The following is a 144,179-nucleotide window of genomic DNA, read 5'->3' as shown; positions in this document are numbered from 1 at the left end:
CCCATCTCAGTGGGGCCTGTGCCCCTAGTGACTGCTCGCGGCAGACTATGGCGGGCTCATGCAGGAAGTGGGTGCGTGTGCTGATAGCACTGGGGGCAGAGCCAAGATAACAATGTGGGAAGTGTTGCCGTGTGTAGGGCCAAGGGTGTGCGCTGGTAGTGCTGTGCACAAGCAGTGTGTGTGTGTAAAGGTAGGGTGTGCACGATGGTGCCGTGCATATGGGCAGTATGTGCGTGTGTGTGGAGATGCAGGTGGTATTGTGGGTCGGGAGAGGGTGTTTGGAGATAATGAAGTGTGTACAGGCAGGGTGTAAATGGTGGTGATGCTGTACCAAGTGCTGGTGGTCCTGTGTGTGCAGGTACAGAGTGTGTGAAGGTGGGGCACTGTAGAGGAGCAGCATATATGGGAGTGGAGAGGTTTGCAGGGGCAGGGTGTGGGGCAGTGTGCAGGGGTGGGAGGTGTGGAAGTGGGGTGATGGGCAGGGTGTGCGGAAGGGGGTGATAGGCAGTGGCAGGGTATGCTCGTGGCACTGTGTGTCAGTACAGGTGTGAGTTGTGGTGCAGTGTGTGTGTGTATAAGCGCTGCTAATGCTGTATAGAGGGCGTGCTGGTGGCAGGGGCACTGCGCACGGGGGCGGGGGTGTGATGCTGTGCAGAGAGGAAGAGTGTTTGGAGGTGGTGCTGTGGGCAGGGTATCTGTGGTAGTGCTGTGTGTACATGATCAAAGAGGGTAAGTGGTGCTGTGCACAGGGGATGGCTGTGTGCGGTGCTGTGTGCAGGGATAGGAAGGGTGGGTGGCCCTATTTGCAGGGACGTGGTGTATGTGGTGGCACTGTGTGCAGGGGCGGGGCCAGGGAGTGCGGGTGGTGCTCTGCACAGGGGCATGTGTGGGTGGGCACCACCAGTAGAAACACAGGCTGCCAACTGGGGGTGGCTGTGGGCGCTCTGCTAATCAGATGGGCGGTACCTGAATCTCTCCTAGGCGATGCCTAAGTGCTCAGCTGCCAGGGAAGGCTGAGGTACTGGGAGGAATTTGCAGGTTTGAGTCCCAGGGTCTGGCCTGTGGCTGCACTGAGTGGCTCTGGGCAGCATCTCAACCCTTGGGGATCCCCAGCAGCCAGGTTGGAGTCTGGGCTGCTCTGAGCATTGTGCCCAGAGGCAGAGGCCAGCACACAGCTGGGTGGTATGTGGGTGCCTGGCAGTCTCCAAGCGGTCATGGGGCTCGGGCTGCGCCACATCCACTGCCTGGCCCTGGCCCTGGCCCGGCCCAGCCCCACGCCCCGCTGGGACCTACCACACAGCCCCATGACTCAAGCAGCCTTACCAGTGGGGTCCTGGAGGAGGCAGCACCAGGGAGCATGGACTTGGGCATCAGGAATTCCTTGGGTGCCCCGAATGGCAACCTGCACCTCCTCAGTCCTCCACTTGCCTCGTCCTTGTTACGTCACTGCCTCCCCCAGTCTTAGCAATGGAAGCAACAACATTGATACTTTATAGTATTTCAGGAATGCGTCTCTTATAATGTTTGCTTTTCAGACAACTTCTGTAGCCAAAGGTAGGAGCAAAGGCTAATAATGGTGAGATTCATGCACTGTAGTAATTTTTTTTTAAGTGTCAAGGGGAGTGTTGGGATTGGGTTCAGTTCCTTCCATGGGCGATAGTATGAGTTGTCAATTTCTGGCTGGCTGCTATTTGGAGAACACAGCGGTTTTCAAAGTGAATGGGAGAGGTTAGATAGCTTTCTAGCCCTTTGGAAGAGTTCTAGCAACCTATGCCAGAGAGACGTTCCTGCTAATGGTCACACCCCGGGGCATACTGCTGAATGGAGGGGTTTGGTTTGCTACGAAGGTGGACCACGCACATTTGCACTGCCATTGAACCTCAAGAACCAGCTGGAATCTCTGCTACACTGAGATTTCTGAACTTTGCTTACAGGCCATAGATTATAGTCTAAAATAGCAGATAGAGTTTACAAAGAGGAGGTGAAGCAAACCGCTAAAAATATCCACCTGCTGCAAACCTAGCTACCAGCACTGCCAGAAAATCCAGCCCCTGTGTCCAGAGAAGAACAGTGAGAGAAACAGGGAAAGAAAAAAGCACATCACGATTTAGTCCCTGAACCTTCCGATCAGCATGGCAAAGCACTTGTTTCTCCACTGCACTCCTTTCACTCTCTGCAGCATGGCTCAGAATGGCAATAGGGTAGACACCGCTGACTGGGTCTGTTAAAAATAGTTTGTAATCTTTCCCTTCCTGTACCTAATGGACCCTGCACCTAACCTCACCCCAGTTCCATGCAGCTCCTATTAGTAGGGAGATGGTAAAATCAAGGTGAAGATGGAGGGTTAATCTGTGAAAATTCACTGAAACCTTCTGTAATTTTAAAAGGAGTGGAGAACAGCTGTAACAGCTGAAGAACTATAGAAGTTTTCTACAGTTGCCTATATCACCACCCAGGCCTTTTCCAAATCACCCCGGTCCAGGCAGCCCCCAGACCATCACTGACAGTGTGCTCGCAAAACAGTGCATGGACCCAGAGCCACAACAATTCTTGGTTTATGATCTCTTTTATAGCCTCTATCAAACATACAGTAGCAGTATTTCTTGAGGATTCAATAAAATCATTGTTTTACAGCCTGGTCGTCTTCAGGGACCATTTCAGGGGAGGGCAGAGGGTGGCGGGGAAGAGGAGGGCCGGGCTTAAAATCAGGTTCTGTTGTAACTCACCAGCCTCAGGTGCAGCTGGTTCCTTCTGTGGCGCTGCTAGTTCCTCCCTGTCCTTCTTGGAGTCATTATGGTGGAAGGGGGTTGCTCATCCAGCATCTCCGAGAGAAGTGAAAAATGGCACGCTGCTCTTCCTGCAGCGTGTCCCTTATTTCATGCTGCCTCTTGCTGTCAGGGGCATCCTGTCTGCCAGTGAGGTTGACTGGGCTGAGAAGAGGTTCATGAGTGAATTCAGGCTCTACACTGGGAGCTCTGGACAACATGTGTTCCAGTTTGTCATAAAATGGACATGTACAAAGATCACTCCTCAAGGGCCTTTTGGAGTCTTTTGCCCTCCACTACAGAAGCTTTGGGTATTTCATCTGCTTCCAGATCTGGGCCAGAGTCTGGTGAACACTAGTCTCCTTCAGCCCCCAGGAAATTTCCCAGCATAGGTGAAGGTGAACGTTCCTGCAGCTGCAGGAGAACTCAAGGAGGACAGTGTACTCCCACCACACACTGATCAGAACCTGAATGTGATCAGCAGGGAAGGTGATGGTTCTCAGAACAGGAGCCATGTTCACCTGTACTGACTAAGAGCTGTTCTCCAGTGCGCAGATCATCTTGCTACTAATAACAATAACAAAGGGGCAGGGACCTTTGCAGATTGGGTAAAGATCAGGCAGGAAAAGCGTCTCTGCACTGTGGGACTGAGGCTAATGGACTACTGAAATTTAGGATCTGGTGCACACAACTTTCCTACATCCATATTGCAGAGTAGCATGGGAAAGAAGTTGTGTCACAGTCCAAGGAATGTAGCTACCCATACCGCTCAGGCGTGCTTGCTTGTTACTTTTATTAATTATTATTATTTCTTTTGTCCTTCTACTTGCCTTTAGACCTGGCTTCAGTGGTTTAGCTGTAGACACAGGGGATATGGCAGAACATGCCTGGGGGCACATGTTCTGTCATTGGTGTAGGAGTACCTTATTAGAAGTGGATCCCAGGATCTTACTAAGTTCTATATATTGCAGCTGTTTTAATTGATGGAATATCCGGAAATCATAGATGAAAAATTGTTTTAAGAATTTTCATTACAGGGTATAAAAGTATTCTAATGAGAAGGGAGATTAGTTGTAAGGATATGTTAATTCTTGTTTTATCAGTCCTAATAGCTTTATTAGCAGTGCAATGTTGGCAGTCACCTATATTTACTCAATTTAATCATAATGCACTATCATTATCGACTTTCTTCATGGTTTGAATTAGTCTTGTGAGCTGCACTTTCAGGCAGTCCCGATCATTGTTTGCTCTGACTTTTTCCATCATGTGCCAATAAATTTCATTTTGTGCACTGAAGCATGTGCAGCTGGGCACTGCCAGTAGAAACACATGCTGCTGGCTGTGGGTGCTCTGCTAGTTAGCTGTGTGCATTTAAATCTCTCCTGGCTGGCCACCCACGTACCCAGTTTACAGGGAACACTGGTCCTGATGATATCGCCTACTTATATGATTGTCAGAAGCTCCACAGAAGTAGTCACTGGATCTCATTTGCAAAATTATGGAACAACTGTCAGATTCCTGACTAGCAGTTAGGTACGTACGCTACTTGTTAATAGTGCAGAGGAATTTCCCCACCTGTAATGGAGAAAAACTTGTGACTGGCTTCTCCCCTTACATTAGTTTTACTCCAGTGTAAGTCATTGACTTTAGTTGATTTATTCCTGATTTACATCATAGTAAACAAAAAGAGGCTAAGACTTCTGGTGTTGACAGGATACAATGGGAGGGAAGGGGGACAGGAATCATGTGATCCCAGCTCAACGTTGCACACATTGTGCAGGTTGAATGAGGATGAAGACACTTTTTTCTTTTTTAATGTTGCTGGAAATAAGCCAAGTGTATTCTTAATTCACCTTTGCCTTCTGCAGGATGATGACTGTGAGATTATGTTACCACTAACACAGTCCATCTGAGGCATCACCCACAACAGCAGCCAACAATCCCCAACTTCAGATACCATGAGGGGAGCTAAAATGTCATTTAAGATAGTTATGTACTGAATGAATCTCTTATCCTGGCTGCATGGAGTCTTTAGCAGTTAGGACCTTACCCTTTATTGTTACCAGACTGCTTATTTGTATTACACTAGTGGCTGGAGAACCCAGTCAGAATCAAATCAAGGCTCCCACATTGGCCTACTCACTATAGCAAAGGTGTATTAAGATTTGGTCCTTGCCCTGAAAAATTCACATTCCTATAGCTCTCACCACAAATAGTCCCACTGACTTCCATAAAACAACACATGAAAACTGTCCAACTGGACCCTTAAACACTAAAGCTAGGTCTACACTACTGCAGTCTTTTGAAAGACCACGTGCACACACAAAAAAGTGGATCGAAAATTTAATCTGATTGTTATATAGACAACATGCACACAGACCCCGCTTTTTCAAAAGAACAGGCCAGGAATTGAAAAAATCCAGCACCAAGATGGCTCTTTAAAAAAAAAAGGGCTGCTGGGGCACCTACACACATTGTTTTGCAGAATGAATCTTTCAAAAAAAGGCACTCTTCCTCATCTGGGGGAGGAAGAAGACTGCCAGAAAAAGTGCTGCGTTCTTTTGATTTCAGATTGAATGAGTGCATTTTGTGTGCAGACACTTCACAGGTTCTTTCAGAAAAGGCCCATTTTTTTAAAAGAACTTGCTAATATAGACATCGCCCTAGCTCCAGGCCCATATATAGTATATCCTAATACTTTACTAATATACTTTACTAATATAATATATAAGAAAGAAAGAAAGAAAGAAATAAATACGGGGTAGAATTTGGTAATGGCAGAGTACAACACTTAATTTCTTTTAATTTTTAGGATGATATTTCAAATCCAATACAAATTTAAACTCAATAGTGCCTGCAAAGTATCACCACCTGAAGCTTGGTGAGCTGTGCAGAATGGTTTGGTTTAGTAGGACCTGTGGCAGTTGAATCCCTTGCTTGCCACCCCAATCAATGGGGCTGCCCACAGGTGATGTGGTGTTTTTGACTTTTATCATTTTTCTGTGTGAGTTCATTTGAGAATGTAGTGATTTCCTGGTTTCACCCATGTAATTGTTGGGGAATCTGATATCCTGGATGAAGTACTCCATACGTTGTGACACACCAATCCGTGGAAAGATATGGCTTGTCATAGCAGTGCAGAAACCTGCACTGTACCTTCAATAGATAAGCCTATGTGTTTAAAGTTATAACTTTGCTAGCAACTGAAAATAATGTACTGAACAGAGACACTGGATTTATAATTAAGACAAGAAACTGTAACCCATAAAACCCTCTTTTCAGCCATGATCCACCCTCCCAATGACAGGAAGGGTATTGTATGGCCCACTTGAATTTGAATGGTCCCCTGAAATGTATGTTAACTACTTATACAAAACCATCAGTTTCATCAGTTACAGAGCTGTGACATTTCTGAGTACCTTTCTCAAACCCTAAGAAGAGCTCTGTGTTTCTGGAAAACTTCTCTGTCTCACCTGCAGAAGCTGGTCCAATAAAATATATTACACCTGATCCACTTAGTTTCTTTGTTCCCCACGAAGTTACGTAGGGCTTGTCTTCAGATAGAGTGCAATTGAGCCATTAGAGCAATTTAGTGAAGACACTATTTTGTTGACCAGAGAGTTTTTCTTATCAGCATCCACCTTAGAAGCAATAGCTGTGTTGGTGGGAGAAGCCCTGTCTACACTGGGGGCTAGGCTGGTATAACTCTCTTTCAGAAGTCAGTATTTTTTACATCTCTGAGCGCTGTTGTTACACAGTTATAAATCTGTAGTGTAGCCTTGGCCTCTTAGACTGTAGTCAAATTACCTCTTAAAAAAACAAGCAGTCTCGTAGCACCTTAAAGACTAACAAATTTATTTATTAGATAATGAGCTTTTGTGTATAAGACCTACTGAAGAAGAATCACCATTCATATGTAACAGTCCGGACCCTACCTGGTAATCTGACCCAGCTTATTGTAAAGGAACATGTCTCTCAGACAAATGTGAACTGGAACTAAATGAAAGGAATAGATACCCCACCCTGAGATGCTGTCATTCCCCACAAAATTGGAGAACTGCAAAAACTAGGAAAGTTTAAGTGTAATTTAAGCAATGTTTTTGGTGTGACACAGCATGTTTGTTTCTTGAAAGCAGGGAAAGATCCCACCAATTCTTTAGCTCTGTTGCTCTTACACTGAAGCATTCCTAGGTGATAGAGGAAAGAATAGCCAGCCCAGGGAGAAGGAGAGGAGAGAGAAGAGTGAAGTAGCTTTTCAATCAGCGTGGCTAGGGGCAGGCAAGTGGTGGGGAGGGGCAACCTCAGAGAAACAGCAGAATGAAAGATGCATAAATAAACAAGAGCTGCGTCTACACGTGCACGCTACTTCGAAGTAGCGGCAGTAACTTCGAAATAGCGCCCGTCACGTCTACACGTGTTGGGCGCTATTTCGAAGTTGAAATCGACGTTAGGCGGCGAGACGTCGAAGTCGCTAACCCCATGAGGGGATGGGAATAGCGCCCTACTTCGACGTTCAACATCGAAGTAGGGACGTGTAGACGATCTGCGTCCCGCAACATCGAAATAGCGGGGTCCTCCATGGCGGCCATCAGCTGGGGGGTTGAGAGATACTCTCTCTCCAGCCCTTGCGGGGCTCTGTGGTCACCGTGGGCAGCAGCCCTTAGCCCAGGGCTTCTGGCTGCTGCTGCTGCAGCTGGGGGTCCGTGCTGCATATACAGGGTCTGCAACTAGTTGTTGGCTCTGTGTATCTTGCACTGTTTAATGAAAGTGTGTCTGGGAGGGGCCCTTTAAGGGAGCGACTTGCTGTTGAGTCCGCCCTGTGACCCTGTCTGCAGATGTGCCTGGCTCCCTTATTTCGATGTGTGCTACTTTGGCATGTAGACGTTCCCTCGCTGTGCCTATTTCGATGTTGGGCTGAGCAACGTCGAAGTTGAACATCGACGTTGCCAGCCCTGGAGGACGTGTAGATGTTATTCATCGAAATAGCCTATTTCGATGTCGCAACATCAAAATAAGCTATTTCGAAGTTGGGTGCACGTGTAGACGTAGCCAAGGTGTCCTACATTCCTCACACTGCTGGGCAGAGGGGAGGGAGGAGCCAATGTTCTGCAGAGGCGGGGTTCTTGTGGTGGGAGGCGGGGTGTGGAAGACGCTGCTGCCCTGGTCTCCCCCACAAATGACACCCCTGACTGAAAGCATACTTTTAGTTGTTATTCTACAGTGTTGCAACTCATATGATCAGTGATAAACATAGCATAATAATCATAAAGACAAAGTTAGTAGGTACATTAACAGTGGTCTCTTCATAGAGGTACATCAAGCACCACACAATTCCTAGTTGGCCCCAGAACTGCAAGGTCAGGTACAGAACAGTTCACCAAAACACACTACTGTGGCTCATTGTTTCAAGTTCTGCCTCAGCCATATAGCTCCATGCTGAGCTCTTGTATCTGACTTCAAATTCAGCAGTGTCCCTCCAGCTCATTGGCAACTTTTGCCTCATAGACATTATCCCAGACCCTCAGGAAGCTGTAACTTTTGGGATATTTTTCTCACAGAGATCCATCTTGTAAGTAAACCACACATGCTCCCTCCGGTCCACAAAAAGCACATTGAACATTATTCTGCAGGGTTGAGCTGATACTTGATTCTTTCCTGGGGCTGTCAAAGTGGCCGTTGTATGGCTTTGAAAGCCAGGGAAGCAAGGAATAGGCTGAGTCCCCAGGGATCTATATTGGCATTTTAACATCATCAGTGGAAACCTGCCAGCTGGGAAAGAAAGTTCCAACTTTCGGTGGAACTTGAAATCCCTGTGTTCCTAAAGATACAAGTGTCATGCACCTTTTTGGACCAGCCTACAATGAAGGTGAAGAATCCCTGGAGATCTGCCAATGCTAGCACAGCCACAGAAAATTAGCCCTTTCTCTTGATATTCTCCAGGGCAAGGTGGTCTGATGAGAAAATAGGGATCTGAGTTCCATCCGTTGTTCCATCATGAGTTGGGAACCCTTTAGTTGTAAACCCTTTCACAGTGTCCTGCACATTCTCAAGTGCCAGTCTTACTTGCAGGACATGATTAATGTCTCTACACAGGTCAGTGACAATGACCCCCCCAGGACAATGGATTTTTTTTCCAGCTCTAAAATGATTTCCCACTGACAAATAGCAGTCCAGCGTCACAAGTCATTGTACAAATGGCACTTGATTCTCCATTATTAGAGCAAATGACATTTTGATGTCCCTGCACTGGAGGGCTAGGACAAGCTCAGTACACAGATCCGGAATATGGTATTGCATATACAAATGTTCTGCAGCCACTGCTCATGTTTCAGCCCCAGTATGATGCCATCTCACCAGTCAGTGTTCATTGCCCAGGCCCAGAAGCAGCATTTGCAGCTGCTCATGAATGCCAACAAAAGCTTTGGATTGATTTTCCCTATGTCCCTCAGCAGTTTTTCCTCCAAGAAATTGTCTGGTTCTCTGCTGACTCATTTCTTCTTGAAGCTCTGAGAATACCACAGGATAATGCATCCAGCATTTACAACACTCATGACAATAGCTCAGACCTGTGCAGGTCAGAGATGGTGGAGAATGAGGGCTGCATACATTCCTGGGACTTTTAAAAAAAGGCATGATAATTATGGGCTAAAACTGAAATTATGGGATGGGAAAAGTTGCATGCTGGGAAGTCGAGCCCTTGATCTCAGTCACATCTGTGCAGCTTGTTTCTGCCCAAATACGCATTGCCAAAATGTCCTAAAAGACTGGGTTGCTGGACTGTGTTGTGTTGTACACTGCAATACCTACCGATGGTGCGCTGTGCTGGGCATTAACACAGCACGGACTCAAGGAGCCCAGTGTACTGGCACACAAGTCATATACGAACTGTGGCAGCTGTATGCTAACATAATTTGTGTCGGCCAAAGTGCGTAGCATAGACATGGCCTAAGGTCTCTGAATATAATCAATCTGAAACAGATTTGCTCTCTGTGATACTCCAAATCACCATCCTTCCACTGCTCACCAAAGAAGGAGAATAAGGAGATCATCCTCCTATTTGTCCATCACATCACATACCATCTTCATACCTGCAAACTGATTAGCTGTCCTTCAGTGAATCCCCCCACTCCCATCTCCAGACAACACAGCAAAAATAAGAGACATCATTAATGCCACTCTACCAAGTTGCTGAAGCAGTGCATGCTGGGAAGACACAAATAACTACAAATGTCACAAACAATTTACATTGAGCAAGCTATCTGGTAATGCAGCCTTTTTATTTCAAGTGTGCATGAGTGGCCTGAATGGGCCCTGCCATGTTGGCTGAACATTTCTATAGAGGAGTGGGGAGAGACCAGAATGTAGCAAAGACACAGAAAGCATAACAGAGGTCTAACCTCTCTTTCCTCTGCATTTAATTAGTCATGTTCTTGGTTTGCTGCGGTACTTATGCTCCATCTTTCTGTCAGTCTTTCTTCATGCATTTTTACGTTATTTTCTTTAGGGGCTGAGGGTAGCAAAAATCATGGGTTGACTTAATACCAACAATGTGATTTTGCTTGTTATTTGTGTTTCTTGACACCTTCTGACACTCATGTTTTGAACATTTTAATAGAGGGAAAATCTATCCCTTTTAAAACCTTGAAATTTCAGGACTGAAGCACTTCTTCTTACAAAGAACATGGAATAGAGCCAAACGGCTTGAATATACTTTAGCTGAAATTAACTGCAAAAGCTTCTGTATTTTACTAGACAATTTTGCTCTAAATGGATGCCTCTAAGGCAATTTGTTTCCCAGTTCAATTGAGTGTAGGATTAGAAAGATAAGTGGTACATCTCCACTCACTTTGCTGAAACAAAGCAAATTTTAATCTTCCAGAAGCAATGAATTATTAATATCTTTACTTCTAATTTTACATTTATATGAAGATTTTGATTTAACAATGTAATAAATACAGCTTGTGAGTAAATCAGGAACTCTCTCTTCTTTTGGACTTTTTCTAACACCAAGAAGTTTTGGGATTTTTTACAATTAGATTCTGTAACAGGGCATCACTACTCTCCTATCTCTTTTCTAATCACAAACCACGGGAAGACCTCCTTCTGGTCAAACTCCTTGTGCAATTTATTCAGAGTCCTTTCCCACCACCAATACACCCTCTATTTTTGTCCCTCCATGTGTGGAATAAATTTTATTATGTGCACTGTCATGTGCAGGTGTGCGCCACCAGTAGAAACACATGCTGTCATCTGTGGGCTCTGTGGGCACTCTGCTAATCAGCTCGGGGGCATTTTAATCTCTTCTGGACAGCCAGCCAAGTGCTCAGCTGACAGGGAACTCTTCCCACCTTAACAAACTTGTGCAGATCTATTCTTCTAAATTCATACAATCCTCAGCTCACTGAGCCAAGAGAGGCAATGGCAATGGCCGGACCAAGGCCCTGGTAAACCTGTCACACACTTTCTTTTCCCCAGCACTTCATTCTCGTGCCTTTTCTACCCTGTGGGCAAAACGTTAATTAGCCTTTGGGGCTCCCTTCATGCTACCCCAGTTGACCAAGTAGGCATAGCTCCTTTTAACTAAGACTTTTCTTGAGCAAGTACTTGTAGTTGCAGCGACTTGGGTATTGTATCAGTTGCTGTTTCCCAGAACTTCCTCACAGACTCCCTCATGAGAAGAAAAAAAAAAATCTGTTCAATGACACATATCGGTGGTACAGCTGAGAATGAATTTCTGTCTCTGAATGTACCATACGTCACATGTAACACCATTGAAACTAATTGGACTATTTGAAGAGTAAAGTAGAACTCAATGGGTCAAACTGTGAGTTCCTTCTTTCCTGCTTTGCATTATGAAAAGGAAATGGAGGCAAAAGTGGCTTTAATTCCTTTAAGCTACCTTTGTGCCTCTTTAATTCTGGTCACCTTTGTATCTCTTGGGTACCTCTACTCTGCAATTTGTCAAGAGACAAAGTGAGTGAGGTAATAGCAATGATTACACTCTTCAATGAACTCACACAGGAAAATAGTCTCAGAGGGGTAGCTGTATTATCTATAACTTCACAAATAACAAGCAGTCCTGTAGCACCTAAGAGACTAACACATTTATTAGGTCATGAACTTTTGTGAGTAAAACACACTTCTTCTGACAATTGGAGTAGAAAAAAAAATAGAAAGCAAGGTTCTTACACATGATCCATTGTCTACAGCCAAGCCCTAAGATACAACCATATCTGCTGCAGTTCCACAGACAGACACAAAAACATACAAGATCTTTATCAAGCATTCTTAAAACTTAATTGTCCACCTGGGGAAGTAAAGAAACTGATTGACAAAGTCAGATGAGTACCCAGAAGTCACCAAATTCATGATATGCCCAACAAAGAAAATAACGATACCATTATCCTGTATAGTCCCCAGTTCAGAGAATCATTGACAACCTACAACCTATACTGGAATCACTGTCTCCTGCAAGCCATGGGTGACGGGCCTGTCTTCTCCTACATAGAGCTGCCCAACCTCAAGAAACTACTCAGTAGCAGCCACACACTATACCACAGAAATCCTCACACAGGAACCTATTCCTGCAATAAATCCTATTGCCAACTCTGCCCACATATCTATACAAAGGACACCATCACAGGAACTAACCACATCAGCTACACCTCCAGAGGCTCATATACCTGCACTTCCATTAATGTGATATATGCCATCATGTGCTAGCAATGCCTGACTGCCAAGTACATTGGACAAACTGGACAGTCTCTGTGCCAAAAGATGAATAGACACAAATCCAACATCAGGAATGGAAACAAACATAAACCTGTAGGGGAATGCTTTATCCTCCCTGAACAGTCAGTCAGACTTAAAAACAGCTGTTCTTCTCCAAAAGAGTTTAACCACAAGATTACAGAGGAAGAAATCTGAACTGAAATTCACTTGCTAATTTGACCCATTTTAACCTCTGCCTTAACAGAGATCTCAAGTATCTTTTGCATTACAAGAGCAATTTCCACACCTTTGAGGTCTGCAGGAATGGGAAACATCCTACTTAATTTGCTTCATCAGTTGGTACTGCTAGTGACAGCTAACCCTTTTCCCCCTCCTTCCTTGCCTCCTTCCTCCCTCCCTGCTATATAAACCCTAGATTCTATTTTTTCCTACTCCAATCATCTGAAGAAGTGGGCCTTATTAGTTTCTCATGTGCCATAGGACTGCTTGTTATTCACACAGGAAAGTGATGAAAGACAAAAACTTCACATCACCTACGGGTGAACACCTGTCACAAAGTGATCAGTCTATATCATTCTAACCTCTGAGTCCTCATCATCAAAGAAAAAACCTGTACAACGCCTTCAAAATATGCGCCTAAGAGATTAAGTTCATAACATTAAAAATTTTGGACTCAACAGGGACACTAGATTTACAGCTTATTAGAATGATCTGTCACCAACTAGCCCCCTTGTCTTTTTGTCCTATGACTGCAGAGGTGTTAAGGTGTCACTCTGCCTTGAACGGTCCCTTACAGTAACGTGCTAATGACATATGCTTGTCTGTTCCACCTTGTGGCTTGCTGTGATGCTGGGCAGAAGAGCTCCGTAGCTTGCCACTCTTACACCATAAAAGTTGGTGCAGCCAGAGGCATATGCAGGAACTTAAATTTGATTCATTTTGAGATTGCTGTCCCTCCTGTGCTGGAGAAGTGCCATCTCCCCTCTCCTTTGCCCAATTTTAGGCAGGAGCTCTATTTTCCCTGCCTCTGTGGCTCTGGAGCCAGAGAAGTTCTGTGCTCGCAGCAGTTACTGGGGGAAGGAACTGGTACCCTTGCACATGCCCCCGGGCTCCAATAAAAGATATTACCTCACTCAGCTTGTCTTTCTTATATTCTGGGACCAATGGCTACAATCACACTGAATACACTGCTATTAGACACCTGTGGCTGGTTGTGCCAGTTGAGCTGCCTACAGCTCATAGACAGTGTTCTCTGTAAGCCTGACACTTGGACAGCCATGCAGGAGAGATTCAGGTGCCGCATAGCTGATTAGAACAACACCCACAGCTGGCAGTAGGTGTTTCTCCTCGTGATGCACAGCCACATATGCTTTGGTGTATGTAACAAAATTTATTCTGCACCTGGATGGAAAAAATTAGAAGGAACATTGCTTACATGGCTTGGGCTACGGGACTTTTTAATTCCAATTTAGACACTTGAGTTCAGGCTGGAGCTCGGGGTTTTGAGGCCAGGGTCTGGAATGGATCAGCTGTAGGAATCCAACTGCAGTGTTGACATACCATTAGAGTTCACTGAGGGCTGCTCTCAATTGTGCCATCTTACAGATACCCCTCTATCGCAGTGGTTCTCAACATTTCCAGACTACTATACCCCTTTAAGAAGTCTGACTTGTCTTGTGTCCCCTCAAGTGTTACCTCACTTAAAAAAATACAAAAGGGTCACAGCTTGCTGTTACTTACAATTTGCTCACTTTCTGATTTTTATCATAGAACTATAAAATAAAGCAATTGGAATGTAAATATTGTACTTACATTTCAGTGTATATAGAACAGTATCAAACAAGCCACTGTCTGTATAAAATTTTAGTTTGCACTGACTTTCGTGAGTGCTTTTTCTGTACCCTGTTGTAAAACTAGGCAAATATCTAAATGAGTTCCTGTACCCCCAGGAAGACCCCTGTGTAGCCCCACATGTTCTCATAACCATGACTGAGACTCACTGCTCTATAGGGCTACGTCTACACATGCACGCTACTTCGAAGTAGCTTATTTCGATGTTGCGACATCGAAATAGGCTATTTCGATGAATAACGTCTACACGTCCTCCAGGGCCGGCAACGTCGATGTTCAACTTCGACGTTGCGCAGCCCGACATCGAAATAGGCGCAGCGAGGGAACGTCTACACGCCAAAGTAGCACACATCGAAATAAGGGAGCCAGGCACAGCTGCAGACAGGGTCACGGGGCGGACTCAACAGCAAGTCGCTCCCTTAAAGGGCCCCTCCCAGACACACTTTCATTAAACAGTGCAAGATACACAGAGCCAACAACTAGTTGCAGACCCTGTATATGCAGCACGGACCCCCAGCTGCAGCAGCAGCAGCCAGAAGCCCTGGGCTAAGGGCTGCTGCCCACGGTGACCACAGAGCCCCGCAAGGGCTGGAGAGAGAGTATCACTCAACCCCCCAGCTGATGGCCGCCATGGAGGACCCCGCTATTTCGATGTTGCGGGACGCGGATCGTCTACACGTCCCTACTTCGATGTTGAACGTCGAAGTAGGGCGCTATTCCCATCCCCTCATGGGGTTAGCGACTTCGACGTCTCGCCGCCCAACGTCGATTTCAACTTCGAAATAGCGCCCAACACGTGTAGACGTGACGGGCGCTATTTCGAAGTTACTGCCGCTACTTCGAAGTAGCGTGCACGTGTAGACGCAGCTTAGCTGTGATAGTCAATAGGCACACTGTGGGTCAAATCCAGACTGCCAGATGCTTTTGAACAAAGTGTAATTTATTTTTGTATTATTTTCTCTAGAGTCTGCACCTGATTATACCTTGACCAAGAAAGTTGGACTTTGACAAAAATAATTGATTACCCCTGCTCTATAGAATATTATGCAAACTTAAAACAGCCAGAGTTCAGTGCTCTCTGACCATGCTACCCCTCACCTTTGCCTCCTTCAACCCATCCCTGACATGCTCCCCTATGTTGGGGACTGAGAGGGAGAAAGCATAAAACCATTACGCCAACCTATGCCAGCACCTACAATGAGAGTGTTCCATGAGGGCTATTTAAACATCCTTTACAGTCCCTTTATAACTCTCTGGTGGCATCCAGGGGTCATTTGGTAATAGCCAATGTGACCAAAAGTGGTAGAAATGGGTCCTATGTTCCTGAGAGGTTACTTAGTGGCTACTCTTTCTTTTGGGAGATTCATATCCCTTGACTGCAACAGAGCTGGACTGTTTGGCCTTTTGTCACTTAAAATTCTCTAAATAGAAAAGTGTTTTTTGTTTTTCGTTTTTTTTTTTAAACCCTTTTCTGCCTCATGTTAAAATAGTTAGTTCCAATCCATGTGCAAGCAACTTTAAAGTTTCAGCTGCTTTAAGCATCATAATCAGCACTTAATAATTAAAAGAAAAATCTTTAAATCATGAGTTATTTCTGTTGATCGCCCATGTGTATTTTGCAGCAGTGATCTGCCACGTGTCCTTGAGTCTATGTGAGAGAAAGAGACACTAGGAAAGAAGCTGTGAACAGGTTTGTAGCTCCTTGCATACCAAACTGCCCATCTTTCAGTGGCCCACCTTTCCCTGTGAAGGGGACAAATTCAATCCTGATAAAGGCAGGGACAGCTCCCACTGAAGTCAATGAAGTAACTGAAGTCACGCCAGTGCATCTTGTGCCTCTGTCCTCCAAGGCAACGCTTTGCACAGGACATACAGCACATTCATTTTCTGAAATGATGCAATCTAGTGACGTACAACAGCTGGCCAGGGTGAGCTGTTTCTGGAATACAGACCAGTGATGACTCATCTTTCTCTTAGCCCATCTCCCCTGCTCTTCTCTTTATGAGAAGTCATTTCTGTCATTTTGACTGTTGCCCATTTTCAGCTCTGCTAAACTGATACAACAAAGGAAAGACATATTTCATACACAGGATACAACAAAAGTTTAGGCAGTCAGTGGCAGGGGCTTGCACAACTCTTATCTTCACTAAGCACTACAGATGCCAAAATTAATTTTAATGCATCTGTTCCCAGAACTTGATGTGTTTATTGAACTCTGAATTAATCATGAGGAAAGTTTGCAAGTAATTCACCGATAAAGTACGACTTTAATGTTCCTGGGATTCTTTCATATATGGTAGGGCATGTAGAGCCTTGGCTAGCCATCTTTTCACGATTTCAGCTCTAAGAAAAAATGTGCTTTCATTCTTTCACAAATGGAGTGTGTATGAAGGTGAACTTGTTCATTCTGCAAGCACTGGTCACAAAAACAATTGGACACAATTCTCTGCCGCTGAATTAGTGGACTTGTACTGCAGTCAATGGGTCAGTCCCCATTTGCACCTCAAGAGAATTTGGATCATTAAAAAAATCATCCCGCAAAGCTCTTTTATAGGTTCTAATTCAGCAATGTCCTTAAGTCTCCAGGACTTCACTGGGCATTAAACAAGTACTTCAGTGCTGTGCTGATGCTGGGCAATAATGGTTTATTGACTACCACAGAGGGGGGAAAAAAATGGACTAGAGAAAGTAATTTTTGTTAAGTGATTCTACTCATGATTAATGTTTGAAATATGGGGCAAACATGGCAAATGAATCAAAGTAATATCATGTGCACTCATTTAAATACCAGGCTCTTGCTACTGCTCCCAGAGAAATCTGTGATGCTTTGCCATTGACTTCAACGAAAGCAAGATCAGCTCCCTGTACATTAATTTTGGACTGTTTCACAAAAGTATTTTTTATTTCTTCCTAAATGTGTGACAAAGATTTACTATAACAGTGCTGTTGATAATGACACAACTTGTTTAGCGTAAAACACAGGGTTTATTTTTCCTTTAAATTGTTCGGAAAATAATATTTAATTAAATGTTCATTATACAAAGTAATGCACAGCAAAAGTGCTTACAAAAACAATCACTTATATGACACATTCCCCCAAGGCCTCCCCCACCACCAGAAAAGAAAAGAAAAGCTACATGGTACTATCCATAATTGAAAAGTTTAAATTTGTGTTACACTGAAATACTTATTTTCTACTGGTGAAGTACCCATTACAAAAATCTAATGCTAAACAGAGATGTTTGTGCAACTCTTAATTTGGTAATCTAGAATGAAGCTATCGTCTTCTCTGGTTTTGTCTGGAAAAGGTGCTGTCAATTTTGCTAGCCCTTGGAGTTAGCTACCTTAAAAATTGTGTTTCTCAGAAAATGGAGGTGTTTGGTATCGATGGAAAGTGGTCACTGTTTGGTGCCAGTTATTTGGTGGCCTACATGAAACAATTTATTCCTAGTAGATGAAAAAGCCACCATGTTTGGATCTGGAACTGAACTTTTCCCAAGGTTTGAAAGAATTTGGATTTAGGATTATCTAAAATAGCTGAATGCACATAATAAAAAACATTATAAAATTGGTTCTAAATGACATTTTTTCTGTCACTGTTAGCAGAGATAGCAGGGTGTGTCTGTCTGCATTGCACAGAAGATTTCTTTGCTGTCAGACTGGCAGCTTTTGCCAGTGATGCCAAGGTATGAATGAAGCTGGAATCTAAAACTACATCATGCTCTTGAGACAGATTTCAGGCACATTGGCAGAAAAATATGGGAGGGGGGGTGTCTTTCACTTCCACAAATGGTGCTGGACTCATTCTGTAAACAAAAAGAGAACTTCAGTCCCAAGTGCTACCAATCCAGCACTTTTCAAGAGCACTGACTTTAAACTGAAAAACAACAACACCTTCCAAAACAACCCTCACCCTGAAAAGTTTCATGTTAACATGTGTCATGATCCATGAATTTCCCCCTTTTTTTTTTTTAGAAATAATCCTTTCAGAAATTATCAAACTCTGCAACAAACCTCAAAGCACAAACACCAACATGAAATCACATCATCTTGGGTAATCCCTGGATCCAGCAAAGCATTTAGGCATCTGATGAACTTGCAGCCATGTGAGCTGAGCAGGGCCACTTAAGATAATGAAAGATAAGCAGGTGTTCCATGTGCTTGGCTAGATCTAAACTGGGGCCTTGGTCATTTTGACATTATTCCTAGACCATCTAGTCTGCAAAAGGTTAGATTATATTGCCACTGATTTTATTCACATATTCCCTTGTGGCGATACCTAGTCAAGGGAAAGGCTTCGGGAGTAAACCCCGAGGAAAAATCCGGAGATGGAGCCCCTAAGGCAGTTTGAGGTTGTGCTCAATCTCACTCTGGCAGCTCCTGCGACAACACTGGTGCCAAGCTGTACTGGCTTTCGCCTTTCCCTTGGATTACATCAGTGGCGTGGAGAGGGGGAACCTGCTGCTGGGCATCAGCTGGTTCTTCAAATTTACTTGCCCAGGCCTGCGCCCTGGAGAGGACACTCCGGCATCGCTTTCTGAGCAGGTGACACAACACGGGAAGCAGCAGTTACCACTATTAAGCCACTGCACTCGATTGGCGTAGAGTGAGGCGCCAGGGGTTGCTTCCGATGGTGGGAGAGGTCTTCGGATCTCATGGGGCAGCTACCTCCTGCCTCAAGCTGGGCAGCCCCCAGCCAAGTAGGTGCTGCCTCGCCACAGTCCACTTGCTCCACTGGGTGTGTGGGGCTTAGGGAATCACCGACAGGTGGATCGTTAACCTTACACCAGGCAAAACAAACAAGCAACAAAATAATCCAGCCTTCAGGCTGGGCACATGGAATGTTAGGACCATGATTCCGGGCCTTACAGAAGACCTACAGAGCATTAGTAACCCCCGGAAGACAGCAATCATTAACAACGAGCTGGGAAGACTGTGGATGGACATTGTGGCCCTCCAGGAAACAAGGCTATCATCCTCTGGATGTCTCAGGGAGAAAGACTTTTCCTTTTTCTGGCATGGGAAGTCTCCAGAAGAGACCAGGGAACACGGTGTTGGCTTCGCAATCAGAAACAGCCTAGCTGGCTCAGTCATACCACCAAATGTGGGAACTGAGAGAATGCTGAAAATCCAGCTTCCAACACCAGTGGACATGGTCAACATCTTCAGCATCTATGTGCCTACTTTAACTTCTGCCCAGGAAGTTAAGGACAAGTTCTATGATGAACTTAGCATTGCCATCAGTGAGATACCTTCCCATGAGCCGCTATTCATCCTTGACGACTTCAACGCCTGAGTTGGCAGCGACCACCACAGCTGGCCATCCTGTCTGGGACAGTTTGGAACAGGGAAGATGAATGAAAACAGACAGCGCCTCCTTGAACTCTGCTCCCAACATGACAGCTGCATAACCAATACCTTCTTCAACGTCAAACCCCAGCACAAAGTTTTGTGGCGACACCCAAGATTGAAACATTGGCACCAGCTTGACCTCGTCCTCACCAAACGCAGCCATTTAGGTAATGTCAGGGTGACATGTAGCTACCACAGCGCAGACTGTGACACTGACCACTTGCTCGTGTGTAGTAAAGTGCACATCCAGCTGCGAAGATTCTTTCGCTCCAAAAAGGAAGGGAGGCCGCGCATGGACACTGGCAAGACTCGTGACCCTTCAAAAGTATGCGAATTTGTGCAAGCACTTGAAGAGGCCTTGCCCCGCCCGGATGCCACTGATATCAGCAAGAGATGGGAACAACTACGGAATGCTATCTATAATACTGCAATATCTACCTTTGGGAAGAAGACAGTCAAGTCTGCTGATTGGTTTGAAGCCCACACTGAAGTGCTGATGCCCCTGATTGAGAAGAAGAGACATGCACTGGCTGCATACAGGTCTTCTCCCAGTGAGGTGAACCTGCAGGCGCTCCGGTCTGCTCGGAGTCAAGTGCAGCAGGTTGCTCGGCGGTGTGCCAACGATTACTGGCTCCAACTCTGCTCCAAGATTCAGCAGGCCGCGGACACTGGTAACATGCGAGGAATGTACGATGGAATCAAGCAGGCCATTGGTCCATCACAAAGAAAGACTGCCCCACTTAAGTCGGCCACAGGCGAGGTCTTGAAGGACAGAACCAAGCAGATGGAATGCTGGGTGGAATACTACTCAGAGTTGTACGCCAGAGAGACCATAGTTACAGAGAGAGCCCTGAATGCCATCGAGCCTCTGCCCACCATGACTGAACTTGATGCTGAGCCCACCTTGGAGGAACTCAGCAACGCGCTAAAAGCACTCTCTTCTGGAAAAGCCCCAGGGAAAGACGGTATTCCCTCAGAAATCCTCAAATGCGCCAATGGTACCCTCATTTCAGAGCTGCATGGAATACTTTGCCAGTGCTGGAGAGAAGGCAGCGTACCACAAGATATGAGGGATGCTAACATCATTACTGTCTACAAGAACAAGGGTGACAAAAGCGATTGTAACAACTATCGCGGCACCTCCCTTCTCAGTACCGTGGGGAAGCTATTTGCATGTGTTGTTCCGAAGAGGCTCAGTGTTCTTGCGGAGAGAGTCTACCCTGAGTCTCAGTGTGGGTTCAGAGCCGAACAGTCCACCATAGACACTGTTAGGCAACTACAAGAAAAGTGCAGGGAGCAGAACAAACCTCTGTATATTGCCTTCATCAACCTGACCAAGGCATTTGACCTCGTCAGCAGAAAAGGTCTGTTCGCGATTCTGGCTAAGATCGGCTGTCCCCCAGCTCTGCTCAGCATTATTAGGGCCTTCCTTGAAGGCATGAAGGGCACCGTTGTATACAACGGATCCACATCCGAACCCTTTGAGATTCTCAGCAGAGTGAAGCAGGGGGGTGTGCTGGCTCCAATATTGTTTGGCATCTTCTTTGCAGTTTTGCTCAAATATGCCTTCGGAACCGCTACAGAGGGCATCTCTCTCCGCATGAGAATGGACGGCAACCTCTTCAAACTGTTGAGGCTTAGAGCAAAGACCAGGGTGCTTACGAAGCATCTAAGAGAGTTCCTTTTTGGTGACGATGCAGCTATTGCTCCTCACACTCAGCAGGAACTGCAGTCACTCATAACTCGCTTTGTGGATGCATGTATGGAATTTGGCCTCACAATCAGCTTTAAGAAGACCCAGGTGATGAGCCATCTATCAACGTGCTAGACTACGAACTGGAAGTCGTCCATGATTTCGTGTACCTAGGCTCGATGATCTCGGACAACTTGTCACTTCATAGCGAGATCAACAAGCGCACTGGAAAAGCCGCCACAACGTTCTCCAGGCTGACGAAGAGAGTATGGGCTAACAATAAGCTCACTGTACACACCAAGGTGCAGGTCTACACAGCCTGTGTGTTGAGCGCACTGCTGTACTCCAGTGAAACATGGACTTTGTGCTCAAAACAAGAGCAGCGACTCAACACATTCCACATGCGCTGCCTTAGACGCATACTTGGTATTTCATGGCGGTACAAGGTCCCCAATAGCGCAGTGCTTGAGAGGGCAAGCACCACCTCCATGTTCACCCCTCTCAAACAGAGGCGTATGCCCTGGCTGGGCCATGTCTGACACATGACGGATGGCCGAATTCCAAAGGACCTCCTCTTCGGCAAACTGGCATCTGGAAAGAGGCCGAAAGGGCGACCTAAATTGCGCTACAAGGACACGTGCAAGCATGACCTCAGCGCGCTCTCTATCAGTGTGAACACCTGGCATTCACTTGCCTCAGACAGGCATGCCTGAAAACAGGGAGTGAAGGAAGCTCTTGTTATGTATGAAACTACCTTGGTGAAGGAAGCGGAAGACAGGAGAGCCCTCAGGAAGATCCGTGCCCGTGATACCAGAGCGACATCTGCCTACTGCTGCTCACAGTGCGGAAAGGACTGCCACTCCTGGATTGGATTGCACAGCCCAGGAGATGCTGCTCGAATCAGTCCAACTGGGGCGCAAACCCATGATCCCTCAGGATCGAAGGATGCCTGCTACTATATGACAGATACCATTAAATGGAAGATAAGTCAGCTCTCTTACACATCCCAAAAATGGTTACAGTGGAGCTGGCACAGAGTCCAAAAACTGTGGCATGGGTATCCAGAATACCTGAACATGACTATCCAGACTTGGATTAAGTAATATCACCCCACGTAATATTATCTCACCAGCATTCAGCAGCTACCACAGAAGCTCTCAGGAATATGGATGGGCATGGAACAGTAATTTTTCCAACAATATGGATGCACAAAAAGTGACACCTGTTGACAAAACTTTTGCCCGCCACAAGAACTGATTTTAAAATAATGCTTTTTAATGAATGCAAAGCTTAATACTTGGCAATAGGAAACAGAACCAAATTCAGTAAGGTGCAAGTGAGCACATCTCCATGGACTTCAATTCAGTGTTCCATTCAACAGGTATTGGTGAGACTTGAACCAACTGCAGATAGTTCAGGCTCTGTGGAAACTCACTGATTTTTAAAGGATTGCGCCTACTTAGAGCAGAACTTAATTAACCCTTTAAAATGTGAATAAACTTGAAAGGTGGCTATAATTAGCATTGTGGAGACACATACTTATTCCCTTTCGGTTCAAAAGTCAAAAGAAGAATTTTTAAAAATTATCAGTTTTGCTAACTATTCCAATTCATATTCATTTACTCACTTAGTCAAATTTTGCTGTTAAATGAATTCTATGCACTCTGTAGAAAAAAAATTGCATTTCATAATGTCTCTCCTCTTTCTGACCTTGATAGCAGGGATTAAAAAAAAAAAAAAAGAGTATAATATTAATAGCAAAAATTAAGCTGTGTTGTTCTTATAATGTCTCACTTCCCCAACAGTAATAAAGAACATAGGCCATGTTCTTTCTCTTGTGCAGGGCTGCTCTTTGAGGAAAAGTCATGGTGAAAGGAACAAAACGTATGGCATTGTTTTGAACCTCAGACAACCTTCATTTCCTTGTATAAGTCCCATAGTAATCCCTTGTGCTGAACTAACACTACAGAGACATTGGTAACATTGTCACCATACCAGAATCAACTTTTGGAAACCTAATGGAAATTTCTACCGGATATGTTTTCCTATATTTTTGTTTTGTTACCCTGTGCTAACCTGTTATGCTCTTTAAAAGTTCACTGCTTTGGCCACTGTGCTATTGTTCCAGAACTCTTGCTTTCTGTTAGCCAGCCAGGCCAGAGCCTGGGAACAGTCAGGGTTCTCCTTGAAAAATGGTGCAACTGTTTTTCATCTCATATACCTTAGAGCACCCTCCACTCCTCCCACAAAAAGGTGAAAAGTCAAAACACGAAGACCGTGACTGCTGTCCCCACCCTGATAAACGTGCAGTCCTAACATCATGCACTGTGTAGAAGAATTCGTTTTGCTCTTTCATAGGTCCAATGTCTTGGCCTTGCTAAGGGGGTACAGAGTCAATTTAGGGTCCTTTTTTAGCCAAAATCCTTTTGATTTGAATATGAGATTTGTCTCAGCAAGTACAGAATGAGTACTGTAGGTTCATGCCCCTTGTCCACACAGTTAGCAAGTGTGACTCAAAGACCAGATACTCAAATAATGCAAATTGGGATAGTTCCATTGACTTCCATGTTTCTAGACCAATTCATACCTGCTGAAGATCAGGCCCACTGGGTAAAATTCACCCTCAACAAGGCATATGGACTGCCATCTGCCCTGAGGTCAATTTCACTCATAATGAGCATTGTGGTAAACAAGACTCAGGGGCAAATTTTGCTTGCCTGGGTCATGTGAGCCACCTTGCAGAAGTCAATTGAACTAATTGCACAAGCAAGGCATGCAGGATCTGGCTAATGTCATTGTAACACAGATCCTTTTCTAACCCAACTCACACTTTAAGGTAATCAGATTTGAATCAAGGTATCCATCTCGCTGCTAAATTCACAGCTGATTGTTGACAATAGCTGGTAGGTGTGCAATAAACATCTGTGTTACCAAATTACTTTATTTTGTAACAGCCGTGACTAATCAAGCATTAAAATAAAAAGGGTCTGTTTGTTATAGATGCTATACTGCCTGTACCTGTTGAAAGTGAACGTCTCTCTGCAACTGGCACGTTAAGCCTTTTGCAGCATTTTGTGACCTGGCGAAACAAATGGTCCTGTGTCTCAGAAAGTAGGTAAATGGTGAACTATACTGCAGCTGTGCTATCTCTTCCAGTTATTCAGCAATCAGGATGTGAGTCAGAAGGAGAAACTTGTAACAGAAGAAATTTACCAGTCCTACTTCTTCATTTTCACACCTTTTCAAACAACAGGCCTGAAGTTGGCATTTCTGACAAGTTTTGTTCCACACCCCTTGCAGTCTCCTTGTTTTGTAGCAACCTCTTATTCAATGCTAGTATTTCCCAAATAAATCCAATGTGTTTTATATCATCTAAAAACCTGTGTTTCATAACAACACCTAATCTCAGTCTCACAGTGTTTTTATTTCTATGCAAATATGATTTAACAGCAAGTGTAATTAGAACAACTGATCCAGGGACTGATTCTGATTTCAGTCACATCAGAGTTGAGTCCACAGTAAGATCACCCTCTGGCTCCTCAGGATTTATTTTTCCTTCTACTGCACATAAAATAATTATATAATACATGATAGGCATAGAAAAAAATAAGATTAAGTTGGTGGCATTATGATACATAAATAAATGCTGTCCAATGTAGTTTTTAAAAAATATATAAGTCTTTAACTCAGGCAGCAATGGCAGCTTAGTTTGTTAAAAACACAATAAAACCTGCCAATCTGATTCTACTTTCCTTTTTTTTTTTTTTTTTTTGGTACTGCCTGCAGCTTGGATAGTGATAACAGTTGCTTTGGTTTCTATGTTGTGTAGTTATCAAACTTAGCTCTCTGAAATGACATCCTCAGAGCCACTGACAGCAATTCCGGGCTCTGGGTTAGAACAGATAATGGGCCCCCCACGAATTGTCCCCCTGACATTTGTGTGATGCTGCTCCTGTGCTGCTGGAAGGTCCCCTTTGTTCATCCCTCATTTAAACAGGTACTTTACTTACCAGTACTCGCTAAGAAGAGGGACACACACACCACCCTTTGTTCACTAAACAAGTGAACTTCCCCCGCTTATATGAGCCAGCTGTGGGGTCCCTGGCTGGGAGTCAGGGAGACCTGCTGCCTCATGGCTGGCTGTGCTCCAGCTACAGGTTCCTTGGCTGGTGCAGCAGGGAGACCCGCAACCCCGCAGCTGGCTGTGCTCCAGCCGCAGAGTCACTGGCTGCGGTGTGGGGAGACCCACAGCCCTGTGACTGTAGACTTCTCCCTCCCTTCCCTCAGACATACAGCTGTCTGACAGCCCTGCAGCTGAGGGGAGAGAGGGAGAAGGCTCTTAGCCTCCTTCCTTCCCCTGCACTGGCAGAAACATGAAACTGACCAACCATGAGCTGATCAGTTTCCCAGACCCACAAGCCATGGGGAGACTGGAACCAGCTTGCTGCTGGTTCCCAGCTCCTGCCACTCTGGGAGCCAGGAAAATGACCAGCCCTGGTGGCTCCTGGCTCCCCTCCCCTTGGAGGAAAATTGGAGTTATGCTGGGGTTGCAGGAACAACCCCTGGTAACTCAAGAGTTTACTGTATTAGTGTAAATTTGCACTGAGTACAGGCTTTTTGATTTCCTATGGGACATTTCTTTGGTGCTTCACAAACATTAATGAATTTGTCTTCCAAAAAACTTTCTGTGAGACTTAACATCTCAGTTTTACAGTTGAGCACTAAAAATACAAAATTAAGGCCAAAATGATCAGTGTATCCACCAATTTTAGGTGGCCAAATTGAGACACCTAAAGCCTGATCTTTCCACCATACTTAGCATTTTACAGTATTTTATATATTCAAAGATTAGCACCAATCACCTTCAGTGGTCATTACAATCACTCAGTACCCCTGCAAAGCTTATCTAGAGTTATCTCACATTTAGGCGAAGAAAATGTTGAACACACAATTAGTGACTAGCTCTTAAAAGTTTGGTTTAAATTACTGGTCTGGCATTACATGGGACCTCTGTGGCAGAGACTAGGACATAATTAAATTCTCCACAGTGATGTTGCCTAAATCATGAGACCTTCCTTTCTCTTCACGCAAGCCCATCTCAATCACTGCACATGGTAGCGTTCAGGACAATTTAAGGATTGTCAGAGCTGGCTATTTATGTGCCAATCTTCCCAGAGCACAGGAGACTGGCAAAGTTGAGGAAGTAGTAGAGGATAGTAAAGTTGAGGAAAGTAAAACTCTTGGCAGTGTTGTCAACCCCACTTATTAGGGCATCTGCGTTCCAGCTGACTGTGCCATGTTAACAGGTACCTCAGTTTTCCCCTGGTGAAAGAACACCATTCATGCGGCAGGGCAGTGAGCTTCAGTCCCATATATTAGGGCATCTGCCCTCCGGCTCACTGTGCCATGTTAACGGGCACCTCAGTTTTCCCCGGTGAAAGAACACCTTGAGAGAATGAAGCCCATGAAAAAACTGTACAGGAGCCAAAAGGATCAGTGAGGCTGCTCAGGCTAATCTATGAGAATTTCAGGAAACATGTAAATTTACTTCCTTTCAGTGGAGCACATCAGGGAGCTCTTTTCTCAATAAAACTGCAGCAAACAGGCCACTGCTAAGACTGTGTGGCTCCCATGAGCCACACGCTTTGGGAAGGGAGAGTGCTGTAGTGGTGAGCCTAGGCAGGGAGCCAGCCCAGAATGATGATGCATCTGGGGCTGGCCCCAAAAAGTTCAGCTTGCAGGGGCCAGGTGAGGCACCTGTTAACATGCTGCAGTCACCAGGATATAGGCGTGACCCCGCTGGGGGAGCCTTACCCCCAGCACATGTTGTCTTACACAGGCTAGTCAGCCCCTGAAAATCTTTGCCATGGAGAGAGCCTTCACCACACACAGACAAGGACATGCTGCTGTCTGGAAAGCATGGGCTGCACTGCACTGCACTGCACTGCCAGCATGTGGTGCAGTGGGGCGGGGGCTAGCACATGGTGTGGTTGGATGGGGGCTAGTCCGCTGACTGCATGGCACCCGTGGGGGCAGGGGGCTGCTCCATGCAAATTGGAGCTGCTAACAAGAAGTTCCTTGAACTCTCCGACAAGCACAACCCCCCCAGACTAGCAGTCAGGTGGTGTGGTGGGGCAGGGGTTGGGTCACCAGCCACACGGTGCCTCGGCGAGGTGGGGGCTGGACACCTGCTGGGGAGGGAGGCTGCCTCATGGAAACGTGAAGCACAGAAAAAAGCATCTCTGCCTCTGCTGCTATATCCTGTGCAGGGAAGCCTTTAACCCAGGTGTGTCCAACCCGCGGCCCTGGACAGCTAGTAATGCGGCCCCACAAGATCCTAAACTTTTAACATTATTATGTGATTTATATACACTAACTATATTATATATTTTATATGCGGCCCAAGACAATTCCTCTTCACTCAATGCGGCCCAGGCAAGCCAGAAGGTTGGACACCCATGCTTTAACCCATGCAGGACATGCTGTCCCATGGCGTCATGTGCCTCTACCTGGTCCTCACACGCTAGCCACCACATGGTGTGGTGGGGCTGGGGCTAGCCTACCAGCCTAAATGAGACCCTGGCTCTCCTGATGGCTCCATGCTGGGGCTCTCTAAAGTGGCTAGATGCAATCACCACACTGCTCATATAGACATGAATTCAAAATACTGGGCTTCCTGTTTCTAATTCTTGTACACCTGGGCTGCGTCTATGCTGCCCCTCCCTTTCGGAAGGGGCATGTAAATGCACGTGGATCAAAAATGCTAATGAGGCACTGGTATGAATATTCAGATCCTCATTTGCATAATGACAGCCACTTGCCCTATCGAAAGTGCTGCTTTTGAAATGCAAAATGGCCGTGTAGACGGAGTTCCTCTGAAAAGAAGCCCAAAAGGGAGGGGCACTGTTGACACAGAGCCAGAGAGCAGTGGGGGTGGAGAGAAGACCTAAAAGGACACCTCGAAGGGCATTGTGGGATAGTTTAAAGGCTGATAAAAATCGATCTTAACACTGCAGTCTCCACTTGTATAGTTTGACTTTGCAAATTTGACCTCTTAAGTTACTGCTGGGGAAACCAGCATTACAAAAGTTGACCTTAAAGTACCTAAAAATCGACCTGTTGATTGCTGGGGTGTAGATGGAGAGTTTATATAATCAGACTTAGATCCTTAAATTTGATTTAATTCCTCCTATAGACCAGGCCTTGGTCCTGCTGCCTCCCCTTCCATGAGGTCCTCTCTCCAACTGCTTCCTATCGAGCTACTGTCCCCCCATCTTCCCTGCTGCTCCCTGTCCTCTGCCAACCCATGTCCCTCACCTCTCTGCCTTCTAAGGCTGCTCCCTCCTTCACTGCTTGGCTCTCTTGAGCACTTTTTTCAGCCACTTCGCATTTTAGGCCAGTCATTCAGCTGTCCTTTGATGAATACACACACTCTTCTACACTGGAAGGCCTTCTTCTTTAATTGGCTGCCACAGCACATTTTAATCCCATCAGCAACTGCATGAGCTATTTATAATCAGCTCTCTGATTACATTCCTAAGTTCTATGTCCATGTTGAAAGACTCTATAAAAGTAGCAGAGGTACTGTGTTATTCCCCTGTACAGCCCCTCTCTCTCTCTCTCTCTCTCTCTCAAAGAGAGGTGTTCTAGCCATACATAAAAGTGGCTACTACTTACAACTTTGTTGCTAACAATCTTGTAAACGTTAATAATGATCCAGTACATTCATACAGCGCCTCTCCTAAGCGTATGTAAATTAATGGGAGAGATGGATGCGCCATACAATTTAAAAGTCAGCTACTTATGTAGGAGCCTACATATGGATACGGTGCCTAGCTGCATGCATACAGATTTAAACATTTTGGCCTTAGTGTCTTATATCTATTTCCATCTCTAAAATGGCGATAATGGCAGCTGCACACCTCAAAGGAGGGCTGAAGAGCCAAGTTCATTCCTATTTGGTTCCTGCGCACAATAGGGTTCGGCACACTGGAAATAACTACTACAAGAAGATCAGCACCCCTCCACAGTACACAGGAGTGTTCTGGAAGGAATGCATGCATACCTATTGGGACAGGCATGCATCTTGTCCCCAAATGGGCATGGCCTGCACAAGCAGATCCATCCACCTGCCTGAAAAACTGAAATACAAGCAGCATTAGGGCCAGCCGGCAGCAGTGAGGAAGCACAACTACTCCTGAGAGGAGTCTTTGCAGCAGCATATTGTGCCGCTTCAGTGAGGGCCAGCCCATTGTACACTAGCAGGGTGTCACAGCTGCTTCTCTTCTCTTAGAGGTTCATCTCTAGAGCAGGGACATGAGATTCCCCTTAATCCAAACCCTCCATTATCCGAACACCCTGCACCCACAGCTCCAGAAGAAGGCAATTCCTCCTGTAGCTGCTGGATGGCGCTGCAGCCACACACTTTTGCAGGCTCTGCATTTGCTGAATTTTTGATTGCCTGATCCAGCTCCAGGTCCCAATCACATGAGATAACTTGGTCTCTGCTGTATGTCGCTTTAATTGTTTAATTCACAACCTACACAGGGTGTTCACAGTGGTGAATCCTCAGCAGTGCACAAAGATCCAGACTGTAAATGTGTGTAGGCATAGCTGCACTCAGTCAGCTCCTCAGTCCCAGCACTTCAAAGGTACCAAGATGCCCACCTTTGCAAATGGGACTTCAATATTGAAGTCACTGAGGTCATGCAATGCCAAGCAGCAACCACCTAAATACCTAAGTGGTTTTGAACTAAAAATATCCGATTTCTTTTGAACCTGAATAATTTGGCAAAACCAACATGAAGCCATGAAAACATTTTGGCTTTGCCTTTTCAGAACCGAAAAGTTTAATTCAGCCCTAGCCATTATATTTATGTGTAGCAGGATACCCAGCCACTGTACCCATATATATAGTATCCCATTTTACAGGTTAGATCAGTAATGGGCAACCTGTAGCCTGTGGGCCACCTGCGGCCCTTCGGGGTTCAACCTGCAACCTGCACACCCCCTCTCTGCACCCTTCTCCCCATGCCTCTCTCATCGGGGCACTGGAACCCCACACTTACTTACTCCTCCCCCAACCTCGCCACGCTTTCAAACTGCTATGAATCAGCTGGTTCGTGTTCCATCCCCGCTTGGCCCCCTCCCTGCCAGAGTTTGAACAGCCACACATCTGCTGATTTGCATCTTTCAGGCTCTGGGAGGCAGGGAGGAGGAGGATGAATCAGCTGATTCATGACACTCCAGAAGTGCTGGAAGAAGAGAAGGAGTAGGTATGAGGCGCCACTGCATGAGACGCCTGGGGGAAGAGAATGGTTGGGGGCTACAGGTGGAACCCCAATGGGCCACATGCAGCCTGAAGGCCACAAGTTGCCCACCACTGTATTTCAATGTCATGGCCCACTGAGGCAAATGTGGCCACTCATTGCAGTCCACTCACTAGTCCTGATTGCCTATCACTGGGTTAGATTGCGGATTACAGACAGTAATATAAAATAAATGAACTAATTAAAGGAGGAGCAGTTCCTGGTTTTCGTGTTATACCTAGACGCTCTCCTCTAATTTAGTTCAGCAACCACTTGGAGAAGAAATTGTATTGGGAGTGGTAATCCATGAGGCGGTGGCACAATCTCAGCAGTGCCACCACAGTGCAGATGAGAACCAGAGAAGACAGGAGTGGCAAAAAATGCCCCATGCCCCACCCCCAACAGCTACTGACATCTGCCCCTTCTGCGATAAGACCTACGTCTCCAAAATCAGGCTGATCAGCCATCAACGGATCACAAAATAGGAGAGTGAGATGAAGACGACCTACTCGTTATCAAGCGATCACCAAGAGGAGAATTGTTTTTTGCAGTAGGAGTTTTCTAAATTTGTCTTCTTCTCATCCCTATGTCTGCCATTTTAAATCAAAAATATACATCAGAGGTTACCTCGTTATGATTTATATCAACCAGTTAGAACCAGGATTCCACTGCACCGGGGACTGCACAGGACTAATATGAAAGGCAGTTGCCTCAAAGAATTTACAGTTTTGTAGGAACAACAGGCGAGTGTTTGAAACTAATGGAGCGTCAAGGACAGGGTGGTCTAGGGCTGCACAGTGAAGAGGATTCCTGAAGGGTCATCTTTTTACAAAAATAAGACAAAATGGGAGTAAATAACAGGCCAAGGATGCAGCTTTTATTTACTGTCCCTTTAAGTCTTGGAGGGAAGGGGATGGAGAAAGCTACTTCCAGCTGAACTCAATAAAGCAGAACCTGTGCTCTTACTTTCGTATGCAGACTTGAAATATTGACAGGGAGAAAGAGGAAACCATGACTTTTACATTGCAAATATCTCCTTGGAGAGAAATTCCAAGGTAGAGTTCAAAAAGTAGCATTAATTATACCTTCTTAAGGAAGATTATAAGGTGCTGAATGTTGATAGTTTCCATCATTCTTATGACGGCTGCTATGGTTAAATAAGTAGCGCTGATATTTTTAATTAGCATCAAGTGCTTGTACTGTGATTTTCATCCATATATCTCATACAACGTACTATAAGTTAATAGATCATATTTCATGCCACAATACTGGAAAATGTGTCATCTTTCCTTTTTTTATGGTACTAGGACACTACTGAATGGCCTCCATTGCATGTTCTAGGTTTCTTTGTTGTGACCAGTCTGAGTCTGATCAACACCACTCCTTTGAAGGTTGAGGTGCAGAAATCGGAACTTGATTCTGAATTCTGCAGCCAGTTCCTTCTCTTTGGAGTGGTCTGAGCCACATCCCCAGTTCTCCAGGTCCTTAAAATATAGGGAGTTTCAAACTCCCTAACCCAAATGCTGAGATAGGGCCTCATTCTGAATTATGGTAGATAAGGTTTGACTGTGAAGCTTAGTCTGCCTCCCAGGGGACTCTCCACCACAAAAACCACCATTCTGCTGTGGTCTCAGCAGAGAAACAAAGGTTGACTGGACATAAAGCTGCAATGTCTAGAAGGGATTGTGGCTAGGCTTAAAACACCAGTTACAGCTCTATACACTAATACAAACGTTAATGTCCAGGACAACCCTAGCTTGTCGCTTTATCTCCAGTTACCTCTGTAGAGCTGACAGGCATAAAGATCAACATTTTCAACATGTGAGGCAAAATTATTCTCTGGCCCATACTGAATGTTTTCAATCATATAATTTGCATTTTTCGGCTTGCAGAATCAGTCACCGTACTGTGCTCCTCTCTAAAATAGCACTCTCACACACACTGCAGAGAACTTTTAGCTGTACATATGTACAACTGCTAGATAAGATATTATTTATTATAACAGTTGCATCTAGAGGCTCTAACCAAGAGCAGGACACTATTGTGCCAGGCACTGTCCAAACACAAAGTGAGAGACAGATGCTGCCCTGGAGCTCTTACAGTGTAAATAGGGAAAGCAGACAAAGAAAGTCTTATCTTTGTTTTAAAATGGGGAACTGAGGCACAGAAAGAGCAAATGACTGGCTTGGGTCATAAAGGAAGTTTGGCTGAGCTAGGAACTAAATCCAGATCCACAATACACAGTAGGGCTGTGATTGCCAGAAGGGCTGGCACAAGCAAATTTGAGCCCCTCTCTTGTTGAATATTGTCTGTTAGGATCTCCTAGTGCAGTGGTTCCCAAATATTTCAGCATCGTGCCCCCCTTTTGATTTTTGAGAAACCCTCACGCCCCCCCACACCTCTTCTTCACCATCATCCAACCCCCCTTTTAACAAAAAATTCAATTAGTAATTTAAAACAAAACCTTGATATAAAAATGTTATTTAAAACTAAAAATAAGCACAAATAGTTTTTCTCAGTCCAAAAATATAATAAAAAACATTTAACATCAGAAACAGCAGAAACAAATTAATTTAATATGAAAGATGATGCTCAATGTTTTTGTAAGTTGGGAAATCCTAGGAGACTGACTATGGACCCTCCAGATTAACCTTTGGGGTGCTTGGAGCAGCCTAAGCTGGCCAGCTGCCTGGGCCCCATGCCAGCTGCCTGCCCACCCCCACAAGCCCCTGCACTGCCTGAGCCCCCATGCTGCCAGGGCCAGCCGCCCAAGCCGCCTACCCAAACCCTGGCACTTCAGGAGCCAGCTGCCCAAGCCATGGCAATGCCGGGACCAGCTGCCCAATCTGCCCATCCAAGTCGCAGGCCAGCTACTGCAGCCACCCGCCTGAGCCCCTCCCCACCCTCCAAGCCAGGCACCACCAGCCCCACATCTAAACCTGTCCTCCTCCCCCCCCACAACCACTCACCTTTGCAGGAATCAACGAGCTCCACGTGGACCTTCGCTGGCTGCCTGCTTTTTACAGTGGCTGTGCCGAGTCATTCACATGAAATGGCAGGGGCTGGGAGCTGGCAGCAAGGGCTGGCTCTTTCTTGGGGTGGGCGGAACGACAGGGGCTGGGTCACCTCACACCCCCCTGGAATTTCTTCATGCCCCCCAGTTTGGGAAACCATGTCCTAGTGTAAGTCCCAGTATCAAGTGTGTATTCTTTCTTCTCTTTAAACTCATGTATAGCTGCTCAATGTGCAGTAGAGTAGGCAAAAAAGCCAAGAAAATATTTGGAACTATTAGGCAAGGAATAGCTAATAAGACAGAAAATACCATAATGCAACCATGTAAATCTTTGGTACACTCATACCTGGATTACTGAATGCAATTCTTGCTCCATCTCAAAAATATGTAATAGGCTTTGAAAAAGGAAAGAAAAAGACAACAAAACTGATTAGGAGAATGGAACTCCTACTTCTGAAAGTGCTTAATGACATCAGGAGGAGAAATTAAAGACTGTCTCTTTTCTAAACCGTACAATTTACGGGATATGACACAAGTCTATAAAATCACGACTGGTGTGGAGAAAGTGAATAAGAAAGTGTTATCTCTTCACATTAACAAAAGAATGGGGAATCACTGAATGAAGTAAATAAGCAGCAGGTCTGAAACAAACAAAAGGAAGTACCTCTTTACACAATACACAGTCAACATGAGGAACTTGTTACCAAAGGATGTTGTGAAAGCCAAAAGTATAAGTAAGCTTGAAAAAAATTAGATAAATTTACAGAAGGTAGGTCCATCAACATCCATTTGCTAAGACGGTCAAGGACAACCCCACACTCTGGGTGTCCCTAAACCTCTGACTGCCAGATGATGGGATAGGATGACGAGATGAATCGCTCCGAACTGTCCTGTTCTGTTCGTCTCCTGTGAAACATCTTGCATGGGACACTGTCAGAAGACAGAATAGTGGTCAGACCAAAGGTCCATCTAGCCCATGTAAGGTTGTTCATATGTCAGTTTGAGTCAGCCTACAGAAGCAAGTTGTGTGGTTGTTCATACGTCAACTTGAGTCATCCCACAGAAGCAAGTTAGGCAAACAGAAGCTCATAGCTCTTGGTGAGTAGGGTAGGGAAAACATGTGACATTCTCCATCCAGGCCCAAAATAAAGTGTAAACGTATCTTAATTCACCAGGGGCACAAGTTGCTATAATCTCAGAGCTCTCAAATCACCATGATACTGCATACCATACAGCACAGGTGCTGTAACAATTACACAAGCCTTTAACCTGTCCTTGGAAAGATGGGGCTCCACAATATAGTTGTCCGCAGATTTAGTAGTACTGTCCAGATTCAAAGTCTAAATTCCCCAAAACCAATTGTTCACCAGGCCTATCTGAAGAGGGCGTGGTTACTGGGAAAAAATAATTTCTCTCTTGGAACTCGTTAGTTCATTTTTGCCACGCTATCTAGTGAGAAGAGAAACAAATAGTTCACATGGAAGCCTTTCAAAATCCTACGGTCTGACGTCATTAAGCACTTTGACATTCAGGCCCACAAAAGGCAACGCACACTCAGGCTGACTGAAATAAAAAATTTGAATGTATTGTTAAAGCCTGTGGGGATTATTCTATTATCTACAGTGACACCCAGTGGTAATGAAGTGATGGCTCATGTGCTTGCCTGTCATTCTCTATATAGCTTGAAAAGTTGTACCTTTTTCCAAAAGGTGGTCCAGTGAAAGATATTGCCTCACCTGGTCTTGTCTTTGTGATCTGAAAAAACAGAATAGCCTGACAATAGGACCACTCACAAGTAGCAAAAAAATGTAGAACTGAAAACGACTGTTAGTCTGACATACCAGGTTCCTTCCCAAGCATACAGTATGATTGAACAAAGTGTATGGGTGACATAAGTGTATTACTGCTTGCATTTGTATATATATAGGCATCTAAGATACTGATTTGCTTTTGTCTCCCAGTTCTGCTTAGTTTCTCTTTTTTTCTCTGCTATTACAGCCCATGATCCCTCCCATCTCCAACCCAACTCCCAGGTCTCCAGGTCTTTTACTTATCTGTGGGCTTTGGTCATGTGTCCCCTTAATTAAGCTACGGAATATCTGTATCCACAAGCAATTTCTGGACAGTATTCATGTGGAGGCAGCGGAGGTTCAGATAGCTGTCCCACCACAAGAAACTACTGGTGCATCATTGGTGAAGAAGGAGATGGTTCAGGGGTGACGCTGGCAGCTGGTCACTTCCAGCAGCAGGGAGTGCTCCACTCCTGCTCCCAACCCTCCCATTGTGGTACTGGGAAACCATTATGCCATTCTCGATACAGGAGACAAGGAATCAACCCCTACAGCAAAAGCAGAGAAGCCTTGTACTCCCAAGGCTGGGAGATCTGTTGCCACTACTACAAGGAGGAAATAGGGGAGTGGTGGTCAGAGACTCTCTTCTGAAGGGGACGGAGGCATCCATCTGTCGCCCTGACGTGCCCTCTCAGGAGGTATGCTGCCTGCCAAGAGCCCACATCCGAGATATTGCAGAGGTGTTGTTGAGGATTATTTAGCCTGCTGACCCCTACCCCATACTACTCATCCACGTCAGCACGAATGATACTGCAAGTTGTAACCCTGAGCAGATCAAGTGGGAGAGTGTGTGTGAAGGAGTTGGGAGTACAGGTGGTGTTCTCCTCCATCATTCCTGTCACAGGTAGGGGCCCAGGCAGAGACAGGTACATCCTGGAGGTGAATGCCTGGCTGCGAGGATCGTGTCGCTAGGAGCTTTGGCTTCCTCAATCACAGGATGTTGTTCCATTAAGGGTGCTAAGTGGGGATGGGATTCACATTTTAAGGAATGGGAAGGCTGTACTTGGATCAAGATGGGCTAAATTTGTGAGGAGGGCTTTAAACTAGGTTCGACAGGGACTGGTGACCAAAGCCCACAGGTAAGTAAGAGACCTGGAGACCTGGGAGTTTGGCTGGAAATGGGAGGGATCATGGGCTGTAATAGCAGAGAAAAAAAGAGAGAGACTAGGCAGAACTGGGAGGCAAAAGCAAATTAATATCTTAGCAGCCTATATACAAATGCAAAAAGTATGGGTAATAAGCAGGAAGAACTTGAAGTCCTAATAAATACATATAACTATGATACAACTGGTATCACAGAGCCTTGGTGGGATAATACACAACTGGAATACTGGTACAGAAGGATATAGCTTACTCAGAAAGGATAGGCAGGGTCAACAGCAGGGAGGTGTTGCCTTATATATTAAAAATGTACACACCTGGACTGAGGTGGATATGGATGTAGGAGAGAGACATGTTGAAAGTGTCTGGATTAGGTTGAAAGGAGTAAATGACAAGGGCGATGTCATGCTAGGAGTCTACTATAGACCACCTAACCAGGCAGAAGAGGCTTGTTCTAAGCAACTAACAAAATCATCCAAAGTACAGGATTTGGGGGTGATGGGAGACTTCAACCACTCAGACATATGTTGGGAAACTAACACAGCGAGGCACAGACTCTCCAGAACGTGTCAGAAAGATGGAAGAAGCTACTTGGGGGGAAGCAGTTCTAGGTTTGATTTTAACTAGGGAGGAACTGTTTGAGAATTTGAAAACGGAAGGCAGCTTGGGAGAGAGTGACCATGAAATCAGTTTATGATTCTAAGAAATGGTGAAAGGGAAAACAGCAAAATAGAGACAATGGATTTCAGGAAGGCAGATTTTGGTAAACTCAGAGAGCTGGTAGATAAGGTCCCATGGGAAGCAAGATTAACAGAAAAAACAACTGAGGAGAGTTGGCAGTTTTTCAAAGGGACGTTATTAAGGGCCCAAAAGCAAGCTATACCGATGCATAGGAAGGATGGAAAGTATGTTAAAAGACCACCCTGGCTTAGCCAGGAGATCTTGCACGATCTCAAAATCAAAAAGGAGGCATATAAAAAGTGGGCATTAAGAAATATTACGAACAATGAAAATAAGCAAACAACGCATGTATACAGGGGCAAGATTAGGAAAGCAAAGGTACAAACCAAGCTCAAACGAGCTAGGGACAAAGGACAACAAGATGACGTTCTATAAACATATTAGAAGCAAGAGGAAGACCAAGGACAGGGTAGATCCACTGCTCAGTGAGGAGGAAGAAACAGTATCAGGAAACTTGGAAATGGCAGAGGTGCTTAATGACTTCTTTGTTTCAGTCTTTACCTATTAAGTCTGATGGAGAAATCCCTAACATGGTGAATGATAATGGGAAGGGGTAGGTTTAGAGGATAAAATAAAAAAAGAACAAGTTAAAAATTACTTAGAAAAAATTAGATGTCTTCAAGTCACCAGGCCCTGATGAAATGTATCCTAGAATACTCAAAGAGCTGATAGAGTAGGTATTGGAACCGTTAGCTATCACCTTTGCAAAGTCCTGGAAGTCTGGAGAGATTCCAGAAGAATGGAAAAGGGCAAATATAGTGCCCATCTATAAAAAGGGAAAAAAGAACAACCCAAGAAACTACAGACCAGTCAGTTTAACTTCTGTTCCGGGAAAGATAATGGAGCAAGTAATTAAGAATTAAGCAAGTAATTCTTCAAACATCTAGAAGAAAATAAAGTGATAGATAACAGCCAGTATGGATTTATAAAGAATCATGCCAGACCAATCTGATAGCTTTCTTTGATAGGATAACAAGTCTTGTGCATAAAGGAAAAGAGATGAATGTCGTATACCTAGACTTTGGTAAGGCATTTGATAGAGTCTCACATGATGTTATCAATAAACTAGGCAAATACAACTTAGATGGGGCCACTATAAGGTGGGTGCATAACTGGCTGGATAACTGTTCTCGGAGAGTAGTTATTAATGGTTCACAGTCATGCTGGAAGAGCAATAACAAGTGGGGTTCCACAGGGATCTGTTTTTGTACTAGTTCTATTCAATATCTTCATCAGTGATTTATATATTAGCATACAGAGTATGCTTCTTAAGTTTGCAGATGATACCTAGCTGGGAGGGGTTGAAACTGATTTGGAGGATATGGTCAGAATTCCAAATTACCTGCACAAACTGGAGAAATGGTCTGAGGTAAACAGGATGAAGTTTAATCAGGACAAGTGCAAAGTGCTCCACTTAGGAAGGAACAATCAGCTTCATACATCATACAGTCTAGGAAAGAGTACTGCGGAAAGGGATTTAGGGGGGTCATAGTAGACTACAAGCTAAATATGAGTCACCAGTGTGATGCTGGTGCAAAAAAAAAAGCAAACATGATTCTGGGATGCAGCAACAGGAGTATTGACAGCAAGACACAGCAAGTCATTCTTCTGCTCTACTCTGCACTCATTAGACCTCAACTGGAGTACTGCCTCCAGTTCTGGGTACAATATTTCAAGAAAGATGTGGAGTAACTGAAGAGAGTCCAGAGAAGTGTGACAAGAATGATTAAAGGTCTACAGAACATGAGCCATGAGGGAAGACTGAAAGAACTGGGCTGGTTTAGTTTAGAAGAGAGAAGATTGAGAGGGGACATGAGCAGACTGTTGCCCTTCATTTAAAAATTAACCTAAATTATTTTGGTAACAAATTATTTTGAATAGAGAGAACGTATTTAGGGCCCTAGACTGTTTTACACTAAATTGTATACGCTCTTCTGCTACTGAATGCTTTTAAATCATGACAATATTATAGAATAATCTTGGTAGCTTTCAATTGTTCAAACATATGCAGAACTTTGTCCCATAGAGCAAACACAACTTTCCTTCACCATTCTAAATATCACGATGAGGTCTACCTTTGCTTTGGGTGTATTTTATAAGATTTGAAAGGGGCATGAAGTCATTTGCCTTCTCCCCATTCTTTTAGAATAACAATAATCCACTTTCATTATTTACCTGCAGAGATGATGTCAATGTGACAACTCAAGAGTGAAGATTGCACAATGCTACTGTAATACACATAATAGTTACATAGTACTTTTCATCCAAAATACTAAGGCACTTTACCATTTTACAGATGAGGAAATTGAAGCACAAAACAATGACATGGCTTGCCCAGGATCACAACACATTGGTGGTAGAACCACGAACAGAACCAAAATTTCCTGACTGCCTAGTTTAACCTTTGATTCCAGTATCAGGCCCAAATGGCTGGGCTCTGTGCATGAGCAACATGTGCAGAGCTATGGGGGGGAAGGAATCTTTTCTCCAGCACAGGGAGCATTTTCTGATCGCTTAATTGGATGGATGACTGAAATACTCCTGCAGTCAGAGTAAGTCCTCTGCATAGGGGAAAATGACTGGTGGGTCTATCTAACAGCATCTCCACTGGGGTCATTTCCCAGTCCCATCTCTACCTCTTTTCATCACTTGAACTGCTGGTTCAGGACCTACCACAGCCGACCATGGCCTGTATTTTACATAGCACTTGGAAAACGTAAAACATTCCAAGTCCTTATTCTTATTGCCATTTACTGACTAATGAAGCTGATTTATAAGGCTGTGGCATTTTTTTTTTCCCCCATTTTCAATGCTTCTAGATTCCCACTGCTGCTAAAAACAGCACCGGAGGTTAAGATTTTAGAGGTATGATACAGGAAATGCACTTTTATAAATCTATTGGTATAACCATACCACCATTCCTCTTCAACCTGGAATTTTGCAAAGCAGGTTCAGATTCTCATTTACACCAAAGCAAAAGCAAAATAGGCCCATCAGATTCAGGGATGAGGATTTTTTTTCCCCATCATAAAAAATGGGGGGTCATGTACAAAAATAATCATCTATGTACACTTCTGAGTTTAAGAAACACATTATAGTATATTGAAATCATTATAAAACAGTTTTTTTCCCTTCCTCAATGTCTAAAGCTAGGGTGACCAACCGTCCCCACTTATTTTTTAAAAGGGATGAATTATCCCATATTCAGACCCTTGGCAGCTGGGGGTGGCAGCTTGTTATCCCTCACTTTTCTTTGAAAGGTCTGGTAATGACACAAGTAGCAGGAGCTGAATTATCCACACTCTCCAAGAACTGAACTTCCAGCCCACCACAGAACCAGACACCACATTAATATGTGAAGAATTAGAATTACTTCACCAACTTTGACAAAAATTATCCTTTTACAACAAATTAAACTATCAGCCACAACTACCACGTCTGCACCGACAGTCGTAACAGCTTACCGACCTGTGCTTGGAGGGTCTTTGAGATGTTTGGTCTTCATCTGTATTCCACATGGCACATGCTGCCACACACCTGAGGTCAGTATTTTTTTGCAGGGTCCATCTACTTATATGAGCATAGTGCTCACAGCTGAGGATAGTGCAGGTCAGTGACTCCCCAGTCTCCCTCTTACCATAGTGGAGTCTAGTCAGAAGCAAAGGGGTTCAAGGTGGGTAGTGGAATACAGATAGGGACCACATATCTCAAAGAGCCTCCAGTCACGGGTAACTAACCTCCCGCTCTTCTTGAAGTGATGATCCCTATATAGATTCCACACTGCTGTGTGTGACTTGTGAGCAACGATTAGCATCAAGGCTTTTGACAAAGGGTGGAAGGTAGTAAAAGAGGCAGCTAACTTGGTGCCCAGTGATTTATAAGGGCCCAGGAATCCAGGCCACCACTGCTTCTATTATAGGAGCTGCAGTGAACGGAATCCTGGGCCCTTTAAATTGCTACAGCTGGGCAATGCTGAAAGGCTGAGCTGAGAGACACTAGCTCCCTTGCCCAGCCCTCCCCCCCTCAAGGTTCTGTCCTTTCCCGGGGCCCAGAGCCCCACTCCCACCTTGCCTAGGGAGCCATTAATTCTATCAGCAACCCTGATCAGAATGGGAGGTGTGAGGATGCCAATGGAAATGGGGTCTGCAGTACAGCCTGGCTCCTGAAGGCATTTGTCAGCGCTGCTTGTGTTACAACACAGTGGACTTCCTCCAGAAATGTTGCACCATTAACAGCCTCCCTTGGAACACCATCTTTCCCACCATGGATGTCACCTCTCTATATACCAATTTATACCCAGGGCTGTCCACCCTCCATGTCTGCCTGGGCCCTGGGATGGCCTTGCCTCTCCTGGATCTGGGCACCGCATCTTCTGAAGGCAGCATGTGAGGGGCACAGAGTCATTGGCTCCCCTTTGCAGATTTCTGTTTACATTCATACTGGAGCCAGGCAAGCAGCAGCCTTTCAGCATTGCATGGGAGAGAAGGATGGGAGCTGCTTCCCTCTGAAGTGGAGTGGGAGTGGAGATATGGATAACATGCCACATATTTTTCCAGAGATCATCTCTCACCTCCCATCTTGTCCTCATGGCTAGAAGTTTGTCCCTTCCTGCCCACACAGAGCAAAAAGACAGCTAATACCTCCAAGCTGCTCCTGGTCACTGACAAACCCAGTCACCTACTGTCCCCTAGCTACAGTGTTAAGCCCTAAACAACCAGGGCCCAGGTAACCTGACTACAGGGTCTTCAGTGAGGCTGGCCAGAAAGGTGGCTCAAGAGGGTAGGATTCTAGGGGACGGAGAAGCCTCACACACGCTTTGGGCAGGACCTCATTTGGGAGCTGCATGGGAAGAAAGTGCTATATGAGCACCCATTCCTAGGGACCTGTAGGGACAGGTTGTAAGCCAACTGCAAATAGCATCCTTCTTGCCACACAAGGGCTCAGCTGAGGAGAGGAGAAGCTTCTCCAGACCTGTGCTATGTAGAACTTTGATGCATGCAGGGATTGACTCCATTGGGTCATCTCCCCAGACCAGAAGGTCTTGAATTTTCCCTGGGTGCCAGTCCAGCCAAAGGCAGTGGGGGAAGAAAGGAGCTGACTAGCCAGACTGTTAGTGAGCTGAATGATCTGACTAGGGGCTGGCTGTCCATACAATGCAGGGAGTAGGAGGCACCCCTCTTGGGGTGGGGTGCAGAGGTAGGGGAGAAATGAAGAATATCAACAGCAGCTTGAGGGGGCACTGAACAGGCACAGCAGATGTGACTCAAAATTGGCCACCAACCCACCTGCACTTTTACCAGCCACCACAACAAGCAACCAATGCTGGTTGGAAATAGGCCCAGGAAGCCTTCTAGCCAAGAGCCAGCATGCAGCAGGGACTGCACTGATGGACCAGGAGGGGGACTGGCCTGCCCCACATGTTGCAGCTTTGCCTGATTACCAGCCTTGCGCATATGCCAGTCATCAGCCACTGGATCCCCTCCACTCGCTGCAGGTGGATGGGTGGCTGAAAACAAAAAATTGCCCAGCAGTAGGACCCATCATTATCGATGAGTGGGGAGAGACCAAAAATATGGGATAATGTAATCATTTTTTTTTTAAAAAGTAGACACACCTGTAGGAGGGTTTAAATAGGACTGTCTCTTTAAAAATGGGATATCTGGTCACCCTAGTTCAGCTCACTATTTTACCTAAGTTACCTCTCAATTTTTGGTCTGAATAGGGAAAGGAAGGTGGTACAGCACAATGCACACATGGTGTAAAAGCAATTAAACAAATTAAAAGTTAGAACCCGATGTTTTCTGCAGATTTAAAACGAATAAATGTAGAATAAAGACAGAAGAGCAATGTATTTAACTTAGACAATATTTAATTTAATAAGTAAAAAAATCAAAAGGCTCCTTTTTGAAATGACAAGGTCAAGTTATACTACTTATTTTTAAAAAAAGTTTAAAAGCCTTATCTGCAAGAGTTCAGTGCTGCCATGACAATTCTGAGTTTTCTTTATCAAAAGGTGTTGATTGTCACAGTCTGCATCAAACGTAAAAAATCATTTATGATTAAATAGATAACAAAAAATCTGCTTCTCTTATTTTTTTATGTGCCTGCACTCCAATATTTATGTAGTTTACCGTCACAAAATGCAAAATGAAAAAAATTAATTTATGGTATCCTATTATACTAAATCTGTCTGTTTTATTAGACCTTTAAAGTCAATTATCTACTTTGATACTAGACAAAAACCACTAAGTTTTCTCCAACACTACACATCTACTTTATGGGTGAGATCAAACCCCATTACATAACTTGTATTTGCAAGTGGGTAGTAAGCACTGACGAGCTAAGTCTCTCATAAGTTTTCATATTTGACAGAAAGTTATAAAAGCCAGAGTATAGCACAAAAATTGTTGCAACTCTGGATAAGTTCCATCATTGTATAAATGAATGTAATAACCTGCTTCTACATTTTACACATTTCTCTGCAGTACTTTTAAAACTCACTCATTTGCAGTGACACTAATATAATATTGTCAGTAACGACAGTGGTATATTCTATATTCTGAATCTGTTTGCTAATTATGTCAAAGATGGAAGGAGAAACTATTTAGAATACACTGATTTTTTGTCTCTCTTCCTCCAGCCAGAATGAAATGTAATGTCTTACGAGAAATGATAAGCAATTCATCTTGTCTCTTCTGTCTATTTTTCCAGAAAGTCAGAGCATTACTTTCAAGTTTATCCATATTCAATAACCTGAACCTGAGTTTCTGAGAAAGCAACAAAGTTCTACTGCTCTAATAGACAAGTTTAGTGCTGAGTCTTAAAATCTCACCTATATTACCTCCATAGAGTAGTGAACACGAATTCAGATTTGCAAGTGGTACTCAATGCTAATTTTGTTTTCTCAGTTTGTGCATACATTACAAATACAAATGTGTGAAATCACTCAGTGAGAGAAATAAAAGTTACAAGGCAAAATTCTTTAGTAAGGGAAGTAGAATTCTTTGGTGAGCATGGACACAATACATGGAATCTGCTTCTTTGCATGGAAATCTGGATGGTTTGAATACGAACTATATTCTGCAACCTTTCGATTTACACGTGTTAGTATCTGCATAAGCTCAAGTTTCTTTGCATGCTGTTTCAGCATCAAACATAGTGACTGAATAAACCAGGAGCCTTCTGATGAGTTTCTCCAGGAGTAATAGCCTACAGAAGAAAAAACTGTTAAGTAACATATATTATATTGGTCCAGTATAGTTCCCTGCAAAATGTGACTGAGTTAACAATCACAAAAAATAGTTTGCTTGCAAGAGTAGTTTTCTAGCAAGAGTTAAAATAATTAAATAAAAGGTTTTAAAATACATTATTCTAGCTTGTTACTTAAATAACCACAATACACTTTCAAACAGATTCAAGCAGTGCGTCATCAAAATCCAACATAAAGAGTTAGTTCAGATTGCCTAACTCTGACCTCCTTTATTAACCCAGGAGAACCTTAGGTAAAAGAAGAGTCAAAGCTGGGCAATCCATCTTTTGCCACCACAGTGTTCTAAGCGTATTACCAATTTCTATTTAATTGCACCATTAAAGAATACACTTTAGCTATGGTTGCACTACAGCACACTATTGACAAAAGTCACTGTCGGAAGAGATGTCCCGAAAAAACTTCTGACGACAGAGGGGCCAAACAAAAAACGAATCAGAAGAGCGCTCTGCTCTGCCAACACAGCAGCCAGACTGCCCACCTGCTTGCCACAAAACAGGCAGCTGGAAGCACAGCAGGCAGAGCTACCCATTGTTCTGGATGCCCTGTCTGTCGAAGATGGACCACCCCAGATCGTACACACCGCTTTTTTGTTGACAGAATCTATCAACAGCAGTGTTACGCCTTACAGATGAGAGGCCGAAGGCTGCCAGCAAAAGTGCTGAGTTTTGTCTGCAAAACTCGCTACTGTAACCAAATCCGTACATCAAGAGGAGAAGACTGTACATAGAGAGATTCAGGACTCAAATGTTCAGAACCTCAGCATCACTATCTTTGCATTTCTCCAATCCACTCCATGAAAATATAAGGCTAATAATCTGTTCCCTGCCACAGAATTGTGCATGGTATCAGAAAAGTTACAGTAGCATGTCTCATATGGACAATATGAAGAATTTGGTGATTTTCCTTACAATAATCACTATTTCTGGGTTGTTTCAGAACTACAAGTGAAGATGGAATCTACATCTTAGAAGAATTTTGAGTGTCAGGTGCTCCCAATGTGCATAAGCATACAAAATGAAAAAAAAAGGTCACAGGAATTGTTTTAGGAAAGAATAAAACCGCCTTCAAATTAAATATAACATTAGTCCAAACAACTACCTATCTATTTTAGCAATGGAGAATTTTTCCAAGAGCCTTTCTTACCCGGAGCAGTAGAATATGCGTATAGGAAGTCTGCTTCTACAGGTATTCTCTGACATGTATTTTCCTCCGGTCTACTGTCTGTCTCAACGCCAGAATCTAATTCTGTCCCTCTACAAGCCTGAGAGAAGGAAGGGGAAAGCAAACTGAAGAAATAGTAAAGGTCAGCAAATAAATGTCACCATGATATTCACAATTAGTTCAAACTTTGACCTCCCCCGATATGAAAAACAACTAAGTAATCTCTGAAAAGGAAGAGATTCGTATGCTTCAATTTTTTGTTTATTACTTGTTGAAGTGCAAGTACAAAAGTTGATGTAACTGATTGCCTCATTCTAACTAAGTTATGGGTTGATTAATTCAAAATTTTAGTTTTGCATCTGAGAACTTTTTGAAATTTTGACTGATATTTTGAAGATTTCTGGATAGCATCCATGGAACTCATAACTAGACCTATTACAGAATCTGCCTATTTACATAAAGCCAAACAGTGCCGTATCTCACTCAAAGTAGCTCCTTTGCAGTCGATATAAGCAGCATACAGTAGACACAATTTCAACTTACTTGCAATAACCTGACTTACACAATTTCAACTTATTTGCAATAATGTCAGTTGAAAGTGTGAGTGGTGGGGAGCTGCTTGCAGGAGCTGGGAAACTGACCAGCACTGCTCAGCTGGTCAGTTCCCTGGCTCCCAGGAGTGGCGGGGAGCTGGGAACCAAGCAGCAGCCTGGCTCCCAGCTCCCCTCCACTTGCAGGAGCCAGGTGCAGCCAGGACTGGGGCCTTTCCCCCACCTCGTCCTTACTTGCGCAAAATTCATCTTTCACATGGCCGCCCAGGAATGCAACCTAAGTGTAAGTTGGGGGTTTACTGTACAATTCTGGGCTTTGCCTAAGCAGCTAATGGAAAATTTGCATTATTCAAGTATGTAATACTTTAGATGTGCATTACCTGGAAAAAGAAAAGTTTAGGCTTTCCAGCCAGACTCTTGCACCTGTCTCCTCTGAACAGGCCTGTTAATATTTTCAGTTCAAGAGGACCATCAGTACCATAGATCAATCCATCTTCACCATGGCTTAACAACACACAAACGAAACTGCTTCGCTTACTGTGATCATCTTTAGCAACTTGAAAAAAGACAGAAGAAATAATCGGTGTTTGAAACTTTCTATGACAGAAAAGTCTATTGTGTTAACAAGGACCTTATTTGGCAATATTGGGTTCAGTTATCATTTCACAGCATCTAAAATGAAACTGTGTGCATGTGAGAGTGGGACAATAGTACTCATAAAAGATACCAGAAGACAGCCCTGAAGACCTCTGTGTGTGCACACAATAAGAGTGGTATACACTCCTGTATAGGCCAGTCATCGTACCTCTCCTGTGACAATGAGAAATTGCCCATAGAAAACATTGGGGCTGCGTCTAGATTCAGTCCAGCTGCTGGCAGTATGATGGAAATGAGGGCTCATGAAATTGCAAATGGCTGGTCATTTGCATATTCATGGCAGAAAACAAACAGTGTAGCTGTCATTCTGATGGCAAACCACCCTGTTGCCAGCCCCTTATCCCTGAAAAAAATCACTATTTCTGAGGTTTGTCCAGCAGCCATATCACAGTCTGTTTTTCTCTCTATCTCCTCCCCCAGCCATGCAGAGCTCAGAAAGAACAGAATGGGGGAGCTGTCAGCGAGTCTTAAAGAGAAACACATAGTATCTCTCAAAAACTTACCTAGCAGTAGCCAGCACACCCAGCTTCTGTGCCTTACACCCTGTCATACACCTAGTCTCTATGTCACCCAATTATTTTATACATACATACACACACAATCTCTCTGGCTATGTCTACACTACAGCATAAAGTTGATTATAAGGCAGTTAGCTCGATTTTACAATGTGACTGTAAAATCATTGCAAATACCATTAGGTCAGACTTAAGGGGAGCTAATTAAGGTTGACATTCTTGCATTGACCATCTGATGCAGCATAACACCAAGTTTGAATTTGAAAGCTCAGATTAATGCTAGTGTGGAAATAGCAGTTCTTTAAATCGATTTTTTTGGCCTCCAGAGGTATCCCACGATGCCCAGAATGTGCATGCTCTGTCAGTTTTCACCTCCCCTGCTCGCCAGGCATGCAGAAAATAGGAAACAGGAAGCTTGGCCCTTTGAATTAATTTATTTTTTGTAATCAATAGGGGGATTACATCTAGCCATGAAACACAGCCCCAGGATGGAGCCATCAGAAGAGCCAGGATCTCGTTTTGGCTGGAGGGCTAGTCCCCACCCCACCACACAGTGGCTTGGCTGTTGGGACCAGACAGCGACACATCAGACAGCAGAGCGGCATGTCCTGCCCTGCATGAAGTGACGGCTTCATCCCTGCACAGGATGTTGGAAGAGAGGCCAAGAAACTTCTTTTCTGTGCTTCACATTTGTACGGGGCAGCCCCTCTCCCGCACAGGTGCCATGTCGCTGGTGCACTAGCCCTCGCCCCACCACACCACATGCCAGCTGTGCAGTGTGGACCATGCTTCCAGATACCAGCATGTCCTGGCTTGTGCAGGGTGAAGGCTTCTGCCCTTCACATTTTCCAGGGGCTCACCAAGCACCAGGGGGGTTCCCCCACAACAAATATTTTGGGGGCTGGCAGCCCCTGTGAGGCAACACGCACTGGAAGGACGGCTTAGAAGAAACCAGGTGACTGCACCATGTCAACAGTAGCTTCGGCTGACCCCTGCCGGCTGAGTTTAGTTGAGGGGCCGGTTGCTGGCCACCCCCCGCACTCGACTAGGCACACTGCTCCAGTAGTCTCCCTTCCCAAAGCATGTGGCTCAGGGGGGAACTGCAGTCTCAGCAGTGGCCTGTTTGCTGTATTTTCACCAGGGAAAAAGTAGCTGAGCAACCTGGTGACATGATTCCTGCCCTACTTTTCTGCATGTGATCTGGTTTTAATCCACTGTCATCATAAACAACATTGTAGTATGTAGAACTGACAGGTCCCGGACGTGCTGCCTTATGAAAGGTGTTCTTTCACCGGAAGAAAACCAGTTGAGGTACCTGTTGACATGGCACAGTCAGCTGGGTGCTCCCAGAGCACATTTGCAAAGGGTGTTTCAGCTTCCGAGCACCACCACCTGTTTGGCTGTCTTTCCCTTGGGATTCCCTACTTTCCCTCTCTGTGAATAATATTAAGTCTTTCCCTATTCACGTGGATACAGATTCTTCCACTGGGGGAAAACTAGTCGAGCAACCTGTTGACATGGTTCAGTTGTGGTTTTCTATCTCCTGGGATTCCATACGTTTCCTTCAGAAAAATGGCTGTTTGCTTTTCAACAGGAAGGGAACAAGGGCAATGCCGTCTGGGAAGATGACAGTGGGTGCTTTCAGGTCACATTTGTTTAAAAGGTCTGTAATGAGGGATGACTCAAAATTTCTCTCATCAGGGAAAGGGGCTGCTAAAAAATGGCCATTTGTTTTCAAAGGAAGTGGAATAATGGCAATGCAGTGTGGGAAGATGACATCGGGCTTTGGCGATCAAGTGGGAGTGCACTAAGTTGGCTTTGTGGGAAGGTGTGAATGCTCAACTTCAAACGTACAAAACCCAGTGTTAAAAATCAACTTTAATAAACTTGACTATTTTGTAATGTAGATTACATCTAAACTACAAGAAATATTTGATTGTATAAAAATCAATTTTGTAATGCTGCGTTTTATAAATTCCAATTTGAGCATCTTCACCTCCCCAAAGTCCCGACAAAGTTGGGTTAGTGCTGCCACACGGACCTGCCAAACATCGACTGTTGCAGCAGTGCATTGTGGGAACCTATCTCACAGTTCCCTCAGCCCGTAGTATTCTGTTTTTTTCCGGTGGTGCAGTATGGGAAAAAAATACACCACGAGTGGTTGTGGGTATATGATGTCATCTTCCCACATTGCATTGCCCTCATTCCTCCCTGCGGAAAGCAAATTGCCGTTTTTTCAGAAGCAGACTTTCCCCCGGTGACAGCCAGCCCCCACAATCTTGCCACAGATGACAGTCAGCCCCTGAAATGTTAAATCCACTGGCTTCCCATTACCTTACTTCCTGTGCACCTGGAGACCTTTGGAGTTGCAACTGGCCAGAACGGACATCTGTGGGGCATTGTGGGATATAAAAAGGACTCCTCTGGAGGTCAATAAAACTGGCCATTGATTCAAACACTTACTTTTGAACATCCTATTAATCCCGCTCGGGTTGTCAGAGTAAGAATAATCGGCCCTAGTGCCTCCTAAATTCAAAATAAGGGTATTTGATGTGTGAACAGTCGCAATTTAAAATCAAGCTAAGTGCCTTAGATTCGAATTTATGCTGTAGTGTAGACATAGCCATAGCCTCTGTGTCAAGCACATGCACATTCACATACACATGCTCTCTCTCTAACCCCATTCTACATTTTGAGTCTGAGACCTTGCCCCTTCCAGGGGTCAGCCTGTCATGACTCACGTAAATTCAGAGTGCCTCCCCGTGAAAATTAGTGCCCATCCTCGAAGTGGACCATTTTTCACATGAACTTGAAAAACTCCAACAATTAATATTCCACAACTTCCCTGGGCAAACTGCTCCAATGCTTAACTACCCTGACAGGAAGCTTTTCCTAATGTCCAACATAAACCTCCACATGCTGCAAGTTAAGCTCACTGCTTTTTGCCCTACCTTTACAGATTAACAAGAACAATTTTTCACCCTCCTCCTTATAACTATCTTTTATGTACTTGAAAGTATAGGTCTTTCCTCAGTCTTTTCCACAGATTAAACAAACAAATGTTTTTCAATCTTCCCTCACTGGTCATGTTTTATAAACCTTTAATTTTTTTGTTGCTCTTCTCTCGATTCTCTCCAACTTGTTCACATCTTTTTTTAAATGTGGTGCCCAGAACTATACACAATACCCCGTAGAGATCTTATCAGAATGGAACGGAAGCGTTACTTACATTTTGCTTACAATGCTCCTGTTAGCACCTCCCAGAATGATGTTTGTTTGTTTTGCAACACTGTTACCTCTTTGACTCATATTTAGCTTGTATTTCACTATGAGACCTAGATCCCTTCCTGGCTCCCAAAGTGGCGGGAGTTTCCCAGCTCCCCCTGACCTGAGCGAAATCTGAGCTCCCCCCCGGAACAGCTAGAGGAAGCCAGGGAAAAGCCGCAGCAGCATGGCTGTCTGTTCCCTGGCTCCCTGAGATGGGAAGAAGCCAAGGCAGTGCGGCTGTCTGTCCGCCCAGCTTCCCACAGCTAGGGAAGCTGGGTAGGCAGACAGCCGCAGCTGAGTGGCTTCTTGCTGGCTTCCCCCAGCTGGGGGAGCTGGCGGCTGGAGCAGGGAGCTCGCAGAGGAGCGGCACTCCTGCCATCCCCAAGCCCCTGGGACCCTCAGGATTTAGACTTGTGCTTATGTCGCATTACCAGGACTTAGGCACAGGTTGAAATCGCGTATACCAGGGGTTTACTGTAGTATACTCAAAATGAGACCAAATGAGGGACACCCGATTCTCAGGTCAGGACTCAGTTTTTCCTGCCGTAACACTCTCAGGCTGTGATTACACTAGACCAAGAAAGCCAGCCACAGATATGCAATACATCGATCCTAATAAAATGGAAGGCTCCCATTGATCTCCTTACTCCTCCTGTCTCACAAACAGTGCAGGGGTTGATTGCAACCCCTGAGAAGTTGATTTCACACATTTCTACTAGATGCTTGAAATCGAATGACAGAAGAGCGACCCTGAGAGGGTCAATCTTCCAGGTAGAGTATACCTGCCCTCAGAGAGGGAGCAAATACCTTTGTAATAATTAATGTTGAAGGATTAGGGCAGGCCCTGCTAAGATGTCACAACAATCTCTGCCAGGCGAAAAGAACAAAAGTAAAGACAGATATGCAGACTTACAGCAGAAATAAAAATTAAAAAAAAATATGTCAGACATGTGCCTTTCTTTTCCTGCTGATGCATTAGGAAATGTCAAAGGAAAAATGCGACTCTTTTAAACTAAACCTGAAGCAGCATGACAAGTTTAGAAATAGACAGTAAAGCAGACCGCTACATAAAACCACTACATTCTAAAACAATCCTTCATTCTCTTTCCAGACTAGGAACTGTGACAGGAAACTAACATATGAATAATCTCAGTTAGATTCTGAACACCCAACTAGAGATTTAACAGTTCAGATTCTGAGGATGGCAGCAAAAACTGTACATAGGGCTCAGTCCTGCAAGGTGCTGAACACTGGGCTAATCCCAGAAAGCACTAAAGCATGTGAATAGCCATACATAGTCAATTAACTACTCAAAGTGAAATGTGCTTTGCTGGGTTTTCCTGGCGGGCTCAGCACCTTGCAGGATCAAGCCCAAAGAATCCAACACCACAATAGCTGAGTTTTTGAACCATGTACAGTTTTCCATTTTACCTACCAACCACTTATTAGTTTATTTAAAATTTTTCAAGTTAATAATTTTAAACTATAAATACATCTTAATAATATAGAGCCCCAGATCATAATTAACTTACCATTTTGTAAGATGTCAACCATCTGCTTACATGTGCGATCATTGTTAAGACTGATTTTATATCCCAAACTCATAAAAGTATCTCTGATCTGAGCGGCATCTGCATCAGTACCCGATCGAAATGACATTCCTTTGGATTTGGAAAGAAGAATCACTTCAATTTTATGTAAAAAACACAAGACAAATGATCTGTGGTGTCAGAGCCAACTTCTGTTCAGTTACACCTGGATAAATCTAGATCAACACCACTGAAGCAAATACTCCAGATTTACATGAGCAGTGTAGAGAAGAATTTGACCACGCATTTCCCACCCCCGCAAAACGGAACGTTTCTCCCCAAAATCTATGGGCCTAAAAAACTATATTAATACCCCTAAAATGGCAAAGTTGAGATACTGGCTGTTAAGATCAACTTGATAAATAGAATTTCCTACATCTGTAATTCTCCCTCCTTAGATAAATATTTGGAAGTATGTACTGTGAGAATTAACATACATTTAAACCGCTACATTTTAACATTAAAAATACAGTTATCTGGTTATATATTTAAGTTTGGAGAAAATTACATTTTAAAAACTTGCTCTGAATTAAGAAGAACTTTGAAAATAAAATAGAAGTATCAACAGTTACCAGTAGCTGGGTGGAAGTTCTTATTATTTATTATTACACACATTCCAATTTCTGGATAATCCATTTTATAACTTTCATCTGACTGTATTCCAGAGTCCATGGATTTGCTAACAGGTAGAGTCTTTCTGTATGTAAACCAGGCAATATAACAGATTAGTTTACAAAAACCAACAACTATTCTTTACAACAGGAAACGTCCAAAAATAAATTTATAACTATGGCCTTTTTCTATTTTTTAAACAAAGAGATTCTTTTGCAAGTAGCAAAAGTGACTTTCACTACTTGCTCATTAACTTCTCTAATTTTCACTAATTGCTCATTAACCTCTCTGAAATCAAATCAACCCCTTGATTTTTAAGTCGCCAAGGATCCATATGGGCCCTACAGACATACGCACAAAACAGCTAGCAGAACTGCCCTGCACAACTATGCTCCAAAGTGTGAAAGTCATAGCTCACAGTCCTGCCAGACATACAGGAACACTAATGAAAAAGCTACTTCAAATTTTTCCTTTGTAGTAATCTAATAGGTAGTTTGTAACCATCTGAGATAAAATATTTAAGCAGATATGTGCCTAAGATGACAGTACATCTGCAAAGGGGAATATATAAGCCTACATTTGAAAAAAAATGTCCGTACTACAAAACACAATTAACAAAAATTGTATCCTTCAGACCGTATCCTTTCATTCTCAGACATATACTTCTACATACATGAGTAGACAACAATTGTGTGTGTGTGTGTGTGTGTGTAAAATTAAAATTCATTTCCATTAAAAATCTGCATTAACACAATGTTAAGATTGCAGAGATAAGTGCTCAAGAGCTAGGAAATAACAAGGATAAAACTTCATGTGCAACCTTAATTCTGTTCCCAAGTATACATTAATTATAATACAGTTCATTACTCTGATCCTGCATAAATTTTATTCATACAAATACTCAGTGATGTCATTAATCACATGCCTGAAGTTAGCACACACGTAAGCTGTTGCAAGATTTGCGCCTATATGGTTACATCACATTCTATTTTTCATATACAGAACCTTTTAAAAAACCATAAGTACATACATGTAACAGCATGCAGTCCTGTGTAGTACAAGAATATCAAACAGAGACAATGAAAACCACTTAAGGTCCCGTGGACATACAAAATCCTCCATGCCTCAGACAAAGACTAATGAAGAACATTTACATCAAGTGTCCGCACACTTTACAAGCTATACAGAATTGTGCACAAAACAGCTGAGAATTCCATGAAAAGTTATTCACAAATGCTGAAGCTGTTACATGCCTTCTAGATAAAGCTGTCAAAGCACCAAGCTGATACAGCTTCACACAGAGCTCTTTGTGCCTGCTGAGAATCCCTGACCCACTGCCTCTGTCCACTAAACTTTTCAACTACGGTAGCCTCACCTTCACTGGCTGTGCATCTTAATGCCATTGCACTTCAGCTGTATTCTGCATGTGCAGAACCAGATTTTCAAATGCTTATAAAGCCACCAAAACCAATGTTAATTGGACACTAAGGTGGAACTACTGGCCACCTCTTAGGGATGTATGAACTTTGTGGTTTAGGTTTTTTTATTTTCCTTTGGTTCTGTGGGCACACAAGTTCAGTTATGCAGTAGACTAAATTATACAGGGCATGAATTTCATTTTTCAAGAGAGTTATTTACTAGCATTGCTGAACTAACAATTGTGACATTTATTCTGTTTGTGTTATATGCAGTTTTGACATATGATTTCATGGGTACAATTTCAAGAGCTATTTCTTAGGACGTTAAATATAAAACTTATTAAAGAAAACTCAAAACTTCACTCACCCTTGGGAACCAAAGAGAGATTTTGCGTCTGTCTCATTGTGACCTGACTGCAGTCCATCTTTTGTATCTGCCATCGTTGTTCTTATTTATTAACTTGAAAACATAAGAAAACAGAAATGTAAGACTCAAATTCCTTTTATTCACAATTTAACAACAACTGTATTCTACCTGCTGTACTATTGTGAGGAACTTCAGAAGGATCACGACAGAAAAAAATTCATTGTCTACATACTCAAAAGATGGAACTTGAGCGGAGGATATCTAGAGCTGCGGTGTCCAATATGATCTCCGTTTGCCACATGTGGTGAACTGGATGCCACAGCATGGCAAAGCAGCTCATCAGAGCTGCACATGTGGAGCACCTTCCACCTATTCAGCACATGCACCCCATCACTTTGTGGGACAAGCATGTGGTGGCAGTGGCAAAGGTGGCTCCTCCTGCAGAGCGAAACCAGGTGCAGTGGTGGCTCCACCCACATGATGGCTCACAGGGCAGTGGCAAAGCAGCTGGGGCAGTCTCCAGTGAGTCACCGGCAGTCTGCAAGGGGGTGTGTGTGTGGCCGGCTCTGTGGTTTGTGTACTTGGCTTGGGTGGGAGGGGGTCTGTGGCAATCCGTAAATTTCTGATCTAGTCTATACAGTAGGGTCTCAACATTTGTGAGCCCACGGTTCGCAAATTCAGTTATTTACAAATGGCCACTTCCCTCGGGCAAGGAGTGCCGGCAGCAGCTGCTTCCCCCAGGGCTCTGCGCGCAGGGAGCACCGGCAGCCAGGGGCTGCCATATTCATGAAATTCAGCATTTGCAAGGATTCTCAACATGGAACCCTCACAAATGTTGAGACCCTACTGTATATTAATTATATCACTCAAAAAAGCAATTTAAATATTAGGAAATAGAAAAAGAGATGAATAGAAAAATAATTCTGAAATTTATAATGCTGCAATATAAATTCAAACAAGTTGTATGAGATTTTATCTTAAATGCAGCATTCAGTTCTGATAACCTCATCCCAAAAAAGACAAGAAAAACAGAAGACGTCCAAAGACAGGCAACAAAAATTATGAGACTTTAATAGGAGAACAGATATTAAATTATGGTTCCTCTTTCAAAGAACTTACGTTTTCCTACAGATGGGTTTAGCACCTAGAACTACTTGATCTCATCCTAATGAGCACATGGATTATACTGCATCACAATTTTTTAAAAAAAGATTACACAACAAAAGAGCATAAAGAATATATTGGATGTTTAGCTATTTGCCTTCCATTGTAACACAAGAAAAGGCATTTACAATGAAACTAAGAGGCAACAAGTTTGAAACCAATTAAATATATGTGTGTGTGTGTGTGTGTGTGTGTGTGTGTGTGTGTGTGTGTGTGTGTGTGTGTATATATATATATATATATATATATATATATATATAAAACATTTTTCATGTGGAACAAATTCTGTAAATTATCAAATCGAAGAATGTAATAGATTCAAGAAAGGGTTAAATATCTAGGGTACATCTACACTTAGGGGAAGTTCAACTTACTGGAGTTTGATCTTCCAGGATTCAATTTAGTACACCTAGTGGGGATGCGCTAAATCAAAAATATCATCGAACCAACATCAACCCCTTTACCCTTGGCAGTCACAAAGAGTAAGAGAATTCAACAGGAGAGTTTTTCCCAACAACTTCCCACTATGTAGACAGCAGCAAAATATCCATTTTTAGATATATCAGCTCCAGATACACGAACTGTCATAGTTGGATTTACATATCTAAAAATCAATTTTACCTCCTTGCATAGACCTGGCCTTATACAGAGAGTAGGAGCATTTATAGTTACACAGAGAGGACAAAACTGTGAGAGCTATAAAATCTCTTGCTTCATGGACTAAGGCAGTCCTGAAATGACAGAAGTTTGAATGAAATGTTTTGCTTGGCTGGCTATTCCACATTCGTCCATTGCACAGATTGTTGCATCGCCTTCCGAAGTACACAGTAAAACAGATCTACATAAAATTTTAAATAACTAAAAATATCAAGTTGTCAAGTGTTGCTGATCAGACAAGATGAAGAAAAACAGTCTTCTCTATTTTAGCTGAGTGTGGAGCTGGCAACGTAAGTTTGATCCTTTCACAATCACATTCTTGTTAATCGTCAGGTATCGCCATGTTAGACTGTATCCACAAAAGCAAGGAAACCTATGGCACCTCAAAGACTAGCAGATTTATTTAGGCATTAGCTTTCATGAGGAAAATCTCACTTTGTCAGTGAAATAAATCTGATGCATCTGACAAAGTGGGTCTTGCCCATGAAAGTTCATGTACAAATAAATGTTTTTAAGGTGCCACAGGACTCCTCATTTTTACTGTTTTTAATTGTTTTTCCCCCTTGCTCTAGCCCAGGGGATGCACAAAGTAGGGGGCCATCCCCAGGGAGGATGTGAAATTTCAAATGGGGGCCCAGCATGATCAGCTGCTGGATGTCAGGCTCATGCATTTCATTAAAAATGTTGAAATACGTTGTTTTTTCATGTATGTGTATTCATGTTTATATACTGATCAATAAAGTTTTTAAATTCTACATACTTATTCTCTTACCTATGTCAAGAGTTTTTTTTTTCATCTCAACGTAACTGAAATTTCTGTTGGTTTGGATTACATGAGACAGTTTGGAGAGGCCCTGCTAATTTCTGGGATGAAAAGCGGGGCCTGGCATAAGAAATTTGCTCACCCCCTGCTCTAGCCAATATGTTACCTTAACATAACTGTGAATATCCTCAGAACCATGCAACTCCATCTATGTGGCTGTAATTACTAATGTATCAGAAGTGTTAACTCACTAAATGCTCCCATTTTTCAAAACGCAAATTTGTTATTTTTCAATGACTTCAAAAGATGTCCCATGCACCCTATGGGTACATTTTCTATATCTCTTGGGGCTCTAAAGTAATTAAAACAACTTGTAGATGATTCCAAACCTAGGAATGAACAGGTAGATTTTCTAGAAGTGTCACTACTATGGGACCAAATAGGGAATAATCGTACCCTTAATTTTACAAGTTGCTTTCAGGATAATGAAATAAGGAAATGTCTCTGAACTGCTAAACTTGCCAGCTCAAAACAATGGCCCCATATTGCAGCACTGGACAAGGACTATCAGTTAAATGGCTTTGGTCCATTTTTTAAATCCTAAAGAGAAAAGAATAGAGATAAAAATTGACAAAAGAAGATGAAGGTAGGAAAATAGGAATATAGTGGAGAGACACAGAGGAAGTGGTCTACTTGCAGTAGATGTTCACATAAATCTGGACTGACTGCATAGCCATAGACAACGTAACAAGCCCCAGGAAGAGCAACGAAGGGTCCTGTGGCACCTTATAGACTAACAGAAAAGTTTAGAGCATGAGCTTTCGTGAGTAAACTCACTTCTTCGGACCAGCATCTGAAGAAGTGAGTTTACTCACGAAAGCTCATGCTCTAAACTTTTCTGTTAGTCTATAAGGTGCCACAGGACCCTTCGTTGCTCTACAGATCCAGACTAACATGGCTACCCCTCTGATACAAGCCCCAGGAAGACGCTCCCACCAAACCTTTGTCAATTGATAAGGCTGCATTAAAAGGTACAGCCATCTTCAGACAAAAACAGATCTTGTCTTTATGCAGTGCCTTTTTTGAGTGGAGTGTGAAGAACTGGGGATTGCAGAACCTCCAGAAAGAACAGCTTACATAAAAAGGAATATATTCAAACAAAGAGGAAGAAAGAGATGTGTAACAGTAAGAAAGGGGTGAAAGAGAAAAAAAATGGCAGAAAGAAACAGCCAGGAATAAAAGGTTTCTAGAAAAAAACAAAACAAAATGGAAATCTCTCACCATTGTGCACATTTTTCTATTTCAGAATACTTAGTTTGGTTGCAGAAAAGTAGTTTACAAAAGGTAAAAATAAACATTTTAAAATAGGACATATTTATTGATATTCCTCTGACTACAATATCTAAGCACCTATTTGGATGTAAAGTCCAGACTTAGGAAGCTCATCCTCCTCCCCTCCAACACCACCCTGGCATAGAGGAAACTAAAAGGCAAAGGCTTGTTGGAAGATTTAATGTAAATTATTTTTTGCTTCAGAATGTTCAAAGTTATACTATTTGGAGTTTTGTTTTGGTCTGTTCTGAGCATTAGTGATAAATTGGGTATATAAAAGGGTCACTCTTTTCTGAAGTTGGTGGGCTCAAATTGGGTAACAAAGTAAAATGGATAATGGGAAGGTGGGGGACTATAACTGAGGTTTACATCGCTCTGGGTTCCCAGTTCAGTTAAAGAGGCTCCAGCACAGAGCTTTGAATGGAATCCATTATAAACCTGGTTCAAGTATGCTGTTAGAACAGGGATTCCCAACCTATGGGTTGGGACCTAATCATGGATCACCATTAGATTTTCTAAGGATCACTGGCCAGGCAGCTCCAAGATGAATATGGCTCTTTAAGAGCCATTTGTAGCTCCCGCCGCTCACTCCTCTGGCTCCCAGTCCCTGCCCTGCCGCACCGAAATGGGACTTAATTGGTTTAACAGCCAGCAGGAGGGATCCTGCCCTAAAATCCCTCCTCTCCCCGCCCCCCTCCAATTTTGAATTGCCTGGGTCACAAAATCTTATTGAATTGTCAAAATGGGTCACCATCTCAAAAAGGTTGGGAACCACTGCTTTAGAACTGACGCTGGTGAAACGGAGCAGACCTGCTCATGTAAGTGGCAAGTGCCTCTAAGGCAGCGGTCAGCAACCTGTAGTCCAGGCTCCATGAGGTCGATCAAGTTTCCATGTGAGGACCGTTCACTCCCTTTCTGTCCTCTTCCCTCTACCTTTTGCACACTGGGGGCCCACACTTACCTACTGCTCCCCTCCCTCCCAGCTCTTCTGTAGCTCCATGAATCAGCTGATTCCCACCCTGTCCTCACTCCTCCTCTCTCCAAGAGCTTGAACACTGCGAATCAGCTGAAGAATCATAGTGCTCTGGGAGTAAGGTGATGGAGGCGGAAGAGCAGGGATGGGAAGCTCTTGGGAGAGGAGGCCAAGCAGGGATTTGATATTGTAAAGTGCAAACGTTTCTTTTTTTTATTTGGAGTTGGTGATGGTTCTATTAATATGAATAATTAAAGCATTTCTAAGTGTTTTGAAATATTTAGTGTGTCACGTATTAACGTATTTAATCTAATTCTTGGGGTCATCATTAGTGCATGACTGATTTCAATCTTGCAGCTCTCTGAGACAAAGGAGGGTCACTCATGTGGCATGCTCACCAGCCCTCATCGCCCATGACTGCGCTAAGACCAATAGGGCCCTGATTTTATTCGGGCTCCTACACACTAATGTAAAATATTTACCAGTGTGCAATGACTGCTCAAGATAGGAAGAAAACATGGGGCCTTCAGCACATAAATTAGCTTAAATTAATTCATTCACGGAACTTCAGATGTTTGCTCTCCTCCTATGTCACAGAAAACATAAGTTAGAATTATCCCAGTTACAACTAGAACTCAGTTGACTAGTCATAGAATCACAGAACACTAGAACTAGAAGGGACCTCGACAGATCATAGTGTCCAGTCCTCTGCTCTCATAGCAGGGCCAAACACCACAGACCATCCCTGATACATGCCAATCTAATCTGCTCTTAAATATCTCCAATGATGGAGATTCCAGAACCTTAACACCAGACCGAACTGTGTTATGCTTACAAGAAGTGCACGGGGTCTTTTTCAGAGGAAAAAGCAATGCACCACATTTATTGACGGTACAATATGAACACTTATTCTACAAGTGATCTTGTTACCAACAGTTGTTCCCCCTAACTTCACTGATCAGGTGAGTTAAATGGGAGAGGGGGTGGAGTCAGGCTTCTGCTGCTCTTGATCAGTGCTAAGGACTAGCAAGTGGTACTTCTGAATCTTAACATAATTCAGTGCGTTAGAAATATTTTATTTAATATAAAAACACTTCGGAAAACCATGTTGCAAAATATAAAACCACCATTTACTACACCCCATTTTAGCCAATTCCATGGCTCAGCAGGGTTCCAGCAGCAGCTGCAATTTGCAGTCTGATGCATTCCATGCCATCTGAGCGGAGATGGCCTGTGCAACTTTTGGAAGCTGCAGTGCCAGGAAACAAAGTTAAGCTAAGCTAATTGTGTACTGAATGTCCAATTTACCTTTGCTATTTGAACATCGATATAATCTAATCTATAGTTGCTTATTTTCAAAATGACCCCAACAGCTCACCTTTTATGTTTGTGAATTTTTTGACTTTCTTAAAGAAGCAAGTTAGCTACACTTATTTAATAAACAAAACAGAGAGCCATCAGTCGACATCTGTTTTGTTGCTGTGCGCTCAAACACATTCTGTCAGCAATAATGTTTCTCTTTTCCATAGCACTGATGCCAACAGCAAGTAGTAGCAATACTCTTGGGAGGCCAATGCTGGTTCTTGCTGATTTAAGAGTAAAAAGATATTACCTCATCTTAGTTAGCGAATGCAATGATGTCACTTTCTGTCACAGAAAAAGCACATTTATCTTGGGAGGATGATCTCATACTACCAAGAACAAAAGAAAAAAAAACAACCAACCAAAAACTTAAATCAAACAAAAAAAAACCAAACCAAAGCCACCCTTGAGCAAACATACTTAGAATTAATTATAATTATTAGCTTGCTCTTTGAATTTTTTTTTCCCCCGAGTCTTAAAATATCAGCTATATGCACACAGTTAGATAAAAGGAACTTCAAGCAGCAAATAAAGCTTTTAAATAAAGCCGATGGGATTAATGGCAGAATACCAACACTTTTTCCTTACTTTGGGGGGGCATTTTCTTTACCAGTTAGGATTATTTGATTTGTTTCATTAAAAAAAAAAAAAAGAAATCAGTGATCAAATGGATAAGAAATGACAAGAGACGGTAACCTCTGAGAACAAAAGATACTAAGGGCTGAGAAAGCAAAAAGACAATCCGTTAAAACAAGTCTCAAATTAGAGCTGCTAGCACATCACAATAAAGGACTGCAAATATTATTCCAATAAGATTTTTAAATGACATATGTTCTAAGTTACCATATTCCTTTTGCTAGGTCAATGACCAACTACTAAAATAATTTATTGAGCACCATCAAATAACTTAGAACAACTGCAAATCCAATTCCTAACACTGTCTGGACCTACTGAAATTAAACTCAGTCAAACAATGCTTCATTGCACGACGTGTGTTTTGAGTCAGTGAAATCACCAAAGTATTTTTTTTTTTAGTACTATGTGTCTGAATTGTGAAACATACACTAAGGGAAAGTAATGATAATGAAAATATAAATAATACTGAAGTTTCTTTGACTTGAGAAAGTAAATAACTAAATGGTCTTTTATTATTCCAACCCTGGAAATATGCAAATCACAAAGGACAAGACAACAGATATTCAATACATGCGCACTATGTTATGAAGCAGTGCTCACAGTAAAATAAATGACTTGAAACAAAATGTCTCAATTTTTTTTTTTTATAAATTACTCTGATTTTTCCCCAGTTGAGTTTCCCACTTTATATGATTATAATGTAAATCTGGAAATATTCAACTATGTGAACAAACAGAATACATGCATGCATGAAACAGTGGAACAACCACTGGAGGCTGTGGTCCCCCTAGTCCAGCACCCTGGGGACCAGTCCCCAACCAGAATTCTGCCAGACCAGGGTGGTCAATGCTAACCCTCTGCTGCCGCCAACTGTGGGGTTCTGCCCTGGCAGCAGCAGAGGAGCAGGCATTAACCATATAAGGACTGGGGATGGGGAGGATGCACTCAGGGGAAGAGGCAGGGTGCATGCGAAGCCCCATGGCCAGAGGCCAGGAATGCAGCCTCATGGGAGTGCACTGAGCCCCAAGGCCATCATGCAGCACTCCCTTGGGGCTGCACTTTGCTGCCACCCTACCTCTTTCCTTGAACTTCCCCCACCTCCCTGTCCGCGCTCAGGCAATGCCAGCCCTTCTGCTGCTGTGCACCCCACAGCTGGTGGCAGCAGAGGGGCTTGCACTGACCAAGCAGAGATTGCTGGGGCACCTCAAGAAGAGAGATGGTGGATGTGGAGCCTCAGGAGTACAGCCTTGCAGCAGCCAGGCTGCAGTCCCGGGCCCCACTGCCAGCTGCAGAGCTCTGTAGCCATCCTACCTAGTCCACTGAGCAACTCCTGTCCCCACTCCTCTCCCTCCCTATTTTAGCTTGGGTGCAGCAAATGGGCTATTTACCGCACTCCTGAAACTCTGGGTGGGCAGAGAGTAGTTGCTGAGCATGGGACCTGGTTATTCCCCTCCGTGAATGCTCCAGTCCAGGGGCACTCACAGGGATGCTGGGCTACATACGCTGCTAGACTACGGAAGTCCAAAACAGAGAGATCAACCCTGTCACCACCTTAAAACCAACAGTTTATGAGGGAAAAACCTCAAACCAAACCCAGAATAGCTGTCTCTTAAAACCTCAAATGACAAATGCTTAAACTATAGATTTTATTCTGTTTATGAAATTATACTAATATCTAATATTGTACTTTTTTTGTAACCATTACGCTAACAAAACCTTGTTTTGTGATTATTATTGTTTAGGTGACCACAAGATGCTAAGCACATCACCAGAAAAATGTCATACATGTCATCTGCTTAGTGTTCATCAGCATCAAGGACAACTTAAAATTAAAAAAAAAAAAGGAAGAAAAATTAACATTACAGGTTGAACCACTCTGTTCCAGCACCACCTGCTCCAACAACACCCGTGGTCCGGCATGATTGCAGTTAGCTGGAATCCACTTATCATGGGTGCGGCCAAGTTTCCTGTGGTCCCAAAATGTTTATTTACAGCCACCAGTCCTCATAGCACTGAAAAGATTTTAGCTCTCGTGGTTTGGCAAACTCTCCGGTTCAGCTCTGGCTAGATCCGGAGGGTGCCAGACTAGAGAGGTTCAATCTGTACAATAGGTACAATGGTTACATAACTTAAAAAACAAAACAAAACAAAAAAAAAACCTACCACTATCAGAATAATGTTGAAAAACAGAAGTAATGGCCCACTGTTGGACAAGAAGTGAAAACAAAAGTGGCTAGCAACAACCTCCAGATAATTATGTAGTAGTGTGAAAAATTCCTTGAGTCTCACCCAGGTTTCTATGAATGGAAAGACAACAATAAATGTCACTGGGCCTTGACAATCAATACTGATCATGGATTTCCCCATCCGGAAATAAGTATCTTTCCCGACTGCCAAACCCCTTAACAAAGAATTTAAAAAATCATTTCTTATATGAATCATCAAGGAAAAGTTTACAAGCCATAATATAGTGAATACAAACAATACATATGATACTTCAATTTTAGGATGCAGCTAGTCTCTTCAACTCTGGATTTGATACTGTCTATTAACTTATTGAAATGATGGGTACAGTAACATTTTCTTCCCATCAAATCTCCTTCCTCTGTCCCCTAAAAAAGTCTAAACTCAATAACTTAGAGGAACACACACAATCTGCAGAATTTTACAGAAGTCATTTTTTCAGCAGTAGCTGAAGCATGAGGTGGATATATACAGATTTGATGCACAGTGGCTCCATTAAGCAACTTGCCACTAAACAATGGCCAAGTACGCCAGAAGAGGGCCTTAACAGGGCAGAAGTTATAGAGCCTTTCAGGAAATTTCTTCCAACAAAACGAATCCGAGATAACTTTTATTTGCAAATTAACAGTCCAAAAATGTGCTCAGCCAAAACAGACGCAATACAAGGTCATATATCTAGGAACAAAGAATATAAGCCATATCTAAAGGAAAAAGAAGACTATATCCTGAAAAGGACTTAGTGATCATGGTAGACGGTGAAGCCAATATTTCCAAGGGTACAGGTGTATTTGCTGCTGTTTAGAAAGCACAGAAATAAATAGTAGTTTACAACACAGAACCAATTATTGCAGAAGAAGCGACCTGCGAAGCGCAGCGAGTCCTTAACAGCGCCAAGTAACGCAAGTGCGCCCTGTTAACTCCAGCCGATCGCTTTGCACGGCCCGGCGCCAGCTCACACCCCAGAAGCAGCTGCATGTCAGCGGCGGGGGCTGGGCACGCAGCGTCGTCTGCGCTGGGAAAGGCGGCGGCGAGGGGCAGCGCCTCGGTCCCCTGTTGCTCCCACACAAGGGAGACGAGGCAGCCAGGACAGGCCACCCCCCTTTCCTGAGCGGGCGGCGCCCCGGGCTCCCGCCGCTCTGGCAGTGGCGCAGCGGGAACAGTCCGGGCTCTTTGTTCGCCCCAAAGCCGCGGACGCGGAGCTGCCCGAACAAGGGCAGCCAGGCCCAGCAAAGCGTCCCGCGCGGGAACTCCCCCCCCACCGGATACCGACCTGCCGCACCGCCACTGACCTGCCGCCGCACCGCCAGCCTCACACTTGCTGTCGGCTCCAGACCCGCGCCGCGGGAGATGGGGGGGAGCGAGAGAGGAGGTGTCGGTTGGACACGGCTGCGCATTCCGCCGCGGCCCCGCCCAGCGGGGGGAGGGGACGGGCGCGCGCAGCGGCCGGTTCAAAACGCGGGCAGGGCGGACGGAGCGTCTCCCTTACGCCAGGTGAGTAGGCGCCGCGTGGGCCTCAGTGCCCTGCCGCGAGCCTGACTGTGCCCAACGCGAGAGGCAGCCGCACTCGGGGGGAGGGGGAGGAGCAGAGGCGCTGAGGTGACCCCACGCGGAGATCGGGCTGTCATGTTCCTCGGGGGGTGGGGGGAGTGCAAAGACCCCGTCCCCCCGGCTCCCGCTGCGCTCTGGGAGGTGAGGCGTGGCGGGGGCCTAGCCGCTGTCCGCGCTGAAAGCCGAGCGGCGCCGCCCGAGGCGGGCGCGTGCTGCAGGGAATTATTTCCCGCCTGTCCTCTGAAAACTCGTCGTGCCTCCCAGACCTGTTCTGGGCGTGAGAAGAGTTCCTGGCCACGTCACCGGCGCGTAAGAATGCGCACGACTTCACAGCCGCTCCCACATCGCTGCCGGGGCGGCCCAGGTGGCCTCAGTAGTGCTCTGTTCCCTCTAATCCACGGTAAACCTAGATCCGCTCCCCTGGAGGGGGGTGACGCGGCAGCTTGTGGCTGTCCCAGCTCGGGGGGGAAGCAGGGATGAACAGGAATCAGCGATGAACAGGAATGAGCGGATTTGCAGCACTCCTAAAGTGGTGGTTGTGAGGAGGGGGAGTAGAAAGTTTGGGGCCCTGGTGTGAGAGGCATGTGGGGGAGGAGGACAGACTGGTTTTGGGGGTGCAGCTGGAACCCCAATGGGCCTCATGTTTTTGCATTCTTTTGAAGTGAAGGAGGGCCACTCATGCAGCCCACTTTTTGGTTGCCTATGTGGCATTCCTGGAGACTGCTATACTTGGGGTGACCAAGTGTCCCATTTCTGGCAGGCCAGCCCTGTATTTGGGGTGCCAAGAAAGTATTCCAACTTATTTTCAAAATGGGGCTAATGGCTCCATATTTGCAGGGGGAGCAGCTGCCACCCAGTTCCTGGCTGCCGCCTGATGCCATGGGAGTCGGAACACATGTGGCTGCTGCCCAGCTCCCTATGCCGAGGGGGAACCAGGAGGCATCCCCCCACCCTGTGTCTCCCTGTCCCTTATTTAGGATAGGGAGATATGGTCACTTTACTTTACTGCTTTTTTGTTTTAACTATACTATGTGCTAGTAGTCTGCTGATAGTGTTCATAGTAAAAAGAGAACCTTATGAATCATTATTGACAGTCCACAGAATTCAGTATTCAAAGGACAACTGATCTCTAAACTTACATATGTACCTTTATCCTCATAGCACAGTGACAACTGTGCCTACAAATCCCTCAATCATTTAATACAGTGACAGTGAACACAGTTAATGGCAGTTGAACACTAGGTGGATAAATGCTGGAATTCAAATTTGGAATGCACCACAAACAATGGCACAATCTTTTAGACCTGGTTCATGTTTTTATCCAATGACAACTGGGCCACAGCACCATTTCCACTAGCTATTGTGGCATTGGAGGACAGAGTTAGTCAAAGTGAATTTAAAACTGACATCACAAGGAGGCATAAAAGTCAGTGGCAAATTCTGACAGGGATTTCTACCTGTCAGTTGTTCCCATGGACACACATAGAAAGAAGGGAAAGGGTAGCCACAGAGAGGGGAAACTGATGAAATTTCATGGCATACGTGAACAATTTTCACAGTACAGTGGTTGAAAACCACTGGTGTAGACAGTGCTAGGTCACAGAGAATTCTGTCAATATAGCTACAGCCTCTCTGGGAGGTGGAGTAGATATGTCTTGTACAGGGACAGCATTCCCTGTAAGAGTCCTTGGGTGGCCACTTGAGAGATTTAAGTGTCACCCACCTGGTTAGCAGAGCGCCCCCAGACACCTACAAGCAGCAGCATGTACACATGCCTTGGTCACATAACAAAATGTGCACAGCTGCACATGCCTTGGTGTACATAACAAAATGTATTTCACCCAGGGATGGAAAAAAATTAGAGGGAAAGCAGTACGGGAGTGGATAGTAAGCAGCCTGTGGGACCAAACATGGTTTACCAGGATTAGTGCCTGCCAACCTGCCAGATGCTTTATTTGTCTGTGCCTCTGCAGGTGTGGCCACTTGCAGCTCCTGTTGGCCACCCTTAGCTGTTCTTGACCAAAGGGAGCTGTGAGAAGCAGTGTGGGCTAACACCACTTCCTGCATCTCCCAGTGGCTGGGAACAGTGATTTGTGGTCAGTGGAAGCTGAGAGTGGCCATACTTGCGGGCACACAGGTAAATAAAGCATCTCACAGAGCTGGAGGGGACCTCAGGAAGTCATTGAGTCCAGTCCCCTGCCCTCTTGGCAGGACTAAGCACCACCACTCCCCCCCCCCAGCTTCTTTTTTTTTAAATCTATTTGTCCCAGATCCCTAAACAGCACCCCTCAAGGACTGAGCTCAGAACCCTGGGTTTAGCAGACCAGTGAGCTAGCCCTCCCCCCCATAGGGCTCTATAATAGCCCTTAACATATGTGAAAATTATCAGGTTCCCCTTCAATCTTCTGTACTCAAAGGTAAACATACCCTGATTTTTTTTAAACCTTTTCTCACAGGTGACGTTTTCAACACCTTTTGTTTTGTTTGTGTTACTCTCTTCTGTTTGCTGCATCTTTTTTAAAGTGTGGTGCACAAAACTGCGTAAAATACTCCAGCTAAGGCCTCACTAGTGCTGAGCAGAGTGCGTCTTACAGGCAACAATCAGAATGCAGCAGCTTAGTGCAGTAAAGGACCATAGGGCATGTCCTCAGAAGTGCTAACAACATAAACTGGTGAGTACAGCACCAATGAGAACATACTAAGTCAGGTGTGGCTGCTTGCATTCATGTACCAATCAACTAAGTTAACACTGTAGTAAAGACATACCCTAACAAAGGAAAACAAACAAACAAACTAACCTAGTGAGGAGGGCTTTAAACTAGGTTCGATGGGGGCAGGGGAGCAAGGCCTGCAGGTAAGTGGACAGCATGAACACATGAGAGATGAATTTGAAATGGGAAGGAGTATGGGCTACACTGGGAGAGTAAAAAGAGGGCCAGGGCAAAACTGGGAGGCAAGACCAAATCAATGTCTGAGATGCCTATATACAAATGCAAGAAGTATGGAAAATAAGCAAGAAGAATTGGACGTACTAATAAATGAATACAACTATGATATCGTTGGCATCACAGAAACTTGGTGGGATAATACTCATGATTGGAATGTTGGTATTGAAGGGTACAGCCTGCTTAGGAAGGACAGGCAGGGAAAGAAGGGAGGAGGTGTTGCCTTGTACATTAAAAATGTACACACTTGGACAGAGGTGGAGATGGACGGGTTGAAAGTCTCTGGGTTAGACTCAGAGGAGTAAAAAACAAGGATGAGGTCCTACTAGGAGTCTACTACAGGCCCCCTAGCCAGGTGGAAGAGGTGGATGAGGCTTTCTTTAAACAGCTAACAAAATCATCCAGGGCCCAGAATTTGGTGGTGATGGAGGACTTCAACTATCCAGGTGTATGTTGGGACACTAATACAGCAGGGGACAGACTGTCCAATAAATTCTTGGATTGCATTGCAGACAACTTTTTATTCCAAAAGGTTGAAAAAGCTACCAGAGGGGAAGCTGTTCTAGATTTAATTTTAACAAATAGGGAGGAAATTATTGAGAATTTGAAAGTGGAAGGATGCTTGGGTGAAAGTGATCATGAAATCATAGAGTTCACAGTTCTAAGGAAGGGTAGAAGGGAAAACAGTACAATAGAGATAATGGATTTCAGGAAGACAGATTTTGGTAAACTCAGACAGCTGGTAGGTAAGCTAAACTGGGAAGAAACATGGGAAGCTAAACTGAGGGGAGAAACAGCTAAGGAGAGTTGGCAGTTTTTCAAAGGCACATTATTAAGGGCCCAAAAGCAAGCTATCCCACTGTGTAGGAAAAATAGAAAACATGGCAAAAGACTGCCTTGGCTTAACCAGAAGATCTTGCATGATCTCAAACTAAAAAAAGGAATCGTATAAGAAATGGAAACTAGGACAAATTACAAAGGATGAATATAGGCAAACAACACGAGCGTGCAGGAGCAAGATTAGAAAGGCTAGGGCACAAAATGAGCTCAAACTAGCTACAAGCATAAAGGGAAACGAAGGCTTTTTACAAATACATTGGTAACAAGAGGAAGACTAAGGAGAGGGTAGGGCCATTGTTCAGTGAGGAGGGAGGAACAGTAACAGGGAATTTGGAAATGGCAGAGATGTTTAATGATTTCTTTGTTTTGGTCTTCACTGAGAAATCTGAAGGAATGCCTGACATAGAGAATGCTAGTGGAAAAGGGGTAGGCTTAGAAGTTGAAATAAGAAAAGAACAAATTAAAATTTACTTAGGAAAATTAAATGTCTGCAAATCACCAGGGCCTGATGAAATGCATCCTAGAATCCTCAAGGAGCTGATAGACGAGGTATCTGAGCCTTTAGCAATCATTTTTGGTAAATCGTGGGAGACGGGAGAGATTCCAGAAGACTGGAAAAGGGCAAATATAGTACCCATTTATAAAAAGGAGAACAAGAATAATCCGGGAAACTACAGGCCAGTCAGCTTAACTTCTGTGTCAGGAAAGATAATGGAGCAGGTCATTAAAGAAATCATCTGCAAGCATTTGGAAGGTGGTAAGGTGCTAGGGAACAGCCAGCATGGTTTTGTTAAAAACAGGTCATGTCAAACCAATCTAATAGCTTTCTTTGATAGAATAACGAGCCTTGTGGATAAGGGAGAAGCAGTGGATGTGGTATACCTAGACTTCAGTAAAGCATTTGACACGGTCTCACATAATATACTTATCAATAAACTATGCAAATACAACTTAGATGGGGCTACTAATAAGGTGGGTGAACAACTGGCTGGATAACCATACCCAGAGAGTAGTTATTAATGGTTTTCCATCCGGCTGGAAAAGTATAACTAGTGGGGTTCCGCAGGGGTCTGTTTTGCGACCGGTTCTGTTCAATATCTTCATTAACAATTTAGATATTGACATAGAAAGTACACTTAGTAAGTTTGCAGATGATACCAAGCTGGGAGGGGTTGCAACTTCTTTGGAGGATAGGGTCATAATTCAAAAGGATCTGGATAAATTGGAGAAATGGGCTGAGGTAAACAGGATGAAGTTTAATAAGGACAAATGCAAAGTGCTCCACTTAGGAAGGAACAATCAGTGTCAACCATACAGAATGGGAAAGGACTGCCTAGGAATGAGTACAGCAGAAAGGGATCTGGGGGTTATAGTGGACCACAAGCTAAATATGAGTCAACAGTGTGATGCTGTTGCGAAAAAGGCAAACATGATTCTGGGGTGCATTAACAGGTGTGTCGTGAACAAGACACGAGAAGTCATTCTCCCGCTCTACTCTGCACTGGTTAGGCCTCAGCTGGAGTATTGTGTCCAGTTCTGGGCACCGCAGTTCAGGAAGGATGTGGAGAAATTGGAGAGGGTCCAGAGGAGAGCAACGAGAATGATCAAAGGTCTAGAGAACATGACCTATGAAGAAAGGCTGAAAGAATTGGGCTTGTTTAGTTTGGAAAAGAGAAGATTGAGGGGGGACGTGATAGCAGTTTTCAGGTATTTAAAAGGGTGTCATAAGGCAGAGGGAGGGAACTTGTTCTTCCTTGCCTCTGAGGATAGAACAAGAGGCAATGGACTGAAATTGCAGCAGGGGAGGTTCAGGTTGGACATTAGGAAAAAGTTCCTAACTCTCAGGGTGATCAAACACTGGAACGAATTGCCAAGGGAGGTGGTAGAATCTCCATCACTGGAGCTATTTAAGAAGAGGTTAGATAGATGGCTTTCAGGGATGGTCTAGAAAGTGCTTGGTCCTGCCATGAGGGCAGGGGGCTGGACTCGATGGCCTCTCGAGGTCCCTTCCAGTCCTACTCTTCTATGATTCTATGATTGTTTTCATATTCAAATTTGACGCATTAACACGTGGTTTGAACCAGGATGCAAATTTTCTGGGACATTATAGGGGCTCTTTGGCATACTTGGCTTAATCTAATTCTTGACTCCCCTGCCCCGCCCCTCTGCTCTCTGATTTGCTCACCTTGATAATTTTTTTCTGATTTGTCAACTTTGATTACTGTTTTTGGTTCTCTATGCCTTAAATATTGAAATGAAGGGTCCTGTGGCACCTTATAGACTAACAGAAAAGTTACCCTGATGCATCTGATGAAGTGAGTCTGCTCACAAAAGGTCATGCTCAAAACTTTTCTGTTAGTCTATAAGGTGCCACAGGACCCTTCGTTGCTGTTACAGATCCAGAGTAACACGGCTACCCCTCTGATACTTAAATATTGAGTCTGTTCTGGTATGGCTATGGTCTGAAGAAGTGGGTCTGTTCCACGAAAGCTCACCTACTAAATTATTTTGTTAGACTTTAAAGTGCTACTTGACTGCTTTTTTGTTTTGATACCCTAACAAGGGAAAACATTGACTAGCTTGCCTCTGGAATACCTTACCTGTAGTTCTGATAGCTTCTATTGACTTTCCTTTATACTTATCAAACAGGCTGAGAGTTGAGTACTTGCTTTTCCCATCCTTTCCCTTGGTTATTTGCCCCAAATGATTGGACATTGCAATGAACTATCATCTAGTCTGCACTGCTCCTGATTGCCTGTGGTGGTTGTCACGATCTGGTCTCGCACCAGCAGCTAACCCTGGATTCTTCTTCGAGTGGTCCCCGTGGGTGCTCCACAGTAGGTGTCGGGCTCAACCCGGCGCCACAGCTCGGAAAATCTTCAGCAGTCTCCGTCGGGTTGTGCATGCGCTGATGCGCGTCGACTCTTCGCGCGCTTACGGTCACGTGCGCAATCCGGTCCCCGCCAGTTCCTTCTCAACTGCTAACGGCTGCAGACGGAATCTTCTCCGGCTCCAACGCCTGAGACAGATAAATCTTATTTTTTTCTCGTGTTAATAGTTTTTAACAGTTCATAGTTAGCAGTTCTATAGTTATTATAGTTAGTTACTCTGTTAAAAGTTGTTAAAAGCTAAAGACTATCTTAAAACCACAGCGGCCGCCTCCGGGCGGGCCCACTGTTTTTGTTTGTCGGCCTTCAAAGGCCAACGGTTATTAACATCACCCAACAGACTGTTAAGTGTGCTATTAGCACCTAAGGACTCAGAGTTAAGTTTTAACTATGCCATCCCCCGGCTTTAAGAAGTGTGAATCTTGCCGGGAGGCCATGCCTGCTTCGGATGGCCATAGCAGATGCAAACGGTGCCTTGGGGAGACACACGTTCCCCAGAAGTGCTCCCATTGTTCCAAGTTGACTAATAGAGCTAGAAAAGATAGAGAAATGAGGCTGAAGATGCTGTTAGTTGACAAAGCACTTCAGCCTGCCTCATCGGAGGCAACGCATGCGGAGGGCTCTTCAGGACCGCACAAGAGGAAGGCTGCCTCTTTGACCTCCTCTGCACAGAAGAAAAGAAGAGCCTCGCCTACTTGATCCCTGCCCCTTACTGTTGGGAGTGGGACGAGTGTAACAAAGGGCCCGTGCACGCTGGCTTCCTCCACTGGTAAAGCCGCGGTGCATGCAACCACTCAAGGCCCTGCAGCTACCGGGGAGACAGCACCGAGAGCCATGTGGGCACTAGTCAGTCCGGCACCGGGATCGACGGCACCGAGGACATCGGCACCGGCAACAACGGCACCGGGAGCAGTGGCAATCAGCATGACACCTGCTCCAGTACCAAGTTCACCAACAAGACCACCCGAGAGGGCAAAGGCTAAAACGAAGACCAGGCACCGCAGCCCCTCTCCGGAGGTAATTGCGCTGCCTCTGTCACCACGATCACCATCAGAGATTCGACGGGCAGCAACACCTTCAGCCTGCCACAGACGTCCTTCTCCTTTTCTTCGGAATCCATCCCAGGGGTCTGCACGCTTTTCTCCATCATCTAGCAGAGATCCCTACGAGTCTTCTCACAGAGGCTCTCCTCGTACGTCGGTATCATCTTGGAGGTCTCGACATTCCAGGCACCACCCTTACATCCATGGGTCATGGTCCAGGTCTCCATCGCCGGGCCCCTGTCCCAGTTGCTACGACCGCCATCATTATGCGGGGCGTCAGCATAGGAGGTCGACATCTCACTATGGATCCCCATCAACCACCCCTCAACGCCACAGTGTTCTGCTTCCACCGGGGGGAACACCACGAGTTCCCCAATCAGAGGCTGGGTCTAAAGACATTGAATCCCACCTCGAAATTCCACAAAGGCAATCACATCAATACAGCCAGGATCCAGAGGAATTGGAGGAGAGATACCATAGTGATGCCTCCTCATCCTCGCCAGACGAGGCCGTGGTCCCTGGAGACATTTCTCCCCCAGATGACCTGAAACAGTTCCAGGAGCTGTTCAAACGAGTAGCTCAATCCCAAGATATTCAAGTGGCGGAGGTGCAGGAGAAACACCACAGACTCCTTAAAAACCTCAGGCCTCCATCTTCTTCTAAAATTGCTATTCCTCTGGACGATTCAATCATGGAGGCAGCCACTAATATATGGCAGACTCCAGCATCCGCTCCTCCTACCAACAAAAGAGTGTACAAAAAGTACTTCGTCCCTGCGAAAGGTATGGAGTTTCTATTTAGTCATCCACAGCCAAACTCGCTAGTGGTTGAATCGTCCCAACACAGGTCCAAATCGTCCCAGTACAAATCTGGGGGATTGGACAAGGACATAAAGAAGCTGGATCTTCTGGGTAGAAACGCCTACTCCTCCTCTACTCTGTTGCTCCGCATGGCCAACTATGCCGCTCATTTGTCGAATCACAATTTTGACAACTATTCCAAGCTCACTGCCCTCATGGACTTCCTTCCGGAGGATAAAAGGCCAATTCTTAAGGCAATTGTGCAAGAGGGCTACGCGGCTTCTCGAGCGGGCGTGCAGATTGCACTGGATGTGGCGGACACAGCGGCCCGTGCCGTGGCCACTGCAGTGGTAATGCGGAGAGAGTCATGACTTCACACATCCGGCATTCCAAAGGAGTTACAGGTCAAAATTGCAGACCTCCCCTTCGACAAAATAAAATTGTTTGCTGAATCGACCGACTCAGTCCTATACTCGAGCAAAGATTCCAGAGCGACACTTCAGACTTTGGGGATATATACTCCACCGTTCAGAAGGAAGAAATTTTATCCTCAGCAATGCCGTTATGGTTACCAACAGCAACGTACCCAATTTCAACGGGGGTATGATCAGGGACGTCATCCACAAACACATTATAAGGGCCCTAGGCGCTGGCCTCAGCAGGGCAACGCCTCCGCAGGGCAAAGTGCAAGACAGCAAGTTTGACGGGTATGTCGAGGGCCGCGAAGCCAAGACCGTACCTCAGTGCCAATCTCAGTACATGTTCCATCACGGACTCAAGCCATTTTACCCACAATGGAAAAGCATCACGTCGGACAAGTGGGTATTGGAGATTGTAAACATGGGATACACGATCCCCTTCCAGTCTTTTCCTCCACCAAATCCTCCCACCGCACCCCTTCTCAGAGACCCCTCTCACCTACCAGAATTAAGGCGGGAGGTGGACCACCTCCTATTCATAGGGGCGGTGGAGAGAGTACCGGAACAATTTCAGGGCAAAGGGTTCTACTCCAGGTATTTCCTAATGGAAAAGAAGACAGGAGGGTGGAGACCCATTTTGGATCTATGCGCACTGAACCAGTACCTATGCAAACAGTGCTTCAAAATGACTACGATGGCTTCAATAATCACGGCACTAGACCATGGCGATTGGTTTGCAGCCCTCGACTTACAGGATGCGTATTTTCATATCGCAATTCATCCAGCCCATAGGCGTTTCCTCCGGTTCCTTGTGGGCACAGATCATTTCCAGTACAGAGTCCTCCCATTCGGACTCTCTTCAGCACCCAGAGTCTTCACCAAGACCTTAGCGGTGGTGTCAGCATACCTACACAGACAGGGAGTTTTCGTTTTCCCGTACCTGGACGATTGCCTGCTAAAGGGAACTTCCCGGGCGGAGGTATTATGGATGATACACATCACCACAAAAACATTTACCTCACTGGGCCTCATCATCAATTTCTCAAAGTCAAAGACCGACCCCACGCAAAATATAGAGTTTACAGGGGCTCGGATAGACTCAGTCACGTCAAGTGTGTATTTACCCGAGGCTCATTTTCGTGCCATCGAATCTCTCGTACAACTACTAACGTACAGCCCCATTGTTCCTGTTCTCACGTGCTTACAACTGTTGGGGCATATGGCAACCACCACGTTTGTGGTGCAAAACGCCAGGCTGCATATGCGAGGATTGCAGCATTGGTTGGCAACCGTATACAAACCCTCAATCCACACTGTCCACAAGAGGGTGTCACTTACGACAGAGGCACGAAACTCGCTAACATGGTGGGGAAACCCCAAGAATCTCCTAACAGAGGTGCCCTTCCGCCAACCACAAATTACTGTGTTCATTACAACAGATGCCTCCCATATGGGATGTGGGGCTCACAGGGACAACAAAACCACTCAAGGATTATGGTCCCCCTCAGAGAAGACACTGCACGTAAACATATTAGAGCTCAGGGCAGTGTTCAATGCGTGCAGGCATTTTCACAATTATCTGCACAGAAAAATAGTTGGCGTGAATACCGACAACACCACCACCATGTTTTATAGAAACCGACGGGGGGGAGCCAGGTCTCGTACACTTTGTGCGGAGGCAGTCTGACTCTGGAACGGGTGCATCGCCAACAATATAATCATAAAGGCTTCATACCTACCGGGGGTCCACAACGTCAAGGCGGACCAACTCAGCAGACACTTTGCGCCCACTCACGAGTGGCAGATCCGTTCAGACCTACTTCACCAGGTGTTCCGCAGATGGGGTTTTCCCCAAATCAACTTGTTCGCCACCCGAGAAAACGAGAAATGTCCCCAGTACTGCTCCAGAGCGGGCATGGGACAGGAGTCTTTGGGGGACGCCTTCATGATCCCATGGAAGGGCCCTCTACTTTATGCGTTCTCTCCCACGACACTTATACACAAGGTCTTGGAGAAGGCCAGAAGGGAGAAAGCACACGATACTCATAGTCCCAACCTGGGACCGGCAACAGTGGTTCCCATTGCTCTTGCGCATGGCTCAACATTGGCCATTTCCCCTACCAACAGTACCGGACATTCTCACTCAGGCTCGCGGGTCAATACTGCACCCGTACCCGAAGAGACTTCGGCTACAAGCATGGCTAATCCATGGCTAAGCGCCTTAGTGACTACATGCTCAGAGGGAGTACAAGTCCTTGAATGTAGTCGGAGAACTTCCACCAGAAAGACTTATCAGCACAAATGGTTGCATTTTTCCGAATGGCGTTCCTCCAGGCAACTAATACCCCAGGACGCCACCATACCTACGATTCTGGATTATTTGCTATAACTCAAACAAAACGGACTTTCCCTATCCTCTATAAAGGTGCATCTGGCGGCTGTATCAGCGTTTCGACATGAAGAGGATGGATCAACCACATATGCCCGTCCTGTTATCTCGCGTTTCCTAAAGGGGTTGGTGAATCTGTACCCCCCTCGGAAACCAATACCGCCGTCATGGAGTTTAGACCTAGTTCTACACACCCTCTCGGGACCGCCCTTTGAACCATTGGCTACGGTCCCCCTTCGACTACTTACTATTAAAATGACTTCCCTCCTGGCAATCACGTCAGCTTGCAGAGTGAGTGAGCTCGCAGCCATAATGTCCACACCACCCTGCACGATCTTCTCAAAAGAAGCGGTGGTCTTACGATTACACCCAGCATTCGTTCCGAAGGTCTCTTCAGACTTTCATATCAACGAACCAATAGTGCTGCCCTCGTTCTATCCTAAGCCTCACAACTCAAATGAAGAGGCACGGTTGCACTTACTTGACGTAAGAAGGGCACTGGCCTTCTACATCGATAGAACTAAACCTTTCCGGAAAATGGACAGACTACTGGTGTCCATTGCATCCAGGTCAAAAGGAGAAGCGCTATCTTCACAGAGGATTTCAAATCACATTGTGTCTTGCATAAGACTGTGTTACGAGATTTGCAAGACTCCTCTGCCAGTTCTGCCAAGAGCCCACTCTACTAGGGTGATGGCAGCGTCAACGGCCTTCTTCAAAGGCATCGCGCTGAGAGATATCTGCAGAGCAGCGACGTGGTCTTCCTATGACACCTTCGCCAAGCACTACGCCATGCACAGGATGCTTGATGAGGATACACGCCTGTCGACAGCAGTCCTTTCACGGGCAAGCTGCGCATAAATCGGGTACCCACCTCCTTTTTCGGGGGGAGGTTACTGCTGGGTAGTCACCTACTGTGGAGCACCCACGGGGACCACTCGAAGAAGAAAGAGAAGTTACTCACCTGTGTAGTAACGATGGTTCTTCGAGATGTGTCCCCGTGGGTGCTCCACTACCCACCCGTTCCTCCCCAGTTCGGAGCTCTGTTTGTGTGTTTTCAGGGGCGTCCGGAGCGGTTGATCAGGAACTGGCGGGGACCGGATTGCACACGTGACCGTAAGCGCGCGAAGAGCCGACGCGCATTGGCGCATGCGCGACCCGACGGAGACTGCTGAAGATTTTCTGAGCTGCCGCGCCGGGGCGAGCCCGACACCTACTGTGGAGCACCCATGGGGACACATCTCGAAGAACTATCGTTACTACACAGGTGAGTAGCTTCTCTGAACTGCATCCATTATTCTCTAAGGTACTACAGGACTCCTCGTTGCTTTTACAGATACAGACTAAACAGCTAACTCTGTGAGACTTTTCAGAGAGAGAAGTTTAATGACTTGTGTTTATTTTTCTCCTCTTTATTCAGCAACAAGGATGAGCTTTTTTTTATGTTTCCAAAAGCACTGAAGCATGAAGTTTTCCTTCTCCATCAGGTTTATTCATGTTAGTAAGGAAGACAGCCAAAAACTCAGTATCATTGTTATAGCTGATGCAAGTGTAACTGGTAGAGAATTTGTACGTGTTGGGTTTTTTTGTTTGTTTGTTTGTTTGTGTTTTAAAGTAGGTGGAACTCCCATCTCTAGAAAAGGCTTAATTGTTTTTGGAATTGAATAGGACCTGAGGTTTTCTTTTGGAAACCAGGATTTTTCTTAGAGTGTTTCTCCTATACGAACAGTAGACTCTGTTACTCAGTAGGATTATCTGGCATAAGTAAGAATATTTCCTGTAATTTACAATATGCTTAACAAGTATAGAGCCTATACAGATGGAAATGTCTACCTGTGGATGTGGATATCTATGATTAGACATCAGGATGCTCGGATGTGCAAGGCTTTACTTCCAAGAGCTTCCATGATTAACAGAGACAAGCATGGTCCCATCACACCCAGGAGCCAGTGCCTCGTTTCAGCAGCTCCTCTTGACGGTGCAGCTGCACTGCCCTGAACCCCCTGCCCCCTCACCACCAGCAGGACTGTACATCCCCATACACAAGAAGCTGCAGCTGTGGGTGGGGCTGTAGGGGTAGGGTAGCCATGCAACTGGGAGGAGCTGCTGGCACAGAGCAGTCTCTTGGGCCTGATGAGATCATGCTCCTCTCTGCTGGCTGAAGTGACTCTTGATAGTAAAGCCTTGCAGGTTTGTAGATCTTGATGTCTGTCTGTGGGTATCTGCATCCATGGGTAGATATTTCTATCCATGCAGGGCTGTACGTATATGACACTTTCCTTTCCATCAGGTTATGAAATTTAGCACTATAAGAAGCAGCAAATATTGTGAATACTATTAAGGACGAATAATAATAATAATGGTAGTCGATCGATCTGATGATGACAAATCTGTGCAGATCATCTATTCTTGGTCTCATGGTGTGCCCTCTGGCGACTGTATAAGCCAATTCTAGAGGTGCACATTTCGCCGCAGATGGTGCATGGGAAGTTCACAATCAGTGGGTTGTGCATTGCTGATATTTTCTGACAGTAACTTTTGTTAACAGACCACTGTAATGTAGACTTAGCCTAAAGCTCCCAGATTCGTCTTTTGAAAGTATTACATAAGAATGTCCATACTGAGTCTGACAGAAGGTACATCTCACCCTGTTTTTTTCAAACATTTTTTTAAACTACCCCTTTTTTAAATTAAAAATATACATGTATAAGTACCCCCCGCTACTCTTGCACACCCCAAAGGGTACATGTACCACTGGTTGAGAAACATGGTTCTATAGTCTTGAAACAAATGCCATTCGACCTTTCCAGATTACTGTACCCTTTTCAGGAGTCAGATTTGTTTTGCATACCACCAAGTTACACCTCACATAAAAGCTACGTACAAAACCATGCAAAACTATCACAGATTACAACTGAAAACTTACTTACTTTCTACCATTTTATCAAACAAATGAATTGGAATAGAAATACTGTAATTACATTTCAGTGTCAGGCATATGAAGCAGTAGAAACAAGTCATCTGAATGAACTTTTATATTGTACTGACTTTATTAGTGTTTTTATGTTGCCTGTTGTAAAACTAGGCAAATATCTAAATGAGTTGATAAACCCCTTGAAGACTTGTGTGTACCCGCAATGGTACATGTGCCCTGGTTGACAAACATGGATCTAGCCAACTATCCTGTCTTTCGATAGTGGCCACTGCCAGGTGCCTCAGAAAGAATGTAACCATCAAGTGATCTCTGCCGTGTTGCTTATTATCAGTTTCTGGCAAACAGAGGCTAGGTACATCATTCCTGCCAACCCTAACAACCATTGAATAGACCTATCCCCCATGAATTTATCTAATTCTTTTTTGAACTCTGTTATAGTCTTGGCTTTCTAGCAAAGAGTTCTACAGGTTAACTGTGCATTGTGTGAAGAAATACTTGTTTTTTTAAATAAATACCTGTTGACTATTTGTTGTTAGAAGGAGTAAAGCCTGTTGTGCAGCTGTCCTTTGAGGATGATAGCAGAGTGAAGCCTGCACAACAATCTGTAACCTATTAACTCCCTATTTTTAATAAAGGTTCTTTTTCTTAAAAGAGCTTTGTTTTCCTTAAAAGCTTGTCTGTCTCACCATCTGAAAGTGGTATAATTAAAGATATTATCTCATCCACCTTGTGTCTCTACTATGCGTAGATAGTTTCATTCTACATATGTTACCCTTTGAGAAATTGCTTTGAGATAGGCACAGCTGGAAGTGGGATCAGTGAGAGCTAATCCAAGGGAAGGAGAGAGATGTGATGAAACCAGGGCATGGAGGCAACAAAATGTAGATGAAAAAAATTAAAAGGTTGAGGACCGAGTAACTGGTTTGGTAGCTTAAATAGAACAACCTCTGTGAAATCATCTTCATTTGATTTCCCCCATTTGCTCTGCTTTCCAAGAACCTTAACTCTTATCTAACTGGAAGAATTTTGTGGGCGGGGGGAGGGAATTTCCCTGGAAAAATATATTAAATTGAAACTTTTCTGTAAAGATGCTAAATTTAAATTTAATTTGTTTTTTGCCTATGCATTGATTTTCAGACTTCCTACAATGTGATTAGTTTATGTGATTAGAAGTGTAAAGGCTGAGAGATAGCAAGCTCAGTTGGGCAAAATGTTTTCGAGTACTGGTAAGTTAGTTATTTCAAAGTCCTGAAAATTCTCACAGTGAACACATAGATAATTGAATAAGCAAATTAGAGTTACATGTATTGAGGTGATTAAGGAGATGAATGCATTGTTGATCTGGAGTCACAGGCTGCAGGTGCCCCTTGGTGCTGAATTCTCTTATTTTGTCTATTTGAGTAGCAGTGGGGCCTCGTGGGCATAGATAGGGCTGAGAGATAGAAGCCACTGAGAGCTAAACCTCACCCAGGTACTGACTAATGTGGGTCTCCATAAGTTATTTAACTTAGTTAATTTCCTCATCTATGAAATGGGTATGATATTTACCTATCTTCACAGGATGGTGTAAGAATGAATTGATATAAATGTGTACATTTTGAAGATGTAAACATTAAATAATATTCTATAAGCAAAATATTCATTACCTTGAGATTTTCCCGTGTTCTAAATCATTTGTTAGGTTGATAATAAAATAGGCCTGCCTGTTCATAATTTGATTGTTGATACAACTGATGTTCTTAGATATTTAAGTCAGTGTGGGAAACTTAGTGTTAGAGAGTTTCACTGCCAAGCGGTGTGTTGATTTGGAATACAGGCTGACCTTACTTTTGAAACAGAGTACAGAAGGCAGATCAATCACAGAGATGCACAGCTATGCAAAATTGAAGCACATGCAAAATGCTTTCGATGATTTTTTTTAATATAATAGTAAGCGTTCATTTCTGTCTGATTTAGGACAAATGAGGAGAAAATGGGAAGAAAGATTGAAGAAAGTTGATGAACTAGCAGCTCAATATAAAAGAAAGCCACTTTGCCCTGTTTACAGGCCACAGCTGTCTAAACCGTGGCAACCACCCTCTGTTTGGAATCTCTTTCGTCGACAAGCTCAAGCTTTTAACTATGCAAAAACCTGTAAAGAGGTAAGATATTAGATTGTTACAAGCTGTCTTCACTGTTTAGAAACTTCATTTGTTCACCTATCAAGTTCAGTTCAGGTTTCAGAATTCTTTTGTTATGCAGTCCTGATACATCAGGTATTTTTTTTTCCTTGCAGGTCAAAATGATGCATCAGTTATAATACTCGGTAATTCTAATATTAGACTGTCAGATGTAATAAGGGCTAGTTCTAACACAAGACTCTAGTTGTGTTGTTAATGTCTAATAATAGAACTGCTTGTGCAGAAGAAAGACCAAAGTGGAGGTCTGGCAAGGAGTCAAAATGGCAAGGCGTAGCAGAAGATTGGAAAGGAGTAATAATCGAGTAGGAAGGAAGGAGAGAAAAGAGGACAGAGAAGGAGGAACAGGAAAAACAGAGAAGATAAGATACAAAAGAGGTAGAGATGAATGGAAAAAGAAGCAAAAATAATTCCCACAAGAGACAAAAGCTCAGACAAACTTTTGCCATTTAGGAGGCGTTCTTAAACAAATGGATTCATAGACGACCAGACACACACGAATTTTCTAAAATATATAGCAGATAGGGAAATTACCTTGACTTAGAAAGGTAAAATAACAATTCAGATAATATTTATATTTGTCTTTCTAAAGGCTAGGGGAGAATGTGTCAAACACAAATAGAGGGACACCTACCTCACGCATCTTCCTGGGGGTACACCTGGCTCTACATATCCTGCAGCACCCCGGCAGTGTCCCCAGTGCTCTCACTGTCTGCAATTACAGCCAATAGGAACAGCATGGGAAAAGCCTCCAGACCAGTGCTTGCCTGTGCTGCCATTTCTCCAGCCAGAGGACAAGGGAGCAGCAGTGTGCGGAGCCACTTTCACCCCATGCCAGGCAGGGCTGCAAGCTGGATCTAGCCCCAGCTTGCCTGGAACAGGCCCATGAGGACTGGGGCTTATACTCCAGACACCTGGGGGGCTGTTGGGCTGGAGCACCGGTGCAAATTCCCTGCTGCAGGAGGGAGGCTGAGTCCTGAGCTTTGTGGGCTGAATACAGCCCACAGGCCATCGGTTCCCCACCCCTGGCCTAGAGAAACAACTACAGGAAGATAAACAAGATTTGGCAGAAGTAAATGTTTCCCAGCACAGAATTATAGTGAAAACTGCCAAGGACTTAGTCTGAAGTAGACAAAGTCAGAATTAGAGCACAAAAAACACTAGAGCCAAGAACTCAGGTAGGAACTAGTTGAGATGTGGGCAATAAGTGGCCTGTGGGCCAGATGCTGTTCTCCAGGCTTAGTCTGTGGTCAGCACCTTATTTACCCATATGGCCGCAGATAGACACTCACAGCTCTAACTGGGTGGAAACAGCAAGCCAAAGGCAAGGGGGGCTGAGAGTGGCCATACCTTCGGATGCAAAGGTAAATCATCTGGCAGCCCTGCAGAGGCTAACTCTGGTGAACTGCATCTAGCGCGCAGGCTGCTTACTGCCCACCCTGGAGCTAGCTACACATCAGGTGGTAAAAAATGGCCTAAAGTTGTTCTGGAACAATGTACGTACTGTGGGGACAAACAGTATCAATCCCTGGTACAGGTTGGTCCTCCCTAGTCAGGCACCCCTACAACCTCACTGGTCCCAAACCAGGGAGTTTGCTGGACAGAGGAGGTCAGTGCTGCTGCTGGGCTCCCCTCTCTTGCCAGCTTCCTGCAGCTCCACTGTCTCTGATGGCCTGGCTCTGCCTCAAGCCCTGGCTTGGCTCCCAGTTCAGCTTCCAGCCCAGCAGGAACACTCTTGTCAGACACCCATCTAGTCTCTGCTCCCAGCTGCGGGGGCTCCCCAGTCCAGCAAAATCCAGCTGACTGGGAGCATGGTGAAAAGCAAGCTGAAAAGGCCAGAGACTCTGGCAGCAGGTATATTGATGGGAACAGAGATGTAAGAGCCCCGCTGCCTTGTGGGTTATCCTGGGAAGGAGCAAGGCTAAGGGAGTAAACCCTGACAGAAAATCTGGAGGGGAGTCCTAAGGCAGTTCTGTGCCAACTTCTGACATTGACCCGGCAACTTCTGCAGCTGAGCTGGTACCAGACGTAGAGGTTACCCTCTCCTTTGGACTATATCAGTAAAGCCGAGAGGGGGACGCTGGCGTCTGGGCAGCCCAGGGTCCCAAAAAAAACCCAAAAGTATTGCCCAGGCTCACACCTGGAGAGGTACTCCAGCATCGCTTAACAGTATTGAACCAACACGGGAGGTAACAGATACCGGTTATAAGCTCTTGCTCGATTGGCGTAGAGAACGAGTGCCGGGGTTGCCTTCGACGGTGGGAGAGCTCATCACATCTCACTGGACAGTCACCTCCCGCCTCAAGCTGGGCAGCCCCTAACCAGTAGGGTACTGTCCCACCACAGTTCACCTGCCTCACTGGGTGCGTGAGGCTTAAGGTTCCCAAACCTGACAAGTGACTGAAATTTGAGCACCAGGCAAACCAATAAGAAAATCAACAAGAAAAGGAAACCATTAAAGTTTTAAGCTTGCTTGCTGGAATGTGCAGACCATGCTGACCAGTTTGACTGGAGATCTTCAGGACATCAGTGACACCTGAAAGACCACTGTCATCAGTGAAGAACTGAAGAGGCTCCAAGTTGACATTGCTGCTCTGCAAGAGACGCAACTCACAGATTCGGGATCTCTAAAGGAAAAGGACTACACCTTCTTCTGGTAGGGTAAAGCCCAAGAAGAACACAGGGAGCATGGTGTTGGCTTTGCCATTAGAAACACCCTTCTACAAATGGTGGAATTAGTCATGGGTGGATCAGAAAGACTCCTTCAGGTCATACTTCAAACTTGCGCCGGTCCTGTCCACCTGATCAGTGCTTACGCTCCAACCCTGTATGCCACACCAGAAGTAAAAGACAAGTTCTATGACGTGCTTAGTGCTGCCATAGCGCAAATACCTGCTCGCAAACAACTGTACATTTTGGGTGACTTCAGTGCAAGAGTTGGAGCCGATCGTGACTCATGGCCTTCCTGCTTAGGACACTTCAGTGTGGGGAAGAATGAATAAAAACGGACAGCGTCTTCTCAAACTTTGCATGTACCACAATCTGTGCATCACAAACACATTTTTCCAAACCAAGCCGCAGCACAGAGTGTTATGGAGACACCCATGCTCAAAACACTGGCATCAACTAGACGTCATCACTAGACGTGATAACCTCAAAAACGTCCTTCAGACACGCAGCTATCATAGTGCCGACTGCAATACAGATCACTCGCTAGTTTGCTCCAAACTCAAGGTGAGACCCAAGAAGTTGTACCATTCTAAACCAACTGGAAGGTCCTGCATTGATGCCAGAAAGACAGCAAACTCAGAGAGAGCAGAAAAGTTCAGAGTGACCCTCAAGGAGAATCTGCGCAGCAGCCTTGGGGGTGCCGATGTGACATCCAGATGGCAGCATCTCAGGGATACAATTTACAACAAGGCCTTGTCGGTGTTTGGAAGAAGAGCTAGAAACACAAATGACTGGTTCGAAGCTAACTCCGATGAGATGATTCCAGCCATCGAAAAGAAGCACACTGCACTCCTGGAGTACAAACACTCACCAAGCCAGAGTACCCTGCAAGCACTCAGAGCAGCCAGAAAAACAGTACAGCAGACAGCCAGGCGCTGTGCCAACAACTACTGGCTCTATCTATGCAGCAGCATCCAGACCAGTGCTGACTCTGGTAATCTCAGGGGAATGTACGAGGGCATCAAGAAGGCATTATGACCCACCCAGAACAAGATGGCACCTCTGAAATCCAAATCTGGTGAAGTCATCTCTGACAAAGCCAAACAGATGGAGCGCTGGGTCGAGCACTACTCCGAGCTGCACTCACGCGAGAACATTGTGGTTGATACAGCCCTCAGTGTCGTCGAGCTCCTACCAGTAATGGACGAACTGGATCAGGAACCAACTGTGGACGAACTGAAGAAAACCATCAACAGCATTGCAGTAGGAAAGGCCCCAGGCCAGGATGGTATACCACCAGAGATAATCAAGTGTGCCATGGACACCCTCCTGGAACCCCTACATGAGCTACTGTGCCTGTGCTGGAGAGAGGGAGAGGATGCACAGGATATGCGCAATGCTAACATTGTAACCTTGTATAAGAACAAAGGAGACAGAAGCGACTGCAACAATTACTGTGGAATCTCCCTCCTAAGCATCACTGGTAAACTGTTCACTCGCGTCATCCTCGGCAGACTCCAGAAGATTGCTGAGAGGGTGTATCCCGAATCACAGTGTGGATTCTGTGCAGAGAGCTCTACCATTGACATGGTCTTGTCTCTGAGGCAGCTGCAGGAGAAATGCAGGGAGCAGAGGAAGCCACTCTATATTGCTTTCATTGACCTGACCAAGCCTTTTGACTTGGTCAGCAGGGATGGACTGTTCAGATTGCTCCACGGTTACTCAAGATGATCCAGTCTTTCCATGAAGACATAAGAGGAACCATCCAGTATGACGGCACATTATTGGATGTTTTCAGCATCAGGAGTGGCGTCAAACAAGGATGCGTCCATGCTCCGACATTGTTCCGGATCTTCTTCGCACTCCTCCTGAAGCATGCCTTTGGATCTTCAACGGAGGGCATCTTTATGCACACGAGATCTGATGGGAAACTGTTTAATCTTGCAAGGCTGAAAGCTAAATCTAAGGTGCGGGAAGTCCTCATCAGAGATATGCTGTTCGCAGATGATGCTGCTGTAGTGTCACACACAGAAGACCAGCTTCAGAAGCTACTGGATCAGTTCTCCAAAGCATGCAAGAACTTCGGGCTTTCCATCAGCCTAAAGAAGACAAACGTACTTGGTCAGGATGTTGCTGAACCTCCATCAATCAGCACTGACAACTGTACATTAGAGGTCCTCCATGAGTTCGTTTACCTCGGGTCCACCATCACTGACAGCCTGTCATTGGAGACTGAGCTAAATAGGAGGATCGGAAAAGCAGCCACAACTCTGTCCAGACTCAGCGAAAGAGTGTGGAATAACATCAAGTTGTACACCCACACCAAAATGCAAGTCGACAGAGCCTGCATCCTCAGCACCCTCCTTTACGGCAGCGAGTCTTGGACCCTGTATGCCTGCCAGGAAAAGAGGCTGAACATCTTCCACTTGCGCTGCCTCAGGTGCGTGCTTGGAATGTCGTGGAAGGACAGTGTTCAACACTGCCGTCCTTGAGCAAGCTGGAATCCCAACCATGCACACCCTCCTCAGGCAGCGGCAGCTCCACTGGCTTGGCCACATCCACAGGATGAATGATGGAAGGATCCCAAAAGACATCCTGTATGGCAAGCTAGCCTCTGGCAAAAGACCTCCCGGACGCCCCCAGTTGCGCTACAAAGATGTTTGCAAGAGGTACCTCAGGGAGGTAGACATCGAGCCAGACAGCTGGGAGGAGCTGGCAGACGATCGCAGCAGATGGAGGCAGGAACTATACAAGGGACTTCAGAAGAGTGAGATGAGGATCAGACAGCTAGCAGAGGAGAAGCGAGCCCACAGAAAGCACAGCAAGGACCTGCCAGACACTCATTACACATGCAACAGATGCAGCAAGGACTGTCACTCTCGTGTGGGCGTTCACAGTCACAGTCGACACTGCAAATGATGATCCCAAATGGAACTACGAAGGGCGTGATCCATAGTCTACGTAGACTGAAGGATGCCTACTACTACTACTAGAGATGTAAGAATTGGTGAATGATACAGTAAGGTTTCAGGAAAAGCTGATAGCAGTGGAGCAGACCTTGGAGGAGGAAAAAGCAACCCTAGATAAGGAGAAAAGAGAACAGGAGTTCTAGGTAGAGTTCCTGGTACATAAGAAGCAGAGGTCATTTCTTCCTTCCACTGCCCTTTTAGGGATTTGCCTATACTGAGCATGCAAACATGGACTGAGCATACCCAGGCTGGTTGTCCTCAGTCTGCCTCTTCTCCTATTAGCAGGTCATTTTGAAGAGCTCATTTGAGAGCCAAGTGGGAACTCTCCTGGCACCAGGCAGGATGTAGTCTTGAGGGAAAAGCGATGTGATGGGTTGCACCAGGGTGTTATTTCAGGACTAACTAAAATTCAGGCCCAATTGAAGGACAGCATGGTTTGTCTCCATAAAGAGATAAGTGAGACCTGATGGTAAATGCCCTCTCTCTGGGAAGCGGTTAAAAAGAAGATGGGGAGGGTGAGGGAGGATCAGACAGGTTTTCCCAGAGGTAAGCCAAAAGCCTGGCTGACATGCTGCTTCTGGTGAGTTAGAGCCTTCCAGATACCCTTAGTAAGAACTGTGCTAGCTCCTGGCCTGGGGGATTGAGCAACATGGGAAGGAGAAGGAGCAGCAGTCCTCAGCACAGGTGTACCTCTTGCTGCTGGCTGCTGAGCCTAGCAGGCTGAAGGTTTACTTTCAGTGCATTTTGTTATTGTTTTTTGATGGGCTCTGACCCTACAACGACCTGGATGCTATAAAGAGATCATAGAATTATAGGGTTGGAAAAGACCTCAGGAGGTCATCAAGTCCAACCCTCTGCTCAAAGCAGGACCAGTCCCAGCTTTCATCCCAGTAAGGGCTTTGTCAAGCTGTGACTTAAAAACCCTCTAGAGATGGAGATTTCACCACTACTCTAGGTAACCCACTCCAGTGCTTTGACACCCTCCTGGTAAAATAGTTTTTCCTAATATCCAACATAGGACTCTTCCCCAGCAACTGGAGACCCTTGCTCCTTGTTTTGTCATTTGTCACCACTGAAAATAGCCTCTCTCCATCTTTGTAATTCCCCTTCAGGTAGTTAGTTGAAGGCTGCTGTGGTCTGACTGCAGGGCTCAAGTACTCTTGTATGGTCAAGATGGGCCAAAGGATATTGTGTGGGTGGGCAAGGAAACTGAAGCACAGCTGCTACAGTGCTACATTTGGCATGGCATGTTTGACACAGATGGCTTTTGGGAGTACATCTCTCCTTCCATCCCCTAGTTTTTGATGCCTCTACAGTAACATGTTCTTATTTTAAAACATTTTTCCTCTCCTCTTTTACTGTATGTCAAACCCACAGAGTTAACAGGGAGAACAGACTAAGGACCCTATCCCGTGGCTACTTTCATGTAGGCTGGTTCTCTGAGAAGCTACATTAACTTAAATGGATCTTGGTGGAGCATTCTGCCCAGGCAGAGCTTGTCAAAGGATTGTGCTCTGCCTCATGGGGAATGGTGTATGTGATAAAGTACAAAGTAAATATTTTGAGACAGTTGTTACTAATCAACTCTTTGAATGTTATGATTGTCATTATAGAAGTTATGTAATATATGGAGATACACCTATCTCACAGAACTGGAAAGGACCTTGAGAAGTGATTCAGTCCTGTGTGCTGCCCTCACAGCTGGACCTATCACCATCCCTGACAGATTTTTTTTTTTAATCTATTTGCCCCAGATCCCTAAATCGCCTCCTCAAGAATTCTCCCAAGCCTGGGTTTAGCAGGCCAGTGCTCAAACCACTGAGTTATTCCTCCCCTTGCCAGTTATGACTGTCAAAGCCATTTCCTAATTATGTTGCAGTTGGGGAACATTTTTCTCTGTTGGGTCACTTTTGGTTGTGTATATAGTATATAATCCATAGCATGGTTTGGACATAATTTTGCTTGATTTAGTCCCTCTGCTGCCTCTCTTTCCATGGGGAAGCCTCTTCTCTCTATACTTTCTCTTCATACAGATAGTACTGTGCTGATGATCATAATATTTTACTAGGCATGTACCATATTAGGGTTTGATTTCAATCTCGGTTACATCAATGCAAATCCATAGTAGCTTTAATGGACTCAGTGAGATGCTCAAGAGTTATAATGGTGTAATTTAAATTAAAATTGTCTTTTAATTAGCAATAAAAGGTACTCGGGTTTTAAAAAAAAAAAGCTTTAACCATCCTTTGATAGGTTGTTGCTAAGTAGAAAATAATTACTAACCTTTGATCTGAGAAATTAATTTCAGGCATAAGGTTTTAATTAGTGATCTCAAAAATGAACAGTTAACTTTTTCTTTTACGTTAAAAAGGATGTTCATGTATTTGCTTTGGAAATGAACACAGAAGATGGACAAAGGTACTATCTTGTGACAACATATACAGAGCTTTGGTTTTATTACAAGTGAGTATACTCATCTGTTTTAAATTTCATCAGGAAAATTAAAATTATAGACAAGCTCTCAAAAGAAGGGTAACATAACTTGATCTCTGACACTGATCCCCTCAATATGTGCTACAGTACTTGAACACTGAAAAGAATTGGTATCCATAGTGAATGACCATCTTCATTGTGCTGCATCAGCAGAAAAAATTGTCTCCATGAACAATGTCATTTAACAGAAAAATCACATGATCAAGTTCTAGTTTTGAAAAGTCTAATAAAGATTTACAATCACCATAAAATTCCTTAAATGTTTTAACAATAATGCATCTGATTATTAAATAACAGAATTCAAAAAAAATCCAACTTTTTTATTTATGCTCTTTACGTTTTGTATTTTTCAGTTTGATATCAAAATTTAAAGAAGTTCATTTCACCTTTTGTGTTAGTTTTACATTAAGGTTTTCAGCATTGGTGCTTTGCATTGTAAAATGATGCAAGGGTAGTTTAATTGTTCACAATTTTTTCATTAGTTATTTTTATTCATGAAAACATATGTGTTGGTCTTGTTTGTAAAAATGTTTTACAAAATCTAAATTGAGCCCACTGTATGTTTACAGTGGTTTGACACAGACGTAAAATGTTTTATTCAGAACAAAATGAGGTTACTTTTAAAGAATTTCAGCAAGTGTTTCACTAAAGAGTAATAGAAAAATCTTTAGTTTTTTAATTTTTGTTCATAAACATGGATGATGACTTTTGACTATTTCCTGTTTAGCAAAGAACATAAAACGAATCTTATGCATTGCTATGAAGTTATTCCTGAAAAAGCTGTCTGCAAACTGTATTTTGATTTAGAGTTCTATAAATCAGTGAATCCAGGAGCTGATGGCAAGAGGATGATTGAAAAGTTAATTGAGGTAAAACTAGAACAATAGTTCGAATATAACATTCTGTAGATCTACTTAATTGTTATTGGCATTAATGTGGACAAAAAGGAGAATGTGAACATATTTCCCCTTATTCTATAGCTGAAGTTATGCAAGCTTAAATGAAAATTGATTACACATTTTTAGAGAAGATTTCAAAAAGCATGTTTTGATACTGCTAAATAAAGCAAAGCTTTTCAGGTTTTCCCGCTCTAAAGAAACAGGAGGCAAATGGTGGTTAGTAGGACACCATGGTCACCATAGACGTGCAACATAATTTCTTTTTCGTTATATTGGTTCTGCAGAGTCTCACTGATTATGTGCCCTGATACAAGAGCCATAGAACCAAAGAAAGAAGTAAAATTGTTAGGGAGCGTATAAGTATGCTCCTGAGTTCTAACAAAAGGCGTCACCCTCTATTTTATCCTAAGTTCTTCTTTTCTTAGTTACTGCAGTTGTGTAAAGCCCTTTCCTTCCCTGCTCTACCCTGTGTGTTTTTTTCCCTTAGACCTGTTTATTGTTCTGCAGAGGCATTCCTTGTTTTTTTTCTAATTAGCACAAATGTGATTTTTCATATGGATTTGGTTGGGCTTGTAGCAGGATGTTATCTTCAGTGTGATAGACAAAGAATATGAAACAGGCTTCAGAAATACACTTCCTTTTCAAGTAAAATGCCCTCTCAGAAACACATGAAGATTGAAAAGCTTTCATCATAAGACCGTTGTGCATTCGTGACTTTTGCTAGGAAGGAAAGAAGCCACAGACTTGAATGAGGGCTTTCTTCAGGCCAGCCCTTAGAGCAGTGTTTCCCAAACTTAAAACCTTTGCGTTCCCCTTCCAGGATTTTGGCCTTATGTGCGTACCCCATCTCCCACTGCTGTCCCAGTGCTTATCTCTTGATTTGTAGTAATTTATTTTCTGCTGCTTATCCCTTTGAAATTCTTTGGTGTACACACTGGCAGTACGTGTACCACACTTTGGGAAACACTGCCTTAGAGGATCTATTTCCTTTGTGGGCACGTGAGTGAAATTTAAGCAAACTTCAAAATCAAAGATGATTGTTGAAACCAAAAGTCAGGGATGTGAGGTACCACAAGCTGAAGCTTTTGGACTTCCTGGATCTAAGGTCTTTCAGTTTGTCCCTAAATACAATATAATTAAATTGTCATAAATTTCAATTGGAGAGTCTTCAATGTTCAGTATTTTCACTGGAGCTGTAAACTGTACTTTGGAAGCAATCTAATAAAAATGTATAGGTGAGACCGTATGTCAGGCTTTTAGGTAAGAAACTGGAAATTTGTAGTCTGTTAATTGTGCCGTGTTCATACACTTGAACAATTTATAAGGTAGAATGTTTGTTTGTATTTTGGTTAGAATCTAATAAGGCATGAAATTTCATATACAAAAGTTTATGTTCAAAACCAAAAATATTTTTGAAATGGATGAAAACAAAATCTCTCCTTCCATCAAGATCTATGGATATAATTATTTAAAAACATTTAACACGTCCAATTATTTGTATTTTTTCAGCTTGTTAGTAAAAAGCTTGAAGAACTTTATGGAGTTAAATGTTCAGCTGAAGATGTCTTGAACTTAGATTCCAGCACTGATGAAAAGTTTAGCCATCACTTAATATTTCTGCTTCACAAGACGGCATTTAAGGATAATATTCATGTTGGTAAGCATGCTTTCTTATTTCTAGTACATAAAAGGAGATGTATGGAAATTTTGTATTTTAATAGTACAGTCAAGCACTTAGTGTGGTAATGGGGTAACTGGAATTATATATTTCCAGTTACATATTTGTCTTATTGTACTTCAGCTCATTTCCTGCTCATGTATTTTCTTTAGTTACTGTGACTAGCAACTAAAGAAAATACATGAACAGGAAATAAGCTGAAGTACAATAAAACAAATATGTAACTGGAAGTATATAATTCCAGCTACCTCATTACTGCACTGTGTGCAATTTCTTGTTAATTTTCTACTTCAAGGATATAGCTATTGTGTGTGTACACACTGTATTTATAGCACAAATACATCACAAAAGCTGGTAGCAGGCTTGAGAATGGTTTTACAGTTGCTCACTTATTTCATGGCTTGAGGTAAGTTTTCTTTAAACTGGCTGAAATTAAACATTTTTGGCCAGATTCTTGAATCCAGCTGAGCTATGCTAAGCCCAAGACCTGAATGACAGAACAAAAGTCTGACTTAAAGCCACCCTTGTAATAGCCTGATATACAGGATAGTGGGAAGGTCTTTGGTTCTGGGCAAAAAGTTGAAATGCCTTCTAGGCTACCACAGCTCCTCACAGGCCATTTTGACAGTTTGGGATTGTCAAAGCACAGTGAATTCCAGTTACACCTTTTCACACTACTTACTCTTGTGGGTCTTTATGTTGTAGCTCTGTGCTAGCCAGAGAGTTTGCTATGCACGAACATTCAGCAGTCCTTCAGAACAGCTTCCTGGCTGTTATGTGCTGTAGAACAATAGAAAGAAGCCATATTAAAACGAAGAATATGGCCTTAAATGCTCCTGTTGGGCCTTATCTTGCTTCTGTTAAAGTCACTGGGAGTTTTCTTATTGACATATGGGATTATATTAAAGTCCTTCATTTTGTAGAAGTAAGAAAAGCAACCTAGGGGTGATGTGAGAGAACAGGAGAGACAGATTGCTTACTCTCACTTGCAGTGCTTAGTGACACCCTAGCCTGGAGAATAGTAACAGAGAGTAAGCTGTGCTAGTCTATACACTATCAAAACAAAAAGCAGTCAAATAGCACTTTAAAGACTAGCAAAATAGTTTATTAGGTGAGCTTTCGTGGGACAGACCCACTTCTTCAGACCATATCCAGACCAGAACAGACTCAATATTTAAGACACAGAGAACCAAAAACAGTAAGCAAGGAGGACAAATCAGAAAAAGATAATCAAGGTGAGCAAATCAGAGAGTGGAGGGGTCGGGGGGAAGATCAAGAATTAGACTGAGTTAAGTATGCAGACGAGCCCCTATAGTGACTCAGAAAGTTCACATCACAATCGGGATGTGAACTTTCTGAGTCACTGTAGGGGCTCGTCTGCATACTTAACTCAGTCTAATTCTTGATCTTCCCCCCGACCCCTCCACTCTCTGATTTGCTCACCTTGATTATCTTTTTCTGATTTGTCTTCCTTGCTTACTGTTTTTGGTTCTCTGTGTCTTAAATATTGAGTCTGTTCTGGTCTGGATATGGTCTGAAGAAGTGGGTCTGTCCCACGAAAGCTCACCTAATAAACTATTTTGCTAGTCTTTAAAGTGCTACTTGACTGCTTTTTGTTTTCCTAGCCTGGAGAAAGTGACTTTGCCCTTGCAGCCCTGGGAACTGGAATGAATCCTAGGAGGTCATCAGATTGAGTCTCCTGCACTAATGGCAGGATCAAGTACCATTCTAAGGCCATCCCTGGAAGGCATTTGTGTAAACTGCTGTTCAAAATCTCCAGTGACAAGGATTCCACAAACTCCCTAGGTAATTTCTTCCAGTGCTTAACTACCCTGACAGGATGTTTAGCCTACTGTCCAACCTAAATCTTCCTTGCTGCAATTTAAGACCATTTTTTCTTGCCCTATCGGAGGTGAAGCGGAATAATTTTTCTCACGTCTCCTTGTAACCAGGTCCTTCAATCTTCTCTCATAGGTCACATTTTTTAGGCCTTTAAACATTTTTGTTGCTCTTTGCTAGACCACCTCCAATTAGTCCACATCTTTTCTGAAATGTCATGCCCAGAACTGGACACTGTACTTCAGTCAAGGCCTAATCAGTGCAGAGTGGAAAAACTACTTCTCATGACTTGCTTACAACACTCCTGTTAATACATCCCAGAATGTTTGCTTTTGTTGGTCACGCTGACTCATATTTAGCTTGTGATCCACTATGACTCCTAGATTCCCTTCTGCAGAATTGCTTCTTAGACAGTCACGTCCCACTTTGTATGTGTGAAACTGATTGTTCCTTCCTATTTTGCATTTGTCCTTGTTGAATTTCATCCTCTTTTCCTCAGATAATTTCTCCAGTTTGTCCAGATCATTCTTGATTATAATCTTATCAGGACTGCAACCACACAGTCTGGTCAGTGCTGGGAGTTGACAGTATGGAGCATGCTCACTGAGAAGAAAATCTTTGGCAAATTTAGCATTAAACTGTAACAAGTGTCAACTGAGCATGTATAAACTGAGATTTTGAGAATTTGATAACTTGGCCAAATTTTCATAGTAATAGCAAAAGGTATACAGTAGAGCCCTGAGATATGTGCACTCAGGTTGCACATATCTTTGTTTAACGCGATGGAGTGCCGGGGGAACTGACCAGGGCTGCTGTGCTGGTCAGTCTCTTGGCTTCTGTCGGGGCAGCAGCTGACTTGGCTGACACCTCGGATAGGAGAGGTTTCCCTGCACCTGTCAGTAGTGACAGCCAACTTGGCTGCCACCATCAACAGGAGCAGCTGCCGCCCCTGACAGGAACAGAGAAACTGCTCGTCAGGAGCAGCAGCCAGACTCTCGCTACCCCAACAGGAGCGGTTTCCTGCTCCAGTTGGGGTGGTAGCTGCTCCTCTCAGTGGCGGCACCTGAGAGTCAGGCTCTCAGCTGCTGCCACTGACATGCAGTTTCCTGGTCAGTTTATTGGCTTTGCAAGCAGAGGGGAGCCCGGAAGCAGGCTCCCCCAAGTTGTACAAAATTTGACTTAACGTGGGGTTGCATAAGAATACAACCCCTGCATAAGTCAGGGGTATTCTGTATACCAATCCTGGCCAATAGCCCACATGCTATCACATTTCAAATTTCTGGTCTGTACACAAGGGTGCTAGAGCTTGCCAAAGAATAGGATTGATTTTTTTTTTCTAATATTGCAAAACATCGTTTTCCCCAGCCTCAGTTTTATAAGCAGCTAAATTGGTTTGCCTGAAACTGCCTCTTCTCTTCCCTGCCCTATAAAAAAACCAAAAAAAACCAAAACGACCTTGATGCAGACATCTAACATCGAATATTTGAAACTAAGCAAACAAAACACTGGCAACTTCAAACAGATTCTTGCTATGGGAAATGTTAGGCCACAGTTGTACTAACTGCACTCTGGCATATAGCCTAAGCAGCTCATGTTTTTATTGAGGATTGTTGAAACTAAACCATTTCCTCTCCCTGCTCCTCACTATCTTTTTTTCTTTTTCACCTTTGTTACTCTTCTTCTGCAACCAGAAATGCAAAATGATTAAATGTGATCATTAAACGCTTGAACAGAATCAAACTTTTAGACTGAAACCTCTTTCTTATAGAAGAAATTATTAAAGAAGATGTGGCTCAAAAGCATTTTATTTAAAAGTAATGTCAACAGCTTTGTGATCTGTATCAGCCACCAAGCTTAGTCCTGGGGCCCAGGACTGTGCTCAGGCTTCACTAGGTACACTCCCAGGTCCCCAACAAATAGTTCACTGTAGAGTCGCAAGGCCCAGGCCTTGGTTCAGGGTGGAGCAACAAACAATAGCTCAGTGTAAAGTCCTCACAAGTTAGAGGAGCAGACAACCTAGGCATATGCTCAGAACGGTTGGGGGGGATGCCACCCACAAGTTAGGGGTGGCAGGAGGGATTGCAGGCCTTACTACTACTACTACTACTACTACTGTGCCCCAACCCAGGCTTCTATTAGCAGCAGAGTGGTCTGCTGCTGGGGTCAGTGACAATCCACACCATAACACGCTAATCCTGCTATCCCTTGGCCACTTCCAAATCTCCCCCCTGTTCATACTTGGCTTGGGTAGTTGGTCATGTTTCTTTGGGTTTGGAGGAGAGTGGGGTCTCTGTCCCAGTGAGTAGCTTCTCCTCCTCCTCCTCGTCTAGCTGTGGGCATGGTATTCCAGGCCAGTCTTGAGCTTCCTGAAGGGCTGGCTCAGCCTCCCAGCCTGGGAGCTCTCAATCAGCATCTAGCTCCTCTGGTGGTTGGGCTCCAACTAGCTTCTGGCTGGGGGCTTTATACAGTAGTCCTGCCCCTTGCCTTCTGGTCAGGTAAGGAGATGGGGCTAGGTTCTGTCCACCAGGGTTCAGGGAGGGGTTCTTCCCCAGCACTCAAATAGTGCTCACTACAATCTAGATAGCTAAATGCAGAACAAAACCTGTACTTCTGTAGTTTCGTACATCAGCTGGTTCCCTTTCAGTAACAGCATTAGAGCTATTAATTTCAGTCCATTGGCTAGGCTTTTTCTGTGAACTAAATTAGTAATGCTGCTGGACACTAAGGGTAGGTCTCTCCTAGATGCATCTGTTGACAGGGAAATCTCAACAGAATCTGTCAGTAGATTGCATCTACACCCAACTTACTCTGTCAGCAGAGAACTGCTAGACTGCACTGCCAGCTGGTGCCAGAAAGCAGAATTGCAGCTCTGCAAAGAAGGCTGCCTGGCAACCGGACGTCCTCTCTGTAGACAGAAATATCTACCGTGCACTTCTGTTGATAATACTCCATCAATAGATTGTTATGCCTCAAATTTTTGAGAGATAATACTGTCAAGGCAAATGCAGAGTTCTGTTGTGACTGTTGACAGAATGCTTTAAGTGTGTAGATGCTTCTTGAGTTATGTCGTCAAAGGCCCCTTCTGTCAACAAAACTCTCTAGTGTAGACCCTGCCTAAATGTTTGTGTTGAAAAATCAGTGATGGTTATAATAGATTTATAGGAACGGAGTTGGAAAAGCAGTAAGTGGTTTATTATTTTGCCTTCATAACAGTAATAGGAGACTTAATTTGCTTGTGATACAAATTGTCCGTTTTGTAAAAGTTAGTTACTCTAACACACATTAAATATGAAACTTAGATTTATTTAGTCTCTTAATCATCCTCTTAGCTTTAGTTAGTCTCTTAATCATCTTCATGCTGCTCCTACCCTTGTGCTGGCTCTGCAGCTGTGAAACACACTCCTGTTGTTCAGGTTCCATGCTGTAGTGGCTAATGCTCTTTCACATGCCACAGTACTGCACTTTTGCATGTGAGTAGTCCACTTGCTGTTACTATAAGTGATGTGTATAAGTGTTCACAGAATGAGGCTCCAATTGGCTAAGAAAGTGAATCATCACTTTTTCCGATTAGGAATCTAATCTGGCAGTCTAATGGGAGATCCAAGATGAAAATCAATATCAAATCCAAAATTCTGGCTCATGCTGATCATTGGTAGTTATTAATTAATAAAACCAGCACCCTACATGCTGTAATCAGAGATGATGTTCCAGACTATTACCAGTAGTAACTGTCTACAAGCATGAATTCTCCTGTCAGGTTGGTAGGAAAGAGCGATTTTTCCTCCGAAACCCTTTATGAAGCTTGTTTACTTGGACTTTGCACAGGTATCCAATATTTTTTTCTCAATGCGAAAGTTCATTTCAAGACGCTGTAGTGACACTACTATACATTTGCCCTTCACCACATGCTCAGTTTATTATTATTATTCTTTGTTTCCTTTGAGGTGGGTACTCAGAAGCTCCAGTCTGACCAGGGACCAGTTGTGCCTGATGCCAAACCAATATATAGACACACACGTTTCAGCAGTTAAAAGAACTGGTAATGCATCAGGTTTAGAAAGAAGAAAAGGAGGTTCTATTGTGTGTTTTGTTTGAAAGTCTTTGCACAAAACCTATTGCATGCATTTTAATTTGTGATTAAATGGCCTCTAATCCTTTTTTTCTTATTATTTTAAGGTAGTTTTGTGAAAACAGTTGTGGAACCTGCTCTTGATTTAACTGAAAATAAAGCTGATAGTTGTATTATTGAAGAAGGGGCAGACAGTGCAATTTCCCAGTCTTCCAAAGCAACAGTTGAATTAGATAATTCTATTGTAAAATTTGGTGCAGTGGAGGAGCCTTCTGGAAAACTGCAATCTAACATGCATGAAATGCTGGACATTGGAACACTGCAACAGAAAGAAAATCCAGATCTTTCTTTTCTAATTGTGAACGATAAGGAAGGAGGCAAACAACTTGTTGCTGATCTGGGTAAATATAAAATATACCGTACCAACCATGTTCTAAGTAGAATTCTGCTATTGGATGCATGCACATAAAATGGAGCCTGGGAAAAGGAGGCATTTGCCTGTACATTGGAACATGAGAATTTGGCTCCAGATTATGTCTATTATACTCATTTATTAAGGTTGTATACTGGAATGTAACTGATAAAGTAATCAGTGACGCTTTAAGCTTTGATCACAGCACCATTTGTACAGTGTTCTGATTGATTGTATAGTAATATAAAACAAAACATGCAACAGGATGCAATTAAATAGAAACAAATTGATCTGAACGTATTTTAAATTTTGAACATGTTGGTTTTCTATTACTTGAATTTCATAATGTTCTATAAAAGTAAAAACTTTAGCCTGTGGAGACTTCCACTTTTATCTTTAGCAACTATTGCTTCTTGATGATAAGAGGACAGTAATACATATAGGGACATTAGCTCAGTTAAAATGGAAAGTGGCTTTTGCATAAAGATGGGAGCTGGAAGGGTATTTGTGTATTTAAGCTTTGTCAGAGACCACCTGCTAGAAGGAATGGATACTCCTTTTTTAGGTTGTATAAGGAAGGTATGATCCTTTGAGTGATTGTTCACGTGCATTCTAAGTTGGGTGTGTGCTGGCACATGCCCAGTGTGCAGTGGACATGAGCAACACATCTCAAAGAACACCAGTTACAGAACAGGTACTGTCTTTTCTGAACTTTCTAAATATAACGTAGGACTGTCAAGTAATTAAAAAGATTAATTGTGCAATTAGTTGCACTGTTAAATAATAGAATTCCATTTATTTTAAATATTTGTGGATGTTTTCTACATTTTAAAATACAGGTTGCACCTCCAAAAACTAGCACTCTCTAGTTTGGGGATGCTCCTGTACCAGAGGGCTGGGGCAGGAAGGCACCCAAGCTGGCCTCCTGGCAGCCCTGCAGGGGGCAGCAGATCCAAAGGCAGACCTCCCCACTCACCCACAGCAGCCCCATAGGGAGCCAGAGCTGGGGCTGGAGTGCTGGCTTTCCCCAACAGGCCGGTGCAGAGCTGCTAGAGTCTGTGTCCCCCGGCAGTCCTGCACAGTGCCAAGGAGCCCACTGCCGCAGGCCAGTGGGGGCAGCCAGGGACCAGGGGTTGGGGCATTCACCTCAGTGGGTCTGGCAAAATCTGGCAGTCAGGGACTGAGGGTGGGGGGTGGGGGGGGGGGTTGGTCTGGCTCGACCGGAGAGGTGCAATCTGTATATTGATTTCAATTACAGCACAATACAAAGTGTACAGATCTGTATTTCTTTTGGTTACACATATTTGCACTCTAAATACTACCTTATCAAGCTTTCAAAGAAGGGCAGCCTGAAGGAATGCAAGAACTGGAGGGGTATTACGGTACTGTCTGTTCCAGGAAAAATGTTCAGTAGGATTCTCTTGAAGAGAATGAAAACAGAAGTTGATAGACACTTCAGGAAAGAACAGGCTGGTTTCCGAAGCAAGAGATCCTGTACTGACCAAATAGCAACTCTCAGAGTGATCACAGAACAGTTGCTCAAGTGGAACTCGCCCCCGTACATAACCTTCACAGACTTTGACAAAGCCTTTTACAGTGTTGATAGAGACACTTTGTGGAAACTGCTGCAACACCATGGCATCCCATCCAGAATTATTAACCTGATACATCCAGTGTATGAACCCTCACCATGCCAAATAGTTTTCAATGGAGTCTTGACAGAATCCTTCAGCGTACCATCAGGAGTGCAGCAAGGGTGCCTGTTGTTAACCATTCCTGTTCTTGATCACAATGGACTGGATTACGAACAGGACAACAGATGGCTATCACTGAGGCATTCAGTGGACACTTCTCAAACACCTAGAAGACATTGATTTCGCCCTCTTTTCACACCAACATGAAAGCATGAAATAAAGGTCACCACACTAGACAAAACTGCCTCAATGACTGGCCTGAGCATTAACAAGCAAAAGACCAAGACAGTGAAGATCAACCAGCCCAACACCACCACCATCACACTGGGAGGGGATGACCTGGAAGATGTGGAGCAGTTCCCCTACTTGGGGAGTATTACGGGCATAGATGGAGGAACCGCTAAGGATGTCAATGCCAGGATAGGGAAAGCAACAGCTGCATTCAAGACTAGCTATCCCCTCTGGAGTTCACAGCTATCTGCTAAGATGAGACTGGGCTCTTCAACACAAATGTGAAGAGCGTGCTCCTGTATGGATGCGATACCCGGGGTACTAAAATGTCTTCAAATCACAAGCTATAGACTTTCATAAACAGATGACTGAGGTACATCCTTCACATCAAATGGCAAGACTTTGTCACGAATGAGCAGCTTTGGAAAAGGGTAGGACAAGAGCCAATTGACACTGAAATCAAGAGAAGACAGTGGGGATGGCTAGGCCCCACACTCAGAAAATCATATTCCAGCATAAAAAAAACCAAGAAGTCCTGTGGTGCTTTATAGACTAACAGATATTTTGGAGCATAAGCTTTTGTGGGCAAAGACCTGCTTCGTCAGATGCTCCAAAATATCTGTTTATCTATGAGGTGCCACAGGACTACTTGGTGTTTTTGAAGATACAGACTAACTCAGCTACCTCTCTGATAATCCAGCATAGTCCATCAAGCATTCACATGTAAGGGAAACGCAAAAGAGGAAGACCTCGGACAATGTGGAGCAGGTTTACTGAGACCGAAGGACAACTGGGATACCCCTGGAGCCAGCTAGAAGTTTTGTCCCAGACAGAGTGAAGTGGAGGAGACTTGTGGGTGAGGTATGCTCCACACAGAATACAAGGGTTAAGCAGTAGTAGTAGTAAAGAACAAAAAGCTCAGACACTCACACAAGTTTGCTCACAATTTTCAGGAGATAAGGCTGCCTGCATCTTGTTTACATTTTCACTTGAAAGTGAGAACAGGCATTTGTTCACTGGGCACTTGTGTAGCTAATGTTTTAAGATATTTACATGCCAGATGCATAAAACATTCATATGCTCCTTCATACTCTGACCACCATTCCATCAGAAATATGTCTATGCTGATGAAGGATTCTGCTTGAAAATGATGCAAAGCAGCAGACTGATGCATGTTCATTCTATCATCTGAGTCATATGCCACCAGCAGAAGGTTGATCTTTCTTCGTGGTTCAGGTTCTGTAATCTCCACATCAGCGTTGCTCTTTTAAGACTTCTGAATACACCCTCATCCCTCTTAGGCTTTTGAATAGCACTTCAGTTTCTTAAACCTTCATCAAGTGCTGTAACTATCTTTAGAAATTTCATATTGGGGCCATCTTCATAGTTTGTCCGCTGTGAAAGCAGCCTTAAAATGAACATATTATGGGTCATCATCTGAGATTGCTAGAACAAAATATATGGCAGAATATAGGTAAAACACAGAAGGAGCAATATCATTCTCCCTCAAGGAGTTCAGATACCCTATGTAATTAATGCTTTTTTTTTTTTTTTTAAAAAAAAAAAAAAGCATCGTCCGTATGTCCTCTGGAATGGTGGCTGAAGTGTGCAGGGGCATAAGAATGTCGAGTATCTTGCAGGAATATACCTTGCAGTGTCGGCAATAAAAGTGCTATGCAAATGCCTGTTCTCTCTTTCTGGTGACACTGCAAATAAGAAGCTGGCTTCTCCCATCAATGTAAACAAACGGTCTTAGATATTGGCAGAACAAGAAGTAGGGCTGAGTAAACTTGTAGGTACTAAAGTTATCCATTTTGTTTATAAGTTTTGTTTAAAAAAATTACATTTGTAAGCTACACTTACATGGTAGACTGCACTTCAGTACTTGTGTGCATTGAATTCAAAATACTATTTTTTATCATTTTTATATATATATAAAAAGAAAAAAGTGAGCACTGTGCAGATTGCCCCCCTCTGGTCCATCACCTTCAGGACCTAACCAGGCCCAAAACAGGGATTTTGGCAGACCAGGGGAAATCAATGCCCTTGGGTTCCCCTCCTAGCCCCCAGCCGCAGCCACTTTCCAGACTTTCTGGTGGCTACGGGGCCACCATGGCTCCTTGCTTAGTTCCCCAGCCCCACAACTTCCCAGCCATGCTTTCTGGCTCTCCAGTCACAGGGGCCCACTGGTGTCTCCTCCCCAGCTTTCTCTTCCTCCTCCTGTGGGGGATTGGCAGGGGCTCTGCTCCCACCTCCCCACCCCCCATGCTGCCGCAGGACCAGTGGGAGCTCCAGCACTGGCCCAGGCCAACCTGCCAACCACTGCTCAGGCCCCAGGCCCTGCCCTGCTAATAGAGGTCCCATCCCAGCCCAAGGGCACTGTAATTCTGCAACATCCACAGTCATACCAGACCATGGATGTTGCCAGACAAGAGTCCTGGATTTAAGAGATTGAACCTAAATATGTATTCTGCGTAATATCAATTAAATATAGAAACATCCACAATTATTTAATACATTTCAGTTGGTATTCTGTTTAACAGTGTGATTGATCACAATTGGGTTTTAATTAATTGCAGGGGTTTACCACGAGTAATTGACAGCCCTGGTTTAAAGTTAAGGCCTAATCCATTTGAACATGTTATATAGAAATTGAAGAATCTGTAATCCAGGGAAATTTCTGTATTTTAGTAAGCAAGCAAGTTGCTTACATTTTTAAGGGTCTAGAAAATTTAGGTGCATAAAAACTGCAGAAAGTCAATCTAAGGTACCTAGAGCTGAAGCTATGTACCTTAGGTTGAGTTACCACAGAGTCTAACCCCATGGTTGATGGGAGAAGCTGATTTACCTTACTCTTCTCATCAGGGGTAGAGTACGTAGGTCAACTGCAGAGCGATCTACAGTCAATTTTGCAGGTTGTCTTCACTAGACCTGCTAAACTTGACTGCCCGGTGGATGGATCCAAGAGTGCAGATGTAGCATATATTAACAGTTAACGCCTGCCGTAACTAGGGAATAAAACAAGGTAGGAGGGTACAGTTATGTGACACACTAAGCAGGTAACATACAAGTTTACTTCAGTTTTTGGCTTTAGTGTACAGTGAATAAGAACAAAGAAGAAATTGGAGCAGGATATTTATTTCCAAACAAAATTAGGATGAATTGACAGAATGTGTGGGAATGCTTAGAACTCCAATTCCAGCAATATACCTAGTATGCCAGTGATCTTAGTCTTTCACTTTCATAAGAACTAATTTCAGCTCCCGAATTAAACTAACCTTATCCGCGTCCCAGATCTCCTTGTTCATACATGCCAATTTATATTTTGAGTTTAGGATGAAAATTTCATCTGATGTCCACATTTTTTTAAACGTTACTGATATTATCCTACTGCCAGAGAACAGGAAACTGATAGCTTAATTTAAATTGTGAATGTAGTTCGGCAGTTATATGGTCTTTCATGCTAGAAAAAAGAACAATTAGACTGGAGAACACTCTACAGAGATTTTTCAAAAGAGTACCAAATAACTAGTATTTACTTAAAATGCCTATACACCATTTTGAGTGATTGTCATTATATTTGAATATTAAGTTATCAAAAATGGATGGTTGCACGATTCATTCTAACCATATCATATGACTGTGAGAAAGAACAAATAAATAAAACAGTTCATATTTACTCCCTTAAATGCTTTCTGAGACACACAAATGTAGTGTATATATAGCTGAGAGAATCTAGCCAACTGTAACTATACTATGAAATCTCTCTCTCTCTCTCTTTAGGAGTTTATACAAAGAACAGAAATTTCCGATTGTATAAGTCATCGAAAGCAGGAAAGCATGTGATTTTGAAGATAGCTGAAGATAACAAGTTTGTTCCTACACCCAAAAATAATATTTCTGAAGAGGAGCAATATTTCCTTTCCTCTTTGGTCTGCAATGTTAGGTAACAATTTAATTAGTGATATTTAAAATACTTTAAAATGTAAGCTTGGTACTATTTATAATTGCTATAGCAGCAACTCCTTATTGGGGAAGGCGCGGACATTCTATTGCCCTTGATGCATTTTATGCTAGAAAGCTGTGTCTATACAAGCCCCTTCTGAAAGGAAGGGGTATGTTAATGAGTGAGTTTGAAAGATGCTAATGAGGCGCTGCCATGAATATGCAGTGCCTCATTAGCATGATGGCAACCGCGGCACTTCAAAAGTGCTGCTTTCGAATCACATGCCACCCATGGTGATGGGGGCCTTTTGTAAGGAACCCCCCCCCCCAAGTCTTTGAAAGCCCCTTCTTGCTAACACCAGATAGGAAGAAGGGGCTTTCGAAGTCCAGGGGGTCCTTTTGAAAGGCCCCCGTCTCCATGGGTGGCGTGCAATTCAAAAGCAGCACTTTCAAATCACCGCAGCTGCCATTATGCTAACGAGGGGCACTGCATATTCATGGCAGCACCTCATTAGCATCATTCAAACTTGCTCATTAACATGCCCCTTCCAAAAGGAAGGGGCTTGTGTAGACACAGCTGAAAAGTCCATGTTAGGTTTCAGCAGGTAAAATTTTCTGATAGTTATTCCTTGAAGCAAAAGTCTGTCAGAAATCCAGTTTTCTATAATTACCTTCAAATATGCAATAAATTCATAGAACCTGTGCCACTTCTGCTGTTTACTGAATGGCACTTGTTAGTGTGTGCATATGGGGAGGGAGGTTGTATTTGGGGCATTTTTGAATTTTTTTATTTTAGCTTGAGCTGAAGAATTTGAATTGTTCCAAGATATTCATCTCAGAAGTGCTACATTTCTATCACTGTAAATCAATAGCACTCTGAAACAGATCACAATCTAAAGGTGCTCCCACCAAAGCATTTGAGAGGATAATTTCAATCTAGACATTCATTTTAAACAGAGAAAAAAATGAAAAGTGTTATTCTGGTTACAGACTTTGGTGAGCACCACCAGTTTTCTTTTGTGCTGCACAAATATGTGCAACACAATATACAGGTTGTAGCTCCCTTATATGGCGTGATTGGGATCTGACTGGTCCCGGACAAGGGAAGGTGGACAGCCTGGGCTTCCACAGGGCTCCAGACAGCCCCTGCACCTCCACCCCGCCACAGTGCAGGTAGGGGCTCCGGCTCCCAGACCCACAGCAGCCTCCCAGTACCTGTGGCAGGAAGGGGCTCCAGTGCAGGTCCATGGCAACCTCCCAGCCCCTGCTGCTGTAGGGGAGATGGGGAATCCAGGTCCCAGCCCCACGGCATCATCTATCTCCTGCTGCTGCAGGTCAAGCAGGGCTCCGGCTCCTGGACTGACAGCAGCCTCCTGTCCTGCAACCATGGGGCAAGCAGGGGCTCTGCTGCTAGCCCCACTGAGGCTCGTGCACCTGCCCACTATTCTGTCATCATCCATGGTTCTGCCAGACAAGGGATGTTTCTGGATGAGAGAATAATGGATCTGAGAGTTGCAACCTGTATTATCAAAAAAGGTTAGACTCTAAGGATCTAATCTAGCAATGTACGGTGTGTGGTTTTTCTGTGTGTGGGGTGGGGGGGGGGGTAACAAAGCATCCAAAACTGCTAACAACTTCAGTACTCAGCATCTCACACAATTGAGCCCCAGTTAAACTGCATTTATTATGAACATTTTATTATGATTTCCTCCTAAATATCTTCTTAAAGATGTATATTACATTCAAATTTCCTGTAAATCTTTGGTTGCCTTGGAGCTTAATTCAACACATGGTTAAGCATGTGCCTAAATAACTTGCTGAGTTGAGGCCTAGAGCCCCATGGTAAAACAGACTTCAGTTGAGTCGTTCCTGAGTAAGGTCAAGAAATGATCTGCTGTAAAAATTTATAAACCTATAAATTCGTGCCAGAAATGCAGCAAAATAAAACTAATTCTTTACAGATGATGAGACTAACTCTAAAAAGAAAGACTTATTAAAAGCCACCCAAAAGTAAACAGTATTTTTCAAGGGCTACATACTTAGGGCTAGACGTAACGTAGAGGAGCCAGGGTTTGATGAAGGTAGATCTTGTTTCTTCTGCGGAAAGAGGACACGCTGGCCTGGTCTACACTAGGGATCAAAGCCGACCCCAGATGTACAATTCTAGGCATGGCATTTGCATAGCTAAAAATTGATGTATTAGAATCAACTTTCTTCCCTGATGTAGATTGGGCCTTTTCTGGCTTGTGTCGCCTTCCCTTACTTCATGCTGATGCGCAGAGTAAGTACCAGGGTTGACAGCCAAGCCCAGAGAGATGGACTTCTGTTAAGTTTTCACATGTGGCAAAAATCAATATCCAGATGATCAATTGTGGTGCACTGACACCGCCCATCCCCCAGTAAGTATAGACATGCCCTCTGCTGGAATATGTCAGCAGAAACATCTAAGTCAAAAGGATTTTTTCCCCCCAACCAGAAATACAGGGACCATAGGAATGTGAAAGGTACATATGATATGCCCAGGAATTGGAGGGTGTGTCATCACAAGATAGACAGACCCTGCTGTGGTCAATCTTCCAGAGTTTGATTTATCATGCCTGGTAGGGACACACTAAATCGAATTTACGGGGCACATGCATCAGTACTCCTGCCCTTGTTAGCAGTAAGCGATGTTGACAGGAGCGAATTCGCCTGTCAGCCTTCCTTAGTGGAGATGGTACAGAAGCCTGAATTAATGTACAATATGTCAACTCCAGCTATGTAATTAACGTAGCTAGGATTGTGTACGAATGCAATATTCTGCTGTAGTATAGCTCAGCATTGAGAATTAGGGCTTATTTCTCTTCACTCACTCTGTCAGGTTCTCAGAAATTGAAAGAGTCTTAACGTGCGACATCCCAGAAGGGAAGAAGAAAAAGTCTAAACAAACAGACAGGAGCATTTTCAATGGTACATCAGGTACTTTTGAATGTAAATTTTTTACTCAGTAAAATCATTCTAAGTGTTGGGGTTAGTAATTTGCTATATGTATTATTACAGTGCACCTCATGTAATCTGGAATATAATTCAAACTATAGAGTTGATAACTGCATAGTTGTTGAGCTATAAATCAATGGAGGTTTTCTGCTGCAGCTTATTTAGGCAATATCCCTTAGCTGAGTCCTGCATGGGGGTGTGCCCTTCATTTCCCAAGGAAAGCGCCTAACTAGTTTCTCATGCAATAGTAAAATGTGAGCATCCAGGAGTGTGTCTGGTTGACACACCCATCCCAATTAAAATACATGAGCAACAACTCGGGTAAAATAAAGCTTGACATTTGTAATTATGAGAGTATGCCACCCTCAATTATTTTGCACGATATCAAACTCCACTAAAGCCCCATTGAAATTGATAGGGTTGGTTGTAGTGGAAAATAGTATTCAATATGAGTAAAGGTATAAAAACCCTTGTTCACAGCAATAGCAAGCACTGACCAATCTCCAAAGTATAGGAGCCTGTGCTACTTGCAACCTGCCCTTTCCAAAAGTAGAGATCTAGCTCCAGCCTTCTTGAGGACAGGCAATTTCTTGTGTAAGGAACTTCTCTTTCAAAGTTTACTGGTCAGATACTATGTCCAGTCCTGCTTTATTGATGCTAATGGGACTAGGAGTAGGCCCTTCATGGTTAGAGAGATTGAAGTATACTTATAATTGAGTTTGTATAATCTGTTATTAACTTGTGTGTTATTAAACAGATCCCATAGGAGGATATCAGTGTTCACCCTATCCAGAAATTGATGATTTTGTCCTCTCTTTAGTTAATAAAGATGATCATCATGGAGGTAAGCACCAACCTGCTGTGAGCCCCCCCCCCCCCCCCCGCAACTTCTGAGAGAGACATCCATTCTCAAGGTGTTACAATAGCCTTTTAAAAAGTACTTAATTTTCCAGGGATACGACACTGGAATTATTTTTCCTTGGAAGAGCTCCTTGTTTATGACATATCCAGATATCGCTGGTGTAAAAATATTGGAAGAGCCCACAAAAGTAACAACATAATGTATGTTCTTTAAGTATGTAGTATTCCCTACATTATGCAACTGTGATATCCAGAAATGCCTCAACAGAAACCTGTTCAGGTAAAAGGGATGTTTTTACAGCACCTGTTAAAACAGCATCCCACCCCCTTACTGGTAATGGAAGGAATTTTTTCAGTTTACTCTTTAACTGACCATGCATTTATACCTGTTCATGTAGTTAATTCCAGTGGCTGAGGATAATGGGAGATACTGACTTCATGGGGTCGGGTTTGACTCCAAATATTTAGTTAGTATTGTTGAGATACTCAATTTTTTCAATTACATATTCTCAATGTAAATTTCTCTTCAGGCTAAAATTGACAATCAAATGACAAACAATTGCTAGTTTCCACATGACTATGAGAATAACCAAAGGCATGCTTTTTTAAAAAGGTATCTTTCAAAATACATCCGATTTCTAAAATTTAGACTTTTTTAAAAAAATGACTATTACAGATTGAATAGAATATTGTGCATCTCTTGCTATGAAACAACCACAGCTGAAATGGCATAATATCTCACAACATATTTTGGATTTGTTTCATAGTGCAAATCCAGGTTACGCAGTCTTGTTAAGTACTAGAGTTTGTACATGTGCTTTAGCGGAACTCACTGCAGAAGGGAGGGTTTTAACCTGCCTTTTAAAACAATCTTGTATAAATCAAAGTATTAAGGTAATCTTATTTTCCATCTCTGTTCTGAAGTAATGTAGCCTGAAGCTATTTGTACTTCACTTCAGTACTTAAGCTTTAACAACCAACATGCCAAAAACCTGTACATGTAAGATGTACAGTAAGATTTTTGTATATTTTACATACAATATGTAGTGTAAAGAAAGCAGGAAATAATGTAATTTCAGCTGCAAATAGGCTAGGGTGTATGTACAAAGACTTTTCAAAAAGGACACACAATTGTCACTCCCAAGGTGGAATCCTGGCCTTATTTGTATAATGTAGCCAGTGCTGTACGTGCTAGTCAACCTTTGCATCTCTGTTTTTTAGGATTCTGGTTGATTTAAAAAGAGAAGTTTACTATCAAAAATGTTATGACCCAGTCTGCAGAGCCCAAAACTTTAAATCAGAGAGTGAGTATATTTTCAATAAAATTACTTAACTGTTTCAGAAATATTAACAAATCAAAATAATTGTGTTTACATTTTGTTTAAGGTATTCCATTACCCTCAGAGATATGCCTTCCTTTTCTTTTCAAAGAGGTATGTTTTTTTTTCTTGCTTGCCCCCTTTCCCACCCCCACCAGAAGAACGAGAGCAGGTTTAAAAGTAACTGTGTCCTCTTGGGTAGCTATTTGTTTGCCTACACCAAAGGCCTGATTGATTGTGCAATCCTTACCTTTGAGTAGTTCCATAGACAGTAATGGGACTAATCAGGTGTGGCGACTATACTTGCGCCCCCAAATATTTCAGAATTCTCCTGCTATTATTCTTACCAACAAGGAAAGTGGTAACAGGCTGGCTGTGGGCAATTGTACCAATATCTCACCTAGACTAAGGCAAATTTCTTCCTTAGGGTCTAGCACAAGGCCTTGCAATTTCTCTAGCTATTACACTAATTGACCGATACATGAATGTCAACTTTAAATGTATTCCTTGACTCCTTGGTTAAGTAGTTTTATATTTTTCTGATGCTTAGGCAAACAAGTGAGACTTAACCATCATTTGCATCATACAATTAGTTAAATATTTTAAGACTGTTTCAGAATACTAAACCACTAATTAAATACATCAAAATTAACTGATTCACTCTTAAAAATGGCAATTTAATGATAGTCGTTGACTCTGAAGTTCATCTTCATGTAGAAGAGTACTTTGATAGTGTAGTAAAGCATTCAGCAATGTTTAATGTATATATTCAATGTTTATAGGTAAGACCATTGGTCAAGCAGTCCCTGCCATGAGCTTTATATAGCTAAGCTACTGAAAAGCTGTTTATTACCTCTCTCAGCCAAGCTTTGAATATCTTATTGAGGTGCGTACTGCAAACTGATGAAGTCCTATAGGAAGCAGAACTAAGGGCTTGTAAATTATACCTATTTACTTAATTTCTTAAGTGAATCACCACTATTTAAAAGCAATGCTTCTGAGCTGACACACCACTTATGAATTGGTACATAGCTGCAGACTATATAGCCCAGAGAACTCAGAGTAAGCAGGTTGAGAACCGCTGATTTAGACACATTGTCAAGCACTAGAGTCAAACTTTAATCTACCTTGTTAGCAGCCTCTTAGTTCTGCTTGGCAAAGGTTGTACCCTTTCAACAACAATTACAGCTAATTTGTAATCTCCAACAGCACATATTCAAAAAATGTGTTCTCTACCTACCAGCTAGTGAGAACTCAGAGCTTTTACAGCAGAATTTTCAAAAGTTTGCCCATTACAAACCACTGCTTTTAAGGATTAAATTTTGGCCCTATTGAAAACTGACTTTCATAAGATTAGGGTTTGGCTGGGTGGTAAATGCTCATAACTTAACGCAACACTTAAACTTGTCGGGTCAGCTCACCTAGTGTTTAATCAAGGTGACATATTCAAAAATTTTCAGCCTGGGCCTAAATCTTTCCCATTATGAAGCCAACAATAAATTCTCCCCCAGTTGTAATGAGTACTTACATTTTGTTTTTTTAAAAGGATGAACATATACTTCTTATGGATGAGAATGGGAACGTAGAAGAAAAAGCAAAATCGCCTAATCTTACAGATTCCTCAGAAAGCACATCATCAAGGATATGTCCAGAAAATCAGGAATCTCATAACCAAGTCTGTTCAAATGCAGAATGGGACAATGTGGTTGATGATGCCTCCTTTCTGGAGGCCATGGAGGATGCTGAACTTGCAGAAGCTGTAGACAGTCTGACCAAGCAGAACTGTGACCAAAAAGACCTACCCAATGCACTGCTCCTACCGGTTTTAAGGAAACAGGAAATTTGTGGTAACAAGGCAAACTAAGGTCAGATGTTTAGATTCATTACAAGATCCAGCTGAGTTAAATTTAGCTTTATAAAATGTGCTGTGTCACTGTCAAAAGGAAGTGAGAGGCTGATGACATGCTTCTCTTTCCAAAATAATGCATGGTAAACTTGTCATTAGCAATGCGTTTGTGCATTGGGGTTTACATACTAATGAAGTTTGTGATTTAATAGGAAACAACCTTTCATTACTTGTTTAAATTCTAGTTTAGCAGAATCACCATTGACTACCTGTAGTAATACACATGGCACAAGTCATCCTTTCTTTTTGCAAAGGCCAGGGACTGAATATCTATGAAAAGTGAACTCCTGGACAGGGATGAAGCACCACAGAAGACCCATACAGATCAGCTTACCCTAGCTGTGGTGCCTGTGTTATGCATATTCTAAAGCCAGAGAGAGGCTCAAGGGCTACCAATCTGGTATTCCTCAGCAGCACTTAATTTAAATTAAAAAAAAAAAGCTTCATGGTCAACAATTTAGGTGAAACTCAGAGGGCTGATATATGGTTAAAACAAGTTGGCTGTGTCTAGACTAGCCCTGAACTTCAAAGGGGCATAATAATTAGGGTGTCAGGAGTTAACTAATGAAGTGCTGCAGTGCATATGCAGCACTTCAGTAGTCAAAATCTCCCCCACAGCAACTTCAAAATGTGAGGAGTTGAGGAGTAAAGGGACTTTGATGTAGCACAGGCACTTCAAAATACCCACAGCTGACCTGCAGCTACACGCAAGCTGGCACTTTGAAGTTGCCACAGGGGAGATTTTGACTAATAAGCTGGTGCATATGCACTGCAGCACTTCATTCGTAAACTCCAGACACCTTAGATGCCATGCCCCCTTCGAAGTTCAGGGGTAGTCTAGACACAGCCATTGCTTCCCATGTGTCAAAATATTTATGATTATGCTCATAGACTGAACTGTTTTTTGTTGTTTTTTTTTTGTTTTTTTACAAGAGACAGGCAGGCTCTCAACTATATAGTTATCTAAAGTATGGATTTACATTTTGATTGCATCTTTTAATTCCACTCTCTGCTTTCAAGTTTATGACTTGTCATAAGTTATTTTTAAAAATCAACATACTAGTTTTAGAAATATCTATATAATGATGCCTTATTGCATATGGAAGCCACTGCTAAGAATTTAGTTAGAAAATAGGATTTATAGTGTCAGTTTTCAGGTGTCTATTTATAAGTTGCCCATGACAAGCTTATCTTTATACTACATTAATTGGAATTGCAACTGATATTTAGTGAGGAAAAAGGTTTGCTTATGCTTTAAAAAGAATATTTAGTCATCATTTTAGTCTTTTCAAATGATTACTCTAGTAATCCAAAAATAAAATCCCCTTAAAGCTGTAGGTTTTTCACTCATTCCCGAATGATTTGTCATCTGCTGGCACAGCTGCTATCTTTGAGGTAGCTCAGAAATGTTCAGCTCAAACTTACTATACCACCTAGTTTAAAAAAAATAAATCACTTTTCCCTCACACTTGTTAGTAAATCTTTAGAAATGTTTTCTCACAAGGGGCTCAGCATCACTTATTTACAGAGGTAACAGATGTGAAGTAAGAAGCAATTTAAACATGTTACTTTGTTTTATTAAATGCTTATGGTAGTATTTAAATAGTTGCTAATTGTATTATATAGAAAGTTGAATGCAAACACAAGCTACAAAAATCTAAATGGAGTAGGACTATCATTAGCCATGTATAATTTACCTTACCACAAGAAGTTTGCTTCAATTAACTATATTCATATAGTTAAGATGTTAACTGTGCTTAGCTGAAAGTAGTAGTTCATAAGAAGATATAAAGAATTCAGAATTTCTCTGGAAGCTCCTTTTTCTGCAAATTCAGAACTTCTTGTAATTGTGTGCTGATGTTTTTGAAATGACTTTCAGCTCTTAAAATTTGCTGTGATTCCACTAGAAGAGCAGGAATGCTGGAAGTTCCATACTGTTATTGGGAGAAAAAATTGCAAAGCATTACTTTTAACCTTTTGAAAGAATCGTTGTCCCACTACTTTCCTCTTATCCTAAGCACTCTGTGTCTCACACATGAAAGAGTGGATTACAATTTGATGTTACTTCTCTTCAACTGTTCTGCATGTTTAAGTCAAGTTAAAGTCTGGGTATACCAAGCATAAGGGGATCCTATATCCTGAAATGGAGGATCAGAAGGTTAGCAGTGCCCTAGAAAAGATGACTCGCTCTTCCAGGACATGAGCAGGGTTCTTGTTGAGGTTTCCTACATTTCTCAGATATAAATGTAAGGGGATTGCTAGTCCCTTACTAGAACTCAGTGGGGGGTTTTGGTTGGCTAGCTCCCAGTATTAAAAAGGGAAGGGTCCTGGGAAACCAGGGCCCTGAGACAGAGAGCCCCCAGGGATGATGGGAAGAGGCTAACATTCCAGGTCAGCCAGACTGACAGGTTGGACAGGCCAATGAGAGAATTAGGAGGCCAAGTCCTGTCCTCTCTGTGAGCTGGGATTTTCTGCGTCTCTGAGAAAAGGGGAGAGCGCTAAGAAGAGCAGCGCAGTGTCCAAGCTGTCCTGAGCAGCAGGCCTGCAGCGAGTAATCAGAGAGCCAAAAGGGGTCAGAGAAGCAATGCCAGGAGCTGGAGGCTGGCAAAGCAACATAGTCTGCAACTGAGTGTGTGATCAGTAGCTCAGGAAAGCATCCAGTGTGAAGAGAGCATCCTGGAGCGGGGACATCCTAGCCCCTGTCCTAAGTGACTACAAGGTTAGGAATTCAGCCCCAGAAAAGCTGGGCCCAGCCTTGTTGGGATTTCAAGGATGCTGCTACTCAGGAGAGTGGAAGGGGTGCCTTCAAGGTCAGGGAGGCCATTGGGTAAAGAGAGTGGGGACTCAGATCCTCTCACTGGTCCATTTCACCAGGGTAGCGTAGAAGCCAGCAAAATTCCCCAAACTAGTGGGACCATTCCCCCACTCACATGTCGTTTCAGTACTATGCTGCTGCATGGATGTTTGAGGGTGGAAATACAAGGAAGTTTGAAAGTTATCAAATGCTATTATCTTTGTATGTAGTGAAGTTCCTGGAGGTCACATCCCAGTGTCCATCTATATTAAATAAGAAAATATATTTACTTTATTTCTCACTGAACTCTGTCAATGGTCTACAAAAATAGTATGCTGCATGTGTGGCCTGGATACAACACTGAAATTTGTCGAGGCCTTGACAGAAAACATAATGATATTGCTATCTTCCTTGAATGATTCAGTTTCTTCTCCTAAAGAGAACCATTGAAATTAGCTAGCGCAACATTGTAGAATCAATATGTACTTACTACTACTACTTCTTTTGAGTTGTCTTCTCTGTAATTTATATACTGTTGCTGCACCTCCTTTAGATCAGTTAGAAACTGGGTTATGTTCTTGAGAGAAGATTCTCTCTCTCGCAGCTCAGCATATCCTCTTTGTAGTTGCTTCAGCTGTGGTCCAGTCCTTAAAAATATCAGTGCTTAAGGATCATGTTGTGAATAGTTTCCTTTCATGAGTAACTTTGAAAGTATTGTTTCTACTGAACATGACTTAATGGGGGGGGGGGGCGTCATAGAAGTGTGAAGTGAAGTCAATGCAAAAGCCTGGTATTTCTTATTTAGGCTAAATAACTAATTAGATAGGCAGGTGGTCCTTTAAGTTTCTCATATGGACACAGACCTTTAATCTTGTCAATAATACAATAATTATTCTCAGAAATCTAGTGATCACATTTGAACAAGATTTTAGGAGATGTCAGGACTTAAATGCTTCGTCAGCTATTTAAACAAAGTCAATTAATAACAAAAGCAATAGTTACTTTAGATTTTCTGTGCATTACTATGCAGGAGTGAAAGTAAATTAAATTTCTTACAGGTATGATTGTATTGTAACCCATCCCTTGGGGGAGGGTTCAGGGTAGGAAGTTGGAGGGGCTGCAACACAACCTGTAAGAAATTTAAGTGTGAGATGGAGTGCTGGGGCTCACAGCAGGAGATACATGAGTTAGGGCAGGGGTTAAGTGGTGGGGTGGCCAAGACCTAGACAAGGATGGTCCCATTTGGCGCAACTGCTGCTATTCCCCGCCAAAATGGAAAGGGAACTGTTTGTGATGCTGCAGCACTCCTGGGCTTCTGGTCCAGCACCTGGGGTCTCAACTGCTGGCCTGTGTGCCCAGGTCTCAGTGGCCACAACACATGTCTAGGGCTCTCAGCCTGTACACTTGGGGCTTTGGTCCTGGCCCCAGCTGGGGTGTGAGTTGGGGGTAAGGTGACTGGATCAGAGCCCCAACTCCCAGCCAGACATTTCTTCCAGGTGCACCATTATCAGCTTTGCTAATGGGACTCCTCAGTTTCCCTGACAGGATATTGAATGCCTTTCAAGCAATGTAAATCATGATACATTTCAGAAAATAGAAACTTACCGAATTAGTTCTTCTCTAACTTCCAGCAAACGCTGTCTTTTCTTATTGATGGTTGTGATCACCTGTAATAAAAGTAAGTGAAACTGCTATCCTTCAAAACCTCACCTGCCCTCAAAGGTAAGAGAGAAATGACAACGTAGACTTCCCTCTGCATTTTAAATTGACAGTATTACATATGGAAGCGCTGTATTATAGATTTCTCACCCCCAAAAACATCTCTAATATTTGTTAGAAATTTCTCCAGAACTTGTGTATGGCTGAATGATCCTTGTTCATTGAGGCAGGTAAATCCCATTTTTTTAAAAAATACATACCCTTACAACATTTCAAAAATAACTTCTCAGTAATATTGATCCTAAGATGCTGGTGTAGAATTTTTTTTTTAAATTAATACTTCTTATTTGGGAGGATCTCTGACCAGAAGTTTCAAAGCGAGCCAGAATATAGACACACCCAAATGTCATCTAAAAATCTTTAGACCACAATAGAAGAATAAGATGTTTACTATTATGGGAACCCTTAGAGAAAAATGCTCCATAAATTTAATTTTTTTTTCCTATTCTTTAATTCCATTGTTTAATTACAAACTGCAACCCTAATCTCACAAGTTGTTGTGCATAGGTAGAGCAGATGAACTTGCTGAGATTGCTGGGAGATAAAGTACAAGAGCAGCTGACTCCACCTGACAGGAGAATGCAAAGGGAAAGACAATGATTCAGATACACTAAAATTGCTGGCTGAGGCTGATCTGCTGTTTTCAGGGCTGGAGTAAAATATGTTGTGAATTAGAAGTGGGCAAAGTTTTGTGGACAAGTTTATTTCAATAATATATGCCACTTTGTTGAATTGGATGCGAATTCACCAAATAGTTTTTGCCCAAAAGATTTTTTGGAACTTAAATGCTAGGAAGGAGGTCTCCCTTACACCTTTTAGCCCAGTGATTAGAGCATTCACTGGGGACAAGGGAAACCTATGATCAATTCTAACCTGTCTGATGGAATATTTGAATTTAGGTCTTCCGCATTAAGAATGACCTCCTTGCTGACCAGTGGAACATTCTGGGACAGATCTCTTGCTGAAGTTAATCCACTTTGTATAAATAAAGAACCACTGGAACAGGAACTTGAAAGTAGGTCTCCCATCCAATGTTCAGAATAAATTTTGTTATGTGCACTGATGCATGTGCAGATGGGCACGAACAGTAGAAACACTTCCTCATAGGCAGGCATGACTATATTTTAACTTTCAGTAACACAACACACAAGACAAGAGATTTAGCCTATTATTACTGAATTAGCACAACTGGTTAAGTCTTAAAAGTCTGGTGCACAGTTTAAAACTGGATTTTTGTTCATTTGGATTTTACAGGTACACTACAAAAATGCTAATCCCAGATAAAATTTGTTTCATTGTCTGAGATTTAGGTATATTTGTAGTTTAATAGTTAAAAAAAAAAAAGTCTGATTTTGCAGTTGAACATTGGCACTATACATTCCTATGTTTACAGTGTAAATACAATATAGCATCCGTTAAAGAGATCATTGCTCCCTGTAAAAGTACCTTAGCATTTTTTCGTTTCAGATCCTTCAGTTCTTGGACTTCTGTAATCTACAGATAAAGGAAAACATTGTGTATTGACAGCAAATCCTGTGTGACTTTTTTCCTTCTCCATCCTTTTCTCTCTTCTCTTTATAAACACTACTACAAGAATTATTTTTGAAAAAATGAATTAGCAAACTTTGGTTTAAAAGAAATTAATCACTGGTAATTCTGTCTGGTATGTTCTTGCCCCAGCCCAGAAAAAAGATTATTATAAAATGCTACTCTCTTCACCACCATGAGGGAGGGCCAACACAGTAGTACCCAATCTAAAATTTTCAGGTTCTTTACCTTCTTGTTATAAAAATACGTGAAGTTTTGTTGTCCAAAATGATTCATTAGCATGGGTAAGCTTGACATTCATCTATAAAATTTTTATTGTACCAATGGTTAAGACCAAAAATCAATTTTCCACAGTACCTAAATCTTAAATCATCACAGCTATAATTACTGTTCTCTACAGTCAGTATGTCTGAAAAAAACAAAGTCTATTGTTTACATCTCATATGCCACAAGTCCTTACATGGATTTTAAAGCCCCGAACTTTGCCAAGGTCATTACCCTTTTGGAGGTGGTAGGAAAAACATTTCAAACGCACCAGGCTGCTGAGACAGATATTCGAAAGCAGTACATTAAGGCTGCGTCTACACTATGAGATTAAAATCGAATTTAGAAAGTTAGCTCAATATTAAAAGTCACTGTCTTCACTGTATATACCATTAGCTCGAATTAGTGAGCGCTAATATTGATAACAAAATATTCATATTACTGGATGGGTATAGCGTCAATTTCGAATTTAAAATTTCACATAAAGGCTAGTGAGGAAGTACCATGTCTTTAATTTGAATTTCTTAGCCTCTAGAAGTGTCCCATATGTATCCCACAAACCTATATGGTGACCTTCCATGTGTGGTGACTCCCTTCACTGCTCTCCATCCAGGTGTGCAGGAAGATGGTCACAGGAAGCCAGCAAATTTTTGACTGAATTCGAATTCTGCAGCCCACAGGACTGCAACTATGAAGGTCTGGATGCGCAGCTGATGGAACCAGGTGGGGGTGGACAGGATTCATAGCAGAGCTGCCCCCCGCTATGCAGACATCCCTCAGAGGATGCATGGCACTGGGAATTCAGGCAGGTTTGAGGGAGGGCTGAAGGCACAGCTGCCCAGCACTATGGACATACAGCTGACAGAAGTGGGCAGGGTTGGACTGGGCTGATAGCAGAGCTGCCTGCCATTATGCCAACGTCCTAAGAAAACGTGCAGCACAGGGAAGCCGAGTGGGTTTGGGGAAGGTCTGAATTCTGTAACTGGGTGCTCTGAATTCTGGCAGAGTGCTTTGTATTCTGCGATTCTAACATGAAGCACCCACAAGCCACTGGGGTTAAGTGCCCACAATGCACCACTCACACTGTCAAACTTGCATAAGGCAATGGGGATGCAGAAACTTAACATGGAAAAAATCATGGGTTGAATTTCAAGAAAGTTTGGACACTTACATTCAAATTCATAAGAACGAGGTTACAAAAAAAAAAATCAAATTTTCTCTTAGTGTAGACATAGCCCTTGTCACTTAGAGCTTCAGCTCTGTAAGTCTCAGTCCTTCAACTTGCATCCACTTTACGGGACTCCTTGCTCATAAGTAACAGGAGTGTCTCTACCTTTTCTTTACATGTTGAACACTTTGCTCTACAGGGTAACTGCACAAGAGCAGGTCCTTATCTCCCAAAAGCTTGCAATCTAATAATTTATTGCCATAATGTATTGCTTATGAGCAAACTATTGGGCCCAGATGGAACCCCAGGGATTCTGCAAAAGTGCAGCAGTCTGTCCATGAGCAGCAAATTGGAGTAATGATGTCTAAAAGTTGTCTTCATTTGTAACTCATAAGGTGGATTAATTTTAAAAATGCCACGATGCATTAGTAAGAGACCATACAAAAAGTATGTGTACTAAAATTTTAGTCACCTGTATGCAAGTTTTAATTACCAACACATTACTTACAATATTAGTTAGTTGTTCCTTGAAGCCAGAAGAGAAGCCATCAATAGCCCACCTGCAAATCCTAGATTCCACCTTTTGCCTAGAAGGTGGGTGAAAGTGGGTAGAACAAACATGCAATTGGGTTAGTACAGGAAAAAAAGTATCTCCTTTTTTCAAGTAGCAACACCTACACTGGACTTTGAGTATAGCAGGCAGAGATAGTCCTATTAGTTACTGGCAACAGCCAAACTCTTCCCTTTGAAGAGACGTCCAGTTGTGATAACTTATATAGTCAAGAATTTTAGTACATTGTTTCTCCCTCCCCCTTTTCTTATGGTTAGAACTGTAGATCCTCAATTTATGTGAGGGTTATGTTCCCATGCACCCTTGCATAACCTGAATTTCATGTCAGTCGGGGCAACTTTTTTCAGCTGCAGAACGCACATTCTGCAGCTGGAGAAGCAGCAGCAGCACCTGGAGTGCCTTTCTGAATGGTAAATTCTGGGGTTGGGTGGGGTGGGGGGCAGTTGGAGAGGATTAAGCCTGGTAGTGGGCTGGGGCCAGGGAAGGAGGGGCAGAGGGGTTAAGCCTGGGGTTAGGGCTAGGGCTGCAGGGGGAGACTGAACTCGAGCCATGCGCGGAGGCTTAGAATGGGGGCCATGAGTACCTGTGGCAGCTACTTCCCCGGGGCTTAGTTGCAGCTAGAAGGACCTTGCCCCTCCCCCCTGGTGGGAAGTGAGCAGTGAGCGGGGCTCGGGGGGAAGCAGGATTTTGAGTTGTGCTTAACTCATGTTAATGTGAATTAGGCTCAACCCAAAATCATGCATTTTGAGGGTTTACTGTATATCCCTACCTTGGAGCTAAGAAAATAAAATGCTGTAGATTTTTTAAATTCCCCCACCCCTCCAAGTTCACCTCTGGTTGGCATTACCATTTGAAGACAGGAAAGTTTCCTATTCAATGGGGCATGGTTCACAAAAATTTGCATGGGGATTTTAAGAACAATGAAACTTTCTGGGTAGCAGGAGGCAATACCAATAATCAACTATATACGACCTTTTCTTTTCCAATTTTTGTAACGTGCCTAGTGAAATAGCACATCACGAAGCACTCCAGGGGCAAATCCATCCAAGCTTGCAACACAAATACGTAAAAATTAGCTAACTTGTGCGACAACTACTAGTGTTTTCCACAAGTGCTAAGAATTAATAAGTTATACAATTACTAACAAGATATGTTTTATATTGAATAAGCTCTTCCATTCTGATCAGGAGTCCAAAATAACAGAGAACATCAAAGCCCTGATGAAAAGGAAAAGCTACATATTAAGTGAGCCTCAAAGCTGAATGCTTAAATGGATACTCAAGCCACTCCTTAATGTAGGAATCTTATAAACAAAGCGGAGCCCATGAAACCATCTTAAATGTAGGATGATTCTAGCCTCTTCTGGGTCGATACAGGCTTCAACTGCATACCGAACTATATTGTGTTTAGAAATAGCTCTCCAACCATAATATCTATGCACAATGACAATATTACATAGATTTGGACAACATCAAATCCACAAAGTCAATCTCCTGAAGATCACATCTTAAAGAAAAGACTAGTTGTATCACAGAAACAATAGTCATCTAATATGTCTCCCAATATTGTACTGTACTTTCATTTGCTTGAAATAAGACAGTGTGATACTCTAGAAATACACTGTGTTAATACAGGACTTTTCAATTTAAGGAAAGCAAGATATTTACTTGTAGTCTGCAGTTATCTTCTCAAATTCAGCCAGAACAACATCAAATTCTGTAATATCTTGGGAAAATCTTTTCAGCCCTTTTGGGCACCAAATCTTTATAGAACATGGGCTATCATCAGCTAAACAAAATCAATGATAAAGTTAAAAATATGCAATTCATAATTTAAAATAATGTAATGCTACACAAACTGACTTACATATTAACCCTCTAACAACCGATTATGCAAATCTTATTTTATAGCCTCGTGATATTCGGTAAGGGAAACATAAGGTGGCTTTAGCATAACTAATCAAGGTACACTGGTGATAGATAGAAGTAAATTCCACTTCTACAAACATTCTGAAGGTCACCAACTCTGCTCACTAGTTAAGTACAAAATCCTGAAATGCACAAGCAAGCAAATTTACTTTGCAAGAAAGACTGCATTAAATACAGTCAAGGCATTTCATATAAACCGTAAAATCCACAATTTTTCTGAAACATACATAGTGTTGTTGTATGAAGGGTATACAGACACTTGCGATAAACGACTGCTGGCCAACATGAATAATAGAGGCCTCCCAAACTCATGCTGATGAAGACTTTTACGACATCATCATACGTATATATAGTAAAATTCCTTTAATTTGGCCTCCGATGATTAGGAAATCCTGATGGTCTGGTGCCTGGCAAAAATAGTCCCATTTATGGTGATAACCTGGCAAAATTTGATGGTCTGGCATATCCAGCATCAATCCAGCACAAGCCTCACTTGCTTAGCTGCTCAGGCAGCATGTTGTGATGAGTTTTGGTAGGGAAGTGGGCAGAGTGAGTGTACCTGACTACTGGAGGTTCCGATAGTAGCTGCATTAATGAGTTTTGTGATTTCTCTCAGTAGCAGTCTGCCGTGAGTGAGTTTACATTATCAATCTATTCGCCATCTTCCTGCCTTGCTGTTCAAAATTGTTCAAAGGTTGTTGTGTTTATCGCAATACATTTGGACTTCAATTAGCCCATCTACCATTTATAATGGCTTCTAAGGCTAGAAAAGCAAAGAAAGTTGGTGAAGGCACAAAAAGGAAGCACGGTACGTTGACAATCCCTCAAAAATTGGAACTAATATGGAAACTTGAAAGCATCAAAGAAATGTGATAATGCATCAATACAATACTGGATCATCTACAATATAAAATATCAACAAACAAAAGGAACAGTTGCAATCTTTAGTAGCTGCATCAGATAACCTCAGAAGTGCTGTAAAACGATACACATTGAAAATGCCTAAATTAGTGCAATTAGCATTTTGTATAAGTGATTTATGGTTAAGTGTTCGGAAGGAAAGCCAATAACAGGGCCTATGCTAAGTGAAAAGGCTACACTTTTTTATGATAAGAAAATTATTGAAAAGTGCTTATTCGCTGATGGCTGGCTACATAAATTTCAAAGAACGTCATGGTATTCGTAAGCTTGATGTCTGTGGTGAAGTGTTGTCTGCCGATACCAAAGCAGCTGAGAAATACAGTGAGTTCTTCCAAGATTTAGTAGAGCAGTGTAATTTGTCACCTGCCCAAGTTTATAATGCTGAGGAAACTGGCCTTTTTTGGTGCTGTTTTCCTAACAGCACTTCAGCTGATACAAGTGAAAAATGTGTATGGTTTCAAATTAAATAAGGATAGGCTTATGGTTCTTGTGTGTGCTAATGCTGATGGTAGTCGTAAGTTGAAACTTCTTGTTATTGGCAAATTCAAAAAACCAAGGGCTTTCAAAAATGCTTTCTGTCATTTATGATGCTCCATCAAATTGTTGGATGACTGAAAAACCCAGTCTTTGAAAGGCTCTGCAATCATTTTGTGCCAACAGTGAAGGAAAACTTCAGAAAGCAAGGATTGCACAAAGATAGGAAAGCTATTCTCCTATTACATAACTGTAGGGCTCATCATCTAGCTTCAGAACTCATTTGCAGGAATATTTTTGCCACTTACCTGCCTCCAAAGGTGACATCTTTAACACAACCAGTGGATCAAGATGTCATTCAGAACTTCAAGAGGGGACAGAGGGTATCTTTCATTTGCAAATTAGTAAATTCTGACTGCAGTGTACAGGATTTTTCAGTCTTCTTTTAATATTAAGGATGCAATTTACGCTGCTGCTTTAGCATGGAAGGATGTTAAGGTTTTCATCCTAAGAAGAGCCTGGCGAAAACTTTGGACAGATTCCATATTTCAGGAGGATTCTTCAGATGATGAGTTTGCAGGATCTACTGGTATGACAAGGTGTTGCATGGAAATTTTAAATATTGTTGCAAATGCTCCTCAGGTGAATCCTATCTGCAAGATTATAGAGGGGGCAGTTGAGGAATGGGTTGATGCTCAGGACACCCCAGTAGTAGAAGAACTAAGTGATGACCAAATTATTCAAAGTGTAGTAAACCCAGAGATAACTCAAGAAGCTGAAGAAGCCACCACTGATGAAGAGCCTAAAACCAAATCAGCTGGCAGCAAACTTCAGAATTTCTTACAGGGTTTGTAAAATTTCCTGAGTGTAACAGTCTCTACACTGCTGCAGAAGTACTGAACCTGCATATTATAGCCTTATACTCAATTCTTGTTATAAGAAAAAAATCAGCATCAATGAAACAAGCACATCTCAGAGACATGCTTAAGTAAGCATCAAAGAAAATCACTACTACAGCCCCGTTCCTTCAACTTCAGCTGCAACCATGGATGTACCCTTTGAAGATGAATCTGCTGACATCCTTCACCCTGATAACCCAGATATTGCAGAAGGGCCTCACCTTGATGACCCTGAACCTATAGCTGAAGCAGCTACACTGGAATATTCACCAGATTAGATGTGCAGCTACAGCATCTACAGTAGTTTTAAGTGAACTTTTTTCATTGAATAATTTTCATTGCATTAAGTAAAAAGTTTCTTTAAGTATTTGTTACAATTAGTAAATACAGTACAGTATAAAGTTTCTGATAAAGAAAATTATAGCATTAAGTTGCAAATTAAAAATTGTAGTTAAGTGTCTACAGTATAATTTACTGTATTTAAGTGTAAAAGCTGTGTTGCACACTAATTTCCTGCTATCGGTACTTCGCTTTCTGGATCATCTATACCGTATTGGTGAGTACAGTAGTATTTATAGTGTAATAAATGCAGTGCAGTGTAGTAAATAATACAGTATCAAAATTGTGAATCGCACATACATTAGTGAAATTAGAATGTCTTAAGGTATCATTATGGTGACATCCAATAGTCATGAAAATTTGGTAATCCAGCACTTGTCCATTCCCACATTAAAGGAATTTTACTGTTGTGTTTTTTTGGTTTGGTTTGGTTTTTTGTAAAAGTATTATACAAATCTTGTAGAGGGTCCTTAACTGAACTGGAATCATCTCCATATGTACACCCAAATAAATGCATGACTCCAACTGGGCAGGATCCAGAGGGAGTCAGAAAAGCATCTGAAAACTATATCAAATAGTTTGTCTACACTTAAAATAGTTACAGGCTTGAAACCCAGTAACTTATGATGTTAAAACGCTAGCGAGTGCTGAGTCCAACTATATCGATTGCCCTATTCCAATTATATAAAGCTCCCATTTCTAGCTTGCATAATACAAAATATCAAAACCATTTTCAGGTAAGCTCATTAATGGCTAATGAGAAGAAGGGACAAGGAAATTAAAATTATGAAGAGAAAAGTATCAAATTCCTTTTACCAGAAGGATCCAATGCTTTCTGTTGTGTAGACTTCTTTGGTTTCGTGTGGGATGGAGCACTCTTCTTAGGCTTCTACAACACAAAATGCAGATTATCATCTTTCAAAAACAATTTAATAAATTTAAACCAGGCATGGGGTTGTGCGATAACATCCAACTGCAAGCAATACATAGGGCATAATCTCCGGAAAGGAAGGAGAGCATAGGCACTGGCTTGCTTGGTATATCACAGTGTAGAAGGGAACTCTGATGTCTGGAAAAAGGCCAGTCAGGACGGAAAGAATTGTGGCTCTCTGCCCAAGAATGACGACAACTAAGAAACTAGAATCTTAGCACTAAAGCATTGAGGTATTAGAGGACGAATACAGGTGCAGTTAGCTTAAATGATGACAAGTATCACTGGTGAAGCTGCACAAGATGAGAATATTTTTGAAGAGATTCAAGAGCAGACAAGGCCTCTGTTCAGTCTTCCCTCTGTTCTTCCCCTCAAACCCCAAACTGCTATTCTTCCTTGAATACAAGCATTTACCGCTCTTTCTAACATACGGGAGGGATCACACTATGTACTTGAGTGCCTAATTCTCAGGAATAATACAATTTTAGAATCTGTAGCTGGGACAACTTTTACCTTATGCGCATTCAACTTCTTCACTAAATTTGTAACCTGATTTGATACGCTGCTTTCTGAAGAGCTGTTCCTCAGTGCTAATGTAGATGGTAACTTAGATTCCTCCAAATTTCTCTTGGAGTTTCCAGAGATCTTTATAAATAATAAAGTAAATCTTCAGATTTTTAAATATGTAAAAGAAAAAAGGCATGAACAGTAACGTTAGTCTAGAAGATCTAAACTCTGTGACTTTAAACTACAGTAAGAAAAAGATCACTGTTGTTCTTCAGGATGGGTTGCTCATATGGGAATGTTTTACCCTAGCTGCTACTCTGACAGTAGGGAAGGAAGGATGGGTTTTGAGTGCTTGATCATATCTATGCGAGTCAGGTGATTCACTAGCCAAACCCAGGAGGAGGGGATGGAGTCAGTGTGTGACTGACTCAAGAACAGCTGCCCTGAAGTCTGTGTCCCACCTACACTGTTGCACAGTAACATAGTAAGAGGTGAAAATGTGTACAGAGGTCCAAGTAGTAGCTCGACAGATTTCCTTAAGAGGCACAAGAGCCAGGAAAATAGTAGAAGAGGCCTGAGTTCACGTAGTGTGCACTGTAACAGTTGGCGAGGTTACCTCAGCAAGGTCATCACACATTCGTACACAGGATATGATCCAGGAAGAGATGCACTGCAAAAAAACCAGAATCCCCTTTCTTCAATCAGCATTGGTCACAAAATGCTGCAAGGTCTGGTGGAAGAGCTTGATCTGTTCTATGTAGGAGGCAAGTGTTTGTCTCACATTGAGAGAGTGCAGCTGCTGCTCCCATGGGGAGCTGTGAGGTTTAGGAGAAAACAGGAATGAAAATATTCTTGGTTCAACTCTGCCCTCACCCAGCTTTCCCATTGAAAGAGGTCTCCAGCTTCCATACTATTGTGTCCTTTCGGAACACCATGTACAGGAGCTCTGACATGAGGCCCAGAGCTCAGACACCTCTCTGGCAGAGATGAGGGTGACCAGGAAGGCCACTTTACAGAAGAAAGAGAAGGGAACACATGGCCAAAGATTCAAAAGGCGTGGCGGGCGTGGCAGCACATAAGCACCCAGAGCACTAGGTTATGGTTCCTGCCTGGGACCTAATGACAGGTGGAGGTGGTCCATATCCTTGAGAAAGTGTCCCACCATGGGGTGTGTGAAAACAGAACACCCACCCTCCCCCCGATGGAAGGCAAAAAATGGCTGCCAGGTGGACCTTGAGAGAAGGAGATTTTGTTGCTTCAGGAAAACAAAGTAGTTCAGCACCTGCGGGACAGATGTAGACAAGGGTACAAGGTTGTGCTGATGACACCAGGAGAAGCACGTCCTCTGAGCCAAGTACAAGTGCCAGGAAGATGGCTTGCAGCAGCTGAGGTGGACCTGCTGCACTTGCTCTGAGCACACTTGTTCAACAGGGTTTAAACCATGGAACAGCACACCATGAAATGAAGGGAGCAAAGGTCCAGGTGGCTGAGGCAACCATGCTCCTGTGTGATTAGGTCCAGAAGCAAGGGAAGCCAAATGGGCAGAAGCACTGAGAGCTGTATCAGCATGAATTACCAGTGCTGCAAGTCCAAGCCAGGGCTATCAGCACAACATCCACCTGGTCTGTGCAAACTTTGAGGAGTACGTTGTACACAAGGGGGCAAAGGCTTTGCAAGGAGCAGAAGAAGTGAGGACTCTTGTGATCGCTCTGGGATGCGTAGAGGTCCAGCTGGCGAAAGCCCCACTTTAGGGAGACAAAGTGGAGGACGTCTATGTGACTCAACTACTCATGAGTGCGAAACGGGCAGCTGAAGTGATCTGCCCCCTGGTTCTGGACCCACAGGAGATAGGACACCTTCAGGGGGATAGAGTGGGCTATGCAAAGTTTCCACAGGCCCAGAGCCTCTGAACAGAGTGGGGAGGAGCATGTAGTATACAGGTGTGGTGTTGTCTGTCAGGACTGCTACCCACTGGCTGCAGAGATTAGGCAGGAAGACTAGACAAGCAAGGCAAACAACCCAAAGCTTGTGCATATTGATGCTGACCATATTGTCTGATTGGTAGCTGCCTGATGAAGGTGGTCCTGGAGCTCCCATAACTCTGTAAGTGGACAATCTGAAAGAGAGGAACCTGCCACTGCCTTGTCTGGAGAGGAGCTGGAGGAAGCCAGTAGGGGTGCTGTCCATGCCGAAACCCCTGGCGGATCAGCAGGCGGAATATGGGAGTGCAAGGGTGACAGTCCAGGAGGAGGACAGCTAATCATAGCTTTGGGAGCCAGAGTGATGCCTGGAGGCTGAGGAGGAGGCACGGTGCCCTGTGCTTGGTTGTATGCCCAACACATCCAGAATGGCCAATGGTAAGTGCCCATGTCCCTGTTTAAGAGAGTGTCCACTGGGATGGAGCAGTCAGATATGACTGAGGTCCCCTGAAGGCAAGGCAAGGCAGAGCAGGAGGGCCATGGTGGGGTTGACCCAACTAGAGCCATTGGTGAGCAGTCAGCATCAAGCCAGCTGACTAGATTGATGAGGCAAGCAAGACCAACACCAGTGTTTAGATGAGAAGCAGTGCTTAGAGGTGGACCAGCACAGAGATGAGAAGCAGCACCAAGAGCAGGAGTTTCGCTGAGGTGAAGTGTGGTGCACTGCAGAGAGTGAGCACCAAGAACTGGATTTGTGGAAAACTCAGGGTGTGGAGCTGGACTGGCACAGTGTACAGCATCTATGCACAGAGTGGGAGTGATGTGGAGGCATGTCCAAGCCTTCCAATGGACGGGGCTAAGGTCATAGGATTCCAGGACCAAGCCAACAAGCAGAAGAGCCCAAGTTGGAATGATGTTGAGATGGGCGTGGGCCTTCAGAGACAGTGCTGAGCATCACTGCTGTAGGCAGAGCATGTTAAAGAGCCAGAATCAGAGCTGTCTGCCATGAAGACCCTTGAAGGGGAGTAGCCATTGATACAGTGGGACAGAGATTGATGCAGCAATTGCGACCAGTGCTGTGAGTCAGACCAACGGTGCCTCGAGGGGCCAACTTGGGACTCAGAGCTGTGCTGGGACTCTAAGTGGCTGGGCAGTTGTGCCAGATCAGATGTGACCAGTACAGGCTTGCCCCTGGAGATACATGAAGGGGCAGAGGTCTCAATCTGTGTCAGGGATTGCATCATTTTGATAATTCTCCGTGCTGCACAGTGCATGTCAGGTGTTGATAAAGAGCCAGCTGGCACTGGTTCACCTCTTGGTGAGTCAAGGAGGATTGCACTCAGTGCGTGTGATGCTGGGCATCAGGTTCATGGGACCTAGGGTCATTGGGAGCTACCTGTGTCAAAGACACTGGGGGTCAACAGAGCCAGTGCCTATCTTGGAGGTACTCAGAGAGCAAGAGTGGTGCTGTGTCAGAGGCTTTGGGGGAACACTGGTGGTGGGATGAGTCCCTTTTCAGCACCAGACCTAGAGTGGAGGACTGCATGCTGTGTACCGAGGCGCCAGGGGTTGTGCCTTGCTAGGGAGGTTGGATGTGCTGACTCCATGAGGAGCAGATGGAGCCAAAAGTCATGCTCCTTATGAGCCCAGGTCTTGAAACCCCTGTAGATTTGGCACTTGTCAGTCTAATGATCTTCCCCCAGACAACAAAGACAGGCATTTTTGGGGTCACTGTTTGGCATGGACTTCAGGTAGGAGTTACACTGATTAAAGCCCAGGGACTTTTTATGCCTCAATCCCCTGAAGGGAACACAGCTGTAGAAAGGGGACTCTTCCCGACCCACTAAGTGCCTAACACTAACTGGAAAACAATGGCTATGCTAAAGAACTATTTACAACTCTGAAACCACCCCCTCCGCCACTCATGCATCTGATGAAGCAGGTCTTTGCCCACAAAAGCTTATGCTCCAAATTATCTGTTAGTCTATAAGGTGCCACAAGACTTTGTTGTTCTCGAAGCTACAGACTAAGACAGCTACCTCTCTGATACTATGTACAACTATTTACACAAGAAAGAGCTAGGGAGACGTGTCATAGCAACAAGTACTCAGTCACAGTTCCAACAGCCAGCATAGAGCAGTAAGAGAAATGAGAGGTGGTCTAGTTGGCAGGGTCATATACAAGGCTCCACAGCTGACCTGATGGGTAGCTGGGTAAAACTCTCCAAAAGTTGTGCACATGGTACACGTACACCTAACTTGAACAGATATGAGCAAGCACTCAAACTTTCCAAGTAAATTCTTTGAGAAGTCATGACTCACTAAAGCTGCTACAGTATCTGGTAGTTGTGAAACCATCACGTTTGAAGGTCTTTACAAAAACTGTTATTCATACTATATACTTTTGAACATTAGAAGTTAACATTAGTTTTGGCCTGCAAAAAAAAAGGAGTCAGCAATAACTACAAAGTAGAGTTACAGAAAGTTCTCTGAGGGAAAGATACTAAGTGTGAGAGCAAAGTGATTTTGACACACCAATCAGAGCAACATGTAAGATTTGTTTTGGCTTACTACAGGTTGAACCTCTCTAATCTGGAACTCTCTCATACAGCAACATCTAGCATGATTCTAATTAGCCAAATGACCACCTGTTGTGAGTATGGCCAAGTTTTCTGTAGTCCCATAAAGTTTGTTAACAGCCACCACTCCTGGCTCTCGATGTTCTGTGCTGTTATTTAGCTCTAATTTACCCAAAAAGTCTTCTAAAAGCCAAGTAAGCAGTGAAAGTGTTGGTAATGTGCTTGACAGGATTGACCTCCCATAGTCCGGCAAATTCTCTGGCACTATTTAGGTCCCAAGGGTGCTGGACAAGAGAGATTCAACCTGTACTGCATAACTTCTGTCTTTAAAAACCGCCTTGCAGAAGTCTGCCACTTCAGTAGAGAGCTTTTAGGCTGACAGAAGACAAAATTAAAAAGCGTGACAAAAGAACTTTTAAGTAGTAAGACATTAAGTACAGTGGAAATGGAATGCCTGAGTGCTTTGAAGGAAAACCAGTCATAAGTATGTCACATTTATTGGCACCAATATAAATTTAAAAAAAATAGTTCTAATGATTAATTCAAAATTCTACTCTTTACAAGTCTATTGTAACTTTAATACTGGATAAATAAGGAATAATTCTTTAGTACTTCTCTTTAAGAATGACAATATATTTAACAAACAAGCTTACTTTGTTACAGAAAAAGATGCTGCACCTCAAGCAAGGATGGATTTATGGACTTCTAGGATTCATGAGCTCCTGAGGTCTAATGCTTGCTCTGACACTCCATCCATGGCACTGAGCATTTCACTTAATACTTGCCAATTTCACAATAATGTTTTGAAGATTATCTACCTATGATGTTCTTCAGATTAAAATCACTGTAATGTGCTCAGCAGCTTCAAACCCTTTGCTAGGTCTACTGTGAAAATGGCATAGAATATGTTCCAAATAAAAGTTGAGACATTCTTCACACACCTTTTTCTGTATTGTCTTGTCCTTTGGGGATTCAGCTTCAGAATCCTCTGACTTTGATTTATCATCTTCAGGCATTTTCAAACTGCACTGATTTTTTCTAGATTAAAGATAAGCAACAAAATCTTTCCTGGCGCATAATTTAAAAAATGATCCACGTGTAAACCATTATGTGTTAAGGCAGGGGTTGCACATCTGTCCTCAACATACTTTATATAAACAAAACCAAGGGTTCTTTGGTGACCTAATGGGGAGGTTCTGTACGACCTTGCAGGAGTCTCAGTCTATGTCTACGCTACAAGATAAATTCAAATTTATTAAAATCGATTTTATAATGCTGGTTTTTCTAAATTCCATTTTGAATAATTTCACTTCCCATAGGCTCCCAACAAATGCAACACATTGCTTCCACAGTGAAATCACCAAACATCAACTGTTGCAGCAGTGCATTGTGGGAACCCATCCCACAATTCCCTCAGCCCCATATTTTGAGCCAGGAGCAGCAGCGCTGTCAGTTTCCCCTGTCCAGCAGCTTGGGGGACCCAGGAAACTGACAGCGCAGCAGCCCTGGTCAATTTCAACCTCTGCTACTAGAGCAAATCCTCCATTTAACCGACTAATAGGGCTGTCCATTCTTCCCTGTAGTCCCTTAAATGTGAGGGTTTACTCTGCCTCCCCACAGGCTCCCCCAGCCCCAGTCCCACCCCAACTTCCCCCCAAAAAACAACCTTCCAAAAATAACCATCCCAGAAAAAAGCCACCAAAAACCATTCCTGCCCCCAACTAAAAAAAAACAAACAAAAAAAAAACAAAAACAAATGCCTACCGTTCACCAGCTCTGGTGGAAAAGCTGCTGGAGCCTGCTGGCTGGGCGTGCATGGTCGCAGGTGGCCAAGGGCACCTGCGGAGTGGGTGCCTGACCCTGGGTGTGGCTCCAGCAGCGGGGTGCCTATCCCCTGCCACAGGAGTACAGCTGCCTGGTCAGTTTCCCAGGTCCCACTACTAGCACGGAGCTGGGAGCCAAGTGCAGCAAGCATAGCTTTGTAGGATAGATAGGAGACTCCTCTGGAAGCTAATCAATTCTATTTTAGGATGTGGCGCTTCCACACTAGCCTTTGATTGAACTTCTGAATGCGAGCTTGATGCTATACTTATCAAGTAACTGTAATTTTATAATCTCAAGATTAGTGCACCCTCAATCAAGCTATTGGTATTTTCAGTGAAGACAGTCACCCGGTAATATCGAGCTAACTGCCTTAAATTCAAATTTATCTCGTAGTGTAGACACAGCCGCAGCTTTAAAATTATTTTCTGTTTTCAATTCCCAGGCCATCAACTGCAAAAAGTGCTGACTGGCCACAAAAATGCCTGTGCTGCGAGGACCCCAAAAGCAGACAATATATGGCTGGGAAATTGCGATGGAGGTGATGGGCAGAAATAAACTGCAGGAGTTCTCAGATGCAAAAGGCTCACTGAAAGATCAAAACCATAATTTTTTTGGTCTTGACAGATTCATGCAAGCAAGCATAACTTCATATTTATGGCATAAACAAAAATTGTTTTAAAACAGTTTGAAATGAAAAGGAATTTTTCATGTAAACAAAACTATATTAAACTCAAAGCAAATTAGATTCCCTTTCAATTGGTTTTTCAAACATTTTATTTGCTATTTTTGCTGAATAGTAAGTAGTCTTTTGCAATTAGAAGTCTCAATGAAGGATTTTTTTAAAAAACAAGTCTTTCACTTCCTCCTACGTATTTCTGGCACCCACAACATTTCAAAAAGAAAGTCGTAAAATACACAAATACATTACACTATGCCAACCAAGCACAGTACTGTTTATAATTTACAAGCTGGAGTTACAGTGCGAACTCAGAGTATGCAACCCCTCTCTTATGCGAATTACCCCGATTCCTATTGTAAAACCTCTGGCACAATTTCCAGTTGTGCCTAACTTGCTACCCCCACCCTGGCTCAACCCCACTGGCTCTGCCTGGCCCGGGCTCAGCACCCCCGCAACTCCACTCACCACCTGCACATAGCTCCTGCTCACGCCCGACCCCTGCCTCTGGCTCTAACTCACCACCTCTCAGGCGTGACTCCGACTCAACCTCCCTGGCCCCCGTTCAACACCCCCTGCCAGCTCACCACCCACACGTAGCTTTGGCTCACCTGTCACCCCCACCTCTAGCTCACCACCCCTCATGCGTGGCTCCAGTTCACCCCCCACCCCAGTTTAAACCCCCAACACGTGGTTCCAATTCAAACCCCTTGCATGCGGCCCCATTTCCATACTCCTGCCCCAGTTTAAATCCCCCACGCACGGCTCTGGCTAACCTGCCACCCTCACGTATGGTTCCATTTCACCCTCCACTCCCCGCCCCGGTTTAAACCCCCCCCCATGTGCAGCTCCAATTCAAACCTCTCACACATGGCCCCATTTCCATCCTCCCGCTCCAGTTTAAACTCCCACACATCACTCCAATTCAAACCCCCCACCCACAACCCCTAGTTTGCCCCCCGCTGTCTCACTACCAGCACCTGGCTCTGGCCCTGGCTCTGGTTCAACCTCTGGCCGCATGCTGGCTCACTGCCTGAGAAGGGCTCTTACTCACCATCCCACACACAGCTCCAGCTTAACTCCACCCCTCTGCCCCCTGCAGCCCTAACCCACCCCAGTCGTATCCACCCACAGCCCCAATCCACCACCAGGCTTAACCCTCCCCAACCGCCCCCTACCCCAGGACTTACCTTTCTGCTGCTTCCCTGGCTGCAGAACATGTGTTCTGCCAGGGAAAAAGCCAAACCCCAACTTACATGAAATCCGGGTTACATGAGGGTGAGTGGAATAGAACCCTCGTGTACTCTGAGACCTTACTGTATTCTCCTTCCAACCTACTGACTGATTGGGACATTGGCTTCTTACCTGGACAGTTCTAAGTAGGGGCATTCAAAAAGACAGCACCTGAGATGTAATAAGAACATAAGAACATAAGAACATAAGAATGGCCATACTGGGTCAGACCAAAGGTCCATCAAGCCCAGCATCCCATCTGCCGACGGTGGCCAATGCCAGGTGCCCCAGAGAAGGAGAACAGAAGACAAGTGATTTATCTCCTGCCATCCATCTCCTGCCCTTGTTATGAAGGCTAGGGCACCATACTTTATCCCTGGCTAATAGCCATTTATGGACCTGACCTGCAAAAATTTATCAAGCTCTTTTTTAAACCCTAATAGAGTCCTGGCCTTCACAGCCTCCTCGGGCAAGGAGTTCCACAGGTTGACTGTGCGCTGTGTGAAGAAAAATTTCCTTTTATTAGTTTTGAACCTACTACCCATCAATTTCATTTGGTGTCCCCTAGTTCTTGTATTATGGGAAAAGGTAAATAATTTTTCTATATTCACTTTCTCCACACCATTCATGATTTTATATACCTCTATCATATCGCCCCTCAATCGCCTCTTTTCCAAACTGAAAAGTCTCAGTCTCTCTAGCCTCTCCCCATATGGGACCCTTTCCAAGCCCCTAATCATCTTAGTCGCCCTTTTCTGAACCTTTTCTAATGCCAATATATCTTTTTTGAGGTGAGGAGACCACATCTGCACGCAGTACTCGAGATGTGGGCGTACCATAGTTTTATATAGGGGAAGTATGATATCTTTTGTCTTATTATCGATCCCTTTTTTAATAATTCCTAACATCCTATTTGCCTTACTAACTGCCGCTGCACACTGCGTGGATGTCTTCAGAGAACTATCCACTATAACTCCAAGATCCCTTTCCTGATCTGTCGTAGCTAAATTTGACCCCATCATGTAGTACGTGTAATTTGGGTTATTTTTTCCAACATGCATTACCTTACACTTACCCACATTAAATTTCATTTGCCATTTTGCTGCCCAATCACTCAGTTTGCTGAGATCTTTTTGTAGTTCTTCACAATCCCTTTTGCTTTTGACTGTCCTGAACAACTTGGTGTCATCTGCAAACTTTGCCACCTCACTGCTTACCTCATTTTCTAGATCATTGATGAACAAGTTGAACAGGATCGGTCCCAGGACTGAGCCCTGGGGAACACCACTAGTTACCCCCCTCCATTGTGAAAATTTACCATTTATTCCAACCCTTTGTTTTCTGTCTTTTAACCAATTTCCGATCCATGAAAGGACCTTTCCTCCTATCCCATGACCACCTAATTTACATAAAAGCCTTTGGTGTGGGACCGTGTCAAAGGCTTTCTGGAAATCTAGGTATATTATGTCCACTGGGTGCCCCTTGTCCGCATGTTTATTAACCCCTTCAAAGAATTCTAATAGATTAGACAGACACGACTTCCCTCTGCAGAAACCATGCTGACTTTTGCCCAACAATTCGTGCTCTTCTATGTGCCTTGCAATTTTACTCTTTACTAGTGTTTCTACTAATTTACCTGGTACTGATGTTAAACTTATCGGTCTATAATTGCCAGGATCTCCTCTAGAGCCTTTTTTAAAGGCTAAACCCTAATGACCGCATTTTTCACCATTTGAACTCTTTCCTGAAATAATGGGATGACCGCAAGATCATAACAATGTACAACAGCAAGCTTACGTTTTCCGAGCATTTTCTAATACTTTTCCAGGACTGGAAATTATTTTATTTTCACTGTAACATCTTTCTGCATTTTCCCCTTCAGCAGCTGAAGCAGATGAATGACTAGTTGACATGTGTTCCTCTTCCTGCAATTCCACATTCCCATCAGCATCGACAGCAGTGCTATGTAAAGGGTGATCTATATAGAACACAAAAACAAACACAGAAGTTTGCTACTTTGCATGCTTAGGCAAAGCACCTAGTTATGGTAACACTATTTTGTCATATTTCATACAATGGGGCATTGCTATTTTTACGTCTTGTGTATCTTTTTCAAATGAAGTCTTATTTAAATAAACACTGTTTACTTTTTTGTGTGAGAAGAAACAATAAAAGTGTCTTGAGGAGAGCCAGGAGTCTTTATCACTGGGCCCCACATGAACCATGAAAAGTGGTTCTAATATTTCACCAGAAACAAATTTACATATGACAATAAGATCTTTCCTTTTAATAACATTTAAGAGCAACAGCACAATGCCTCTGCTCCTTGTAAATGTTTAAAAATATCTCCATATATATTAAGGTGGCAACAGTTTCACTTTACACTTCTCACTGCCTAGAAGCACGAGAATGGAACACCAAGAAACACAAAATAAGTGCCATTTTATATAAACACCTCACAAGAGATGTTCTTCTATTTCAGGGGTGGCCAACCCACAGCTCGAGCTTCATGTGGCTCTTTGAGCCTTTAAATGTGGCTCCTCAGAGCTGCACACTGGGAGTGCTGCCCACCTGCTCCGCGCATGCACCCCACCACTTGGTGGGAGAAGCATGTGGCAGCAGCGGCTCCTTCTCAGAGCTGCATGTTGGGAGTGCAGCCTGCCCACTCCACGCATGCACCCACTGGCTGATGGGAGAAGTGCGTGGCAGCTCCAGTGAGTTGCTGGCGTTGGGATTAGAGCCGGGGTTGGGGGAGCTGGGAGTGCCTAGGTCTGCAGGGAGGGTATTCATTTAGACTGGTGGGGGGGACATCCATTGGGAATGCCTGTCTCTGTGGGAGGGCATTCACTTAGAGCTGGGTGAGGGGCAGCTGTGGATGCCTGGCTCTGGGGGGAGAGGAGGTCATTTAATTAGAGGAGGAAGTCCGGGGGTTCTAGGCTCTACAGGAACGGGAGGGCACTGAGCCACATATTAGATATTTATTTGTCTATATCGACCTATAGTTTTAGATAGAGATATGTACACAATATAAATAAATAAATAATGCATGCCTTTTCGCTCTATCCACTGCTATTTTAGCTCTCAGTCTCTAACTGGTTGGCCACCCCTGTGCTATGTAACACCTTTCACAGTGGTATGAAAGCCCAAATCAAGTGCAAAAGCCCAAAATAAAGAAGTAATTTTCCCTTTTAATTCCCATAAGCAAACAACACAGATTTTTGTTTATGGTTGTTTTTAAATAACTTATGTGCAAGATAACTTGTAAAAATAATGCATTAAACAAATTTAAAAAGTTAAATACAAACCAAATGAATCATCGGGCTCCTCAACATGCCCATACTCAGTTGTCTTCAATATCCTTGATACATCTGGTTCCCCACATGGAAGTAATTTACTGCGAGGATGGGACTTGGCTTTATATTCCTGGATGGGTATTAAAGCAATGTCTTCTACATCCAACTTTCCAGTGTAAAACAAATTAAATATAATGACAGCAATTTCAAATACCTGATTAGAATAGTATTTAGAATTTAAACTTAAAATAGAACCCATGACACCAAGCTATGATGCAAAACATTTGAAAGGTGACATGCATGCATTCTCTTTTTCACATTTAGTATTTTTAATTATAAAAATGTAAGTAAAGTGATACAGATTATTATTTTATATTATGCTATATAACTGTTTTAATTGTATATTAGACAACTTGTAAGAAGTGTTACTTTAGACACAAAAGATCATATTCTAAGAGCTAGTCTCTTTTCAAAAATCTATGCATTGAAAATTTTCAAAGACAAAACATTGTCAACCATCCCTTTGTTATTCATATTGCTATAGTAATGTATTTCCAAACTTGCACTTCAATAATGAAAAATTTTAATTTGCTGAAAGTTGCAAACTGCAAGCATAAGTAGACCATTCAGCACACACTGCTCTAGTAGAGCATGGGCAAATGCATGTTTAAAAGTCAATGGTGGCTGAATATGGTTACTCAACAAGCCTGCCATTTGTATGTATGCAGTTCTCACTGATTTCAGAGAGTTATGCAGGTACAAATGAAAATCATGGAATGAAGAGACAGCAATCACCTGTATTTCTGTTCTACTAGCACAGTATAGTTCCCCAAGTTAAACGTATAGGTCTTCATTATGGCACTGAAAGCAAATGAATTAAAAATTCCTGTTTTGGACGGTCTCTCTTTTATCATGGGGTAGCACACTTGCCAGGATATGAAAACTATTGTCACTGAATCACTGTCACTGCCCATTTTACCTCAAGGTGCATCACTCTCACAAAAGCTGAGAAGCAGAGAGACTACAAAATGCAGTTTCCAGAGAGGATGAAAGCTCATCTAGACAGGCAGCCCCCTATGCCCACATGCAAGGGTTAGCTTTGATAATCTAGTCCTTCAACACCACAGCACATTTATATTTTATTACTTTTAATTGACTGCAAAAATCAAGATAACTTACATAGAGTTTATTTTTCTTCATTTTTTCTTTGCAGTCTTCTCTCTATTAAACATGTACAAAAGAAATTAAATGTACAGAGGGATATACCAAAGTTATTTTAAAAAAAACAAAAAAAACAAAACAACCAACAACTCCACTATAAATCAACTCTTGGTCTCTTTAATCCTGCTTCAGAATTAGGGCTACATTACTTACATCCTTCTTATAACAGATTCAAATTACAAAGGAAATGCTCTAATACAAGTTTATTTCCTTTTTAAAGACAAAAACAAATAACACTTAGCCCTCAACAAACTTCTATTTAGGCAATACTTAATAAGTGGACGTGCATGAACAGCATTACTGTTATTCCAAAGGATATATAATTTACAGAGTGCATTTGTTAGAAAGAAGTTAACTGCTCTTTCCTTTATTCACTTACTCTCACCAGTTAGTGGGGATTAAAGCCGTATCTCCTCCTATTCCCTAATCTACCTGCTACAGGGAAAAATAGCAAGTGAGAGAGAAGCAGACCTAAGGTTCGGGTAGCCTGCATAGAGGTGGATGTCCCATCCAACTCACAGTCTGATAGGCTAAAATTAGGCAACCAGATATTTTACATTAGCTTTAGGATCACTTCTGTTACCCCATCTTCTCTTTCAACCCCCTGAAACTCATTCTCCTCCTGCAACAGAAAATGATATTTATATATCCATTTCATAGTGAGTTTCACACATGAAATAGAAAAAAAAAACCCTAGGACTCTTTTGTTAAAGCAAATTAAACTTAAACAAATAATAATAAAAATATCTTAATACAAAACTTGCTAATTCAGAACACTTACAAAACTGCTACTAGCTGACATACAACTGAAAATTCCCACCTCTGGATTTGGAATAGAATTTTTAAATTTATGTCTTGAATGTCACACTAATTGAGGCACTTGTAAAATACTCACTCTTACAAATGGTCCATTACCTCCATTAGTTAATGGTAATACTGTTTGAACAGAGTTTATATGTTTTCTAAGATGAGCGTACTTCATATTTGCCAGGCAATGTCATTGTTAAAAACTGACTAGTTTAAGAGAAAGTTTGCTGGAATAATTTTATGCCTGTCATGTGAAACAGTTCAACTTCAGGCTGAAAAATAAATTTTTAAATGCACAATGTATATTTCCTGATCCCACATAAAAATATGCACATTTTTAATATGGAACCAAGATACTGTGCAGAACCATGCAGCATAAGATAGTGCTGGGGCCCAGAAGTGTCAGGGTGTGTGTGTTAGGAAAAAGACTACTCTCCCTTCCCTGCCCCACCCCATCACTCAGCCTCCCTTCTATGGTGGTTGCAGTGCGTATTGGGAGATTTGATTTCTCACATAACTAGTTGAAATGAGAGAAAAGAGGGCCATGATGTGAACCTATCTGACATACACATGCCAGTCCTGCCTCCAACACCCAGACACTAATGCCCTACCCACCCTAGATATAATCCTTGACACAAACAGCTCCTTCCAGAGCCTTAGCTAAAGGAGTTTGAGAGTTTTGATGTGGAGGGAATTCTGTGCAGAAATGATTGAAATTCTGTCTGGAATAAAGCAGACCATGTGCCTGCAAGAGAAACTTGCAAGGATCAGGAAGGGATCCTTCTCACATTCTGGATATGGGACTTGGGATCTCCTTTCTTTGAAGGATCTCACTTAAGTGTGTCTTCACTATTGACTGAGTCTTGGTATGCTGCAGTCCTTTTTGAGTACATAAACATGAGGGAGCGTAATTTGTATCTGCTTGCTTCAGGCACAAAATTAGCTTGTTACGACATTGCTCTCCTCCCCCCCCACCACCCATTTTTGAACTGCCTTGGGTCACCAAGTCTTCCTGAATTGTCAAAATGGGTCCCTGTCTGAAAAAGATTGGGAACCACTGGTTTAAGAGGAGTTCTTGGAACAAACGTAACAGATAGATTAGACAGATACAGGAGTATTTGACTCAGTTCCCTTCAGTGAAGAAACTACTGATCTGAGAAAAATGAGAAAGGAATGGTGCAACAGCTGGAATGACCCTCTTGAAACACCAAACCTGTGCCATCGTTTGGAATTTGAGCTGTAATGGACAACAACCAAAGCATATTATTGTAGTTTCTCACTCAACCAAGTCACACAGTATCTCATTCAACATGTAAATCAGCTCACAAAGCAAAACCCTAATGAAGTAAGTCAACAGGAGCTTTGCTAGCTTCTCAGAGAAAAAAAACCTATGAGGAGTCGAACAAAAAGGAGTTAACAGTCTCAAAAACACTGAAATGTTGAAAGGCAGCTGATCATCTCATGAGCTATTTTTGCACTTTTGGACAAGAAACAGAAGTTGCTACTTGATATTTTTAATTCTTGCATAGAAACAATGTGCATACTCAGGCTGTGGAGCCAAGCTGAATTGGTTGCTCTATTCAAACCGCATTAAGAAGCTAATTGCAAACAGCTACTGACCACTATTCCTACTCTGCTCACCCTTCAATCTATATGACCAGATAATGGGAAATAGTGCCAACAGCAGAAAGGCAACCACTTGATGATGAAGCTGGTTTACATCCAGGATGCCAATACTGTGGTTAAGTTACAAACTTTATATACCCAAGACAGCTTTGAAATCCGCAAAATTACAAAGGCCGTGTTTATTCATCTGTCAGTAGCTTACAACACAGAACCATCATGCACATCCACTGCAAATGGGAGGACTTTTGAGAAATAGCAAGATGATTCAGGTTGTCTCTTCTCTGCCTTAAAAAAAAAAAAAAAATCAACAGTTTGTCAAGATAATCAGGAATGTCAATGCAGTACTCAGCGGGATGAAGTACCCCAAGGTCCAATGCTATCACACTTACTTTTTAATGTAATCACAAATGACCAACCAGAATTTCCTGACTTGCAAAGATTCATTTATGCACATGACCCTCACATTGCTACCCATTTGGAAAGATCTGAGGACACTGTATGTATTCGAACTGGCTTCCTGAATGCACTTGGAGAAGACCATCACACTGTATATGGTTCCTGAAGGCCAAACTTCGTAAGAGGTACTATGTGCCTTCCAACTGAAGTACCATCCAGCTAAGCAAAAACACCAGAGAAGCTGAGATGCTACAATCTCCAATCACTAAAAACTTCCTCCGTACCTTGTGCTCACATTAAACCAAATGCTGACATTCAAAGAGCACACAGGGAAGCTGAAAAAACAAAACTGAATTCTGAGAATTATGTGCTCCAGAAATGGACCAATATGGGAAACTAACCCCAACAGACTCAAAAACACAAGCTTACAACACCAAATCTCCGCTGTGGTTCTCAGCTGCAGCGTACTGGAGCCAGGCCAAAAAACTAACAAAGAACCTAATCAATCCACAGGTTGCGGCAGAAACAAAACTCGATTCAAGAGTACAACAGCTGGGCCCATGCCAGCGTCAATACACGGAAGTCCAAAAGGAGCTTTGCCCCTACAAGTCCCTCAGCCTGAAAAAGACACGGTGCGAGGCCACAGACTGGCACAAGGGCCGGGAAGGCGGATGACCCTGGAGAAGGCGGGTTCCTTCAGCGCCCGGACCTCGCACACAGGAGCCCCAGCTCAGCTGAGCGCAGGGCACAGTCTGGTCACGAGGCAGATGCCGATGACTGACCCAAATGCCGATGGGAAGAGCCTGGGTGAACACGTCCCACCCAGGGTGTGAGACAGACGTGTTGACGTCCCACCCAGCCTCAGCACCCTGCTCCGCCTCCGGCACCCACGACTGCGAGCCCCTCGCCAGCCCGCCTCACCCCGCTCCCCCGGGCTCCAGTCGGGGACTGGACGGGACACGCACCAACCGCGAGCAGAGCGGCCTCCAACCGCCCCGGTGAGCGATGCGTCGGGGGTGTGTGAGGAGAATAAACCGTCCCCCGGATCGGGCTCAGGAGCCGCGCAGGGACCAAGAACCGTCCGCGCGCGCTCACTAGCTCCTCCCGCCTCTTCCCGCTACAATTCGAACGGCCGCGACAGACCCGCCCATCAGCCACGCCGGGGGTGCGTGTAAAGTCGCCAGGGCAGTGGAGCGGCTCACAGCTCCGCCCTTCAGGGTGGGACGCTCTAACCACCCCTCCGCGAGCGGTTAACCCGGAGGGAGCCGCCGGCGGCTGTGCTTGTTGTGCGAGGGAAATTCATCCCTCCCCCGCAGCGAGAATGGGCTGATCCGCACGGGGGACAGGGTGCGGATTCTGCGGCTGGAGGCGCGGGCACGTGGGATAGTGACGCCAGCTCTCTGGGCTGCAAGTGGAAGCCGCTGGCCTGCGTCGGGCTGCTCGCAGTCCTTCTGCCGAGCCATGCGGGACCCCAGAAACCCCGCCCCCGTCCCGCGGCGGAGCCTGAGGGAGGCGGCAGGGCGGCCAGCGGCGTCCGCCCTTTACGTAAGGCTTCCCTCACCGCTGGGGCGGGGCGCGCTCCTGCCAATGTCAACAGCTACGGAGACGCGGGTCTGCAGTGAGCGCGGAGCGCACCGGAGCGGGGGCTGTTAGCGGGAGTCGACCTCTGAACGCGTTATAAACTGACCACGCGGGGTTTGCTTTACGGGCGGCTGTGGGGTCCGGGCCAGGAGAACTGCTGCCCCGGGAGTCTGTTAGCGCCTCTGGAGGCGCCGCAGGGCTCCTGGCTGCCTTTCCTGAAGTGGCTTCAGGGAGGAGCGTAGTCACTCTTAAAACTGCGGAAGACCGGCTCGCACAGGGCCGCTCTACCAGGGTTTGATTCCCCCCATCGCCAAATCACAACTTCCGTGCAGGGGGATAAATGTTTATTTGTGCATTTAGTTTGATTGCCTACATCTGAGTGGCATTATCCCCACCTACTGAAAACCAGATCAGAACAAGTTAGAAAACTGCTCTGGCAGCCGAACCTTTAAAGTTGGGTGTGTTAAGTCCTTTATTTGCAATGAAATTAGAGCTTTAGAACGAGTATGTCCAGTCCTTATGCAAGTACTTGCACGGCTTGAAACGTGAAAAGTCCATGTGGAAGCATGAGTTCCATGTTTGCCTGTCACTGCTTTCAAGGTTTTATTTGGAAATTAAATCCAAATATGGGTCAGAGTGGCAACCTAGGATAGGATAGTTATTTTTGCTCAGATTTTTTCCACTCCCTCTCTTCCTATGAAGTAACAGGTATAAATGAAGGCAAAGTATTGTGTATCACTGTGTTTACACTACTAGATAAATTTTGAATTTAAGGCTGTTAGCTCTATATTACCAGGTGACTCTTTTCACTGTAAATACCATTAGCTTGATTTAGGGTGCACTAGTATCAATATCATAGTCAGTCTCTGCTGCATATAGTGTCAAGCTTAAATTCAGAAGTTCAATTAAAGGCCAGTGTAGAAGCTCCAGGTCTTAAAATTGAATTTATTAGCTACCAGAGGTGCCTTGTATATAATCCACAATGCTCCTCAGTGTTCTTCTCTGGTTTCCAGGTGTGCAGGAATTAGGTAAAGACCCAGAGTTTCAAATCAGGATCAGGAAACTGCAAGAGC

General features: G+C 43.5%; 3 protein-coding genes across 6 annotated transcripts; 1 reads left to right on the top strand and 2 right to left on the bottom strand.

The window, feature by feature from the left end:
- Nucleotides 1-43,254: 43,254 nt before the first annotated feature.
- On the bottom strand, nucleotides 43,255-65,355 carry CASP3 (caspase 3). Of its 4 annotated transcripts, none has more exons than XM_074992940.1 (7): nucleotides 65,234-65,355; nucleotides 54,814-54,906; nucleotides 52,989-53,113; nucleotides 52,360-52,488; nucleotides 46,769-46,944; nucleotides 45,820-45,937; nucleotides 43,255-44,615 (listed from the first exon to the last, which is right to left on the bottom strand). In XM_074992940.1, the coding sequence occupies exons 2-7, from the start codon at nucleotides 54,885-54,887 to the stop codon at nucleotides 44,389-44,391; spliced, it is 849 nt and encodes a 282-aa protein (XP_074849041.1). In that variant the 5' UTR covers nucleotides 54,888-54,906; nucleotides 65,234-65,355; the 3' UTR covers nucleotides 43,255-44,388. The 4 variants fall into 4 exon arrangements, with proteins under 4 accessions (XP_074849041.1, XP_074849042.1, XP_074849044.1 ...); XM_074992941.1 differs by having other exon boundaries at nucleotides 65,215-65,256; XM_074992943.1 differs by lacking the exon at nucleotides 65,234-65,355 and adding an exon at nucleotides 64,806-64,826.
- PRIMPOL (primase and DNA directed polymerase) lies at nucleotides 65,322-131,385 on the top strand. Its single transcript, XM_074992939.1, has 14 exons — nucleotides 65,322-65,435; nucleotides 81,708-81,892; nucleotides 89,939-90,030; nucleotides 90,788-90,929; nucleotides 92,469-92,616; nucleotides 98,653-98,946; nucleotides 104,666-104,828; nucleotides 107,688-107,785; nucleotides 108,561-108,647; nucleotides 108,757-108,865; nucleotides 109,886-109,968; nucleotides 110,051-110,097; nucleotides 111,530-111,848; nucleotides 131,113-131,385. Exons 2-13 carry the CDS (start codon nucleotides 81,713-81,715, stop codon nucleotides 111,845-111,847), a joined length of 1,761 nt encoding a protein of 586 aa, XP_074849040.1. The 5' UTR covers nucleotides 65,322-65,435; nucleotides 81,708-81,712; the 3' UTR covers nucleotide 111,848; nucleotides 131,113-131,385.
- On the bottom strand, nucleotides 112,696-138,778 carry CENPU (centromere protein U). Its single transcript, XM_074992944.1, has 12 exons — nucleotides 138,655-138,778; nucleotides 137,488-137,605; nucleotides 136,044-136,160; nucleotides 131,391-131,491; nucleotides 125,959-126,090; nucleotides 125,331-125,403; nucleotides 121,621-121,741; nucleotides 119,891-119,969; nucleotides 117,849-117,896; nucleotides 116,289-116,350; nucleotides 115,174-115,330; nucleotides 112,696-113,823 (listed from the first exon to the last, which is right to left on the bottom strand). Exons 1-12 carry the CDS (start codon nucleotides 138,673-138,675, stop codon nucleotides 113,686-113,688), a joined length of 1,167 nt encoding a protein of 388 aa, XP_074849045.1. The 5' UTR covers nucleotides 138,676-138,778; the 3' UTR covers nucleotides 112,696-113,685.
- Between the last annotated feature and the right edge of the window lie 5,401 nt (nucleotides 138,779-144,179).

The sequence above is a fragment of the Carettochelys insculpta genome, chromosome 4 (genome assembly GCF_033958435.1).
Source record: "Carettochelys insculpta isolate YL-2023 chromosome 4, ASM3395843v1, whole genome shotgun sequence".
Taxonomy (NCBI): Eukaryota; Metazoa; Chordata; order Testudines; family Carettochelyidae; genus Carettochelys; species Carettochelys insculpta.
This window is presented reverse-complemented; position numbering and strand designations above follow the sequence as displayed.

What these genes read in the sequence shown, in the direction of transcription:
- CASP3 (XM_074992940.1), bottom strand. Translation starts at nt 54,887, where the DNA reads ATGGCAGATACAAAAGATGGACTGCAGTCAGGTCACAATGAGACAGAC. An exon ending in CTAAACTTTTCTTTTTCCAG is followed by an intron (nt 45,938 to 46,768) that starts GTAATGCACATC and finishes TCCTTCTCTCAG; the next exon opens with GCTTGTAGAGGGACAGAATT. An exon ending in CGCATATTCTACTGCTCCGG is followed by an intron (nt 44,616 to 45,819) that starts GTAAGAAAGGCT and finishes TTTCTTCTGTAG; the next exon opens with GCTATTACTCCTGGAGAAAC.
- PRIMPOL (XM_074992939.1), top strand. Translation starts at nt 81,713, where the DNA reads ATGAGGAGAAAATGGGAAGAAAGATTGAAGAAAGTTGATGAACTAGCA. An exon ending in TAAGGATAATATTCATGTTG is followed by an intron (nt 92,617 to 98,652) that starts GTAAGCATGCTT and finishes TATTATTTTAAG; the next exon opens with GTAGTTTTGTGAAAACAGTT. An exon ending in TCTTTGGTCTGCAATGTTAG is followed by an intron (nt 104,829 to 107,687) that starts GTAACAATTTAA and finishes TCACTCTGTCAG; the next exon opens with GTTCTCAGAAATTGAAAGAG.
- CENPU (XM_074992944.1), bottom strand. Translation starts at nt 138,675, where the DNA reads ATGAAGAAAAATAAACTCTAT. An exon ending in GGAGCCCGATGATTCATTTG is followed by an intron (nt 136,161 to 137,487) that starts GTTTGTATTTAA and finishes TGTTCTATATAG; the next exon opens with ATCACCCTTTACATAGCACT. An exon ending in GTTAGAGAAGAACTAATTCG is followed by an intron (nt 115,331 to 116,288) that starts GTAAGTTTCTAT and finishes GATATTTTTAAG; the next exon opens with GACTGGACCACAGCTGAAGC.